This window comes from Ambystoma mexicanum, chromosome 1p (genome assembly GCF_040938575.1).
Source record: "Ambystoma mexicanum isolate Mex_15411 chromosome 1p, UKY_AmexF1_1, whole genome shotgun sequence".
Taxonomy (NCBI): domain Eukaryota; kingdom Metazoa; phylum Chordata; class Amphibia; order Caudata; family Ambystomatidae; genus Ambystoma; species Ambystoma mexicanum.
The window spans coordinates 1,142,734,400-1,142,878,578 of record NC_090921.1 but is presented as its reverse complement, the minus strand read 5'-3'; positions in this window follow the sequence as shown (position 1 = coordinate 1,142,878,578).

Genomic DNA, 144,179 nt, shown 5'->3' with positions numbered 1-144,179 from the left:
TTGGTGGGTGTGTGCCTGTGTAGAGAATGCAATGAGTGGATGTAAGAGATGGTGTGAGTGATTGGTGGATGAATGAGAAGTGATGTGATGTCATGCGTGTTTTTGAATGTTCTGTCTGTGTGTGTGTGCGTGTGTGTGTGTAGAGAGAGAGAGATAATGCAATGAGTGGATGTAAGAGAAGGTGCCAATGACTGGTGGGTGAATGACAAGTGACATGTGTTTTTGAATGTTTTGGGTGTGTGTGTGCCTGTGTAGAGAATGCAATGAGTGGATGGGTGTGTTCCTATGTACTGAATGGAATGAGTGGATGTAAGAGAAGGTGTGAGTGACTGGTGGGTGAATCAGTATGAATTTGATGGTGTGTTTTTGAATCTTCTGGGAAGGTGGGTGTGTGCCTTTGTAGAGAATGCAATGAGTGGATGTAAGAAAAGGTGTGAGTGAGTGACTGGTGGGTGAATGAGTATGAATGTGGCACTGTGTGTTTGAATGTTCTGCGTGGGGTTACGTTGTCAGCCTGTACGGTGAATCCAGTGTGAGTGAATGTGAGAGGGATGTATGGGTGAGTGACCGGTGGGTGAAAGGGGATGCATGTGTGTGTAGGGCATTGGGAGATTGGGGATCACTGGAGCATTTTTGCCACATCCTTTATTGGACTTTGCATGTTTTACTGGTATTTTCGGGCAGAACCAAGTTCATGTCGGTCATTACCTGGCTAGACTGGCCTTTTAGGGCAGTCAGTGTAGCCATTGCTTACTGTGTCATGGCATTTATTACCCAGCATCTTTAAAAAAGCAAGCATGAGAAGTAGTGTTACCTCGCTAGACTGATGTTTTGGTGTAGCGGCAAGCATATTTTTTTTTACTGTAGCATGACCATTTATTAACTGAGCATCTATGATGAATCAAGCATGATAAGTGCTATTATAGGTATTCATTGGCTTACATTGGAACCAGTTTGGACAGGTTTTCTTATTGTGACATGTCACTTTAAATGGCCAAACCAACAGGAGTATGTTCTTACATAGGAGTACTGGCAGATATTGTGCAGAGCCAGTTTTGTGCCCAGTGCCAATAATGATACTATAAAAAAAAATCTTAAAGCAAACATGACTATGGTTTTATGTGACAATACTAGCATATCATAGTGGAGTCACATGGAAATATATGGGCACAGCCAGCATGAAAATGTTTTTATACTGGCATATATTGTAGGAACCAGCATGATAATACATTGGGAAATGCCCTGTGCACTTTTGGTAACTTGCATCTATTGTTCTTTTTTTCATTATCTACCCTACACCCAACAAAACCGATTGTTGGCCTTTTACACAAATTGTAGGCTGTTCTACACACATTTTCACAGAAGGTGTGCTGTGCAATGCAGCATTATTCAAAACATGTTCTCGCGGGAGGGACAAGAATCCCTCCTGACCCCCCTAACCCCAAAACCATTTTCGTTAGTTTGGTTTCCTTCGATACGTTTGGTCACAATCACATACTTGTGGCAAATATTTACACCCTTCGAAAAAACATCTCACAAACTGTCACTGTTGGCTGGTATATTTGCGGACCAGGCACTGCCCCTTTCTTTCTATGTTATGTAAAATATTTAAGCTTCAATTGAAAACATATTTACTGCAGCGGCATAATCATCATGGACATTACGCACAAGTGGGTGTCCGGACCGGCCCGGGGTGTGGCGTGCCCTGTGCTTTGTTAAGGAGCTTGGAGGAGGGGGCCACAGTGTTGTCTCGCAGGGGAGCCGCCAAATTGTGTGCTATGCCATTGGGCACCACTGGGTCTGAGAAAGGGGTAGTGAGCAATGCGCACCCTGAAGTCTGCCAATTAGTCCCTGGGTGAGAAGCAACTTGTGGGTGTTTTCAATTTAAAATAACTGTTGTGAGAAACCTGAGGGTATTCGCTCAAGTAAGCCTTGCAAATCCCTTATTCAGGTGGCCAGAGGAGAGCTGGTGCTCTCAGATCCCAATACTGGGGGTGTATGAGCGAGGGAGGATAACCTGGCTAGGAGAGCCCGGGGTTATGCTCGGGAAGTGCCCCAGGTTAGACGCAGTTCTATACAGCGGAAGAAGGAGAGGCGGACGAAGACCCAGAGATTTTCTTCGGTTATTACACATCTACCTCTTTCCACACAAAGAAGCTCCCTTAATAAAATCCTACCACCCCTACAACTCTGATAAACCAACTAGGAACCCAAACCCTGTTACCCTCAAAAATCGCAACTCCCAGAATCCTTGTTTTCCTGTTTTCCACCAAAATACTCCCCATTCATTGTCTCCACGTCCCTCTGGTTATTCCTTGCTGAGCACCCAGTCTACTCAGACAATACACTACCATTCCCACAATCCCCCTTGTTTATTTCACGATAGTAATCCCAATCATTCCCGTTTACTTCACAAAAATACCAATCACGCCCTTCTGAATTTACCACCACCCCCAGGACGAAGAATATAATTCCTCATGACAAACCACCCACTTTTGACACAAACACTTTCTTACCCCATGGAAGACAACAGACTAACTCTAGAGCTGTTTGCTTGACATGTCCCAACACCAGGGTCAGGCAGAGTCAGGCAATTGACCCGAATCACACATACCTGAAGACCCTTTCCTTTCCCCACAGGGATAAAAGGTGGAGCACAAGAGCACAGTACAAGCAAGGCAGACTGCACGATGAGGACGAGAGAGCTATCCAAGCACGGCAGTTCAAGAGGAGGAGAAAGGCGCCGAGTATCAAAGGGACGACAAGGAAAGAAACAACCTTGCCCTTTCCGACCCAGACCAGCGTAGCTTCCGCAGATGGAAAGATAAGATTGCGAACAATAGCCTAAGTGTGTTGCAGCAAATGTCAATGGTACACAGAGCATGCCTACGCTGATAAGCAGGACAGAGGGCAATGCCTGATACCGTGGTACCGGCCTTGAGTACAGATGGAGTGAAAAGCCAAGTGGTTCATCATAGCCGGTGAGTCGAAGGGGAACTGATAAAGAAACCAAACTGTGTTGAATGAACATCTCAAAGTGGTACATTGAGTAAAGTTCAAAGAACTGTAAATTGTTTAGGAAAGACCAGCTGCAGAGGAGTCCAGCACCACGTGGGTGCTGACGCGAGAGAGTCTGATTGATCCTGTGTTGGAAGGCAACTACCGATACCAGGAGGACTAGAAGAGCTGCAAAATTAGGTCAAAGTGGTCATACAGGGGTCATGCAAAATCCCCATACAGTCGAAAGTCTTTGACCGACAATTGAGAATGCAGGGGAAGTGAATCGTGCATCAGAAGAAAGTAAAGGGAATTGTGAAATGGCAAGAGGGGCGAAGTCTAAAGTCCCAAGAAAAAGTGTGTTGACAAAAGTGAACCCGGCAGAGGGATGTCCACGGAGATCTGTTTAAAAAGACATTAAGACTTATTAACGCCAAGGAATAAATATCTTTACAAAAGGCAGAGTGAACACGACAGAGTGAAGCAAATGTTTGAAAAGGGGCTGAGTCCAGAAGAGGGTGATCCAAGGGTGAAAAGTCACCCAAAGAACAGTGAAAGCAAAAGAAGAAAGCCTGCAAATGAGAGCCAGAGTGAACCATATGGAGGGAGGCCAATATTCAAGAAGGGTCTGAGCCTGGCAGAGGGGGATCCAGGGAGTGGAAAACCATCACCCCATCACATCAAAGAGTCTGAGCCCGGCAGAGGGGGATCTAAGGGGTAGAAAACCATTATCCCATCGACGCATGAAAACAAAAATTAGAAATATTTAGAAATAAGCGAGAGTGAACCCGACAGAAGGGAGGCTGACATTCGAGAGGGGTCTGCCCTCGCAAGAGGAGGACTTAGGGGTGAAGAATCATCACCTCATGCGCAATTCAAAAGAACGTTTTGTTTGTTATTTGAACCTATCAGATCCTCTGAAGCAGGAGAGAAAACCTCAGAAGATCTTGATATTGATAAGGACTGTTTGAGGGGTTTGCACCCAGAAGAGGGGGACCCAGGGGTGAAACCTTCACCCAGCGTGATGGTTTCACCCAACGTCCTGGTCTTCTGATCCTACACTGCACTATTGTATCACTATGTAAATATTATCCGATCTTTTATGTATTACTCATTTGTAATCATTGTAACTTGTTCAACTGTTGTATTGCCTGTAACCTAAGCTTAATGTGTACTTTTAACCCTGTGCGATTGCGCCCTGATACCTTTGTGTTTCACGTGCAATATAAATTAATAAACAAACAAACAAACAAACAAACAAACAAATTTACAGTTGGAACAGAACTTAATTTGTTTATTTTTGGGAGGCATCAGGTCCTTGGTGGAAAGAGACTTTTTGTAGAAAAGAAACTTAACCACGAAGGTCCTGATACTTGAAGTGGTGCTGCTGTCTCGTGCTGGGAAAGCTTGAGAGCGCGCTGTGCTCAGGAGTCCCCCCTTGTCCCGTGCTCAGAACGTGGGGAAGGGAGACCCCTGGCTAACACATCCTGCCTTATCATTTATGAACACTTCTTTCTTTCTTGTGAACCCTTTCCCACACTCTTTTGTATTTTAGAGTAATGGTTGGCAATAGGTTTTTCTTAGTATAGGCCTTTTTATTTGCCACAACGCCACTAGGACTGCCTTCTTATTATTTGATGGTCGTAGCTTGTTCCCATCTTAGATTTAGGTTTAGAGTAGGCGTTTTTCCAACCTACCTATGCAGTTATAAAAACACCCTTGAACTATGATCACTTGTGTCTGTCTATTCTTGATACCATGTCATCCTTACACTGTGTGGTGCCATGGATTTATGTTTGCAACAATTATATTACATTAAATGGTGTTTTTTTAAAGTCCGCCTGCAGCCGGTTTTACGCTTAGATAATAAAAAACTGTAGGGGGACTTGGGTATATTGAAAGAACCTTTCCCATTTATTATACTCCAGCAAAGATAACATTATCAGGCACACTCCCCTGTGTGCATGCAGACCAGTCTAATAGGTTTCTTCCATCGTAGTGGTAGCTGTCTCATAGATACGGTTATAACCAGGGAATTTTGTTGATACTAAATCCTGGTCAATGATTTAATTTTCAGGCCTTGCTCGTGCAGCCTATTTCCCCTGGGTAAACAACAGTGCATGCCTCCCTAGGTCAGTCTTTTTTGGCTTCTTTAACATGCCACAGATAATGCATACTTCTGTGCCTACTGATCTATCAATGTTTCATACACTAGCTTTAGCCTGCGTTAGAGAGTTAGGTTACCCTGTTACAAATACTGAATTATGTATGTTTTACATATAGACCCCACGTCGAACCTGTAAAATGACATTCCCCCAATGTGTGATAATGGACAAGTCATGCCTCCCTCTGTGTCTCGATTATTATATCTGGTAGAAATTAGAGTGCCTAGAAAGACAGGTGCTAGACGTATCTGAACAATCTGAAAGTCATTTGCCATCACTTCCTGTGATGTCACTTGTGGCAGGGTCAAATGACATCACTTCATGTGATGTCATCAGAAGGTCAAGGGTCATATGATATAATTTCTGCTACCCCTTGCAATTTGGTGAAATGACATCCTTTGCCTGTCGCCAAATTGGCTGTGTATATATGAAAAAAAGAGCTAAGTTTAAACTTCTTCTCATCTTCAAAAGTATCCACGGACTTACACCACCTTACCTACCTGATCATCTCACTTCCTACTTCCCCCTTTCATGTTACGATCATCCTTGGCTCACCTCAGTGCCACTACTCAAACCCCCTGTGCTCCCTTTAGTTTCTCTTCTCATATCTGAAGAACCTGTTTCCTACCACACTATGTTAATTCATCACACTGCTTTCCTCTCTCTCTACCCCCATGGACAACCCTACAGTACTTTGCCGTCACTCCAAGATACTTAATTTAGCACTTCCTCCACTATACCATTCCTCTGTTATTTTGTCCTGTCCTCATTCCTGGTTTATGTTTCCACCATCCCCTGCCACATCTTGTCTTCAAGACATATTCTCTTACCCCATTGTAAAGGAGCCATATCTTTCGCTACCATTATCAATGTTATATTTTGTAATTGTTTTTGTGCCAAAAATGCATTACATTCCTGTGATTTATATCAATGAATAAATACAAATACGTGCATCGTTACCAGGTACTCACAAAATGTGCTGTTTGTTTCAGTATGTTAGTCTTATACCTGCATCATGTAATAATAATTAGCAGATGTTTACAGGCTTTCATTTAGGTGGATCTCTGCTAAGCTTGGTAATAATCAGTGTAATTACCCACAGATGGTACCTGATTCGTCCCCCACAGAAGGATGAAAGGCCTAGTCTGCCCATCCAGGGATTCAAACTTGTCGCATCGCATCATCCCATTCCTGAAATGAGCCTGTTGCACATAAGATGTCCATCTGGTGCAACTATTTGTCAGAAGTTATTACTATAAGTGCAAATACTCACACAATTGGCAGATATTCCCATCACATGCCTGCATAATCATACCATTTTCTATATATTGCCATCCTCTACTCAGTCAGATTTAATTTACTTATTTATTGTGAACTGGTTTTAGAAAAGGAAACCATAAACAATTATCTTGTATACATGGCAGATGTTGCCATTAAATACCCATGCACTCAAACTAGTTGGTTGTTACTGTATCATTTGGATCTATGTGCTCACATCATATGGCAACATGACTGGTTCACCTCATAGCATACCGACTTTGTGTGAAAAACCAGAGGGTGTATCACTGCTTAAGCCCCGGGATCCCTTACTGAGGTGGCCAGGGCACGGCCATCGCCTTTGGATCCAGACTCTTGGGGTGGACGGGTGTGGGAGGATTACCTGGGTGAGGGGTCCTCGGGGAGTGCAGGAGGAACGTCCAGTGGCAAGACATGGTATCCCCCATTTCCAAATATGCCTGTCCCATCCTATTTTTAGGATTGTATAGGAGGAACCAAGTACCCCATCAAAAGCTCTGCCCCCATGTTGCCTATATGTAGGGAACCAGAAATGGCTAAACAATCAATACTAATGAGGATTCCTGTACAACAAAGAATCTTCGAGACAAACCCTACATACATGCATGAAGAAATAGTGCTTTTCTGGCTGGGGTGTCAGAAGAAGTGTGCATTTGAACAAGAAAGGCGACTGGTGACGTTATGCGAAGAAAGAACTGACGCACCTTGAATAGACACGCAAGATGAGGAGACATAGATACTCTATAGAAGATGAAGATGAAGTATCGAAGTTAAGCAACATTTCGGGATCGAAATTAAGATGCTCTTGCACAGAAGCACTGAAGAAAATGCAAAGTCATTTTACACCTGTACAGATGCAGAAACGCAAGTAGAGCAAAGTAATTATAAAGGCTGGTTACGTAGTGAATTATATTGCGGTGACACGCCAATGTATACATATTGGAATGTACAGAACCTGGATATTCCACGATGCACTTTAGCAAGGCTTGAAAACCTATGATTGGAAAAGATTTTAGTGTGGCGCAGTTGGAAATAACTGATGCAGAAGGATAATTTCGAGAAAGGCTTGGCTGGCCCAGCACCAAGAAGTCGAGGCCACACTAAGTTGGGCACCTGTCAAAAAGGCTTCAACGAATGTGAGAAAAGAACAAACTTCTGTTTGAAGCAGAACGAAAAAACACTGAAGGCGTCAAGAGTTCATCATTTAATAGTATTAAATGCAGCAAAAGGCTCAAAAGAATGGTCTCCAGTCACATGATCAAGATCAAAAATAGCCTGGGTCAAGCTACACCGAAACCAGAAGACAGAACGATGCCACACTCCCTTTATTTCTCAGGCACAGACAGCTTTTGCAAAGCCAAGTTGAAAGCCTTAATTGACTGGCAGACTGTAGGAGTGATGATAGATGTTGGGCTAATTGGTGGGGAGGCAAGACCACGCCAACCCACCATTCACCTGGGATGGTAGCCTGCAGCTGCTAGCATGTGGAGTATTCCAGAAGGGTACAAACGTGCCAATCAATTGTAGAGGTATACGTATCAAAGAACCCTATATTTGGTGTAACCAATTAATTGTCGTGTATTTAGTGACAATGAAAATGACTGTTTACTTGGGATTTGCTTAGTTGCCCACTGGACTTTAGATACCCAATCATAACTCCCGACTATATAGAATGTATACTTAGATGTTCACTGAGAGCCAATCACTTTCACAGATACGTTTTCTTAGTTTGCCACATAGTATGACTTCAGTGATGACGAATCTTGACTATAAAAAGTTATGTTTTTTATAATATGTGTTGAGATTGTGCTGTGCAACGTCAGATGATGCATGTGTACTCTGTTTCAGACAATTGATATTAAAACAGAACCAAGAATTTGCCAACTTCCTGAGTCGTTTTGATTATTGATGTTTGAGTAACTTCTGCATCTCCATCCACCTCTAGGTATTGCTGCCTCATCTTCAAGGACTCTAGGTCAATGGGTTCAAGTGGTAGCAGAGATGATGGTTAAAGTCCCCGTCGGCCCAGTAAGCTTTTAAGGGTCTCAGACTATAGGGCGTTCTCTGCCCTCTTGCTGGAGGACCGTGATTCTCCCTGTGGATAGCGTCAGTAGTAAAAAACTTGCATGTCACTAAAAATAGGTGGGCGGCCCCTCATTCACGGAATCCCCTCCCAGTTTCTACAGGCAGCTGAGCGTACCAAAGGCTACAGTGGACGGTTAAAGAGGAGACAATCCCAAGGGTAAGGAACTGAAAATGAATGGTGAGTAGATTGAGAAATGTAGCAAAGGTACATTGCATGGGGAGAGTGATAATGGGGAGAAGTAAGGGATGGTTGGTTGGGTATTAGGTTGATGATAAGGAGTGTCGAGTAAGAGAATATGGACGAGGAGTGATCCATAAAATACGCCCAGAGTCCTGCTTTCAACAATCTAAACTCCCTGTCAGGAGTCACTTTAGGGCCAAAAGTGTGGCAATGAGGAGGGTGGCAGAAATATATGTGGGCCAGCCACTTGGTCTGTGTGTATTGTATGTTATTTATTTTATGAGTAAAGGAAAAAGTTAAATGTCAAAGAGCGACAAGTAGCAGATAGTGTTTAAAGAGATGAGAGTAAACAATGATTTATTTATTTAGTCATTGAGAGTATTGATTGAGTAGGTAGATTGAAGTAAAGTGAAATATAGCAGTTTGGAATGGAGATGATTGGTGCTCGCTCATATTGTATTGTTTTTCTGAAAAGCATTTTTCTGTGAAAAGACCGGTAAGTATTGACAGTTGATTAAGATTTGCCAAGATTGAGGATGTTACTTCACTCATACACTTGTGAAAAGAGTTGCCAACGCACTAAGCTTAAGCAGTACAGTGCAGAATGGGTTAAGGGCACAGCAGATAAAATGTTCATGCCATGGCCACAAGGGGATCACTGTCAAAGGCAGTTTTGCAACACATGACGACATATTTGCACGCTGCATACACAGGAAAAAAATTGTAAAAAAGTTTAGCTATCTTAGAGCTTTGGAAGATGTATCAAGAGGAAAGGGAAGATGCACCTCCTGAAGACTGGATGCTTAACCAGTGTAAAGAGGATGGTGTTGAGCCTTCTGCTCCTCCCACCGTGCCTGAAGTAAATGGCGATAGTATAAAAGATGAAGGAGTATATCCATTAAAAGAGGTTTAAGCAGCGGCAGGATATAGCAACCCAACATATGAACTGCCTGCTTATAGCAGTGACGAGAGTCCAGAGAAAGCTCTGGAAAAAGATGTGATCTCTAAAGTCCCACGGGACTATGAGAAAAGTGAGCAACCAAGTGTGACTATGGATATAGAAAGAGAAATTAAGAGATGGAAATGAGAGAAAGATAAAACTGATGAGATGGCGCTCATACAGAACAAGTGGATGGGTGGTCAGACATTGCTCAAACTTGATGGAAAGATAATAGAGGAAGTGTGTCCTTTACTCTGTGTGCTCAATGAAGTCTTTCAGTCGAATACAATACTAACTGAAAGGCAGTCCAGTCCCTAAGATGAGAGGAGCCTATTGCTCAAATGTACTAGCAATGCTAGCGCATGCAGTAGTGCAGATGGGTGAAAACGGGGTCTCTTCGGGGGCTGTAGCAGAATAAGAATAAGTTCCCACTATTCGGGGAGGGTCTCCCCAACAGGGCAGAGCAGATTCCAAGACTTGCGAATAGTTTGCTAGTTCGCAATAGCAGGGTAAAGCAGAGGGACCCTCAGGGACCACTCATGTGTAAAAAGGGTTGGATGCGCTAGGTGCCACTGGTAAGGGCTGTTGTTACTTACTACCCCTATGCGCACTCCGGACCAAACTTCGGCAGTTGAGTCCACTTCAGTCGCAGTTTCAAATGTGACCATTTCTGCGGCTCTGCGGCTTTCAACAGCAAAGATACAGTGGTGATTCCCAAACAGGACAGTGGCGATTTCTCTGCTTTTGGTGGATGGATCAGGCCAGTTTCACTGCAGCAGGCTTCAGGGCCAAGAGGGGCACAAATGCAGCACACCTGCAAAGTTTGTCACCACGGCTGGGCGACACGGTAACCGCGTTCACTCCGGTTCAGGCTCTTGCTCTTTACTCCAGACCTGGGAATGCCAAGTGTACAACATTCGGTGTGAGAGTGCCGCAAATACTACTAGCAACGTTTCAAGTTTCAAGGGTTTCCTTGAAACAGCGGCAGATTCAGGGCAAAAGTCCTGCACAAGCTGGTCAGCCCACTGGTTGGCCCAGGGACACTTCTGAGAAGGCTTACTTGCGGGGTTTGTTGAAGGTGCCAAGAATAGTCAGTCCCACTATTCCAATGGGTCGAAGCGACTTCACAGACCTTCTAGTTTCATCAAATGCAAAGCAGGACGACAGCAGGCTCAGGGTGTTAAGCCTTCCAGCGGGTCACCAGCGGGTCACCAGCGGTTCCTCGACTCGGCTTCTTGGTTTCAGGTACTTGGATCCTATCCTTCATTCAGTGAGAACTCCAGAGATCGACAGGGTATCGCTGTTTGGGTGCCTCTCTTATCCAAAGTCCCCTTCCTGCCAAAATGAAGGTGACCCTATGGGAGATCTGCTCACACACAGGCATACCATACGTGGACCAATCATGGACCACAGTGGTCCCAGGCATTCACCACACTCTAGAGCTCTGGCACCCAGGATGTGCATTGGACTCAGACAGTCCAGCCCACATCCTGGAAGCACACACACAAGGCATGCAGAAGCCCATGAAAGCTTGGCGTTTCGTGGGAGAATGCATGCCCAAATAAGGACTGACCTGGGTCAACTCGACCTGGGGAAAGTGAAGGGGCAAGATGGCCAAAGGACAGGACAAAGAACCTTGTGGCATGGCCATTTTGGAGCCAGGCCACCCTTCTGTGCCAAACGCAGTTAACGCAGTTTGCAGGGCAAGAAAGAGTTAAAAATACATGAAAAGATAAGCTGCTCCCAGCCCTGTCCACTCATATCTGCACATCTCCTAAACAATCCTTCAAGAGTATCTAGGGCCTTTGGAAATGACTAGGGACCCCAAGTGCACTGTACTGTACGGTGCTTGGTACACTTGTAACATGTTGCTAAAAAGTTGCAACATTGACAAGGACTAAGGGAAACAAAGTCTCCCAGTACTGACTGTCTTTAAGGGCATGTCAGTTTCCCCATAACAAAGTGAGCAAAAAGCCTAGGGGAGTGCAGCATAAGGCTGGACTCCTCTGGCAAAGTCATACTATGGTGTTCAAATCAAAGCAAAAAGTTTGGGGGTTCACAATTGGAGGGAAAAATTACACATGAGATGTAAATCTTTCCTAACAGCGATTCCTCGCCTCTCCTGAGAACTAGTCTTGACCGTCGCCAATGTTACCTTGATTGGTCTGGCTTGTTCAGAAGATTACCCTGTTCCAAGAAACTAGCCTGGCCTTCTGAACCTCTGCCCACCAGGTCAGAGTTCAGAAATTCATCTTAACAAATTGGTGCACAGCGGTGTGATAGGACTGAAGGTATCCAGTGTTGCACACTAGTGAAGGCATTTCAGATTACTCCTACCCAGGACACATAGTGACTTGATAAGTGATAATGTAAAGGCCATAGACCTATCTAATATAATGGAAACAAGTACCTTTATTACCTTAAATGGTTCTAGGCCAGACACATTGAGAAAGATGTGTGCTGAGAGAAGTTTACTTACTCAAGGCACAACAGTGGAAATGATTCAGAGAATCATGGAATGGCAAGTCTTGCAAATCAGTGTCATAGCTTCTGATGTAGGTGCAGAAGGAGTTGGAGCTGATTCCACTGGCAGAACTGACAATTCTCTCACTACCCTCATCAATAGTGCCCATGAGGATAGGGAGGATGCTATGTTTAATGTTTCCTCTGCCAGCTCTGATGCTGAGGCCATGTTGGAATTTGAGAAGCAAGAGCTGCTGTTTAAGCAGAAGGAGCTTGTGTTTCACATGGCTAAACTGAAGATAGAGCAGGCAGAAAAACAGAAAGACGGGGATCACCAGTTGGAACTGGCCAAGCTTCAGGTTTCAAATGGATCCAAGGGATCTGGGCATGGGTCTGGATCCTCCTCTCATCCAAGGTTTCCTAAAGATCTGCTCAATGTGTATGATGAGGAAAATGACATTATGGACTGGTTGAATGCATTTGAGTATGCATGTGAAGTTCAACAGTTGTGAATGCTGATAAGATTGCCTGGTTACTCAGCATACTACCCCATTCTGACTGCAGTGCCATTATGTAAATGTCAAAAGCTGAAAGAGTTGATTTTGCAATGTTGAAGCAAACTCTCATTTTGAAATTTGGGAAGACTCCTGCCCAATACCTTAAAAGGTTCAGAGAGTATAAAAAGCAAGAAGGAAGTACTTGGGTGTCATATGTGACTGATTCATCAAAGAACTTGACTGGCTGGGTTGAAGGCTATAAGGTCTCCACCTTTGAGGGTATGATATGTTTTTCATGCTTGAACATATGTTTGCATCTTGTTCCCCTGAGCCTAAGCAGCATTTGGCAGATTCAAAGGAATTAGATCCTAAGAAACTGGCCATAGCAGCAGGTATGTGGGTTTCACATAGAGTGTCCCATAAGGACAAGACTCATCCTGGTAAGCAGGAGGAGGGGAAAAAGTCAAAAGATAAGGAGGGTGGTGGGTCTGATAAATCTTCCTCCAAAAGAGCCACAAAAAGAAAAGTAAGGGTAAGTATAAAGAGAACACACAGGGTAGTGGAGGTTATCATTCAAAACAGAGCTCTGGTTACAGTAAGCCTCCCTATGTCCCAATACCCAGTGGATCCTGTGTGGCTTGTGGAACAAGTGATCATATGAAGGGGGCCCAGATGTAAGTTCAAAACCTTGGGAGTCCACTCTGCTAATCTGGCCTTCTCCTCCTATGAGGAAGAAGAGATTACAGGGGCGTCCATCTCCTCAGACTCCTTCCCCAGTGGGATAGATTCTGAGGTAGTTGAGTTTCCCTGGGTTCCTGGGAGCCTAAAGTCTCAGAGGCTTATGCTAGGATTCCTGATAATACCAAGCACTACTTTGAGGACAGTGCGCTGCTCAATGGAGTCAATACTCCAGCTCTTAGCGATAGTGGATGCAGCGAACTGTGGCGGATTCTACCTTGGTAGACCAAGAGGAAGCTTGCAGAGCTCCTCTGTCCACCTCTAAATTAGCTGATGGCCCACCTCTCAAGTTCCCAGTTATGCCTGTAAATCTTATTCTACATGGTACAGTGGTCAGGTTCCAGTGAGCATTCAGAGAGGAGAGGTCTTGCTTGGGAATGATCTCAGAGCTTTAGGGCTTGTGGGAGACACAGCAGAGAGAGCCTGCACAAGGTCACAAACAAGGGCTGCACTGGCCATGTCCAATGCCCAGCCCCAGCCAAAGGGGAAACCCAAGGCGAAAGGAGTCAAGAAAAACAAAGAGGGAAAGTAAATATTCCCCCTAACTCGCCTACCACTGAGGTGGAGGTAGTTGGTCAAACCACTGCACCTGATGAGGAAGAGGGGTTACCTGAAATCTTTGATCCTAATGACCATCCTGAACTACAAAGTTTTCTAGTGGAAGGTGGTCCTGACAGGATGGAGTTCAGCATGGGCCAACGTGAGTGCCCAAAGCTGAAGGCCTAAGGAGACAGGCCTGCTCCCAGCTTGAGGGTGAAGCTCCAGGGAAGCACAGGATTTATTGGGAAGGTGGGCTCCTCTACAGTGAGCCCATAGAGTCTACAGAAGGAGACCATAGGAGGTTGGTGGTTCCCCTTGCTATAAGACCTTTCCTCTTGCAGCTGGCACATGAAGTGCCCCTTGCTGGTCACCTTGGTATCAAGAGAACCAAGCAAAGGTTATCCATGCACTTCTACTGGCCCAAGATGGTGGTGCAAGTAGAAAGTCACTGCAGGAGTTGTGCCACCTGCCAGTTATCTGGGAAAAGTGGCACAACAATCCAAGCTCCACTGGTACCACTCCCAGTTGTTGGGGTACCATTTGAGAGGGTAGGGATTGACATTGTTGGTTCCCTTGACCCCCAACCATCCTCAGGCAATAGGTTTATCCTGCCTCTGGTCAACCATGCTACCAGTTATCCTGAGGCCATCCCATTGAAGACTGTGACTGCCAAATCAGTTGCAAAAGCTTTACTTGGCATCTTTACTAGGGTTGGCTTCCCTAAAAAAGATGTGTCTGGCAGAAGCAGCAACTTTATGTCCAAGTATATGCAGGCCATGTGGAAGGAATGTGGTGTCGCTTACAAGTTTCAACCATATGACACCCACAAACCAAAGGTCTAGTAGAGAGGTTTAACGGAACCTTAAAAGGCATGATTGGGGCTCTGGAAGAACCCCAAAGAAGAAAATGGGATCTTCTGTTGTCATGCTTACTGTTTGCCTACAGAGAAGTTCCTCAGGAGGGTGTTGGCTTCAGCCCCTTCAAGCTTCTGTTTAGTCACCCTGTAAGGGGACCCTTAGCCATAGTCAAGGAAGGATGGGAGATGCCCTCTCCTCCTATAACTACGGTGCTAGGACTCAGAAAAAGTATGGTACTCCTGATGGGTCTGGCTAGTGAGAAATTGAAGGCAGGACAAGCCCTGGTGAAACACTAGTATGACCAGAAGGCTGCCCTCATCAATTTCACACCAGGTCAGCAAATCCTGATCATGAATCCTATAAGGCCTAGAGCCTTACAGGATAATGGTCAGGCCCTTACTCAGTGGTGGAGTCACTGGATGAGGTCATCTATTTGGTGTATCTTGGAAGGGCTGGTCAGGCTCCAAAAGTGTTCCATGTAAATAGGCTGAAGGCTTTCATCGCAAGAGTTGAAATAGATGCACTGCTGCTGCCTTCAGATGTTGAGGAAGAGGAGTCAGAACCTTTCACTGACCTGTTCCAGGGCAGTCCTTCAGATAGCTCCATTGAGGGTCTCAAAGTGGCACCTCACCTGGCTTCTGATCAACAAGCTGAGGTAAAAAGTTTGCTGAGGCAATTATTCCCCTTGTTCTCGCAATCCCTGGTTTGACACCTTGGTGCAAACATGATACTAACACAGGAGATAGTGTACCTACCAAAAGTATGGGATACAGAATGTCAGACAAAGTAAGGTCTTACATTAAGACAGAGGTCAACAAAATGTTGGATCTTAGGGTGATTGAACCCTCTGGTAGTTCTTGGTCTAGCCCTGTGGTTTTAGTACCAAAGGCATGTCCCTCTGAGTTGAGGTTCTGTGTGGATTACAGGGCTCTGAATGCTGTCACCAAGACAGATGCACACTCCTTGCCTAGAACCGATGAGCTGGTGGATACTTTGGGTGCTTCCAAATATTTCAGCACATTTGACCTCACTGCAGGTTATTGACAAATAGCCCTTGCAGAACATGCCAAGGAAAATACAGCTTTCTCAGCACCAGAGGGTCTTTACCAGTTCGGGGTAATGCCTTTGGGTTGAAGTATGCACGTGCTACTTTCCAGAGGCTTGTGAATCATATCCTTAATGGGTTGGATGAATTCTGTCTTGCGTATCTGGATGATAGAGCAATTTTCAGTGCTACCTGGGAGGATCATGTGAAACACCTTAGGATTGTGTTGCAGACTCCTCACAAGGCCCACTTGACCATAAAGGCCAGTAAGTGCCAGATTGGACAAGGATCTGCGGTCCACCTTGGACATGAAGTAGGTGGAGGGAGGATACATCCTCTACCCTGTAAAGTACAAGCAGTACAAGACTGGCCTACCCCACTACTCAAAACCCAAGTGAGAGCCTTTTAGGACTCACTTGGTACTACAGGAATTTCATGGCAGAATATGGCACCATTCCTGTCCGTCTGACTGCTTTCACAACTCCTAAGAAACCCAAGAAAGTAACTTGGTCTGAGGAGTGTGGGAAGGCCTTCAATGGCTTATGGCTTAAAATACTCCTTTTTCCAGGTCCCTGTCCTCAGGGCCCCTGATTATCGAAGACATTTTATTGTACTCTGACACTGGGATAGGAGCTGTACTATCACAAGTAGATGAGAAGGGTAAGGAACACCCTATTGGCTTCATTAGTCGCCAGCTTAAGAACAGAGAGCTCAGATAGTCCACAGTAGAGAAGGAATGTTTCTCTGTGGTGTGGGCCCTAAGGAAGCTGAGGCCCTACCTATACGGACCCACTTCACTGTGCAAACTGACCATTATCCCTTAAAGTGGCTAATGAACATGAAGGGAGAGAATCCAAAGTTGCTCAGGTGGTCCATAAATATGCAAGGTTTTGACATTACTATTGAGCATAGAGCTGGTGTCCAATATCGCAATGCTGATGGGTTGTCCAGAATTTTAACCGACCTGAACATGAGACTCAGCCAGGGGTGGATTAATTTTCCCTGTCCTTAGTCTGGGAGGGGCGAGTGTTAGGAAAGATTTCCATTTCATGTGTAATTTTCCCTCCAGTTGTGAACCTCCCAACTTTTCGATTTGATTTGAACACCATAGTCTGAATTTGACAGAGGAGTCCAGCCTTATCCTGACTCACCTGGGCTTTTTGCTCACTTTGTTATGGGGAAACCGACATGCCCTTAAAGACAGTCAGTACTGGGAGACTTTGTTCCCTTAGTCCTTGTCAATGTTGTAACTTTTTAGCAACATGTTACAAGTGCACCAAGTACCTTACAGTACAGTGCACTTGGGGTCCCTAGTCATTTCCAAAGGCCCTAGATACTCTCGAAGGACTTTTTAGGAGAAGTTCAGATGTGCTATGGACAGGGCTGGTGGCAACTTATCTTTTCATGTATTTGTAACCCCTTCTTGCTATGCAAACCATGTTAACTGCATTTGGCACAGGAGGGTGGCCTGGCTCCAAAATGGCCATGTCACAAGGTTCTTTGTCTTGCCCTTCAGCCATCTTGCCCCTTCACCTTTCCCAGGTCGAGTCGACCCTGGTCAGTCCTTATTTGGGCATGCATTCTCCCATGAAACGCCAAGCTTTCGTGGGCTTCTGCATGCCTTGTGTGTGTGCTTCCAGGAGGTGGGCTGGACTGTCTGAGTCCAATACACATCCTGGGTGCCAGAGAGTCTAGAGTGTGGTGAAGGCCTGGGGCCACTGTGGTCCGTGATTGGTCCACGTATGGTATGCCTGTGTGTGAGCAGATCTCCCATAGGGTCACCTTCATTTTGGCATGAAAGGGACTTTGGAGAAGAGAGGCCCCCAAACAGCCATACCATGACGATTTCTGGAGTTCTCACTGAATGAAGCCGAGTTGAAGAACCGCTAGTGACCCGCTGAAAGGTTTGACACCCTGAGCCTGCTGTTGTCCTGCTGGACCCCGTTGCATCTGATCGAACTAGAAGGTCTGCGAAGACGCTTCGACCCATTGGAATACTGGGACTAACTATTCTTGGCACCTTCATCAAACCCTGCAAGTAAGCCTTCTCGGAAAGTGTCCCTGAGCCAACCAGTGGGCTGACCATCTTACACAGGACTTTTGCCCTGATACCGCCGCCGCTTCAAGAAGACCCTTGAAACTTGGTTCGTTGCTAGCTCTGTATTCATGGCACTCTCACACTCATACACTTGGCATTCCTAGGTCTGGAGTAAAGAGCGAGAGCCTGAACCGGAGTGAATGCAGTTACTGTGTCGCCCAGCCGTGGTGACGAACTTTGCAGGTGTGCTGCATTTGTGCCCTTCTTAGCCTTGAAGCCTGCTGCAGTGAAACTGGTCTGATCCATCCACCAGGAGCGGATAAATCGCCACTGTCCAATTTGGAAATCATCACTGTATCTTCACCGCAGAAAGCCACAGAGCCACAGAAATTGTTGCATTTGAACCTGCAACTGAAGTGGACTCGACTGCCGAAGTTTGGTCCGGAGTGCTCCTAGGGGTGGTAAGTAACAACAGCCCTTACTGGTGGCCCCTACGGCATCCAACCCTTTTTACACATGAGTGGCCCCTGAGGGTCCCTCTCCTTTCCTCTGATAGTGCGAACTAGCAAACTATTCCCAAGTCAAGGAACCTGCTCTGCCCTGTTGGGGAGACCCTCCGCGAATAGTGGGAACTTATTCTTCGTCACCTCACCTGCCTTCCTGAGCTGCTATAGCCCCCTGAAGAGACCCCATTTTCACCCCATCTGCAGTACCGCATGCACCAGCATTGGAAGCACATTTGAGCAATAGGCTCCCCCTCATTTTAGGAACTGGACTGCCTTTCAGTTAGGATTGTATTTGATGTAGAATTGCCTAAAGACTCTTTGAACTACCTTCTTCCTACCCCTTTTAGGTTGTGAAACCATTCAGTGCTTTAACCCTTTAGGCCACTTGGTCTTGTATATATGTATTTAGATAGGATTGTATTGATCTAAAAGTATTACTGTGATTATTATTGTGTGGTTAACTTTCAAAGGCCTTGAAATAAATGTACATATACATTTTGTATATACACCTGACAGGGAGTGATTTGTAATTGTCCTTTACTCTGTGTGCTCATTGAGGTCTTTCAGTCACCCTCACCCCTCCTGAGACCTAGTCTAGACCACCCCATGACCCCATGAACACCTTGATGGTTCTGGCTTGTCAGAAGGTTACCCTGTTCCAAGAAACTAGGCTGGCCTTCTTAACCTCTGTCCAACAGGTCAGAGTTCAGAAATCCGTCTTAACAATCGGCACCATACGTGAGCAGATCAAGGTAATTTCCTGGTAGAAAGTGATCAGGAACCATTGTCTCTACTATGGATAGGCAGACAATGGGAGCCGATTGCGATTTTGGGATTTCACAATTCCCTTTGTTAGAGAAAGAGGGAGCCAGACCGCAGTATATACTGTGGCCCCAAATAGATAAAGACAATCTGAGGTGCAAGTTGCCCAGTCTAACATCGGGTGTGGGAAAATTGATATATTAATTAGAAAAGATGACCACAGGGAATAATCTGGCCACAGGGGACATTAAGGGACTCCTAGCAGCTATCCTTGGGGAAAGGGCTGATGACATTTGGATGAGAGCAGGATACTCAGGTGTCACTGCACAGAACACAGCACACGACAGTGCACCATTTAATAATTGCAGAGTGGGTGTCTGGAAAACGCTTAGAGTACAGTATCCTGATACGTCAGATATGGGAGCAATTATGGCATGTAAAACGCAGGATGGTGAAGATTTGCTTGCTTACATTCAGAATTTTCAAGAGCAGTGGTCCCTGAAACCCGAGAACCATGGGGAAAATCGATACCAGTATTTTATCATATTCTATGGCAGGGATTGCCAGAACAAGTACAGAGACAGTTTAAGAAGCTGGTGGGTATGGAAGCGAAGCCATGGCCAGAAATACAGCTGACCATTGTGCACCATTGCTGATTGTTGCAAGAGAAAAATCGGAAGAAAGAGGACACTACGAAGATTGAGGACGCTAAATTAGTAAAGAAGAAACTGTCCAAATATGCTCTAAAAGGGGCAATGTTGACTAGTTGAGAAGGGTCAGGATCACAATAGACAGCAGGTATGCCACAGGTGAATAACCAACGGTAGTCAGATCAAGGAGGAAATGTGTTCATGCCGAGAGGCAGAGGAACAGGTTTCAGGGGAAGGGGAGGCTTCCAGTATAATCAGGGAGGCTTTCAGAATAACCAAGGTGGTTTTCAAAATGTACAAAATGATAACCAAGGCATGCATGGAGGACAGGTTAGGAGATTCCCTCCTGTATGTTGGACATGTGGAAAGACAGGACATATAGCGCGAACATGTGGGAGCCAAGGGTATGTGCAAAATGGACAATTCTCAAGACGGGGGCAGCTTATCCTTCAGCATATAGTCCACAAAGCAGGGATGGGTTCGCCCAAGATCAGACAGTTTATCAGATGCAAACACTGTGAACATAACAGGCTTTGCAATCACAGAAAGCACCATTGAATCTGCAGCAAGGGCAGTCACAGCATGCACCTATGCAGATACAGCAGAGTGCAAACAGAGGGCAGTTATTGACCCCTAGAATAGGAGGTGTCACCGTTGAGGATGGGAATCCTTTCACAGGTATGAGAATAAGTATGTACCCACAATAGGACAGCTCCCAGGGTGACTTGATGTGTTCAGTACTGTCTGTAATGCCAAATCCTCACGAGGAACCAAGGGTTGATGTTACGATAGGAGGCAAATCCTTTTGTTTTTTAGTAGACACTGGAGCAACTCGCTCATGTATACGAGAGGGAAAATGTTCATTGGCGGGAAATGCCATGAATGCTCAAGGGTTCTCTGGAGCTACAAGTTGAGTTCCTTTTACTGAGAAATTGACAGTCTCTATAGGAGAAGTATTGTATTCGAGACAGACTCCAGTTAATATACCAGGTCGAGATTTAATGACGAAGTTAAACATGACAACCTCTTTCACTGATGAAGGCATAGTGTGTTTTGCACCGGGAATACATTATTTAAATGTAAGTGAATTCATCATGGCATTCAGAGGGCAAATAGCTTTGCGAGGGAAGCCACTAGAGCCTGAGGTTTTTTATTATGGGGTATGCATTTTGTTAACATGGTTATCTGGTTTAGTGGGTAAGGTTATGAGAATACCTGATGAATTTTTGTTCAGGCCACAGATACCTATGGATGAAGAGGGGGGCACATGTTTTTCCCTTGGAATTACAAGCAGCCACAATGCGAGGGGAATTGGCCATGCTCGAAGGATGGGATAAGGGCAGGCCATGGAGAACAGTGATCGCCATTGCAGAGGGATAGAGATTGACTGATCTCACTGACGAGGATATGTTTAGAGACTACCTGTCAGATGATGAAGTGGTGTTTGAGATGAGCATCACTTATTGGATGAGGACAGAAAAATTAAAAATCCCACAGAGAATGGTGTTAGTGCGGCAGCCTCCCACATTTTTTGATGAGGACATGGAGAAGGTACCGATCTCATTATGGACTATGGGCCCCTATGACATAGTCCTGTTGAAGGGGGTGGGAGAAGTCAAGATTAAGCTGAAGCCAGAAGCAATTTTACCACGAGCAAGACATTATCTTATACCTCAAGAGGAAGTCAAGGGTTTTTTAAGACTGTATCGGCTATGACGGATCATGATGGATCAAGGCATCTTAGTGACATCAGAGTCGCCATGCAATACCGCTGTGTATCCGATCAAAAAATCAAAGGGCAGAAGCATGAAGTTTCACAGTGATTGACTTGAAAAATGCATTTTTCTTGATCTTGTTGCAGAAATACTCCCAAGATCTTAAATCATTTACGCCATTTACCTTTCGTTAGATGAAGCTGAAAAGCACACCTTTACCTCAGGGGTATTGTGAGTCACAATCGATTTTCAATAGGGTCATGCAGATGGACCTGAGCAATAATGATTTTCCAAGTGTTGTGTTGCAATACGGAGATGACATTTTAGTTTGCAGCACGACAGAGAAAGAGTGTAGATGAGACTTGATCCGTTAATGATTATCCTAGCAGACAAAGGATATAAAGTGGACAAAGAGAAATTGCAGCATTGCTAGAAAGATGTGTTGTATATAGGACAGTTAATCTCGCATGAAGGGAAGGAGGTTACACCTGAAAGTGCTGAGGCGATTATGAAAATGTCAAAACCACACACGATTAAGCAAATGCAACAGTTTCTGCGATTGTGTGATTATGTGAGAGCATGGGTATTTGATTATAGTTCATACACAAGACCCTTGTTGCAAGCCCTAAATAAGGCACAGGGGAATAAGGAAAAGATTGAATGGACTGAAGAGATGGAGGAGGGGTTTGATGAGTTGAAAAAAGCAATTTGCACAGCTCGAGTTTTAGGAATTCCCAATTATTCTGAGGAGTCCTTTCTGTTTTCGAACAAAAATGTAACAGTCATGACAGCAGTACTCACACAGAGAACTACACTGAGGTACAAGCCCTTAGCATATTATTAGACCCAGTAATGAGGGTTCACTTCCCTTGTGAACAATCGCTGGCAACAGCCACGTTCGCCATTGAGAAATCTACAAGCATAGTAATGGGATGCTCCATGGGATTGTTTGCTGAGCATGCATTGTTTGCTGTTTTGATGAAACCTAAGGGTACACTGACATTCCAAATTGTGGCTGTAGTAATGAAAGAAGGTGCTAACCATTTGCCAAAGACTCATTTGATGGAAATTCAAGGTGGAGCCCCACGGGAAGAGAAAGACTTATGGACATGGAGGGTGTGTTCTTTATCCTGCCACCAAAGCACTTGGGCGACAAGACAGCACTGGTAAACAATTGATGCCTGTACCCTTATTAAGAGTAGCGTTAGAACAGCTACACTACCCTGTGCATGTCACTAGGGAAAGCCTTGCACCAATTAGACAGTGTGGCCAAACAACATTGAACATCCTCCAAAGCTTCAATCTGTTCCATTCGGCATCTAGATATTGTGTCCAAACAACATTGAACATAATCCAAAGTTTCACTGTGCTGAATCCTGCATCCAGATATTATGGTCAAGCGCTATTGAGTGTGCCCTAAAGCTTCACTGTGTTGCATTCTGCATCTTAAAACTGTATCACCTCTAGATAGTATGGCAAAGCGACTATGAATTTGCACTAGAAGTCTGTATCTCTCTGCACCTGTTCCCCGTGTTGTTGCCATATATCTGGATCCCCCTTTATGTTCTATATATCTGTATATCTGTATCCCTATTTATACCTGTACTGACCCCTGTCGCTATTTATTCCTATGTCGCTATGTACGTCCCCACCATCCTGTTCACGTACCTGTTCTCAGGTGCTTTACAGATAACCACCTTATCAAACCACTACGCATACTCTCTACTAAACATCATCATTGAACTAGAACACAGCTATACCCCTGATAACTCGGCCTAGCTGTTCACATACGAATACGACCCCATGAACACCTCATCACCATAATAAAACGCAGCTAGCCGAGCACATTCTGGCCTAGCTGCTCACATAGATGTTCCTAAGGCATAACGCAGCCAGAACCCAGTCTGGGTGTCCACCCACCAGACTGCACACATCCAACTGATATCCTCAGCACCACACCTATTGCTAGGAAGCAGCTATCATCCGACAACCAAACCAGCTGCACACATATCCGGTGCACCCACGCACCATACGACACTATGGGCCTCATTACACTGTAGGCGGTAAGGGATTACCGGCAGTGGTAAGGGCACCGGTGCCGGTAATCCCTTACCGCCCTACTACGAGGTCCCTTAGCGGGTCCCTCCATAATGGCTGGTTTTACGCAAATTGCGGTACCGTTATTAGCTCATTCCCCATTCCCATTGAGCCCTATGGGGGCTCAATGGGAATGGGGAATGGTTCCCGGAATGGGGACTTACCGGGTCCTCCAGGGTCGGAATGACCCGGTAATTCCCTATTCCGGGAACACGGACCCGGAATGCGGTAAGGTGGTAGCTATGGCGCTAAAATCGCCATGGCTACCGCCTATCGTGTAATGAGGCCCTATCTCTGTCTTCTGACCTGAACTATGGTTCCCCAGGGCGTTCAACCTACCAGCGCTTTGAGGTCATACCAATGATATATAAGGCACTATATAAATGCCAAGTAACATAACATAACCATTGCAGAAGATTGGTTCATACCGAACCTTTTAGAACACGTTGCTTTTTATGTAGCAAACTGCATCGTATGTCAAATGTTTACTGCTGGGCACACGCTGTCAACAGTTAGAGGAGTTATTCCTCGACCAAATGGTCCATTTCAGCATTTACATATTGACTATGTTGATATGCTGCAGGGCTGTAATGATTATAGGTATATGATAGTGGTAGTGTGCCCCTTCTCAAGGTGGATCGAGGCTGGTCCATGCACACACCCAGATGCCACTTGTGCTGCAAAGTTGTTGGTACGAGAAGTATTTCCTAGATGGGGAGAATGTGAGGTGCTGAGATCGGATAATGGCCCCCATTTTGTGAACAAGGTATTTGAGCAAATTAGTCTATTGTTTTGTATAAAACACAATTTTCTTCTGCTTATAACCTGCAAGTGAATTGGATATGTGAGAGACTCAACGGTCTCCTCAAAGAGAGAATAGGTAAATTGAAATTAACCCTGAAGAAGGGGTATCTGCATTGCCTGCCCCTTGCAGTATATGCATTAAGAAATCAGCCTGGCTCAGATCACCACCTCACACCCCACAAACTAGTCACAGGGAGGCGAATGAGAATGCCTCTAACTCCTCCATCGAGGACTAGGAGTGATGACCAGACAACTGCAGAATTGTTAGGAACTGAGCTACGTGTCTACTGTCATGCCTGCGCCATGGGCACATCCATTTATGCTCCATTTGGACTTTGCTGCTTAATGATTATTGTCAACTAACTACGCATACCATAATGCACCTGGCCGCAAGCATTGTTTCCTGGCCGTTCCTATTGGTTTCCTATGGAACTACACCCCCCAGAAGCCTTAGAGTCTGGTCCTGCTTCCACCAGCCCAGGAACAGAAAGGGAGGTGACCGATTGCCTGCAGGTGTGATTCGCCAGGTGAAACCAATTAGCCTGCCTCTGTGCTGGGCTAGGCAGTATAAAGGCTGCTGCCTGCAGTGGCTCAGCCTCTTGCATCTAAGAGTCCTTCCTCCACCTTTTGCGTCTGTCTTCGGATCCTTGTATGCTGTTTACCATCACTCCTGCTTGGACCCTGCCTTGCAGCTTGCTACACCCTGCTGCCTACAGCCCTAGCCTTTTGGGCTCCTGCTACAGTCCAGCTCCTCTGGGCTCCCTGCCTTGTTGCTTGCTCCACCCTGCTGCCTCCAGCCTTAGCATTCCAGGCTCCCTTCCTCACCGCCCTTGCCCTGCCGGGCTCTCCACCTTGCAGCGGATCACGCTCTGCTGTCTTCCAGTCTCCGCCCTTGCCCTGCCGGGCTCTCCACATTGCAGCGGATCACGCTCTGCTGCCTTCCAGTCTCCGCCCTTGCCCTGCCGGGCTCTCCACATTGCAGCGGATCTCGCTCTGCTGCCTTCCAGCCTCCGCCCTTGCCCTGCGGGCTCTCCACATTGCAGCTGATCTCGCTCTGCTGCTTTCCAGCCTCAGCCCTTGTCCTCTGGACTTCCTGCTCGGCAGCCTGCCTCACTCCGGCTGCCTTAGCCCTTGTCCTCTGGGCTCCCTGCTCTACAGCCTACCTCTCTCCGGCTGTCTTAGCCCTTGTCCTCTGGGCTCCCTGCTCTACAGCCTGCCTCACTCCGGCTGCCTTAGCCCTTGTCCTCTGGGCTTCCTGCTCTACAGCCTACCTCTCTCCGGCTGTCTTAGCCCTTGTCCTCTGGGCTCCCTGCTCTACAGCCTGCCTCACTACGGCTGCCTTAGCCCTTGTCCTCTGGGCTCCCTGCTCTACAGCCTGCCTCATTCCGGCTGCCTTAGCCCTTGTCCTCTGGGCTCCCTGCTCTACAGCCTACCTCTCTCCGGCTGCCCTAAACCCTTTTCCTCTGGCTTTCTACCTTACCGTCCTACTCCTGTGGACTTACTCACTACTTCCCTGCTCCTCGGAGCTCTCTACCTTGTACCTTACTGTCCTCTGCTATCCTTTCCTGTTACTCGACTTTCCCTTCTATACCTTCTGCTAGTTTGCTATCTCCTCCTTTCCTAGATTTGTCTGTAGTAACATCTCTTGTACTGTTTGTTGACCCTTTTGTTCAGAGCTTGTCTGTTGGTTCCCATCAGTCAACCTCTGCCCCTTCCTTTGTCTTGTTTCTACATTACAGACACCCATAGCTGCTGTTCCAAGTCATGAGCAAACAGCGTGGGACTCTGTTATAGCAAACTGTGCAGAAGGCTAGAGTATTTCCAAGGTTCGTGGAATACTCTTTTCCTATTCTGCATACACCCCAAGAGGGTATTCACTCTGTACCTTTTCCCTTGCTACTCTTCCCTATTCTTCGTTCTCTTTCCGTTCTGCAGTGTGTGTACTTGTCTGTCCACTTTATTTCAGCACCCAAACTCTTGTGGGTGTCTTGTGCCACTCTTATTAGAGTGCCATCCTTGACATCTACTTAACATGTATGACGGCTAGTATCTCTGTCATTTCAGATCAAATCAAGTGGATGGGGTGTCAGTCTCAGAACACAGACCACACAGCAACCAGAGGACACGAATTTCCTATACCTAGACTCTTTCCAGGAGATTTAATATTAATTAGAAACTTCACCAGGAAGTGGCACGAGCCTAGATTTGGCAGCCCTTTCATTGTAGAGGACGTCACTCCATCAGCAGTCAAATTCCAAGGAAGACTAGCTTGGATTTACCAAGGTGATGTGAAAGTCTATGCTGGAGTGACCAACAAACCCCCAACCCATTCGGAAGCAAGTCAAGGAGATGAAGTTCAGCACATGCAGACATGGGTGTAATTTTAGGGGGGACGGGGGTGTTTATCCCCCCACCTTTCATGGCACACCATTTTGTCACCATTCATTTGGCTGGGGCACCTTGTCTTCAGATGACATGTCCCCCCCCCAACATTTTCAGCAAAGTTACTCCACTGTGTGCAGACTAGATCGATGACAAGGATAAAGGACACAGAGGCTATCCAATAGATAGACAAAGAGTACTTTGGACTGTGGCTCCTTCATGGGCACTGTTATAGCTACTTAGTAGGAGTGCAAACCAGCAATTGTTCTTGAGCCACAGAAATTCCGTGACATTGGACTGTGGCTTCCCTGAAAACACTCTTTTTAACTGCTACAGAAAGGAGTGAAAAAAGTTACTGTTCTTAAGCCACAGAAGTGTGTTCACATTAGACTTTGGAGTGTGAAAGTAAAGCTAAGGATGCCAGATTTAGACTTCCTGTTCAATGACTGGAAGAGGGAGCAGTTTCCAGACTCATTTCAAACTGAGTTTCTTTTTGGTGGGCTAATGGTGCTCACTGATGGCGACATACACAGACTACTTCTAGCTGTCTTCATTTTTATACTCGGAGCTTACCCTGCTCTTGTTGGGTGTCACGTTGATGTGCGCACTTTCGCCCAAGATCCCAAGGATGGCCCAGCGATAAAACATCTTCTGGCAGCAATTCTAGACCAGATTAGACAATTACCTGAACATTATTTTGAGCAAACAAATGGTTCTTTTTATCGACGATGTTCACAATGTACTTGCCATAATATTTTATTATTTGGTTAAAGTTCATCCTAATCTTGTTTGGTGCGAAAATAATACCTATGTGTTCACACAAAGTCCTATCAAATGTTCTGCAATGAGTCAGCTACTTGTGGAGATTGTGGAACAATTTCAACGGCTACCTCAGTATATCCTGAGATTGCCTGAATAAAAAGAGTTTTTCTTTCCTTAAAAATAATCACAGGCAATTAAGTGGTCCATAAACCACCTAGCTATTCCAACCAGTGAGCAAAGACAATGTGAAATGGAGACGCCGCCATAAGATATGATATGATATGATATGATATGACAAAGCATTTATAACGCGCATGTACCCAAGTGTTACTAGGTGTGACAAGACAAGGAGGGGGAATAAGGGAAGGCAAAATAACGATCTTACTAGGCCTTGTGTCATTTAGATTGCGCAAGTGCGGGGAAGAGGGAAGGGGAGAAGTGCCATGGAGTAGGGGAAGGGGGAAGTGCAGTTAACTCACAAGAGCAGCCAGCGGGCGGCTAATAAGTGCAGAGAGAAGGGACTCTAGGGTTTCAGATACAGACCCTTAAGTGCTGAGAAGCCCGGAGGCTGTGCAAGGGCAACTTGACATGCAGGATCCTGGGCCTGAGTTCAGAGGGTAGCCAGGTGACCAGTGCGCAGAGCAATCAGGTGCATCAGCAGGGGAGAGAAGGAGAAAAAGCGGAAGCGAGAAGGAAGTTCTTGAGTTGCTTCTGGAACCGGAGGTGGTTCTGCTCAAGTTTGGAGAGGCAGGCAGGCTGTTTCAGAGGAAGGCCCTGTAAAGGACCGTAGGGGGGGGTCTGTAATTGCGCTCTCTATATGGTAGAGGAGAGGCACAGAGGACCCCAGCCAAGATTCTCTATTGTGGTAGCAATGGACGAGCAATCAAGGCCTAGCTTCTCAGGAGGTGATGCAGGCTGGTTCTTAGGTACAGTGTAGTCCCCAAGCCCCCACAAAGCAATGTCCACACACTGTATTAGTTAAAACACAGTCTTTATATAATTAATATTCAAGGTTATGTACACTATCACAATAACTCACTTTGTGCTCAGAAAATCAACAAAGGTAAATATATACAGTTCTAAAGTGGTACCACAAATATTATCAGATCTCATTAAAGTGCATCAACTATACTGTCAAAATGCCACACAGATCAATAAAGAGGAAACCAGCAGTAGAGAGGGGAAGGAAAGCAATATGGTTGAACAGTTGGCAGAATACTGGCCTTTACCAACTAGGCACAATTCTGTGTGGAGATCCCCCGACCTGGGCAACCTGTAAAGCAACGATGTATCACAAGCCCAGTCCATATATTGTTCTACGAGTCTTATTTCCCTCTACAATAGTTCTGCAGCCCCAATGTACCTGGAATTGTAGCGTTCGCCGATGGGAAATCAATGGTCCTTCTTGAGTGCCCTCCCTTTAAGGCAGGAGTCACGGGTCGTCGAACATCCAACAGAGAACAGGGTGAACTATGGCGGTGAAGTGGCAGCTTCGTTCGTAGCATTGCTCGTCGACGACGGAGCGTTGGCGTCCTGCAAGGAAGAGGCTTGCGGGGCATCTCGGGGACAGTAGTTCTGGACTGCAAAGAGATGTTGAAGAACTGTAGCCCAGCAAGGGCGTTGAGTCGTCCGCGTCTCTGTGGTCTTTAGGTGGCGGGAAACCCACCGTCGGATGGTCCTTGGTGCGTCGACGGTCAGGCCTTCTCCAGCAGGATAAAGCAGGCAGCGATGCAGACGAGAGCGTCCTTGGCTCAAATTAAGTTCTTAGGCAAACGGGAGCATGGCGACTCCAGTCGACGACGGCGGTTGTTGACAGTGGCGGACAACAGTCCGGGCGCCTCTCTTTGGGATTCCACAGCAGTCCCTGTCTCTGGTCGGCAGCCTGTAGTATGTCTGTCTACCAAGGAGCTTTGGCAAAGATCAGCTAGTGCACGATGGTGCCTCGTAGCGCGGGAAGAGGGCGCCTTACCAGGTCCTCTCTGGGTCAGTTCTTGGAGACACAGCTGCTTTCAGATTGTGAAGGAGGGCAACAGCAATTCTTCTCTTCCAGCAGGGCTTCAAGGTTAAGCTTCACTTTCACTCATTACACTTCAGATTCTGAACACAAATTCTAGCAGTGAGTGGCCCCCAGATATACTAGTTGATTTCCCATTCATTCTGCTGGGTCACACTCAGGCAACCAATCGGTCAAAAGGGCATTCATGCAGGCAGGCAGCCAATCAGGTGCATAGTGCATTCAGGCCATTCAGTTCTCTCCAGACACTCACAACAAGTTATGTGTATTGGTACAAGTACCCAGCCATTCAACACTCCACATTGCATTCATACCAGTTTCGGGCAGGGCTGTCTCCGTCATTGTGTGAAACACCAGATACTAGACACCCACAACACAGAATGCATATTCGTCACGCACTCCATTCACCCAGGTCCCACCCACAGGCGTACCCACAACATATAGTCATTGGGAAGGCTCCAGCCAGTCTGGTCAGCACTTCACAACAACACCATATATGGAACTTCCACCAAACAGCCGGTCAGGGGGAAGGGACAGAGTCAGGGCTTCCCAGGACTTTGGGAAAACAAGGTAACAGGCAATAGAAAGCAAGAGGCCACAGGGGCCATCTTGTTTCCTATCAGGAATCAACTGATTCCAATGGCAGGGCCTGGGTATCCCAAAATGGAGTATACTCAGAGCACCTGTCAAATTCAGCATGGAGCTGCCACCAGCCCATACCCTGCTCCGTGGGCCACACACAGGTGCCCAAAAACATATACTAGGGGCACAGGGTTGTACCCCCACCCATGGGTACCATAAGGGTCCATGGGTGCCATGGGTCTCTTCACCAAAACCAAAAGAGAGAGCTGCACCGCCAGGAGTCCCACATGAACTCCTGCATGGAAAACACAACAGAACACACGATGAAAGGCAGTAAAGGACAAGGATACGGAGGCCCTGTCCATCCGATGCATTTCCAGCATCACAGGCCCCAGTCAAGGAGATAGATCTGCCCCCAACTCTCGGCTTGACGAAGTGTCTGCCCCTCAGAGAGTTGGAGGTGGATGAGCAGAGAGCTTGAGAAGTAAGATGTTTCGGAAGAGAATGTAGGAGGTTGAACAGCTCAGGCCCCAGACAGCCTTGTGGACAATGCAAAGGGTCTTGAAGTTGATTATGGCAGCCGCAGCCACAGGAAGCTAGTGAAGAGATTTCGGAGCCAGAGAGATACAATCTCTGTGCTTGAGGCCCAGGACAAGTCTCGCAGTCCTGTTCTGGATAAGTTATAAAGGTTGAAAATTAGAGGCAGGAAGATTTAGCAAGAGGCTATTGTAATAGTCCAGCCTAGAGAGGACCAGACCACTAGAGACAGTGAGCTTCTGGGGGAAAGTGACAAAACAATGAATACCTCTGAGGAGGTGCAGCTGATAGTTTGCTCATAGCCTTCTTTGCTCTTTTCCTCACTGTTTGTGGCTCTGTAGCTGGTTATAGTCTGAACCACGATTCCCAATTCTGCCTAGTGTCATTTGATGTTGTCAGCACTTCTGCTCTGAACTTCTGGAATAAAAGAGGTACACCTCCCTGTATGCAACTCTTCTCTAGTTCACTTAGTGTTGTCAGCACCCCTGCACTTGGGCTGGGGAGGGTTATAATCAGAACTACCTACAGGCAATTCGACTCTGGCTCCTTGGGCTTTGTCAGCACCACTGCACCAGGTTTTTGGAGTAGGAGAATCACAACTCCCAACATGTAATTTTTCTCCTCTTCCCTTGACTTTGTTAGAGCCTCTGCACCCGGCCTTCCGACTCTTGGAACCATAACTTTCAAAACGCAATTCCTCTCTGGTTCCCTTAATTTTTATCAGCATCAGTGTGGTAGGCTTTAGGAGTGATGGAATCACAACTCCCAAAATCCAATTCTTCAGTAGTTGATTTGGTTTTGTCAACACAACTGCAGTAGGCATTTAGAGTTATGGACCCACAACTTCCAAAATGCAATTCTTTTAGGTTTCCCCCTTATGGTCCCTCTACTGTTGGTTGATGGTGGAGCATAATGTATTTGTGCATAATATATGCTTGCTCGATGTTTACTGTTGTTTTCCTGATTTTGCTAATTCATGCTTTGTATGTTGTTGGCCCAAAGATGGGAAGAGTTCCTTCGATTCTTCCCACTCCAGTAACCAATGCAGAGCTAGATATTGTAAGACAGCCTAGGCCCTATGTGATTGTCCCTACATCAGGGGTGCATGAGAAAGCACCTAGTTCGGTGACAAATGAGTCTGAGCTTTCCTTTGGAGGGAGATCCACTTTGGACATTTTTCATGATCTTTGGTTACCCACTGATTGTATAAGAAAGAGACCAAAGAAAAGTGCAAGGGAGGACGATTAGGAATTTACTAATTATCTAGACAGTACAGCACATTTGGGGAATAACATGTGGTATCAACATATGTAAGAGGTGGTAAAATGAACTTCTGAAGAGGAATGCTATGTCTGTGCACTTCTGTCTTATGCTATGGGATAATCTAAGGCATTCATAGCTATTGAAATAGATGTCCAAACAGCTCATTGCCTACCTCACGTAGCACTCTGCCTGGCAAGATGTCAGTTTATGGGTCGAACAGCATCATTGTTATGGGCCACAGACTGGTCAAGCTCAGATGAAGATGATTATGTTCAAGACTTAAAGACAAGAGCAAGGGCATTTACCAGGAATCATGTGATAAAATATGACCAGCCTGGAGTGAAAGGAGCTGGAATCAGATGTTAAGCAAATAGAAGATTTGACAGCTCAGGAAAAAATGCAGAAGAAATTTGAAGATGGAAGGAAAGAGGACAGATGCAGATCTGGGGAGCAGTGCTTTCTCCGGATGGCTGGCAGAAATGTTTGGTTATATACAGAGCCTGGGTAGTAATTGGTTACCGCGAGCCAAGTATCGACATAGTAGAAAATGAATGCAGACCTTTATGGCGAAACTTGCAAAACTACTGACATGGGTCGAAGACAAAGGAGGTCCTTCACAGATAGTGCTCCTGGACAGTGCAAAGCTGTGCTTCAGAAACAATGGCACAAGAAATTTTGGAGACAATCATAATTGTGGTTGTATCTTTGATGAGCCAGGAATGGAGGTTGGGATAGCAGTGATAATGGATTACTACTGTACCTGTGGACCCAGAGCTTATATGAAGCTGCCCAAAGATTGGGGAGGACTAAGTTCTTTAGTAATTGTCCATGTTCCAGCATTGGTGATTCCAATGAGTGACCTGAACATTGGTGGGTTCCCAAAAGCAGATGCTCACCAGAGGAAGAAAAGATCTACTGAACTTTTGAATCGAATGAAGAGAGAAATTATTTCTCAGCCAAATCAATAGAAGCTTTCAATGAAATTCGATATGAACACAGACTGTTCAGCCAGATGTCAGCAGTTTTTTCTGTTATCTTCATGGCTGGAGTGCAGACAATGGCAAATACCAAATGGTTACAAATAACCAGATAGGAGCTCCTGTAGACGATGAACACTACCATAAAGTGATTTAATGCTATCAAAGAAGAGCTGAGAGCCATACAACTAATGACACTCCAGAACAGATATGTCCTTGACATGATCACCACTATGGATGGAGGTGTTTGTGCCAAAATCGGGGAATCATGTTGCACATTCATATCTTCTCAAGACGCCGAGAATGGCACCTTGAAAGAGGCCATAACGATGCTGACAAACCTGCACGTCAACATGGTAGATGAAGTAGAAGTTGTTGCTGATGACAGTTGGCTTGGATCAATTTTCCCATGTGTTCCGCAATGGATGAAGACCATTTTCAAGTTCCTTGGAGCCCTGTTTGTGATGATCATGCTTGGATTCTGTGTGATCAGGATAATAATTGCACAATGCAAGAAAACTGCAAAGAAAGCAGTAGGAATGAAGGTTGTGATTGATGTTGAATTAGGAGTTGAGCCCAAAGAACAAACTGATGAAGAAATCAGAGACTATGTGAAGGCCTTTATTCACGCACCTGAGGGAACAAAGTACCTGTGCACAAGACACCAAAATAAGTATGTGGGAAGGTAGATCTACTGCAGTCCTTGTGGACAATGCAGTCTTATGACTTGTAGTGTTGATGAACATGTGAAATCAGCTGGATGCCTGAAAGGAGTCGTGAAGATCTGGGTCCTAAAGAAGCATTTCTTCAGACAAGTATGTGAAGAAGGATGACAGAGTGGTCGATGAATCGCCCGGATGGGGGAGTGTAGAGGAGGATGCAAATACCCACATCAAAAGCTCTGCCCCCATGTTGCTTATATGCTGGGAACCGGAAATGGCTACACAAGCAATACCAGTGAGGATGCCTGTACCAAAAATAATCTTCGAGACAAGGTATCCATTGAGAAAAACCCTACATACATGCACGAAGAAATAGTGGTTTTCTGGCTGAGGTGCTGGAGGAAGTGTGCATTTGAGCAAGAAAGGAGACTGGTGATGTCATGCAAAGTAAGAACTGACACACCTAGAAAAGACACGCAAGATGAGGAGATATAGATACTCTATAGAAGAGGAAGATGAAGTATTGAAGTTAAACAACATTTCGGGATTGAAATGAACATGCTTATGCACAGAAGAACTGAAGAAAATGCAAAGTAATTTTACACCTGTACAGATGCAGAAACGCAAGTAGGGCAAAGTAATCATAAATGCTGGCTATGTAGTGAATTAGAATGCAGTAACATGCCAATGTTTACATATAGGAATGGACAGAACCTGTATATTCCACGATGCACTTTAGCAAGGTTTGAAAACCTATGATTGGAAAAGATTTTAGTGTGGCGCAGTTGGAAATAACTGATGGAGAAGAAGAATTTTGAGAAAGACTTGGCTTGCCAGGCACTAAGAAGTCGAGGCCACAGTGGGTTGGGCGCCTGTCAAAAAGGCTACAATGAACATGAGAAAAGAACAAGCTTCTGTTTGAAGCAGAATGAAAAAACACTGAAGGCGTCAAGAGTCCATCATTTAATAGAATTAAATGCAGCAAAAGGCTCAAAAGAATGGTCTCCAGTCACATGATCAAGATCAAAAATAGCTTGGGTCAAGCTACACCGAAATCAGTAGACAGAACAATGCCACACTCACTTTATTTCTCAGGCACAGACAGCTTCTGCAAGGCAAAGTTCAAAGCCGTAATTGACTGGCAGACTGTAGGAGTGATGATCGATGTTGGGTTAATTGGTGGGAAGACAAGACCATGCCAACCCTCCAGACACCTGGTTTGGTAGCCTGCATGCTGCTAGCGTGTGGAATATTCCAGAAGGGTACAAGCGTGCCAACCAATTGTAGAGGGCTACGTATCAAAGAACTCTATAATTAATCGTTGTGTATTTAGTGACGATGAAGATGACTGTTAACTTGGGATGGGCTTAGTTGCCCACCTGACTTTAGATATCCAATCATAACTCCCGGCTATATAGAATGTATACCTAGATGTTCACTGAGCGCCAATCACTTTCCCAGATAGGTGTTTTTAGTTTGCCACGTAGTATGATGTCAGTGATGACGAATTTTGCCTATAAAAGTAATGTTTTTTATAATATGTGTTGAGATCAAGTAAGCTTGTGGTGGGGTACCTGGTGAGAAGTGTGCTAGTTAAAACTCATTAAGTAGATGTGATAAGTAGATTTGGAAGATTCCTGTTGAGCTGCAATGGAGGTAGAATGGTGGTTAACCCCTACCCACCCTTAAGAAATGGAAGATACTGATTTTCCTCCTCTGTCGCACTCAAACACTTTGCAAATTAAATGGATTCAATAATACATCTCTACACTTCAAATAACATGTGATCAGTGCTCAATTTAATGAACATTTTTTGATCAAAGGTCATAGTAACACTGTCTAAAAGCATATGTGAATCACAAAAGCATTATATCACTGTCTCAAAACAGATACAGAAAGTGGTTCAAAAAGGCAACCTGTTATGGTCATGTGTCAATCACAACTAACATCAGATTATAAGGTAAGGTGAGTGCAAACTGCAAATATAGAGCCTGTCATGGATGCCTAAAGCCGACACGTGTTTCGACCCATAGGGGTCATCAACAGGGCTGTTTGGTCACACTTGTACTCAATACAGTTCTATATAAGAAACAGACAACTTTGAGAAGCTTTCTTTGTGTATTGTGGTATTGAAATATGCCTGTAGGGAGAGAGGAAGAGTGAAAATGGAGTTGTTTAGAGTATTGTATTAACTCCAATTATGTTAATTAAATATAGTACATCTATCACACAGTGGTTTTGTTACATTGGGCTGACTAGTATACCCTCTCTTTTGTGATGCCATAGTTATGATTTATATGTTTTGAACCAATGTAATGTAAATACCTTGTGGGACCTGCCCTTGCAATACTTTTAAATGTATTTCTATGTACTGTTGTAAGCATACAGCCATGCCCAAGAAGATCATACTCCAAAAAGTCACTGAATCATGCTGAAAGCCATAAACCACATATTCCAAAATTACCTCTAGACTAGTTATCCATGGCCGTCATAAAAGTACTTGGCTGTTTTCATTCTGGGACATCCAAACGGAAAAGCTGAAATAGTGGATCAAAGTTGAAGCAGAATGCTAATTATGTACCCTGTTGAGCAGAAAAGTGCCTGTTTAGGTCTTTGCTATATATAGCTGGGTTTTCTTTAACTTAGTATGGCAGAACAAATAGCCCCACACCAAAATCACTTTATAAAGCAATAGTCAAGAGAATTGTCAGCCATTATTGCAAAATTACCTCTAGACTAATTTTCCATGGCCGACAATTCTCTTGTCTATTGCCTTATAAAGTAATTTTGGGGTGGTACTATGTGACAAGTCCAATGTTGTGTGTTTTTAATATGTTTTTTACTGCGATGTCCACAGACACCGGCCGCTGTCTGGAAATCCACCATGGCAGATGTTTCCAAAATTCTGACGCACCTCATGTTTTTTATTGACCAATCAATGGGCATGCCCGATGTCCGCGGACCTCATGCCAGCCTCTGGACCAATCGGATGACCGTATGCGGACCGAATAGGGAAGTGAGTATGCAGACCAAACCCAGATATCACTCGTTTTTTGTACCTAATTGTTTGGTCGTTTAAAAAAAAAAACTACTGGACGGATTCACACCAAATTTACAAAGCACGCTTTCGGGACCAAGCCGCTACTCTTGCCCCAAATTTGGTGAAAATCCGTCCAGCGGTTTGGGCTGTAGACATGAGCACATTTTGTTTTCCCTTTGCGTCTATGGGTAAAAACACATTTTGGGCCCCACTATAACTTTGTCCCCCCCTGACGGAACCTCACCAAATTTTGCAGGGTCAATCTGATGGGGCCGTATACTTTTCCTGCGTGAGGATTCGTTCAGTAGGGCAAAGGTATAAGCCACCCAAAAAGTGCTCTTCCTACGAGTTGAGCAACTTAACCATAACTACAGGGACGCTACCGCAAGCCCTGTAATATACAACGGGGAAAGACAGTGCACGACACACTGCATTTGGGAAACAGAAAGGAAGGAAAATGAAACTGAACAGAAGCTGCAGCGTGATACAACACGAGAACTTGGTCTTAAGTGATTACAGTAGTATGAAAGAAGAGAACAATAAATATATGCTATCTGAAAGTGTTACACGCAAGCCGACTGTATCGTTTTAAAGCAAGAATGAAATATAGAGGCACTAAACTTGAGGTTGCAGCAGCAAAGCAGAGGACCGGTGGTGGCAGCACAAACTATACTTTGCTAATTATGATATGATACACCAGAGACCACATTGGTCACACTCGGGGGGGGGGGTCATTACGAGTTGGACGGTAAAGTTTAACGGTCACCAGTAATGATGCCGGTGCCGGTAAACCGTTACCGCCCTATTCCGAGGTCCCTATGAGGGTCCCAGCAGGAACGGCTGGTCTGACAGCCGTTCTCTGCGGGTCCCGTTAAGGGACCTTGGAGCTAATAACGGGCCCGCAATTTGTGGGCCGTTATTAGCGCCTTCCCCATTCCCATTGAGCCCTATGGGGGCTCAAATGGGAATGGGGAATGGTCAACTGAATGGGCATTTACCGGGTCCACATAGGTCGGAATGTCCCGGTAAGTCCCCATTCAGCCAGACCGCACCAGACCCGGGTTTGGAGGCAGCCATGGTGCTAATAGCGCCATGGCTACCTCCAAACTTGTAATGACCTCCAGAGTGCTTTACAATGGTTTTTCCTTTCAAAGTTAACCTGTTAATTCTTTGCTGCTGGCAGTCCAGTAAAGGAGCTTATTGCAAAATTGCAGCATCAATGTCTTGACCTAAAATTGGGATTGGAGTGGACGCATTCTTGCTGACATGCTTCAAAGGTAATTTGCATCTGCTTGAGATTGATGGGGTAATTCATAGAATTCGGTGCACAAGTGGCGCACGCAGCTGGTGCACAGTGTACGCGTGCGGCAGTCTGCGCCAGCAGTGTGTGCCAAAACCCATTTCAGCACACATGGTATTCATGGATTTTAACATCCATAACCAGCCGTGGCGCAGAGTGGTGCAGCGACCCTGCAGCAGCGCCGGTTACGCCCCCAACCCCGCCCCGTGTGCCATGAACAGCACATAAATCCAGTACATGGCGCAAAGGCAAGTGGACCAGCATACAGCCCCCCAACCACAAAAACGTGTTTAAAACTCCCCGCCCACCCCTCAGAATACACATACCCCTCTCGTGCTAGTGAAATCGGGTGTAAAACTCCCTGTGCACCCCTCTGAATACACGTACCCCTCTAAGCTAGCAAAATCATGTGTAAAACTCCCCACGCACCCCTCAGAATACACGCATGCAGCCCATCAACCCTCTCCATCCCCACAGGCAGCACATCCCCCCAGTGCATGCCCCACAGGCAACCCATCACCCCAGAACATGCCCCACAGGCAGCCCACACCACAGGGGTGACTATTCCCATGCGATTTCAGTAGCGCGAGAGGGGTACGTGTATTCTGAGGGGTGTGTGGGGAGTTTTACACGCAACAGGCCCTGTGCGAGCGGGGTACGTGTATTTGTGGGGTACGCAGTGAGTTTCTCACGCGATAGGCCCCTGCGAGCGGGGTACATGTATTTGTGGGGTACACAGGGAGTTTCACACGTGATTTCGGTAGTGCGAGAGGGGTACGTGTATTTTGAGAGGTGCGCGGGGAGTTTAACACGTGATTTCGCTAGCGTGAGAGGGGTACGTGTATTCTGAAGGGTGCATGGGAAGATTTACGTGCGATAGGCCCTGAGCGAGTGGGGTACCTGTATTTGTGGTGTACACGGGGAGTTTCACACGCGATAGGCCCTGTGCGAGCGGGGTACGTGCATTTGTGGTATACGTGGGGAGTTTCACACGCGATAGGCCCCGTGCGAGCGGGGTATGTGTATTTTAGGGGTACGTGGGGAGTTTCACACGCGATTTCGCTAGTGCGGGAGGAGTACGTGTAATCTCAGGGGTGCGCGAGGAGTTTTACACGTGATAGGCCCTGTGCGAGCGGGGTAAGTGTATTTGTGGGGTACGCCAGGAGTTTCACACGCGATAGGCCCCGTGCGAGTGGGGTATGTGTATTTGTGGGATAAGTGGGGAGTTTCACATGCGATTTCGCTAGTGCGAGTGGGGTACGTATATTCTGAGGGGTGCGCAGGGAGTTTTACACGCGATAGGCCCTGTGCGAGCGGGGTACGTGTATTCCGAGGGGTGTGCAGGGAGTCCTACATGCGATTTTCGCTAGCGCGAGAGGGGTACGTGTATTCTGATGGGTGCGCAGGGAGTTTTACATGCGATTTGGCATTGTGTGCCCTCCCGGGTGTGTGGTTTACCCCCTCCCCATGCCCTGCAGGCAGCACACACCACAGGGTACTACCCTACAACCCTCACCATGCCCTGCAGTCAGCCCACATGGCACCATGCATTTGTGAGCACACTTGTGAGCCCCGACTCATTTCCCCCACCCATCCACCCACCCCCAGTGACGGGCACCTGGCAGCAGGCCCCGACTCATGTCCCCCTGCACCCCCACCCACCCAGCATTGACAGGCAGCTGTCAGCAGGCCCCGACTCATGTCCCAAAGCACCCCACCCACCCAGCATTGACGGGCACCTGCCAGCAGGCCCTGACTCATGTCCCCCTGCACCCCCACCCACCCAGCATTGACGGGCACCTGGCAGCAGGCCCCGACTCATGTCCCCCTGCACACCCACCCACCCACCCAGCATTGACGGGCACGTGCCAGCAGGCGCTGACCCATGTCCACCTGCACCCGCACCCACCCAGCATTGACGGGCACCTGCCAGCAGGCCCCGACTCATGTCCCCCTGCTCACCCATCCACCCAGCATTGACGGGCACCTGCCAGCAGGCCCCGACTCATGTGCCCCCCATCACATCATCACGATCCACACACATGGCCCTTATGGCCACCCAAATCCCACCCCACGCCACCCCAATCCAAACACCCAACCAAGTATTCCATCCACCCCACATTGAAATCCCCATTACATGATACATCCCAAATGGCAAGTATGCACATCAATACATGTCCGTCACACACACCCAATGGGTGCAAGTGAATGAGAAACCCACATCGTGACATGCATGAAACCAATGAAAGAATACCACAAAAATGAAGTATGAAACCAAAATGTATTGAAAATAAAACCAAGGTAATGAAAGAAAATCACTCAATAATAGAAATAATAAACAAAAGGCTGCATGTCCAAAATAAATTAAATAAAATATATGAATGCTGCATCAAAATAAATCCAAATGAAAATGTCTCCAAAGGGTTTGTCCATCAAACAAAACCAAATGAAAAAATAATCCATTGCTCCATGGTAAAAAATGAAAAAAATGAAGTCCAATCCAGTCTTCAACTATATACAATTTCCATGGTCCAAGAGCCCCACAATCCAAATGAAACCTACAAAAAACCCTACCTAATAAACAACTATATACAAAAAGGTGGGGCATAGTCCATGCACCCCAAATGAAATGAAACTATAAATGAAACCTAACACTAATTAACTATATACAATGGCGGCGGGCAAGTCCTATGACTCACTTGTTGATTTCCCGGGCCAGGGCATCATCGAACTCCTGTTCAACGTCCTGGAGGCGGGCCTGTTCCCTGGCCCCGAGGTCTCACAGGGATAACTCCATGTCCACCTCCAACTCCCTGCGAATTTCCTCAAGGGACTCAACCCGCCTCAGCGCCCTGTGCATGGAGTTCTCTGCCCTGACCATAGTAAGCCGTGCCTCTTCCGCCCGCCGCCGCTCCGCATCTATTTGCTGGCCCAACCGCTGCCACACGGAAGACACTCCCAATCCAAGGTCCTCCTGCCCTCCGGCTGATGCCTGCCCCTCTGATGTTGATGGCCCCGAGCCATCATTGCTCCCACCTTGAGCCTGCTGCTGCTGTGCATGTGCCCTGCCTGTTGATGCCTGCACGTCCTCCTCGTGCTGGGGTGCAGTTGTTGGGGTGGCCACCCCTGATGGACCTCCGACTCCCGACTGTGGCAGGGATGTGTCCTCCACCAGCCTGGCCACTGGGTCAGAGGCAGCTCCACAGGGTACCCAGGTGATACTTGGGCCAGAAGATGGCACGGAGGACAACTGGCACATAGGGGGTTCAGTTAAGGAGGGGGTGGTACAAGGTCCAGCAGACGGAGGAACCCAGCACTGGTGACCCGTCCTAGTAGGTCGACGTGGTCAATGAGGCATCCCAAATAACGTACAGAGTCCTCACGAAAACCCTGCACGTCATCCCGGATGCCCCGTTGACGCAACACCACCCCAGCCAGGACAGGCTTAACACGGTCCTGGATTGCCACGTCCGCAGGGAGAGGAAGGCCAGTTGTGGTTCGCGCATCCCCTCCCTGCAAATGGGTCTGGACGAAGGCATCCCTACTGGTGCGGGATCATGCAGTCACAGGATCAGGGACAGGATTACACACAGGCACCTCTGCGGCAGACTGTGCTGCCTCCTGTCCCTGCCCTTGGACTGCACCACTAGCACCAGTGGAATCCCCCTCCTCCAGACCCGTTTGTGTCCCTTCCACGGCCTCCTCCTCAACCAAAGCCACCACCAACCTGGATGACTCTGTGCCATCTTCCTCCATCGGACCATGTGGGGTCTCAGCTGCCCCTTCTGCTGCCGAGGAGTCCACATCCGACCTCCGCCTTTTGGACCGACCCTCAGCAGCTGCGACCACGGACGCGGCACCAGACTCCTCACTCCCCGACGAGATGACAACATGAGAGGGGAGCTAGGCCTTGCGTCTTCGGCTGGCGGCGGGATCCCTGCCGCTGTGCTCCACAGCACCGTCTCCACCCTCTTCATCAGTTGACGCTAGAGACAGGGAGAGACAGAACACAGCCATCAGGGCACTGTACAATGGTCTGATACACAAATGACAGTTGTAGATGAGTGAAAGTCTCAAACTTCACACATGGCATCACACTCCCCAACACACATATCATTTCAACCCACACACATGTGCAAATGAACAGGAATGTTGCAACAGGCAGCACCATCCATACACATACAACAGCATGAGCATCCGAAGGTTAGCCTGACATCACATGCAACATGGGGAGTGCCAAACAAATGCACACACGCCACCAGACATACATGCATCTGCACATCTCCACCACCTGTCACAGTTAAATCATCGGCATCCATGTCACATCGGCCAATCAGCCTCCTACATGTCGGTGTCACATGCATCCATGGTGTATCACAGTGGCACACATGTCAAATACACACACATGTACATTGTGCACATACATGAAGGTGGAACCAGCATCCATGTGTCATACCACAACTGTCAGTCTAGAAAAATGGATACCTCTCATGGTTGACGGCAAACGTATTTTTGTGGCCGTGGGCCAACCGTCTCATGCATGATATGATAGACATATAGGTTTCCGAGTTTACCAATGAACAACCATTTTGATGTAACAAGGATCGCCATTTTGTTTTCTTACAATTGCTCATTGCTTTCTGTTCTTATTGCTTCGCAGCGCATTTTCTGCTTACACTGCTCGACTGTTAAACATTGTTGACTGAACGTGAAAGGACAAGGCCGCAGGGCCGCGAGGCTAACAAGAGTTTGTTGAAACACAACGTAGGCAGCGCCAGGAAGGAATGCCCGGCTCCCTCCCGAATGTAGCCTTGAAGCAGAGCTGCAGGGCATTTAATCATTTCACAGCTGCCAACCAGTCTCGTTATATGGTAGAATATGTTAGAATAAAGCAGCTAAAAGCTTGGATTATGCTCTTCTTACGGCCCCCCTTTTCTGAGCCCTGTAGAGTGTGTTGGCTCCCAGGACACGAATAGCACCTCATAGAGAGCAAGGTCTGGAATGTGACTCTTCCCCCGTTTGTAGCTCGCTTCCAAGAACAGAAGCACTGTGTTCTGTTCAACAACTAAAAGATGCCTCCGCACTTGCAAATTGCATATTGTTACTAGAATAGATATTTGAAGGTGTCATAATTGTCGGAAGTGTCCATCATCACACCGAGTTCAAAGAAACCCAATAAAGGGGGGTGTTAAACATGTCATAGCTGTTTGTATGATATGCATTTTGTATATATGTATCTGATGTACGTAATTCACTCTCTTGCGTCCCTCGAGGTATAGAGATACACGTTGCGGGGCGTGAGACCGAATTGGCCAACTGAGACTATTTGCTTTGCAATAAACCCTAGCTTTGGGAATACAACCTTGTGTCTGGCGTATCTATCGTGTATGGTGACTTGCCTTGTTTCCATAGACGTAAGGGACCCCTAGGGGCCCCTTTCAAGATGGCGCCCGAATAGGGACCCTCCCCCACTTGTTCCATTGCATACGTTGTAATTGAGTCAAGGCAGAGAACGGCGAGGACGGGACGATCCAGCCGGGATCAAGAGATGTTCGGGGCGCCCTGTAGAAGTGATGAGAGATTCCTTTGCAGATCTGCACACATCTGATCCCTGATCGACGTACTCGGCTAGAGAACAAGGAGGCGAGGGTCCCGAAACGAGGCGGTATACAAACAACTTGTGTCCGGAAGGACAATTTGATTTATCAGGTGAGTCATTCCCCCATTCATAGTAATCCTGATATTGGTTGAGAGTTGACTTTGCAAAATCAAACGCCCTAGGTAAGGTTGATTAACCAGGGGGAAGGTTGAAACATGCCTGGGGTATTGTCCACCGTAGCGGGGTTTTTCCGCTGTGGTAGACAATCTTTGGAAGATGGCCAAATTGCACCACCTGGGGGAACGCCGGCATATGAGATGTATGTGAGGTATGGAGTGGGTGCAATAATATTCTGTGAGACTTGGCAAAGGCAAACCAGAAAGCAACAAGATCATCAGTGGCCGATTAATGGTAGTTTTGAGATAGCGAGAATAGATAACTTGGAAAGGTTGTTGATATGAAAGAAAGCGCGTCCTGCAGCATTTGATATCGTTAAGGACTGGAGAAGGGAAGCAATGCTCCGATTTAGAAGTAGAGCGAAGCAAGCGCGCAGGCATAAATCGAAAGGTGAAGTAGCGGAAGAAAAGGAAGAGGAGGAGTGGACTGAGAGTCTAAGGAGGGCAGGTAGACGTGACCAGTTGAATATAGAAAAAATATACCCACAACGAGAATTACACATAGCAGATGAATTGATAGAAAACATATTGATCCATACAAAACAAGGCCCAAGATCAGAAGCGAGGCCAAACATGTCAGTAACTATTGCCCAAACCCTGCCCGGAGCTCAAACACTCCCTCCTGTAGCTCAAGCCCTCCCACAGCCACAGACCACGCACGTAACACTTCCTATTAGCCAACCAGGCCCACAGCAGACACTCCCCGCTTCTGTTGTCCCATCCGCACCTCCCGCCTTAGATACAGACTCGGTACCGTCCGTCCCTCCCGGGGGTGAAATTGAAACCACGGGGGTGAGAGGCGGGACAGAACAAAGTAGATGCACGAGGATAACTCGCAGTGCGATCAGCAAAGAAAAGAAGGTGGAATTACAGCAACAGGCAGAAATGTATATAGACGGGAATGATGAGATGACAACATTGGCTTCGATATATGATTTCCGAAGAAGCAACGAAAGACAGGTAGTGTTGGAATGCATGGGTGAATATTTGGTGGAGAGATGGAAACAGTTAATTGGGAAATTACCACTGCAGCGATTGTTGGATTTGAATGCATTAGCATGCTGTAGAGAGAGGGATGAAGAAGTAAGAGAACATTTATATGGACTTTTTGAACTTAAAAATGAATTAGATAATGATTATGCCGAAATGTTTACTGCACCTGGGTACAGGGGTAAGGATATCGGGAGACATAGGAAGGGAATGCAAGGGTCACATAATGAACGGCAGCAGCTACCATCGCCGGGGCAGAAGGCGATGGTGGACGGATTATCGTTGTTAAAACAGGTGGGGGAAGACTTGAAGGAATGCCTACTGAAAACACAGGTGCTACTGCAGCAAGTAGCAGGACATAATAGAGGGAGAGGGAATGCACAAGGAAGGAGTAATTTGAATATGCATGGGGGGGCCAGTGGGACCAAATCAGTGTGCGTATTGTAAGGAGGAAGGACACTGGCGAGCGCAATGTCCACATCTGCAGAATAGAAATGGGTCTGGTCAGAGGAGACAGCACCGAGGGCACCAAGGAGCGAATGGACAAATAGGAATAGTATGCAGCAGCACCACAATAATGGAGGTAATCAAAACCAAGGCCAAAACCAAAGTGCCCCTAACCAGAGTCAGGGACAGCAAAACCAACAGTATGGAAACCAGAGTGGGGGAAATAGAGGGAAGAGTGGGAACATTTTTGATACACAGCCAAACACGTATTACAGTAATAGCAATGATTACACATCGGACGATGTGTTATTTCCCCAATAGGACAGCCCAGGACAGGGGTCGGAACCAGTGTCTATTCCCGTGAATCAGAGAGGACCCTACGTAGAAATGAGAGTCGGGAATGAGGAGCACTGCTTCCTTGTAGATACAGGAGCGCAAAAGTGTTCAATAGACCATCACTTGGTTCCGAATATACCACTGTCAGGGCAAAATAATGTTTCCGTAGTGTTCGCAGGTACACCAGTCATAAACCCAGAGTCCCAACCAGTCCCAGTTACTATAGGACCATTGACTGAACATTGTCCTTTCCTTTTAACAGAAAATTGTGGGGAGAACCTGTTGGGATTAAATTTGTTGAAAAAAATAGGTGCCATTATACATTGCACAGCAGAAGAGGTGTTCCTAATGATTTGGCCACAAGATGCCCCTGTCTCAGAATTCATGTCTGAAACTTTACCAGGAGAACTAAGTAAAGTGCCAACCTGTATATGGGCAATGCATGATAATGATGTAGGATGCTTGAAAATAGAGCCAGTAAAGATCATTTTGAAAGAGGGTGTTACACTACCGCGAATTCCCCAATACAGAATTTCAGCTGAAGATGAAAAAGGATTGAAGAGTATTGTTACAGATTTGGTGAAATTAGGGGTGTTTGAAGAAATTACAGGCAGTACATGCAACAGCCCGATTCTTCCAGTTTATAAAAAGGGAGGCAATGAAGTACCATACCTTTTCATAATTGATTTGTGCGCGCTAAACAAAGTAGTAGATCCACAATTTCCTTTAGTGCCAGATGTCACTACAATATTGACAATGATACCTGTCTCAGCAGAATACTTTAGTGTAGTTGATCTAAAAAATGTGTTCTTTAGCATTCCGGTGGACAAGGACAGCAGATATTTGTTCACGTTCACATTAAGAGGACGATCATTTACATTCACACGGATTCCTCAAGGTTACACGGAAAGTCTGAGTATTTACAGTAGAGAATTGAAAGAGCAGCTAGACATGCTAGAATTACCAGTGGGTTGCGTACTCTTGCAATACATAGACTATCTATTGTTAGCTGCTGACACAGAGGAGATTTGTAAAGAAAGCACTGTATTACTACTTTCACACCTAGCGGCACATGGCCATAAAGCTAGTTTGAAGTAGTTTCAATATAATCGAAAGGAGGTAGCTTATTTGGGCTACCTACTTTCGAAAGAGGGGAGAAGGCTAATGCCAGAACGAATAGAAAGTATTTCTTGTATGCCTATTCCAAAGACACAGAAAGGAGTCAGAGACATAATAGGCATGGCTTCATATTGCCAACAATGGATCAGTAATTTTGCGTTAAATTTTGAAACCTATGGTGAATTTGACTAAGAAGGATGCGGTTATGCCTTTACAGTGGGATGAAGAATGTCAGAGAGCGTTTGATTAATTTATGAAAAGGTTTTTAGACTGTTTGTGTGTGAAAGTGAAGGATGTGCATTGGCGGTTTTGACACAGGAACAAGGTGGAAGAAATAGGACGTGCGGTTATTTTTCTTCTGCGCTGGACCCTGTAGCGTGCACACTACCACAATGTTTGCGATCTGTCGCGGAGGCTGCTGCGTCGGTGAAACAAACGGAAGGGATGGTATTGGGGCATACTTTAATTCTGATGGTGCCACATGCCATAGACGTTCTATTAAATAGGACACAGACGCAACAACTCACCTCTGCTAGATTGATAAGATATGAGATTATCTTGTTCGCGCCCCATGTCCAAATTATGAAGTGTAGCGCTTTGAATCCTGCAGAATTAATGCCACTGCCCATAAAAGAAATTGGTGACAATGAATCACCCCCCCCATGATTGCTTAATGGTCACTGAGCAAGAAACAAAGGGGAGAACTGATTTAAGTGATACCCCACAGAAAGAGCCAGATGGAGAGTTATTTTGTGACGGCTCTTGTTTTAAATTACCTGATGGCACGATAACTGCCGCCTACGCTATCACTACCCTAGAGAGCATTGTAGAAAGCAAAAGAATCCCCTACAACTCGGCACAAGCCGCAGAGATAATAGCATTGACCAGAGCCTGCGAGATTTCTGAAAATTTGAATGTGAATATATATACTGATAGTCAGTATGCTTCAGGGTGGTTCATAACTTTGGTCGACTCTGGGCTGAGAGAGGTTTTTTGACATCACATGGTGCCAGAATTCAACATGGCCCTTTGATTGTATGATTGCTGTCTGCACTCACGTTTCCAAAATGCCTAGCAATAGTGAAATGCGAGGCACACAAGAAGGTGACATGCAAAGTAGGAGAGGGGAACGCGTTTGCAGACAGAATTGCAAAACAAACTGCCACTGATTTAAATACTAAAATGATGACAGTTCAGACTGAGGAAGTAACCTTTATGATAGAAAATGGAATTGCCACTGTCAAAGAAATGCAGGCCGAAGCCAGGCCAATGAAATACAAGGGTGGTCAGAGGGCTCTGCTGAGTTAGATCTGGAGGGTTGTTGGGTGGACAAGGGAACTAGAAACTGGATGTTGCCAAATTCTTATGTGACTGCAATGGTCACAATGGCCCACAGCCCTACTCACATCTGTGTGAAAAAGATAATACAGCACCTATCCACAGTGTGGCAGAATGTAAACATGAAGAATGCAGAGAGGTTGGTGCAGAACTGTATCACGTGTTTACAACACAATGTAGGAAAGGGAACAGTGACTCCGGTAGGCAGTTTTGGCCAGCCCTCTATGCCTTTTGAGGTAATCCATTTTGATTTTATAGAGATGGAGAGATGCCAAAACTTGAAATATGTCTTAGTGGTGATTTGTGCATTCAGCAAGTGGGTGGAGGCATATCCCTGAAAAGACTGCACAGCAATGAGCACGGCAAAAGTAATGCTTAAAGAATACTTTTCCGTTTTGGCCTGCCCCGTGTCCTATGGTCAGATAATGGTCCACATTTTGTGGGCGCATTGGTGTTACAGATATGTGCGGGTCTTCAGATTGATAAGAGATTTCATAGTTCAAGGCATCCGAGTTCGGCCGGTCTTGTGGAGAGGCACAACGGGATCCTCAAGTCAAAAATAAGCAAGATATGTGCAGGAAGCAAGTTGAGTTGGGTGGATGCATTACCAATAACGTTATTATGCATGCGTACGTCTGTACAGGCTAGAACTGGGCTCTCCCCGTACAAAATCGTAATGGGGAGGCCGGCAAATGTTTGGTGCGCACCTCAGCCAAAACGTCTTAGGGAGGTAGAACATCCCGTGCTTAGTACTCATTGTGGCCTTTTAATGCAGAAATTGTGTTTGATTCATCAGCAGGTGCAGGAGGCTTTACCAGTGAGATATACCGGTCCGGGGCACGCGCTGGAGCCAGGGGACTGGGTGCTGCTAAACATTTTTGAAAGAAAGTCATCGTTAGCACCCAGGTGGCACGGCCCCTATCAAGTACCCTTGGCAACGCAGACGGCGATACGGGTGGATGGGCGGAAGTTGTGGATCCATGCCACCCATGCCAAAAAGATTCCAACTTCACTGAAAGACTTGCCTGACCCAGACGACTGGAAAGAGACAGAGGTACCAGAAACGAAAGAAACTGTTGCCAGTAAGCCGCCACCAAATCTGCCCGAGCGAGAAGTGAAACTCAAAACAAAGCCTGAGACGATTGCCAAAAAGGGGCAAGGGCAAAGAGTGCCCCACCGTGGCCCAGCAGAATCTACATCACTGTTGGCTGACACAAAATCTTCGTTGCAAATACCGGCAGACACTAAACGTATACCCCTTTGGCGCCCACCAGCACTTGCCAGCACGCCAAAGACTGAATCTGCATCACTGGCGCGGTGCACACCAGCACCTGCAGTAGCGCCACAGGCTGACTTTGAGCCTGGATCTGGAAGTGCACCAGCACTGTTCACGGATCACACAATACCAGGAGTGAGGCGATATGATTTGCGGCCTCGAAAGACAAAGTGATCCACAGTTCTTTGGTGTTTATGTCAACCTCTGGTTCTGCTCATGGACGGAGAAGGAACTAGAGGTGTAGAGGAGAGAAGCATGAGAATTGTGCAGGTCGGACAATTCAAGACTCGCAGCTCCTCTGTGCGATCATAAAAAGTACATGTGTCTGGAACCAGAGCGGACAAGCTGGGCGCACATGCTACTAAGGCAATAGATAACTGATCAAAAGTCCTCTCAGCAGTATGAGAAAGGACAAGTGATCTTGCCAAAAAAACAAGTAAGCAAATCCAGGCTATAAAGGACTGGCAGAACTGAACTGTGACAATTCCGTTGAACTTATTGACATCAGAGCAAGTGCAACGAAGAGAGATATCCACGACGAACTCTAATAAGGAAGAAGAAGGACGATGTGAAACATATCGGGACCGGTTTCAACCTCCTCCTGCACCCCTGCTGAGAATGAGTTAATTGTAAAGACTGTAAGCTTAAGAAAAACGCATGGTAAAAAGAGTTGTATGTTGGCACTGACAATAATTATGTGCTTTATGAGTGTGGTAGCACCAATAACAACAGCCCTAGTATTATGGTATGTGGAATCGATACACCCATTAGGAATGTTTTTACCAATAGTTAATATATCCACTACTGAAAGCCCGGTTCAGGTGATTACTTATACCTTGTCCCCAAAGGAAGAAAGACACAGGGAAGGGTGTGGAAACAATACGTTGTTATTGATCATGAATATGACACATGCAATTCTAAAGAAAACAAATTGCTTGGTATGTGCCCATTTACTGCAGCATGCTTGGAAAGGAATAGGTTGGTATGTACAGCCATTACCATTAAGTTCTGCATGTAGTGCATCTTTAAGTGCAATGTTTTATGGGAAATGGAATAAGAGTGGTACGGGTCAATTAGACAGATCAAACATGAATGAGTTTGAGGAAATAAGCACAAGTGATGACCCCAGAGCCTACGAAGTAAAGTACGTGAATAATAACACGACAAAATAGACAAGATAGATTGTCCCCACCAGTTAAAACATCTGTGATGACGTTTCGTGTAAGAACAGACGGGAACAAAGATGAATTACACAGTGAATTATAACCCAAGAACTGTCCCTTTTTGTCTAAAAAAGAAAGGCTCCTATTCAGTCGGAACATTCATTGGATGCATGAATACAGTGGCATTAAAATGGTAAATAGAACCAGTATATGTGGGAGATCCAGTTTATTTTATATGTGGAGAGAAAGCATATCCTTGGTTGCCCAGAAACTGGGGAGGTACATGTTACCTAGGTCTACTGTTCCCAGGAGTATTCCTCTGAGAAACAGCAGACATGGCCAGACTATCCAGATCTAGAGCCAAAAGGAGTAGCAAAGGTGTTTTGATAGCGACTGACGTAGCAAAAACATTAATTCCATTTTTGTCCCAAATAGTGAACTCCTACAACATAAGGCAGCTGTCCAGAATACTAAAAAATACCATAAACACGACAGATATACTATTTAACATGACGTTGGAAGAAAAAGGAATCAAGTTAATGACGCTGCAAAATAGAATGGCTCTCGATGTGATCCTGGTTGATCGTGGGGGAATTTGCAAGATTGTGGGATCAGCGTGTTGTGTATTTGTAGATGACTATTCCCCTACGATTTTTGAAGCGATAAAGAAAATGCATGTCCTAAGCTCCGAACTCCCTACTGGAGAAGGAGGCTGGGGAATAGAGTCCTGGTTTTGGGGAATATTGCATTCTTGGGGATGGAAGTTGATCTCGATATTAGTAATGGTGTTTGGAATATTCATAACGTGCTGTTGTTGCATACACTGCCTACTGTTAGTTTGCACTGAGGTAACTGAGGGATGTATGCATATGATGACAAGAAGAAAACAAACTTATGGTCGGGCTAACCAAGACACACATGAGATGCAAACAGTGAAAGAATTAATGGCTATAGATATTAATGAAGATGATGACGCTTACGATAGCATGAAAAATTCAGACATAAGTACTTCAGACTTATCGTCATCAGAGGAGGATACAATGAATGAATGAGACGTTTGGCATACGGCCAAAGGAGGGTTTGTCAGTCTAGAAAAATTGATACCTCTCATGATTGACGGTTGGCCGTGGGCCAACCGTCTCATGCACGATATGATAGAAAATAGGTTTCAGAGTTTACCAATGAACGACCATTTTGATGTAACAAGGATCGCCATTTTGTTTTCTAACAATTGCTCATTGCTTTCTTTTCTTATTGCTTCGTAGCACATTTTCTGCTTACACTGCTCGACTGTTAAACATTGTTGACTGAACGTGAAAGGACAAGGCCGCAGGGCCGCGAGGCTAACAAGAGTTCGTTGAAAAACAACGCAGGCAGCGCAAGGAAGGAATGCCCGGCTCCCTCCCGAATATAGCCTTGAAGCGGAGCTGCAGGGCATTTAATCATTTCACAGCTGCCAGCCAGTCTCGTTATATGGTAGAATATTAGAATAAAGCAGCTAAAAGCTTGTATTATGCTCTTCTTACGGCCCCCTTTTCTGAGCCCTGTAGAACGTGTCAGCTCCCAGGACACGAATAGCACCTCAAAGATATCAAGGTCTGGAATGTGACTCTTCCCCTGTATGTAGCTCACTTCCAAGAACAGAAGCACTGTGTTCTGTTCAACAACTAAAAGATGCCTCCGCACTTGCAAATTGCATATTGTTACTAGAATAGATATTTGAAGGTGTCATAATTGTCGGAAGTGTCCATCATCACACCGAGTTCAAAGAAACCCAATAAAGGGGAGTGTTAAACATGTCATAGCTGATTGTATGATATGCATTTTGTATACATGTAACTGATGTACGTAATTCACTCTCTTGCGTCCCTCGAGGTATAGAGATACACGTCGCAGGGCGTGACTGAGACTATTTGCTTTGCAATAAACACTAGCTTTGGGAATACAACCTCGTGTGTGGCGTATCTATCGTGTATGGTGACTTGCCTTGTTTCCATAGACGTAAGGGACCCCTAGGGGCCCCTTTCACAACCATGCCACAGTACATCCACATGATTCAAAACATGTGTGTACCGACACATGCATTTGGGCACCATGCATTTGAACACACACCATTGATGTGCCTCACACATGACTGGACTCACATGCCGCAGGCTCATGTCCCTGTACATACACATCCATACATGGGCCTTCCAAGACATATGTCCAACCTGCACACTCATGCCACACCTCGACATGCACAGCGTCCAATCAGTAGGCATGGTCACTTACCGCTCGACTCCAGACGGGCCTGCCTCTGAAGGATCTGGTGGTGGAGCGCTGGGTTTATGCATTCCAGGACCCTCATCTGGATGTTGCTAAGGTGGGCCCAGCACCCCTCTGCATGCTTTCCCTTCAAGAGGCGCTGGGCCTTGCTGAGCGTCCTGGACCTGAAGTCCTCCCAGCGGTTCCGGACGTGTTGCAAGTCGCGGGCTGCAACCCCCTCCTCGTTGATGGCAGCCACGATGTCCATCCAGATCCTTTTCCGTCCTTCATTGTTGGCGCATGAACTTCCAAAGAGGGCATCGTAATGCCCCAGGACTTGCTCCACCAGGATACCAACTTCTGTGGCACTGAAGCTGGTAGCCCTCTGCCTCTCTGGCAGGGGGTTGCCAGTGGTCTCCGATGGTGATTCCCCCGTCATGGCAACCCCCGAGGCAGGTGTGGGTGGGCAACTGGGTCCTGGGGCTGGGCTGTGGAGGATGGAATACCAGTCGGGAGTCTTCTGTTCCAGCAGGGGTGGTCACAGCAACTGGACCCCTGCAGAGGGCTGACGTGCAGGCACCAAATACCAGGCACGTGGCCAGCAGGCAGGCAGGCAGCAGCAGATGGCAGGTGGGAGCGTGCTCGGGGCTCTAGGGGGGAGGAAAATGGCCTTCAGGGCAGGAGCGTGGTCTTCCGTGTGTTGTTGTGTGGCAAGCTTGATACGGAGTGATTTGGCATGTGAAAAAACTGCACGTCAGCGTGTAATTCGAGGAAAGGCTCTTAGCGCGTAAGCGCGTCTGTGACGTTATGCGTGCGGGTGTTTCCCTCCTGACGGGTCCATAGTGATTCAGCACGTGAAAAAACAGCACGTCCGCGTGTTAATGCATGTAATCCGAGGAAAGGGCCTAAGCGCGTAAGTGACGTGACACGCACGGGTGTTTCCCTCAGCACGGGTTAAAGGTGAGCGGGGCCAGCAGTTCGCTGTACGTGCCTTTCGTGGAGACCGATGTGTGTGTTGCTACTTCGTGTTGTTTTGCGCGCCATCACAACTTCACAGTGGATCAAGGACGTATCTCTTCTTTTGGCAGGGGTATTGGCTACGCGTGTTTTTCATTATCACGCTAGTTGAGTTGCGCACACTATTTTTCCCACTGCGGGTGCCCCTGTGTATCGCGTACCTGTTTTCGAGGTCATAGTAGCCTGCGTGTCCCATGCGTATGTGTTTTTTGTGTCCCTGGGTGCCACCGCATACTGCGGGAGGTTAATTCCACACATGTGGGTTACCGGGGGTTGCATGCACGGTTTACTGCAGTTTTGGGGTGCTTGAGCGTTGCGTGACCTGTCACTTTATCACCGGGGTCACATACAGTCTTGCAGTTGCAGGGGTGCTGTTAACATGTTGTATCCCACCCCCTTCACCTCAATTCCCCAGGACAATTCTCATTTACACCTCCCATTGGAACTACCACATCTGTGCCGGCACTACTCCATCTGTGCCATGGCTGGGAGGCCACGAAAGGTGAGGGGTGCCTCAGCTGGGCATACTCCATGTGGCAGGCGTGGTCAGGAACGTGGCCGGGGTGACCAGGGAGTAGGGGGACTCCAGGGTGTCCAGGGTGGCTGCAGAGGGGGAAGAGGCAGGGGTGCGCCAGCTCGGCACAATGTTGTGCCATGTGTTGGTGCAGCCATGCCTCCACCCCCTGCGGCTCCAGGAGATGCAGTTCTTGCATCTGGCACTGGCACCCATGTGACCCGGCAGTCCGTTTCATCGACTGCCACGGGCCCAAGGGTAGTGGTAGCTGCAGGTGCAGCTGTGGACACCACCACCCAGGCTCAGGGTCTGCCAGCGCAGGCTGCGTTGGCACTTGAAGAGTCCATGGAAGATTTCCAGGAAGTCAGGAGGCACACCGTAGGTGCACGCAGGGCTGCCCTGACCGAGGCACATGTCCCTGGGGGAGTAATGTAATCTGCTGCCCCGACCAGCCGGGTGTTGGCAAGTGCATGGGCAGATGCAGCCGACACCACCCCGGTTGTGAGTCTACCAACCAGGACAGTCCCGGTCAATGACCCTGGCACAGCGGATGATGCTGTGCAGGGTCCATTCCAGGGCACCCAGTAGCCACTGACGCAAGTCAGGGCTTCCACCCATGTTCCACCTGCCACCCCCTCGGCTCATTCCACCAGCGCCACTGTCCATACTGATCAGGGCGGCATTTGCCAGCCAGGATCCGGACCAGCATCCAAGAGGAGGAAGGTTGCAACTGCAGTAGAGGCTGGGACCCCAGACACAGCTACGGCCTCCGGCACGTCGAGGAAGAAGCCTTTCTGCGTGTAGGAACTGGACTTCCTTGTGAACTATGTGTGGGAACACAACCATGACATGCTAGTGGGGCAGAATTGTCAAACTACGGCTGCCCATCGTATGTCCCACTGGAAGCAAGTTACGGATCGTGTGAGTGCATTCGGCCATGAGGTGCGCCCAGCTCAAGAGTGCAAAAAGCGTTGGGATGACCTCAAACGCAGCACTAAGGCGAAGCGTGCCTCTAATTACAACATGACTCTGGTGACTGGCAGTGGGCCACCACCTGAGGAGGAAGACCTCACTCCGCACGAGTCAGTCGTTGCAGAGTTCATACCGACAGGAGTGGGAGAGATGCTGGACTTTGATGCCCCGTCCAGTGAGTGTTGTTGCATGTTTGTCAAGGCCATGTGTGTTTTGCTTGTGTGATGTGTTGTGCTTGACTGCGACTACATGTCATGTGTACATGGTTCTCATGTGCAAGTCATGAAATGCTTCACTGATGCATGCCTGCTGTGCAGGATAGTGGACATGCAGAGCAGACCGGGACTGTCCTCATCACCACACTTGCACCCTACTCACATGCTAGTCACCCGGCTGCCCCTCTGGTCCATGTTCCAGCTCACTGGCCCTTCTGCATGTAGCCTGGGACTATGTCATTGCATCACTGACGTGCATGTGTCCTCTGCCTGCATGACTCTGTTCAACTGGTGTAGTGGCTTCTGCACACATGGGTGTACTACTGAGGGTTCAACATGTGTCCTGCTTACTGTCACATCATCATCTGCTGTGTTGTCAGTTGACTCAGATGATGCAATTGATGGTAGTCAACACTGTCTGGCAATACACAGGTCTCAGGTCACCCTTTCGCTGCCATGCAATGCCTCCCAGCATTTTCACTTAGGTGGGTGGGGGGTTTGCCTGTAGCCATGCAACCAATTGCATGCACATTGCACGTGATGCCTGAACTTGCCCTTGCACTGCCTACACGTGTATTGGTAGACTTCATAATGTACTTGTTCATGTAGATAGTGGGTCACGTACACATGTTCTGCACTGCATCAACCCACTTCTGACCCGGGTTACACCCTTCTACATGACTACTCACTGATGCTATGTCAAAGTCACCTGGCATGTATGGACTGTTTTTCATCCCTTCTCTGTCATTTATCTGACGGGCACAGGTGCATCCTGTGACACGTGTACTCAGTGTTAAGACTACCTAGTGGTTGTTTAGATGAGTTTATTGGTGAATGTGTGGCCTATTCAAACTGGCATAGGGCACTGATTGGATGTAGCCTGCCAATTGGGTTGTGATGACTGTGGTGCATCCTCCACGTGTGTATGTGTGCACATACATCAAAACAAGCAGCGTTATAGCTGCTTGCTTTGGTGTATTGGATGCTGGTCATGTTCACAATACAGGTGTATGGGGGAATGGGTGTTTTTGAATGCTTTCACATGCACATATGCAAGCAGTTTCAACGTTGTGTGGTGCAACATTGCGAGTACTCACTCATGTGTTTGTGAAAGTGTCCTTTTACACATGTGTCTTCCACAGCTTTATTGTTGACAGAGTAATATGTGGTTGATAGATGTTTCTGCTGGTGAGATTTCTGCTTTGCGCACGTTATGTGGAACTGGCATGATCCCAAAGGTTCACTGGTGTGCAGTATGTGTATGCCCAGGCCCACCTAGCTACTATGGTGGTTCCTGGGCGTGTAGATTTCCACAGGGAATGATGTAAGAAGGCACATTCATAGCCCAATGTGGACAATCAGGACCTGAGGGGTGTTGTGGAGGCCTCATGTCTTGCAGCTCGGACAGTACAAGGCGTTATGGTCCCTCATGCCTGGTTGCAGGCCCTTGCTTTGCTTGTGACATTCACTATTTCTACATAGCCCATGCCACCCGGTACAGTGCGAGCTGCAGATGGATGTAGCTATATTGATGATGATGCTTCAGTGATGCATGGTTACATGCATGTTACCTTTGTCATTGTGTGTTTGGATTCACTTGCAGCAGTGGTCAATTTGCAGTTAAGGCATGCTTATGGTGTGTTGCATCTCTTAGTTGCATCTGTCTTTTCTGCCTGTGACATGTGCCGGACAGAGGTGGTGTCTGATGGAGTTCATATACTACATTGTGTAATAGTGTAGGCTTTGCTATTTACACACATCCATTTCTGCTTTTGGGATGTGTTTGCATATCAAGGCCACTGGATGCATGCCAGGTTCTCATTTGTGTGTGACATGTCTGCTTCATGTGTTGGCTGTGTATGTGATGTCTATGTGTGTGTGTTTCATGTGCTTCTGACATGTGTACTAATGTTAATCTTTTCTCCCCTTTCCAGATGATGATGCAATGGAGCCAGAGGATGGTGTTGTCATGCCAGACACAGGGTTGCTATCACACCAGCAATCCGGCACAAGTGGGGGTCGTGGGGTGGTAGGCCACAAGAACCCCCTTGTGTTGCAGACCATCTTGTCTAGGGCTGGCAATGAGTCTAGCTCGGATGATCACTCTGACGACAATGTCGAGTTGGATGTGCATCGGGTCCATTCGTCAGGGGTGAGTGATTCTGATGTGGACGCTCATCCGTCCGCAACACCAGTGGTGGGAACTCCGCCTGTGGTGGATCGGGATGCAGGGTCACCCTCCACTCAAGTTGCTGATGTGCCTGGGGCATCAGGTCGATGCAGGAATGTAGTCCTGCATGTCATGATGCCTACCCCCGGGGACCCAGACCAAGTCCAGCAACCCCGGAAGCAGGCATAAAGTTATCCGAAGCAAGCCCAACAACCCCTGCTAGGGGCTATTTGGGTCCAGTCCTGGTGCCTATGGCGCCAAGCTCATATGGAGAGTCAGTCCCAGTTCCATAGGTGCCAGGCTCATAGATTAAAACCTACCTGATGTAGACCATGCTGCAAACTTACCTGATGCAGACCATGCTGCAAGAGCTCCAAGCCAAAAGAGGCTTGGAAGGGACTACTTTACTTAGGGACTATTTTTTACTCAGGCGGGGCTGGGGAGGAATACTTACCTGGGACTACTTTGGGGGCTATTTAAACCACGCCCGAAGAGCAGCACATGCTTCGCGTTATTCTGCATCCAGCAGCGTAACGCTCACTGTGCCTGCAAGTCTGCATCCAGCCTTCTGCCACGCCCGCCTCGAGTTTGGCGCTCCTAGAAAAAGGGAGAAAGAAGGAGAAAAGGTTAGAACAAGAGCAATACCTTTGATCCTTACCTGAATTCCCGATCCATCGTGCCTTTGAGCTGGAAGAAAGAATCTATTTATGCACGTCGCCTCGCCTGCTGCAGCACCGCGCTGAACTCCCCGGCCTTCGCAGCATCTTCACATTCCACCGCATCCTCCTGCATGTTCCCGCCGCACTCCGGCACCTAAGGAGAAGACAAGAACAGCAAGGTGAGCCAAGGGAATACACAGAGGAATATTAGTTACCCTCCCATAGACTTACCTGATTTTACCACTGGGGGTACTATTCCTATTCACGGGTCGGCGCAGCTTCCACTGCATCCTCGCCGAACCCCGGCCCCTAAGGGGAAACAAAAGGACAGCAAGGTGAATTAAAGGGACTAACAAGGGGAACCCTCCTCACCACAATAAACTTACCTGATTTTACCGCCGGAGGTATTATTCCCCGAGACTTCATACTTTCTCTCAGCGCCTTAATAAGGGAGAAAGGAACAGGTATTGGAAAATACAAATCCTTACCAGAATACTACCGGTTGCCACGAGGAACTCTTCATTAGGGTCAAGCTGCAACCTGCAAGGAATCGGACAAAAGTGAAAGTCAGGCATTTGAACTCTTACGAACTTTATACTTAAGGCGTCTTGCCGGGAATCTCGGAGTCAATATTGTTCTGGAACTCACCAATTCCTTCAAGCCAGTGAAGCAACTGGTTATCAACGCTCCCCTAACCTCAATGCAGGATGGACAGCTCATCTTTTCAAACCATCAGCTGAGACTATAAGAGGGGACATCAAAGGTGATCTGTGAGGAGAACAGCGGGGGTGGGGGGATTTACACTCAACTCCACGGGTGGTTAATTCTACGCGTCACATTGGTGGAGACCGCAGCTGTCCAGTTCCGATCGACGCCTCTCTGGGTGAGCGTAACACTGCAGACGCGGGTGGTGCAAACCCAACAAGGACGTCGGCTCCTTGGGCCCCGCAGGTGTCAAGCCCAGCAACGCGGTTGATGCATGCCACTGGGGTATACTGAGTGGGAGCAAGCCATGGTTGCCAATTCAGAACACCAGGGGGCAGCAATTGATAACATCGCTGAGAGCATGGCGCATGTGGCCCAATCCGTGCTACCCCCTGCTAGGCAGGTGGAACTCCAGCAGCGGGTGGCACAGTCCACAGCCTGCTCACTCAGGCTGGGCATGGCAGCCTCAGACAGGGCACGCCGGGCTGAAATGGTGTCTTTGCATCAAGCAATTGCTGCTCACGCACAGGCACACATGGATGCCATGAGGGTTGAGTATGATTCCCTCAGATCTACTCTGGGTGTGCTCTTGATGTCCCAGAGGAAGCGGTCAAAGTAGAGGTTGGAGCAGCTAGAGACTACCATCTCGGCTGAGCTACATGCTTGCCGGGAGGTATATCAGGTGTCCAGCCAGGCCATGCAGGAAGAACTCTGTGTTACACGTGCTAACTTGCAAGAGAAAGCATGCGTATCACACGAGGTTCAACATGCTGACCTACGTGTCATCGCCGCACAGAACCAGGCTCACCCATCCTGCAGACTTGCTGCCGACGAGGGGCAAGCTGCGCCTAGGCATGGTCAGGGTACTGTGCCACATCAACCTTTTCAGCCAGAGGGTGATTCGGACAACGAGATATCTCCCACACAGGTCGAGCTGTGCAGGCGTTGAACCCATGGAGGATTTTTTTTTTGTCTCAACATCATTGCATGTGGTTGTTGAGGTGCACCCTGTACCTCCCCCCTCCTGGGTGCCTTCCCCCCGGGTCGTATGTGGCCATTTTTGATTTTTCCTCTTAGTTTAGTTAGTCAATATGGTTTTTGATAGTTAGTTTAATTAGGTAATTTAGGTTTTTTTATAGTTAGTTTAATTAGTTAATATAGTTTAAAATTGCTTGTCTATTGTGCATTCATGTGACGGTGTGGTGCTTTATGGTTTTTGAAAGCATCCACTGTCTGTTCCAGCTGGGCCCTTCAAGCTTGACTCGTGTATGTGTTTGCAGCTTGGGGTCCTGACTCACATAGGCCACTCCAGCTTCCCTTACCCATGGGCTCGCAAGGATGGTTCGGTGTAACAAACATTTACACAAGGGCTTTGGACTGTCATATGTGTGGCCTGTCTGCTGCTGTACTACTTGTGTTAACACCCCTAGTGGGGATTGTGGGGGTTTTATCCACGGCATGTCTGTGATCAATTTGCATGGGTTCATGATTGATGTGTCCATTAATTGATCTAGATTGTGATGTATGTTATTTTCTTTCCTGTATATGTGCTTGATGCACTTCATGCTGTAGACAGTAGCCTGCACCCTTTGCCTGTCAAAGTCAAACTGATGGTGGGAGGAGTTCTGATGTAGGTCTCTAACATGGCCCAGTGACAACCAGCATAAAGACACACACACAGGGAACTTTCAAGCGTTATTTATATGTTTTATGCCCTTTCTGCAGGACAATGAGCCTCCATACCACCTTTGCCAGCAGACACAGGGCGAAGCACTACAGAAACCTGGCTACGTTTGGTGGTGCAGACATGCGAATGTGTGCGCAAGCAGTACCACAAGGCTTGTGCTCAGACGTCCATCAGAAGCAGACGTGTTTCCAGGAGCTCCAAGCAAGGAGAGCAGCACAAGGGGGCCACACCGCAGCCAACCTTCCACCAGGCCACATGCATGCTAAGTAGCGCCACTGATGAGGAGCTTGGCCAGATATTGTTGTAGAAGCACACAGTACAGCTAAGATGCGTTGAGGGACAAATGCCAAGTAGCTTTACAAGTTGTCTGGGGCACACACAGGGGCCATCACACATATCCTCCAGTCCCCACTAATCCATAGAAGCTGAGTTATTAGCGCAGTAGCGTTCCGAGCCAGAAACATATACAGCGCACAGGGACACCCAGCGAGGCACAGACTTGTGTGCAGTGCATATCATTTGCATGTGCAAATTGCCACTTGCACTACCTATTGTAATCCACGGCTGCCAGAACACGACTTGTACTGAAGTCGCATCTCGCTATACATGTCTAGCAGGTCACCCAGGGACCATTCTATCATGTGTGATTCTTGACGCATTGGTCTTCCATTTACTGTGCGCCCACATGCACCTGCCTTACTGCATTGACAGTGTATGAACCATCACAGGGGCAAGCTACCATATACATACATAGCAGCAGACAAGGGTGTTTGTTTGTGGAGAAGTCACTTACTTTGGGACAGGAATGTTGTTGTGTGTGTGTTGTAAACACACACAGATTAGTAACTCACACTCTCTTTGCAGCATTGAACTGTTCCTGTTACCAGACCTGAGAGTGCGCAGGCAGGAGGCCAGCACTCACCCCAGAGATAAGTGTCTCTTTGTCTTGCATTTCACTCATTTTGTACTATGTGCATGTAGAACATGGTTTCTCTGATTGAGTATGTGTTATTGTCAATCGTTGTATTTTGTAGTTTGCCTACTTTCCCTTGAAAATCCAACTCCCCTCTCCTGCCCGTCTTTCCGGTTATCCTGAATAGCAATGCCTTGTCCAACCAACAGATCCCTGACCTTCTTTTCCCGCCGCGGTCTCGGAGGCCTGTGTAATTTTTACCTTTCAGGCGCCCAGAACATGGAGGGGGTGGTTGGTATGTGCCACTCCTGCACCTGGAGACCGGAGCTGTGACACTACCCATCAGTTGTTGCATCCTCATTGTATGTTGTTTCCGTAAAAAGGTACCCTTCCTGTTGAACCATAGTTGTACTGTGCTACCTTGGTAGTTCAATCATTCTGCTTGTACATGTGCCAGGACTTTTGTTTTGCACTTCGAGTAATCTACTGGAGACTCTTCCAGGGTTTTTTTGTGCCAAGAGGCTTTTTCCCTGGTTTGGGGGTTTGGCTCCTTGGAGTTCTCTGTGATTTGGTATTTTTACCAGTCAAGGCGGCCTCTGAGGGGGCTGGACCTTATTTACACGCAAGGTGGAACATGAAGACCAAGGGGTAGGGGGATCCTGTAGCCAGGTAGACTAAAAGGGAGAAGGCTACATACCCCAGACACAGTTTTTCAGAAGGTCATGGTGATGTGTAAATGAGGGAGGGCCTTTTGTTGTTGGACAGTAAGCCTGGGCTACAGTGTTTGGGCACTCTCTGACAATGTTATTGCGGGGTACTATGTACTTGATGTGTTCTGCTGGTCAATGGCTGTTCCTGTGTTGTATTTACTTTTCAGGTGTCAGGGGATTTTTGTGGGTTGACATGCTGGGGTGTACACATGGCTATGTTCGCATGCAATGTGTATAGGACACTGAGGGTCACTTGATTTGACATGCATATGTTGAGTGCATGACCCTACTGATACACACAGTTGCACAATGCTCCACCACACGTACAACCACCCTTCCATGCCCACAGGTGCACACATATTACTTTCTCGGGCACGCTGTGTCCCTGCAGCGCATGATCAATTACCATTTGGGGATCCTGGACATGTGTCAATGGGAACATTTGTTATTTTGTCCTTTTGATGTGATACTCAAGGTGTATCCCCAACACAATGGCTGTTCACTGTGCTCTGTGCTGAGCAGTGTGTAGCAGGAGACACACACAGCACACGGGTTTGGGAGTGGCGATTTTGACTTGCCCAATGTGCATGTGAACAGGCATTCAGTGCTGTGTTGAAGCTACCACTGGTGTACAGCATTTGTGTATTACTTGGTATCTGTGGGAGGTTGTTGTCAGTCATTTCATCTGATTCCATGTCAGGCATCATTGTCTCTGGCCACTTTCCATTCATCACATGTCACTTCGTATGTTATTGGTCATGAGTTGGCCTTTTGCTGTTGCATGCCATGTCATGCGTGGAAGACAAGGGTGATGTGGTTTGGGAGGGTTTGGGTGACATACCAGGGATTGTCATGGCCTTTTTTGTGGGGGGTGTGATACACACCTTGCATGTGTTCCTTTTGGTCACACAGGATTGGTTATGTTTAAGTAGCTAGGTATGCACACAATGTAGCACTCCCATGGCAAAATCCTCAGGGTGGTAAGGTTGTGACAGTTGACTGTCTCTTTGTCATCATCGATTGTCACCTGTTATGTGCCAGGCCTGTGTGCACTCCGCAAATGTGTTGGGAGTTTAGGTGAAAAATGTGGCCACAAGCTGGGTCCGGGCTGCCTCGCCACTTGCCCTTTCCCCTCCCATGGGCAGCGCCTGTGCCTGTGGTAGAGGATGTGCGGGCACCACCATGTCCACCGGTACGCCCTGCCGTGTTGCAACATTGTGCAGGACACATGCTGCCACAATGATCCTGCACACTACTGGGGGTACATATAGTATCTGGCCGCCAGAGCGGTCAAGCGTGACTTGAGCACTCTGAATGTGTGCTCCACTATGCCCCTGGTTGCAATATGGACAGCGTTGTATCTTACCTGGGGTGGTGTGGTGGGGTTCCGGATTGGCGTCATCATATGGTTGCTCAGACGGTAGGCACTGTCCCCTGGGGAGGTCGTAATGGTTGTGATTAGTTGGGCTTGTGTATTTGTCTGTGTGTGACATGCATGCACGTGCACAGGCATTTGTGCTCACCTAGGAGCCATGTGTCACCATGCTTCCCAGCTTCCAGGGCCCGGCTCAGGGCGGACATTCTGTATATGAAACTGTCATGAGTTGATCCAGGCTAGTTTGCATAGACAGAGGTGATGATTCCCTTTGCATTGCATACAACCTGCACGTTGATGGAATGCCATTGCTTGCGGTTTCGATAGATGTGCTCAGTGGCCCTAGGTGGACGTAGTGCTACATGGGTGCAATCTATGGCACCAAGCACTTTGGGGAAGTGTGCCGCCCTGTAGAAGTCCTGGATCACGGCCTGCCTTTCTGCTTGTTTTGTGGGCATGTATATGTCCCTGCAGACTGGGGGGCGCGCAGTCACGATTGCCAACACCTGGTGTAGGCAGTGTGACTGCGTTGCCTGTGAGACCCCCCCACTATGGCAGTTGTCCGCTGAAATGACCCAGTGGTCAAAAAATGCAGGACATTGAGTACCTTCTCCAAGGGGCTCAATGCTTGGGAGCACAGGGTGGGGGATGTAATTTCATCTTCCCACTCCCTGACCAGGTTTAGGATGATATGAGGTGGAAACTTATACCTGCCATAGACCTGGTTGACAGGCATCCCAAAAAGGCTGGTCCGGGGGCATCCCAAAAAGGCTGGTCCGGGACAGAGAAATTTTGGGCCTGGCTAGTCTCCTCCTCCTGCGGTGTCCCACGATCAGTGCTGCGCCAAATGGGGCATTCATCATAGCTGTATATACGTGTTGGTTGTTGCGTGCACTTTTGTACTGTGCGCGGGGACGCTTCTGCCTGCCTTCGTGTGGTGGACGTGTTGACGCCTGTGTGCATCTTTTCGCGTGCGCGGGTTTCCCATATTCGATTCCATGAATGCATGTTGTTCGCGTGCGTGTGGGCGTTCCGTGTATTTCCCTGCAGTACTTCCCCAGTTATGCCTTCTTTTTCACACGTTGTTCCCCATTCTGCATGTTACGCCCCGTGTCCCGCCCCCTTTTTGGTGTGTGCACCGACGTTGTGCGCTATCGCTGTGCCTGTCGCGCACAGCGTTCGGGATGTTGGAATGACGTGTGCGCCCGTGTGTGCCACGCAAGGATTTGGCACACATCCCGCAGTAAACACACGCAGGCACTTCCATGAATCGCACGTGTGCACATGTGCTTGCTTTTTTACGCTTGCGCCAGCGTGCGCCAAGATTTTCAGCACACATTTGTTGCATGAATCGGCCCCTGAAAGTAGTATTTCATTATGGGATAGGATTCCACTAAAATAAGGAGTACTTTTGAAAATGAATTCAAGCAACACCAAACAAGATGCCGGCATGTAAAGAGCCTGCCCGTAGGGAGCAAGCTCTGACATTATTTAATGAGCAGCAAAAGGCCGGAATCAAAACAACAAAATCGGAGCCAAAGAAGGATATTGCAGAAAACATATAAAGCCAGCTTCTAAAAGAAATTGAAAAACACCAGAGGAGAGAGAGAAAAGATAAAGATGGGAAGTTCACTCTTGACCTAGATGTGGGAAGGATTCCTCGAGGACTGTGGATATTAACCATCCATTAGTTCCAGGAACAGGATCCCAATGTTACAAGCGTGAGGACAAACCACAAATGAATGTTCAGCAAAAGTTTTCACCCTTTTAGTCAAATATGCCTGAATTGAAAGAACCAAATCATTGGGTTTATCGAAGAGATGTAAACTAAATTTTAAAACATACCCCAAACTGAGGAAGTGAAGCAGCTTTGCAAGAACATTTAAACTAATTTCGTATCTTTTGAAGAACCTATCAAATTGGAACCAACAGAAGTTTCTATGAGATAAAAATTACTGTGAAACTGGGAGAATTTACACTTTTACACCGAGATTTGACAATTTATGCAAAGGATTCAGAAAACGAGAGGAGGAAGCAAAGTGTCATAGCATCCACCTCGGAATCCTATTTCTAATACAGTGAATGAAATCCACAGAGAGGATGCATTTTTTACAGGAAATTAGGCTACTTGCCAAGATGGCAAAGCAAGCAAATAAGGAAAAGGTGGAAGAGGCAGAGGACAGGGCAGGCTAGAAAGAGAAAAATAAGGGGGGAGGGGGCAAATGAACAGTCAACATCAGAGATCAAGGCGTTATAGAACCCGGACAGTGACCAAGCAATAAAAATGAATTCTGTGTAAGTGATTAATTTATTGATCATGTTTTCACTGAACATTAGATGAGGATATTACAACTTAGAATTAACTTTTGTACTACACAACATTTTGAATATGTCCAGACACTCATTGATTTTGACAAGTTCATGTGTAAAATCAAATTTAAGAAATGTTTTGCTGTCAATCCCATGAAACTCTCTAAACTAGTGATGCACAACATGAGGCCTGTCGGCCAAATGTGGCCGTTTAGGAAATTGTCGCTGGCCCTCCAAGTCAGTCAGTCACTAAGTCAGTCATATCAGGTGTGTCAAGCCTCTGTGATACCGTTTTTGTCTTTGCATCACGATATGTGCAGTTTGAAAAAGGCTAGGCATAACGCCTCACAGTACAAAAGTAATAAATAAGAATTACACCTTTAAGAACATGTTTTTAACTCAAGTTTGTGAACCAATGCCCTTACCACCGGCACATTCACTTTGATAGTTGGGCCCACTGTGTGGTGCTTATGTGGTACATTCGAACTAAACAAGTTGTGCAGCCATGCTCTAAACCTCTGATGAGAGAAGGCAGGACAAACTTAAGCACCAATGATCGACCAGCGTGCGCTAATTCGATCATCTTGATCAGTGATTAGGTAATGAGAGTATCTTGGAAAATGTAGATCTGGTTGACTTTAACATTGACACTGCAGGGCTTTTTAAGATCTGGTGATCTGAAGATCATAAGGCACTGCTCCAACAAGAATTCTGAAAATGTTTCAAGACTTGATCATAAAAGTTTGCAGGACATACAAAGAATACCATACATAATCACAAGACCATCAGACACGGGCTCGAAAATTGTCGTTATGAACTTACCAGGCTATGCCCAAGAAGCACTAAGACAATTAAAGGACCCCAAATGTTATTGTAAATTACCAGGGAATCCATCAGAATGCATGAAAGTTCAACCACATGCATTCCTGAATAAGTGATCTTCTGTGGGTCCCCTTGATGAAGAGGAAGTGAAATTGTTGGCACCGGAACACCCTCTTATGCTCGCTATTGTCAGAAGTAAAGCGGGCACTGACCTGTAACAGTGGTAGTGTGAGCCCTGGCCATAGTTGACAGTCTCTGGTGGCAGATGTGAGTGGAAGTTTCCCTAAGAGAATCCAACCCCTGAATTGGAACGGGAGGTTGTGTAAACTCAGGGGAAAAAAACACGAGGGGAAAAAACTTTGTAGGCTGCAGGTGACAGTGGTGGCCTGGCTGGATGCAGAACACAGAATTTGAGAGTGGGAAGAGAGGGTCCTATCCGTATCAGCGATGAGCCAAAGAATTGAGCCGGATAACTTTCAAAGGAATGGCAGTGCTTTAAAGGAAGCAAAGGACAAAGCAGTTGGAGACGGCGAGAGACTGGGAGGCAAGGAGCGATAACGAAGCATGTATAAGAAGCAAAGGATCACAGGAAAAGGGGAAAAAACAGGAGCATCAGGATCAAGAGAGAAGCGATGCAAGATGCTTACCACCCTGGCTGCTTAAGTGCGCCATTCACAGCCACACGTCCCCCATTGGTCGCTCTCGGACCATCAAGCACCATGCTGGGAATCACCACAGCGCGGCAATAAAAACGAGTTTGGAGTGCCTCTGTGGTGCCATCTTGGGAAGGGCTTTACCTGCCGTATTCCCGTCTGTTTCTACCTATGCCAGACGGACCAGGTAGTTTTTTTTTTGCTGACAGCTATATGCTTCAATAAAAGCCTACACAGGTCCCCAGGTCGACCTATTGTGACCCTTGTGGGATCGTTATTGGAAAACATGTCCAATTATGTGGATGAAGTGCTCTTGCCATTTGTAGCAGCTTTGCCCTCCTATACACATGACATGAAGGATTTCCTTCGGAGGATTAATACCATTCCATGGTAAGAAGGCTACTTGTTGCCCATTTTGGACGTTGTTTCATTATATACGTCCATTGATTACCATATTTGTCTTGAGCCACGTAAACATTTCCTTTCTACTCGATCTTTGAATTTCCTTAAACACACAGAAATGGTGATTGAAAAGATACACATTTGTATCACCAACAACATTTTTCATTTTGATGAGGTTTAATACAGGCAACTCCAAGGCACTACCATGGGCACAGTGTTGATCCGGCTTATGCTAACTTGACCATGGGCTGATGGGAGGAAGTGTATCTATACTCTCATGCGAATACCCACTATATTGAAAAAGCAGTCATTTGGTTAAGCTACATAGATGATTTGTTCATTATTTGAAATGGCAGTGAGAAAGATCAGCTTGAATTTGTCAAGTACCTTGAACCTATCAGTGACAGAATCCCACAGTAGGGTACTATTGCATTTTTAGATGTCACAGTAAAACATGAAAGAGGAGAGCTTCATTCAGAACTATGTAGGAAACCTACTAGTTCTAACTCCATATTATATGCCAGAGGTAGTCATACCTATTAAACAGAAGTGGAGCATCCCTTTATGACAAGTTTATCAGGGTCCATAGGAAGTGTTCGGATCCTGGAGCTTTCCACCACGAGAGTAAAACCACAGCTAAGAACTTTAGCGACCGAGGATACCTAAAAAGGGTGATTCAACGTGCATGCTCTTTTAATAGAGATCAGTTCCTCAATATCACAACCTACTAACATTTCAATACTCAGGGCAACATGTGGACACCAGGCTCATTCTAACATTCAATGCCAAATCTAAAGAAATCAGTTGGATTTTTCAAAAACATTGGCAAATTCTGAAGGCTGACAAAAATCTAACATCTTTTCTAAGTAATTGTCCTAGCATTACATATTGTAAGTCTATTCCCATTAAAGACACAGTGGTCTCAAGATGCTTTCAGAAAGAGAAACTGGGAGCTTCCTCTGATACTGGGCCTCATTATGAGGTCAGCGGTAACCCACTGGTGCTACTGGTGGGTTGCTGCCGACCTTGTAACACTGTTTCCACCACCTGATATCCCGGTGCCACTGGGATATTCCAGGTGGCGATGTGCCGGGATGTAAGGCGGCGGAAACTGTTAGTCCCCATTGCCGGTGGCACAGTAGCACTGCGTTAAGTATTTCAATCAGGAGATACACCCTGGTCTCAGCCTAGTATGCAGCACACAGCTGAAATGCTTATTTTATTTTATATATATATATATATAAATATATAGAGGTTCAATATTTTGAGTGATATACCACTCATATCACACCCCTTATTCAAATACCCCGGGTCACAATGGACCAGGAATCAGGCTGGTTGGTAAAGGTAATATTTATTTATTTATTTAAAATTCAAATCAAACATATAGTTTGAATAGGAAGCAGCAATCACCAATGTGGTGACAATAACAGATAGGAAGGTATGTAATGCACTTAAATTCACCCTTGAGCAACACAAAATATAAAACTCCAGAGAAAAGAACACTTTTGGCTTGTTTGGAAAGATAGCCCTTAAATTGGGATTTCCCCCTGCAATATTTCTCAACCCACAAATAAACAATTCTAAATAGATATAAGGAAGCAGCAGTAAATCAGGAATAAGGAATAGAAAACAGAATTCGAATCCAACCTTCCCTCCCCCAAACAAGAGAGAAAAACAGATTTGAAATCTTACACTGTTTAAAATGACATTTGGAAATGGCTGAGTAAAACAATTAATGTGTGCAAATATCCCTAAATCAGTACAAATTTCTATGGGAGCATGTTAAGTAGTCAGCTGGATACAAACAAGGTTTTCTTTCACAGTGGTTTATTGCACAACAAATACTGGTCACAGATCAATAAATTCAGCCAACTGATGACGGTTCTTTTCTCCTCATAGGCACAGGCGTTCTGCCTTACTTTACTTGCAAGAGCCGCTGCTGGCCTTAATTAGTTCCAAGATAACAGCCAGGCGATTACAGGCTTTTCACCCTTCAACCTGTCCGCCGGCCATGAAAACGAAATTAACAAAATGTCAATAGTACACACTTCCCCACTCCGAATCCTTCTTCTTAGGCGGCCGTTTCTCTCCACTGGAAGGTCTTGAGCCTTGGACCGGGTACGGTGTCAATCTGTGAACTTTCCGCTTACTACTAGTAAGCCCACTCGTATTCTTGGCTGGTCTCACTCCACTCGGGTGCGGCGTCTCTCGCCACACGCTGCTCCTGAAAAATAAGACGCCTCCTGAGTCTCTTGGAGTTGCATTTAACCCTTGTCCGGCCCCTCCACCATAATCAGCCCCATGTGTTCTCAGCAACGGTTTTAACACACCTGATTCAGATTCCCCCCCTCCTCCCTGCTCTGTCCACTGTGGGCTAACCCTGTACTTTGTTTGTGTTCGGGCGGTTTTAACATAAGGAAACCCGGTTCTCCCTTTCCTTTTTTTCCTTTCTTTACCCATCGGTGTGCCTCCCCCCTGATGCAGTATTTCGTAGGGCATTTTGGGATCTGTAGTTTGTCTCTTTTCATTGATGGCCAGCACTTGATGGGACTCTTCCTCAACCCCCTCCTTTCTCCCAGTATCCAGGGCGGCTGCCACTGCTTCCACCTCGCATACTCCCCCCAAGGACCTATGCCGTTCGGGCAGGTCCATGGCACGTGACAAGTAATCAGCCACCATCTGATATTTTTCTGGTTTATGTACAGTCACGAACTGGTAAGGCTGTAGCATCAAAAACCATCTCAGAACCCTATGGTTGAGTCTTTTTGTGTAGCCAACCATTTTAGTGGTGCATGATCGGTAAAAATGGTAAACTGTCTACCCAGTAGGTAATATCGAAGAGACTCAACAGCCCATTTTATGGCCAGGCATTCTTTCTCCAGCGTTGAGTACGGAATCTCGTGTGGAAGCAACTTCCTACTGATGAAGGCTATTGAGCAAAGGTTTTGCTCAGTCCCCTGGGACAGCACTGCTCCTAAACCACATCCCGAGGCATCCGCCTGCAAATAGAATTCTTTTCAAAAGTCAGGACAATGGAGAACAGGTTTTGTGGAAATCATCTGGATCAGCTTCTGGAATGCTTGCACTGCCTCCGGGGTGATCTGTAGGGGACGGTTGGTTTTCAGCGCATCTGTAAGCGGTGCAGCTATGGTAGAGAAGTGTGGCAAGAATCTCCTATAGTACCCCACAAACCCCAAGAAGGCTCGAATTTCTTTCCTAGTTTCGGGAGGCCTGAGCTTATGGAAGCATTGAATCTTGTCCAAAAGGGGGGTTATCACCCCTCCCCCCACTGCATACCCCAAGTATTTGGTTGTGTGTGCTGCCAGTTTAGTCTTTTTTGGGTTAATGTGCAGACCAGCCTCTTTTAATGATTGTATTACTTGGGTCAAATGTGCCAGGTGTTCATTCCACGTATGGCTGAAGATCACTATGTCATCCAAGTAAACCGCAGCATATTCTTCGTGTGGTCTCAAGATTTTATCCATTAATGCCTGGAATGTGGCCGGTGCCCCATGCAAACCAAAGGGTAGGACAGTGAACTGAAATAAGCCTTGAGGTGTCGAAAAGGCGGCTTTCTCCTGATCTGATTGGTTGAGGGGTATCTGCCAATACCCTTTGGTTAAATCCAGGGTGCTCAGGAATGAGGCTCAACCCAGTTTTCCTATCAGTTCATCAATTCTGGGCATCAGGTAGGCTTCATAGTGGGATATTGCATTCAACTGCCGAAAGTCCATACAAAACCTAGTAGTACCATCAGGTTTGGGTACTAGGACCACTGGTGAGCACCATGCGCTTTTAGATGGCACAATGGTCCCCAATTCGAGCATGTTATCTATTTCCTTGGCCATTTCCCCACGTTTTGACACCGGAATTCGATAAGGCCTGAGCCTTACAATTTTTCCTTCTTCCATGGGTATAGAGTGGGTAGCCATATGTGTTCTTCCTGGTATTCCTGAAAAAATCCCAGCCACCTGTTTCAAGGTATCCAATAATTCGTTCTTTTGGGATTCACTCAACTGTTCCCCCATTTCCACATCTTGAAGACTACTATGGCTATTAGGGACCATTTGCTCTGAGACTGACATGTCTGAGAGGGTTGAACATAATATGTCCGTTGTTCCTTCTTTCCATAGCTTGAGCAAGTTAATGTGATAATTCTGAAATTTATTTTTCCGTTCAGGTTGTTCCACCTCATAGTTTACAGGTCCCAATATTTTTGTTATCTGATACGGGCCCTTCCACTGAGCCAACATTTTGTTAGTGTGGCTAGGCAGCAAAACCAATACCTTATCTCCTACCTTCAAAGTTCGAGGTCGGCTCCCTTGATCATAATACTTCTCTTGTCTGTCTTGGGCCCTCCCCAGGTTTTCTTGAGCAAAGTCGCTCAGTTTACCTAGATGTTCTTTTAGGTCATTAACATATTCGGTGAGTGAGGTTTCCCCCTGTTGTTCCCAGGTGTCTTTTAGTAAGCCCAGTATGGACTTGGGCTGTCTTCCGAATAACAATTCAAAAGGGGAGTATCCGGTTGAGGATTGCGGGGTATCCCTTAGTACCATCAACACCCAAGGTAGAACCCGATCCCATCCCAACCCTGTGGGGCTGGTGGCTCTTCTTATCATCTGTTTAATAGTTTTGATATATCGTTCCACCAACCCATCCGTTTGGGGATGGTACACTGAGGTTTTCAAGTGTTGAATTCCTAAGGTCTTACACACCTCCTTCATAACCACTGACATGAAGTTACTCCCCTGGTCTGTCACTATCTCCAGGGGAATTCCCACTCGAGCAAAGAACGGCATAAGCACATTGCATACCTGTCTTGCTGAGATTCCCCTTAAAGGGAAAGCTTCGGGATAGCGAGTGGCATAGTCCACAATCACTAAGAGAAACCGGAACCCTCTACTGGTGGGCTCCAATGGCCCTACAATGTCCATCCCTATTCTCTGGAAGGGTTCCCTAATCAGGGGCATTCTTTGTAGAGGTGCTCTAGCCGGTATATGATGACTAGTTTTTTGACATATGGCACACTCTTGACAATATCTGGCTATTTCCGCATATACTCCAGGCCAGTAGAAATTCTGCAACACCCTTTTCACTGTCATGTTTTCCACTAAGTGCCCCCCTGTTGTGTGGTCATGGGCCAGTTGGATCAGAGTTTTCCGGTATGACTGGGGAACCAGCAATTGCTCCCTCTCCTGATTATCGGAACCTCTGGTCACCCTATATAATAGCCCTTGGTTTTCCTTGAAGTATGGAGTAGTAACTGGGGTCCCTCTCATTGCTTGTGCTTGTTCCCTGGCCCTTTTTAGGGTTTCATCCAGTCCGGCTTCAGTCCGGAACGAGGGAAGATGTTCTCCCAATCGCCAGTCTATGAGGGCAATTTCCATTCCTTGTCCCCTGTTCTCTTCCATATTTTTTCTCTGGCTTTTTGTGAGTTTCCCCCTTCTTATTGGTACCCCGATCTCTGCTTTGGCAAATGGAGCTTCCTTTAACCATTTATCGAATTCTGGAATATCTGTCCTTATTAGTACCGGGGCTGATATGGCCGGAATAATGGCTACTTTAACTGGTATCTCTTGTCCCTGTAGCCCCAACACAACGTCTTTCGTAGGATACCTTTTTACGTCCCCATGCACACATTTAATGTCGATGGTTCTCACCTTTCCTGGATCTTGCTCACTCACATGCGGTTGTATGGCCGTATTTCTGCTACCGCTGTCCATCATGGCTTGTTGGGGACGTCCATCCACCGTTACCTCTATCACATAGGGCAGTTTCTTCCAATATCCTGGAGCTTGTAGTGTTCCAATGTCCATTGGTTCTGCCTTGGTTTTTCTGGCACAGAACCCGGCTATATGGCCCCATTCCCCACATTCGAAGAATTGGGGTGCCTGTCCCTTTAGGACACTGGTTCCGTTGTTGGGTTTAGGGTCTGGCCTATTCCTGGGTTCTTGGATTGCTCCCCTGTAATTGCTGCGCATAATAGGAGTTTCGTTGGGGGTCCTCGCTGGTAGTGTTGTGAATGTGCGTGGTGTTCCGGCTTTTTGATAGGCAGTGGCCACATCTATGGCTTCCGACAGAGTAAGGTGGTGATGTTGCCTTACCCACCTTTGTATGGGACTAGGCAGGGCGTCAATGAATTGTTCCAACATTACCTTTTCCTTAATCTGTCCAATCATGGCTGTGTTGGGTTGTAGCCATTTTTCCGCTAAATCCAGTACGCGGTAGAACAGTTGCCTGTGGCTCCCTCCGGGTTTCAGTTTGGTTTCACGAAACTGGAGCCTATAGGACTCCTCATCCATCCCTAGCCTTTCCAACACTGATTTCTTGATGTCCACATATGGGGTGTCCCCTGTGGGATTGGCAGCCTGATAGACTCCCTGCATTACTCCAGTAAGCAGGGGCGCCAAAAAGAAAGCCCATCTGGCCTGTGGCCATTGTGCTGCTCTGGCTATTCTTTCAAAGTTTACAAAGAAATAACTAGGGTCATCCCCTGCCCGGTATTTTTGAAGTACGGTAGGGGGAATAGCTGGATGTGCCCGTTGGTTAGCCATTGATTCACCCAGAATCCTCAATGCTTCTCTTCCCTGTTCTTGAGCTGCTGTTTGCACTTGTAGAGCCTGTTGTGGGGCCTGCCGGTCCGCCTGGGCTTGATGTCCTTGTACTTGCACCAACTGCTGTAGTTGCTGTTGGCCTTCAGCCAATGCTTTTAACACGGCTTCCATGCTGCTGGTGATTTTGCGTTCCTCTGCAATCCCACCTCTGCCACCACTGTTAAGTAGTCTGCTGGATACAAACGAGGTTTTCTTTCACAGTGGTTTATTGCACAACAAAAACTGGTCACAGATCAATAAATTCAGCCAACTGATGACGGTTCTTTTCACCTCATAGGCACAGGCGTTCTGCCTTACTTTACTTGCAACTGCCGCTGCTGGCCTTAATTAGTTCCAAGATAACAGCCAGGCGATTACAGGCTTTTCACCCTTCAACCTGTCCGCCAGCCATGAAAACGAAATTAACAAAATGTCAATAGTACACACTTCACCACTCCGAATCCTTCTTCTTAGGCGGCCGTTTCTCTCCACTGGAAGGTCTTGAGCCTTGGACTGGGTACGGTGTCAATCTGTTAACTTTCCGCTTACTACTAGTAAGCCCACTCGTATTCTTGGCTGGTCTCACTCCACTCGGTACGGCGTCTCTCGCCACGCGCTGCTCCTGAAAAATAAGACGCCTCCTGAGTCTCTTGGAGTTGCATTTAACCCTTGTCCGGCGCCTCCCCCGTAATCAGCCCCATGTGTTCTCAGCAACGGTTTTAACACACCTGATTCAGATTCCCCACCTCCTCCCTGCTCCGTCCACTGTGGGCTAACCCTGTACTTTGTTTGTGTTCGGGCGGTTTTAACATAAGGAAACCCGGTTCTCCCTTTCCTTTTTTTCCTTTCTTTACCCATCGGTGTGCCTCCCCCCTGATGCAGTATTTCGTGGGGCATTTTGGGATCTGTAGTTTGTCTCTTTTCATTGATGGCCAGCACTTGACGCGACCCTTCCTCAACCCCCTCCTTTCTCCCAGTATCCAGGGCGGCTGCCACTGCTTCCACCTCACAGAGCAACATTGGAAAGATACTAACAATCCTGAGCTATAGTTTGAGCAAAAGTAAACACTTTGAATCTGTTGGAAGATTGAAAATAATTTAGAATAAAAATCACACATGTAAAACTTTGAAAATGTTGATTCCTGCCTAAAATTAACCAACCGTGTTTTTAAGAAAAAACGGGTGAAATTCTGGGTGATTTTGAGTGTGGGTTGGGATATAGCTATAGGTCTTAGGTATAATCCAGAGTTGAAATGAAGTCTCTAGCTATTAAACTGAGGGAGATATGCAATGTTGAATACGAGTCGTATTTAGAAAAATCGGGTGGTGAAAACAGAAAAGAAACTCAGTTTGGACAATAAAATATGTACTATAATTTTACTCTATGCTAGAGCATTCCAGCCAGAATACCAAGAAGGGATACCGTAAACTCTAGAGTTGATTCATGACTTCAACACCAGATCCCCAGCGCCCGACATGGCGGAACCACTCAGATCACTCGAAGTAGGATTGATAGTTTAAGATTTACACAAGATAAAAATGACTAAAGAAATGGTGCTTAGCAAGATAAATCAAATACAGGATTGCAATAAGGATTCTGACAATGTTACAAGTTGTTAAGGTAAGGATAGGATGGTTTAGAGATTGGGATGAGACAAGGCAAGGCAAGGTATGCTATGGTTTTCTATGATTCCTACTAATACTTACAGTCCATTTTAATTTAGGATTTTGGACCATCAAGGGTTCTGGTCATCACACGGATCGGGTCTAACCAAGGACAGCTGGGCAAATCTAGTGGGACAGGATCATCTAGGCCGTTCTGGTCACCAAAGTGCACTGGACTGGTCCTTCTGGTTGCTGGAGACTGGAGATCAGTGTGATGGTGAGTCTGCAGGCATGCATCTAGTAGTAGCAAGCCAGACTGGATCTGGATGCTTCCCTTGGGTTTTAGGGATTTTTTTAATTTGAGGCCTAGCTGAAAAGGGTTCAGCAATGCAAAGACCTTGGCTTTGCAATGAAATCTGGAATCAGGATCAAGCAGGATGAAGAAATCAGGACCAGGACGCCACGCAGGAAATCATGAAGAATGTCAGGAATCAGTTTGTGTCTGCTGCCAGGTTCCCTTATTTATCATGTCAAATGACATCACTATAGTATATGGCAGGGGAAGGCTTACTACCTACACCCATTATGCGAGGATTAGGCAAGAGCATAGTTTCTGCCTTGCTCTTCACTGATTGGATCACAGAAAAGGATGTCATGTTTATGGGATGATTTTTACAATGACTAGAAACCTCCCCTAGCTACTGGAACCAAAATCTAATTTTACCACAAATACTTATTTATACAGTTATAACCTCTGAGAAAATCAGATACACAGGTTACATTTTTTGTGGGTCATATTTCAATCCAAACCCCAAGTCTGTGGGACCTGGTTTTGCCTTTCTGCTACATTTTGGCAATTTTAACCATGAAAGATTTGGCCTAAAATTTCCCAACTTTGTACGCAGATGCGCATTTACCCCTGGGATGTGTGTACAAAATGTTGTGTTCGTAATATCAATACTTTCCCCACAATCTGTTATTCTTTACATCTTCTGTTCCTTATGCAGTAATGAGTTCTACCAAGTTTTCAAAAAAAGAGCATAAAATTAGATTTAAAACTACAAACTTTTCATATTTTTCCTCATTCTTGCTGCAAAGTTAAATGTCTTGAAGTTCAGTTCAGTTACAAAATAGGCTTTTTAAAACCAAAAGAAAGTGTATTGTTACTTAATAATTTTCTTTGCTTTTCTCCAACTGCAAGCAAATGTCAATTCCTTTGAAGCAGGATAAGGGGCCTCTGTCTTGATTGAAGTTTACTGCCCCTCACACTTGACAGGTGAGAGTCTCAGCCTGCTATTGTCCCAGCCTGGAGCAAAGATGAATGTCTGATGAGACTTGTGAAGTCCCTTTGTCCTGGTGTATTCAAAGCCTCCAAGCTAGCAATCAGAGCTTCCCTGTGCCAGAAGTGTATGAGGTGTCACAATTTCTTAGGGCTAGCAACTGGCATAGCAAGTTTTTTTATATATATAGTTTGCCAACTCAGCCTGGGTTTTAGCTTTTATTTGCTCCTTTTAAATCTTGACTTTAAACCTATGCAATTAAAACAGTTTATAGGTGTATGCTTACCAGCAACAAATCCTTTTACATTTCAAAGTAAGCAGGCCTTTACACAACAATGTACTTTTAAATAGGCGATCGTCCCCCTTCAGTCATGAAACTGCACATTTTACTATTTCTTTAAATTCGGTTTTCATCTCCAGCAAATATACATTTTCTGCAGCTATAGTTCTTTTCTTGAGTGCTGGAGTTGTTTTGCAGCATGGATACAGTTACAGGCATCTATTTAGAGTCTTTCTCTGGACAGCTGATCCCTGATATTTTTGTAAAGAAATAGACGTGTTTCCTGTGTAAAATGAAAACAAAGCCCCTAGTTGATTCTTCATAGATACATTTGACGGGAGCTGTCATTCAAATGAGGCCTGGTTCCTCTGAGACACAGTGAATGATCCTGGGCATTGCAGGGCCGTTTTAATCACAGTGGTTCATCATGAGAAATTGATGAATTTAGCGCCAAGCAGCACTTTTAAGGTTGAGAAAGTGTCATTTTAAAGAGGCATTTTGCGTTTTCAACAAAATAATGCTGCCTCTTTCACTTCACTTCATGTTAAATGTTGCAGAGCACACTGGCACATTCCTGCAGTGAGTACTCTGTTCCACCCCACCTGAAATGTGTGTGGCAGGGTAGTGCAGCCATTTTCTGGTTGTTACAAAACGCAGTTTAGAGATCTTGGTGCGCACAGGAGTCAGCGCGGCCATGTTGCTGTTTCTTTACCAATGCAGCAAAGTGATGTAGTTTGGCACATCTGAGTGGGTCAAAATATCCCTCAACCGGCACTGTTGTTAACAGTGCTGATGCTTCTGTGAGAACCATGCCTGCAGGGGCCGGTGCTCCCAACAGGTCGGACCTGCCAGGAGATCAGGCCCATGCAGGAATTCTCATAGCCTGGTGGTCTAGAAATGGTGCTGGTACGTTGCTACTGGCACCCTTATTTCCGGACTGCCAGACTTGAAATGAGGCCAACAGAGTATGCCAGGCTAAGACATTCTACGAATGGCTTTCATAAATCCACCTAGTGTAACATTTTGTCAATATGGCTCATCTGGTACATCACACATCCTATTTTAGGGACAGAAATACCTATAAAACTGAAAATATCATGCAACACAGACCATGTGGAATATATATTGACCTGCATTTGCAATACATGGTTTGTGGGGAGTGCAGTGTGGAGGCTCAAAAGGTACATTCTGCAACATGTAAAAGCTATAAAAATGCATATTTCCCATATCCCATAAGTGAGGCAAGCATGGTATCAAGAGAGACACAGGCTCAAAAGTAACAGTTTGAAAGCCTTTATTATAAAACTGTTTAGGGTTGGTGTAATGCCTAACTGGCCCTAGCTCTAATGAAATTGTTCCCTCAACTGATGCTTCTAAGGGCCGCCGATGTCCATAAGTCCAAAACCTGTGTGTCACAACCTATGCATGCCCTCACTCTTAAAACAAATGTGATGTTAGGTCTTCTTAAAGTAAAATGGTGGTTCAAAAGAACCAAAGCTGGTTTCAGGTAGAAACAGGGATGCCCATGGGACATTCCAGGTAGGGCTCTTGCAGCAGGACAACACAGTTTACAATGTCTCTGGTGCTCTTCTTCTGATGCTTAAGTGCGAAGCCACTGCGAAGAAATATATAGAAACTGAATTTTACATCATTACCATACGGCAAAAGGCCAATTGATATACCCCGGAACAGAAGAGCACTTAAGCCTCAGAAAAAGAGCAGTGGCTCGAAACACGTGTTAGCCTGATCATTATTGGACTAAATTACATGCAACCACGCATGGAATACATGGACAATGTGCGCAGAGTGATTGTATCTGTCTTTAAGTGCATCTTATCCTTTGTGGAGTATTAGGCAATATACCCACGCCATGCACTCACCTGATGCCATCCTACTGTTATAAACTTGTGTGCAAGCGCTTGGGTTTCTCAGTCTTTTATGCCAGAATCGTTTTCTTATATTATATGTAATGAACATTACATATTGAGTGGGATTTGATGAATCAGTTGTTGTATTACATATTTTTTTATATTAGTTGTTCCGCTGTGACTTGTTTTTTTCATTTGTTTCTTGAGGGAGTTTTTTGTTATGTGAGGTAGTTCAGTCGACTCTACTGTGATAATGTATTACATTTTTTTAATTGGGCATGTCAGCAAACCCAGGTACAGGTCTTTGCCGTGATTACACGCGTAAGCATTTTCCACTGACAAGGTTGTTGAAGTGACCATGTGTTGCATTTCAACAGTTCTGTGCTCTCTTATTGACATCTCCAATAGCAATACGTGATAAAGCATGTGTATGATTTCAATTGGCTTTGACTGCACTTTGAAAGCACTTTTTTAAAATTGCATTGCCTTTTAGGACTGATTTTAATCATGATATATATTGTGCTTAGATCTCAGAGCTGATGTTATCATCAATCCCCATGTCATCTGATTGGTAATAGCATTTCCGAATGCACTGTTCTAACTAGCACTATATGCAGTTTTGTATGATGATGGCAACCGTACACTGGGGCAAATCGACACTACTGCTACACAAGCACTTTAAAATAACGTGTAATTATGTTGCAACATGTTTTTTGGATGATGTCACTTTTACGTCCTGATGAGCCTGAACAATGCAAATAAGCACAAAAACGTAACTACATTTGTTGTATTTGTTATATGTATGTTTCATTTTCCCAGTTTGGGTTTTAAAAAGTAGAGTCCAAATACAATGATTATTATATTGACAAAGAAAGAATCAAATGACCCCTAGATGTGCCTATCCTGATTCAACTTGTAATACTCCTTTTGTGGGCCAGTAACAGAAATGACAACATGGCGGCCACACAAGACACAATTAGCCCTGACTTGCTTCCTGAATAGTAACAAAGAAAGAAGGACTCCTATTTTGTCACGTGGGGTGGCATGTTTTTAAGGTGCTCTCTGCATTGATGTACTTTCAGTGTGATCAAGCACTGTGTTTGGTGCGAAACATGTCATCGCGTGTGCCTCTTTTTATGCCTTGATTAAATAAAGTATGTATTTTGTAACTCCAACCATCTGCCTCACTGGGAGTTTTCTTGGAATCTGTGGTGCTATCCTGGGCATGTTCGTGCCTTCATTTGTTTGAAATATATGATACATTTACCTCTGGCTTTACAAACCTCACTCCTAACTAACCCTGCCTCTCTAGCTACCCAAATACAGTGTGTTTGGCTGACTGTCGCAGATTCTTGATGCCCTGACAGGAGAGTAGAGTTCCACATGCAAAGGTATTTTTTAAAATACTTGCTAGTTTTGAATGTCACACATTGGGTGTGCGTGGGAAAGAGAGAGGGTCCGCATGTGTGAGTGAGTGAATCTGTGTGCCTGCGTGTACGAGTGTTAGTGTGACTGACTGCATAAGTGAGTGTGTGTGCACATGCGCATGTGTTTGATGAATGGAAGGCCAGGGCGCCACCCTGCCACCAGCGCCATCAGTGTGATAATAGTTGCATGGCAAGCATGTGTTGCATGCAAAAACATATATGTGATTTAAAATGGAATGCTGGCTTATTTTGTGGGCGCAACATCATGAAAATGATGCATAATGCGAATGCTATCATATGTGGCGTAGAATCATGAAAGTTGTTTAGTGTACTGTCAAGGGGGCATTCATTGTGGGAATGAGGTTGGGGCAGTGGAGGGGGAGATGTAGGCTTGAGTGGAAAGACTAGCAATTGACGAGTTGTTCTTTGAAGAATCGTGTCTCCAGGTGCTTTTTGAAGTATGGGCGAGATACCTAGTCTTACCTTTGATGGTAAGTAGTTCCTGGGACAGGGTGCTTAGCGGTATCATTTAATTGTGTTATGCAGCAACAAAAGAATCTGCTAAAAGCAAACAGCTGCAAGTGGCAGAAGAGTACAAATTTGGGTCTTTTTAAGTTGTTAAGGATTTTAATCAGGCACACACCCAGGTCTTGCCTAGCATGTAGTGCGCAATGAAATACTTATTTGTGTCTATAGGTTCAATATTCTGAATGATATACCACTCATATCACACCCATCTAAAAAAAAACAAGTCACACTGGACCAGAAATCAGGCTAGTTTGTAAAGATAAATATGTATTTATTCATTTAATATTCAAATCACACATAAGTTTCTATATATATATATATATATATATATATGGGGCAGCAATCACCAATTGATGACAATACAATTCAAAAATAAGCAAAGCAATTGAATTCACTTATAGTAATGCAGAATAGAAAACACAGGAAAAAGAACAGTTTTGGTTTGTGAACAGATAGTGTTTAAGTTAATATTTCCCCCAGCAAAGTTCTTAAGGTACAAATGGGCAATCCTACACAAATGTAAGTAATCAGCAGTTATTCAGGAATGAAAGACAATGGGGGTCATTACGAGATGGGCGGTAGTACCAAGGCTGCCTCCCATACCGTGACCGAGTCCGGTGTTGTTCAATGGGGACATACCGGTGTAGTCCGACCCGGGCGGGACCGGTAAGTCCCCATTGCACAAACCACTCCCCATTTGAGCCCCCATAGGGCTCAATGGAAATGGGGAGGGTGCTAATAACGGGCTCGCAACTTGCAAGCCCGTTATTAGCGCCCTGGTCCCTTAGTGGGACCCGGAATGGAAGTGTGGTCAGACCACACGTTCCTTACGGTCCCCGCCAAGAGACCTTGGAATAGGGCAGTAAGGGATTACCGGCACCGCCCCCTTGTAATCACCCCCAATGTCTAGAGTTTGAAGGCAATCTTCCCTCCCCAAACAAGAGAGAAAACCGTTTTTGGAAATTGACACTTTTAAAATGACAGGTAAAAATGGCTTTGTGACACAATGCAAAAGGGTGCAAAAATGCTTAAATTGATAATAAAAATTCTCTGGAAAGCAACACTAAACAGGTCCTAACACACATGAGCTACAAGATAAACAACAGTACACACTTTAGATCAGAATGGGAGAGAAGAAACACTTTGGATGGGAAAAAGACACGTGTAAAACTTTGATGAAATGTAAATTTGCGGTAAAATTTCACTATGCAATTTTTGATAGAAACAGGTCAAGAACACTGTTCTGTGATATCTTACTGCCTCGGATGTAGCTAAGGCTCTTAGGTATCAGTGAGAGTTGAAATTTCATTTCTATCTAGAAAAATGAAGAAGTTATGGAGGTTTTAGTGAGAGGTGTTTTTGAAAAATAGGCGCGAAAATGAAAACAGAAATATGCCTTTAAAAATGACAGATTGGTTTTATTACACTATATTAATGACTAGAAAAAAGAGAATGCTACCCATGAATCTCCACAATTACTCAAGGCCGCTCGTAACTCTTCACATGTGATACTCTAGTTTCCGTTTTGTATGGGAATTACTTTAATTAATCCAAATCACTAATCACTAATGGGTTATGGTTTAATAACACAGACAAGAGAAAAATCAGCGCAAGAATGGTTCTGACAATATTACGGTTCTGAAGTTAATTATGGGATGGGTTGAGATTGGGATAGGACAATGCAAATATACTATAGGTCACTGTTATTCCTGTTGATACTTACAGTCCCTTGTAATTAAAATTGGACCGTCAGAGTTCTGGTCATTGGATCGGGTCAGGTCTACGGGCAGGAGGGCACTCCTGGAGGGATCAGTCAGCTGGGTGGTACCTCTACTGGATTTGGAATGGATTGGACCTTTTGGTCACTGGACACGGCAGATTAGCAGGATGCGAGTTTCAGCAGTCAAGCCTTAATGGTAGCCATCAGGACTGAATCAGAATTACATTCTCTTGAATTTGGGATGGTTGAATTTGGGCCTAGCTAACAAGAGTTCAGCAAATTCTAAGGCCTGGATTCTGCAAAGAAGTCTGGAATCAGCTACAAGTTGAAGAGTTCTGGAGCAAAGCGCTGCACGGAAATCTGGATATGTTCAGGAAGCAGTCTGTCTATGTGTGGTGAAGCTCCTATATTTATCCTACCAAGTGACATCACACAGTTTATGGTGTGGGCAGAATTTCAAAACACACCCCCACGGCTGTGAGTGGCCAAAGACACTTGCCTTGTTCTGGTTGGCAGTCAGAACAGAGCTGCCATCTTTATGATGGGATTTAGGAACTTCCACATTGATTTAGACCAAAATGTAACTTTTGCACAAATCTGTATTTCTAAAATTATGTCCCCTACTAAAATCGGACACAAACATTGCATATTTGATGGGTTATTTTCACATTCAACCCTCATCTCTGTGAGAGCTGACTTTGTCATTCTATAGAATTTTATCAAATTTAATCGTAACAGTTTAGACTAATAATTTCAAATTCAGTACATATCTGGGTGATTATCACTGGAGCATGAATATACAATCTTAGACTTGCAGCATTAATAGTTTTGCTACAATTTAGGTTTTCCTCTAACTTTGGTTCCTCAGGTGGTGCAGGGTTCATTAATGTCAAAGCAAGAGCCTAAAATTAGGTTAACATCTACCAAGTTTTAGATCTATCCTCCTTCAGGTTGCACTGTTAAAGAGTTTCAAACTTAATCACAAATAAGAATGTAAACATCAAAAGGTTCCAGCAGTTTTTTTTCTCTCTTTGTAACTTCCTTTTTAACAGGCAACAGCTGTCACATTCCTTTTGATCAGGGAGGTGTGTCCTCCTCCTTGAGAGGGAAGCTTCACTGTAGAGATCAGTAGGCAGCTTGCCATTGTTCTTGGCTCAGCCAAAGGCAAATGTCTAATGAGTTATCATTGTTGTCAATATGTGGGAACCATTAAGGCTTCCTGTAGCAAGGGAGTGTCAATTGAAGTGTCATCTTTCCCAGGCTGGCACTGTCAGGTCAGAATTAAGTATTTACTTAACTCCAATACTGGGTTGCTTTAATTCACTTTACAGTCTTTCATTTAACACATATAAAAATAAGGACAGTTTACAAGGGATTTGACCATTACAAAGAATTAAGCCCTTCACAAACATGCTTTAAATAGGTGTATTTTGCAATTCCTTCAGGTAAAAGAAACACGTTTAAAATGGTTTTTTTGCATCTTATTTTCTTATGCAGCACACACATTCACTCTGCATTATTCTGTCTTTTAGTGCTGGAAATTGTCTGCAATCTGGAAGTAAGTATTCAGCTCATGCTTGGAAGCCTTCTGCACAGCTGAAATTGATATGTTGCCACTTTTATCCGCATTTTTCCTGTGTGTTTTTGGAAACAAATTGTTGCTGGACTGGTGTGTCATAAAGACATTCTTAGCTGCTGTCAGTCAGTGAGGCCCAATTTTCTATGAGCCACCTGGAGAATCTGTGATTTCAGCACACTTTTCATTTCAATGATTCCCTTGGAAAATGACAGAATTTAGTGCCAAAACAGCACTTTGAAGGTTGCAATCGATTGGGAAAACTGCATTTTAAAGGCATTTTCAGATTTTGGCCCACTTCAGTGGCCTTGCTTCATGTGACAGGTAACAGCACCCACTGACATTCTCCTGCAGGGAGTTTTGTTTTGACATCAACTTTGACTGTGTGTGGCAGGGTGTGCAGCCTTTTGTGATTTATGAACCATGTGCCGTTTTGAAGATTTGGCACACACAGGCTTTAGCACATCAATTTTTGGCTGTTTCTTTCCCCCATTGGCAAAGCGGTGTAGTGGGGTGCATTGGCATGGGTAAAAATATCCCAGAAATCCCCCACCCCGGCTTCAGCATGACTTCCAGTCGTGGGGGAGTCGGGCACGTGGGATTTTTTTCTTTCTTTGGTCCATGTGAAGAAATCCGGTTGCTTCTCCCATCAGCGATGGATGTGACACGCTCTCCTCACTGGTTCTGGTTGGAAGTGTGGAGCGACACTCTTGGGTTTTTCCTCCCTGTCCCCGAGGAGGCCCTCCTTGGTGAATAGGTGGATTTAGTTCCAGTACTAGAAAACAGAACATAGCACGGATATGAAAATGTTCCCACTACTGTTCCCCGGGGGACTTCAGCAGTGGGACAGATGCATGCATTTAATAACAATTGACAATATTCCCAACATATCTTAAATGATAATTTACCAATTTCCTCGCATGTAATCAAGGAACATTTAATAATTTTTCAGACGTCCGGATTTCCCCCTCTGGGTTTCTGGTAGGCTCTTCTATTTGCTGCAAAGTATGCCTGGGATTGGAACTTTTTAGCTGGTTTATGTGGACCCTCTTGTCTTCCCCTTCTGTCAAATTTCCCTTGGGGATGCAGATTCAGTAGGCGACTGGGGAGATTATGTCCACAATTTCAAAAAGGACCCTGCCAACTTGGGAGAAATTTGCGAGCCTTGGCTTGGTTCCTTTGGAAATTGTACAAGTAGACCCTGTCTCCTACTTGATATTCCTTTTTGGTTGTCTTAAGGTCATAGTAGGTCTTCATACTGTCTGCAGATCTATCTAGATTCCACTGAGCATACGCAAAAGCATGTTGAAGGTGTTTTCTCGGATTCTTAACATACTCATGAGTTGTGGAGGCCTTTATCAAGGTCTGCTCTTGGGTTCTGTAGAGCAGATGGTGGGGTAGCACCATCCTTCGTCCAGTTATCAGCTCAAATGGAGACATTTTTGTTGCAGAAGAAGGGGTAGATCTGATGGCCATCAGGACAAGGGGTAATCGAATATCCCAACTTCGCCCAGAGTCAGTCGCAAACCTTTTTAATATGCTCACAATAGTTGTATTGTACCTCTCAACTCCACCACTAGAGGACTCCAGTATGCAATATGTAATTTCATTTGTACCCCAAGTATCTCCCACATCTTTGTCATCACTTCGCTGGTGAAGTGACTACCTCAGTCTGACTCAATTCTTTTGGGTAGTCCAAAACACGAGAAGATGTGGTTGATCATCAGGGCAGCTGCTGTTTCTGCCTTGCAATTTGGGGCCAGGAGACATTCCACCCAATTAGTAAACAAGCATGTTACGGTTAACATGTACTTGTTCCCCCTAGAGGAGCGAATCATGGGCCTGATGAAATCGACTAGCAAATCTGACCAAGGTAGGGTCATCCCCCTCTTTTGGAGGGGAGCACGATGTGTGAGTGAGATTGGCTGAAACTGTGCACACACAAGACACTCCTTCAAGTATTGGTCGAGGTCCTGCCCCATGTGTGGCCAGTATGCAACCTTTCCCAAGTTTTCTAATGTATGAAACCCTCAAATACCAGCTGTGGCCGCATCATGGGTGTGACTTAGCATCAGGCTCCAGAATGAGGTAGGGACCACCCACTGGTTACAGCCAGATATGGATTCCTCACCAACAAACATCTTGGCTTCTGAACATTTGTGGACATTTCCTTAGCACTCTGAGGTCCTCTTTGCCAATGCAATCGGCATCTGTCAGGGGAAAGTTCTCAGGGTCCTCAATGTGTTCATACAACTTACCAATTATTGGATCCCCTTTTCGAGCCTTGAGTAAATCAGCATCTGGGGTCTCCTTACTCCACTGGGCAGTTGAGAGTTCATTGTGAGCATTTGTCTGGGACCTAGTGATAGCAGTGACCTAGATTTCCCCAACAGGGACTCGATCTCAAGTAGATCCCCTTGGATGGCTCCGGTTTTGGCCAGCTGATCAGCTAAGTCATTTCCAGTTTTGTCTGGTCCCTCTACCTTAGAATGACCCTTGATCTTTTTCCAGTAGATGGTTATCCCACTCGAGGTTACTAGATCATCAATATTCTGTATTAGTTTACCATGTTTTAGTGGTTTATTGGTAGCACATAGCATGCTTCTGGTTTTCCAATTAACCAGGTGCTCCACAATCCCGTTCCAGACACAATCTGAATCAGTGATTATGACCAGTTCGTGGAGTTGGCGTTGGACAGCAGTGAGGATGGCTTGATGCACAGCCATCAGCTCTGCCACTTGACTACTACGGGGACTGATTTTGTACCCAGCGGAGGGTTCTGGGGCATCATTCACCCAGGCATTCCCCACGCCGGCCACTAGTTTCTTTTCCCCATTGTTGACAACATGGTAGGAACACCCATCCACATAGACAGTGGGCATTCCCTCACACGTGTCTTCTTCATAGACTTTGTGTGGGGAATTGAGGTACGCCTCCATGTTGTCCTTGATTTTTAGATTTTCGTCCTCAAGACAGTTTTCTCTGGCATAATCATGCAAATCAGCCAGACCTTGCGCGAGGGTACTCTTCTTATTTTGGCCATATCTGACCTCCACAGGAAAGCCTTGCATTGACAGAATCCAGGAAGTAATTCGGGGATTACTCACATTTCTGGCACAGATTCTGTCACTTTGAAGATATTGCAGAGGCTGGTGTGGAGTCTCCACTATGATGTGTTCCCCGTGGATGAACGGGCGGTAATTCTTCAATGTCCACACCGTTGCCAGGAGTGCAATCTCACAATCATTGAATTTTTCCTCCACAGAGTATAAAGTCTTACTCGCATAGGAGATGACTTTATTGACCTTGTCATGCTTTTGGTATAATACTGCTGTCAAGCATGTAGTTGAGAGCCCTGTCTCCAAGAAGAACTCCTTGTTTTTGACAGGGTAAGCTAGGCAAGTGTCATGCCTGTGCCATGGGCGCATCCATTTACGCTCAATTTGGACTATATGTTTATCATTTATTTACAACAGACTCTTGGATCCATCTATATTTACTTTGGGAACTTTATTTCCCATTTGCGAGACTTTGGTGCTTTATTATTATTTACAACAAACTACGCATACCATAATGCACCTGGCTACAAGCATCGATTCCTGGCTGTTCCTATTGGTTATCAAAGGAACTACACCCCCCAGAAGCCCTAGAGACTTGCCCTGCTTCCACCAGCCCAGGAACAGAAAGGGAGGTGGCCGATTGCCTGCAGGTGTGCTTAGCCAGGTGCAACCAATTAGCCTGCCTCTGTGCTGGGCTAGGCAGTATAAAGGCTGCTGCCTGCAGTGGCTCAGCCTCTTGCATCTGAGAGACCTTCCTCCACCTTTCGTGTCTTTCTACGGATCTTTGTATGCTGTTTACCATCACTCCTGCTTGGACCCTGCCTTGCAGCTTGCTACACCCTGCTGCCTACAGCCCTAGCCTTCTGGGCTCCCTGCCTCAGTCCAGCTCCTCTGGGCTTCCTGCCTTGCTGCCTGTTACTCTTCGCTGCCTACAGCCATAGCTTCCAGGCTCTCTTCCTCACAGCCCTGCTCCCACGGGCTCTCCACATTGCAGCCGATCATGCTCTGCTGCCTTCCAGCCTCCGCCCTTGCCCTACCGGGCTTTCTACATTGCAGCTGATCACGCTCTGCTGCCTTCCAGCCTCCGCCCTTGCCCTGCCGGGCTCTCCACATTGCAGCCGATCTCGCTCTGCTGCCTTCCAGCCTCCGCCCTTGCCCTGCTGGGCTCTCCACATTGCAGCCGATCACGCTCTGCTGCCTTCCAGCCTCCGCCCTTGCCCTGCGTACCCTCTACATTGCAGCTGATCACGCTCTGCTGCTTTCCTGCCTCAGCCCTTGTCCTCTGGGCTCTCTGCCCTGCAGCCTGCCTCACTCCGGCTGCCTTCAGCCCTTGTCCTCTGGGGCTCCCTGCTCTGCAGCCTACCTCTCTCTGGCAACCTACAGCCCTTGTCCTCTGGGCCTTCCTACTTGCAGCTTATCCCGCTTCGCTGCCTACTACCTACCTTTTCCGCTGGGTTCTCGGCCTAGCAGCTCTCTACAGTCCTCTGCTACCTTCTACGTTCATCGGCCCTGTCCCTCAGGGTTCACTCCTTACTGCCCGGCCCTTATGTGATCCTTGCCGTGCAGTCTGCTTTACTCTGCTGCCCTAAGCCCTTTTCCTCTGGGCGTTCTACCTTACAGTCCTACCCCTGTGGGCTTACTCATTGCTTTCCTGCTCCTCTGAGCTCTCAACCTTGTTCCTTACTGTCCTCTGCTATCCTATCCTGTTGCACGACTTTCCTTTCATTTCCTTCTGCTAGTTTGCTATCACCTCATTTACTGGATTTGTCTGTAGTATCTTCTCTTGTACTGTTTGTAGACCCTTTTGTACAGAGCTTGTCTGTTGGTTCCCATCAGTCAACCTCTGCCCCTTCCCTTGTCCTGTTTCTACATTACAGACACCCATAGCTGCTGTTCCAAGTCATGAGCAATCAGCGTGGGCCTCTGTTATAGCAAACTGTGCAGAAGGCTAGAGTATTTCCAAGGTTCGTGGAATACTCTTTTCCTATATCTGCATACACCCCAAGAGGGTATTCATTCTGTATCTTTTCCCTTGCTACTCTTGCTTACTCTTCGTTCTCTTTCCTTTCCGCTGTGTGTGTTCTTATCTGTCCACTTTATTTGGCACAACCACCCAAACCCTTTCTGGGTGTCCTGTGCCACTCTTAATAGAGTACCACTCCTGACAGAATGCAAGAGCCAAAAATGTCTTGTTCCATAGGCCGGAAAGGCACACACAGACCAAAGATGCTTTCCTTTCGGGTTAAGAAACCTTTGCATAAACCTATGGTTTCCCTAAAGACAGCAAACAAGAACCTTAGTCTAAAGGACAGTCTCGCCTTAGTAAACAAAGATTTACAAGCACGGTACTATACTCACTGGCTAGCTGACCCTTCTTCCATGTACAATTATTATGACATTTGCGACTATGACCCGCAGTCCTTATCTGTTGCAGAGCTACAGCAAGATAATGAATTCTTACAGATCTTGTTATACCAAACAGTGAAAAACACTCCTGCGTCTTCTGACAAGCCTTCTACCACCGCAACAGCCAATGATATAGCACTCATTGTGGGAGACTCTAAACCAGAATACGCTGTTGCCAGAGTGATATGCGCAAGATCAGCTTGGCAAGCTCCCCAGAATGCTGGAAACCCTTATTTGACAGGACAAGGCAGTCATTATCCTGAGGTTTGTGCATCTGGCCCTGGGTACAAAAGACCTATACTAACCATCGGTTGTCTTAATGCTTCCACGGTATCTACTAACCACAATAACCCTAAGGTCAGTCTTCCCATTGCTACAACCGAATTCTCTGCCACACCAGCTTCTGAAGCTTTAGATCAAACTAATGATACTTACCTGCTACACGAACAACTCCTACGCCTTAAAAGAAAGACCGAAGACCTCTATGATGACTTTGTTTATTTGTATTATAAGAATCTTATGAAGAGGCACAAGTCACCAGACCATCTGACACTATGTCCAACACCTGACATCTTATCTTTAGAGATCGACATGATAAGGCCTGGAATTTCCATACAGAAAAGTATACAGACTTATACCAAGCAGATGGAAGACCTAAATATAGCATATGTATCCCTTCTAAAGACTGACACAGCTCCTTCACCTTCCAGCCACAGAAACTCAGGTTGTTGTACTGACAGAAAAGAATTAACTCCTCCGGTGGGTCAAATCACGCACACACAGCCATTACACCACAAAACAAGGGTGGTCTTCTGATTGGAAATCCCTCTGAGTCAAAGGATGGTTCCGCCCTCACCCTTGCCTATTGTCCAGTACTCACACTTACAACCTCTTCTGAAATAACAATGGCAGCTGATTAGACTGGCGCAGTTCACACCGAGCATGCTGAAGTGGCAAGTGGGGCTTGCCAAAGTGTGGCTCTGCTATCAGACAACACTCTTGAGAAATCAACATCTTCAGTTTCTTCGATACCCTCTGAATCGCCAGTGGTTGTGGTACCCGATCTACCAGTAGTTGCAACACCTGGACTGTCTGTAGCTGCTACAGCACCCGAACTTCCAACTGCAATTCATGATCTTCCTGCTGCTGTGGTTCCTAAACTCCCTGCCACATTTGAGACTCCTCAAGTCTCTGCTGCAAATCTTGAGGTTGCTATAGCTACTGTGATTCCTGAAGCTACTGCTAATTCTGATGCTCCCGATGCCCAGATTTCTACTTCCTTCGCAGCTGTGCTCGCTGCAGCAGAATCCTCTGCTACACAACCTGATCCCTCAGCCCCTTCTCTTCCTGATCCTACATCCGCCATGCTAACTGTTGCAAAGTCAGCAAAGGGTTTTTCTGTTAAGACTACTGCTCCAGTTGTTCCTGCTGGTGTAGCTATAGCACTAAGACTGCCAGACTCTACTCTACCAGTCTCAGGTGCGTTCCAGCCCGCTGGCTCTCTCATGACACCCACACACCCAGTTGCTACAGCCTTGATACTCTCTACAGCCATTCAAGATCTCACTGCTGCTGTTACCTCTGAACTGTCTACTAATCATGGGAAAACCGCCGCTGTGACTCCTGAACTCCCTGCGGCTAACCCTAACGTTGTCATTGCTGCTCCGGATGTCTTGGAAAGCCTTCCTAAAGCTACCAACTCTGCTGTACCTATGGCTCCACTTTCCAGCACCATATTGTTGCCCATCAAAGCAAAATCTATCATGGATCCTGCAGCAGTTTTTCGCAGTTCCTCTCTTCATGCACACACAGTTGGGGTCTGTGTTCCAAAGACTTTGTCTATTCTGATTTCTACATCAAAAGTTCAGAACTTTGGTACTATCTCCGTCATTCAAGACTCTCACCTTGCAACCCGTTTCTGGTGCTTCATGATGTGCCTTTTTGGAGTAAGACTCTTGTACAGTGTGACAGACATTCTTCCTATAGGTCGGTCTTCAGGGAGCCTGGAGAGGGGCGGGGCCTGGAGAGGGGCATACTGTCATGCCTGCGCCATGGGCGCATCCATTTACGCTCAATTTGGACTATATGTTTATCATTTATTTACAACAGACTCTTGGATCCATCTATATTTACTTTGGGAACTTTATTTCCCATTTGCGAGACTTTGGTGCTTTATTATTATTTACAACAAACTACGCATACCATAATGCACCTGGCTACAAGCATCGATTCCTGGCTGTTCCTATTGGTTATCAAAGGAACTACACCCCCCAGAAGCCCTAGAGACTTGCCCTGCTTCCACCAGCCCAGGAACAGAAAGGGAGGTGGCCGATTGCCTGCAGGTGTGCTTAGCCAGGTGCAACCAATTAGCCTGCCTCTGTGCTGGGCTAGGCAGTATAAAGGCTGCTGCCTGCAGTGGCTCAGCCTCTTGCATCTGAGAGACCTTCCTCCACCTTTCGTGTCTTTCTACGGATCTTTGTATGCTGTTTACCATCACTCCTGCTTGGACCCTGCCTTGCAGCTTGCTACACCCTGCTGCCTACAGCCCTAGCCTTCTGGGCTCCCTGCCTCAGTCCAGCTCCTCTGGGCTTCCTGCCTTGCTGCTTGTTACTCTTCGCTGCCTGCAGCCATAGCCTTCCAGGCTCTCTTCCTCACAGCCCTGCTCACCCGGGCTCTCCACATTGCAGCCGATCACGCTCTGCTGCCTTCCAGCCTCCGCCCTTGCCCTACCGGGCTTTCTACATTGCAGCTGATCACGCTCTGCTGCCTTCCAGCCTCCGCCCTTGCCCTGCCGGGCTCTCCACATTGCAGCCGATCTCGCTCTGCTGCCTTCCAGCCTCCGCCCTTGCCCTGCTGGGCTCTCCACATTGCAGCCGATCACGCTCTGCTGCCTTCCAGCCTCCGCCCTTGCCCTGCGTACCCTCTACATTGCAGCTGATCACGCTCTGCTGCTTTCCTGCCTCAGCCCTTGTCCTCTGGGCTCTCTGCCCTGCAGCCTGGCTCACTCCGGCTGCCTTCAGCCCTTGTCCTCTGGGGCTCCCTGCTCTGCAGCCTACCTCTCTCTGGCAACCTACAGCCCTTGTCCTCTGGGCCTTCCTACTTGCAGCTTATCCCGCTTCGCTGCCTACTACCTACCTTTTCCGCTGGGTTCTCGGCCTAGCAGCTCTCTACAGTCCTCTGCTACCTTCTACGTTCATCGGCCCTGTCCCTCAGGGTTCACTCCTTACTGCCCGGCCCTTACGTGATCCTTGCCGTGCAGTCTGCTTTACTCTGCTGCCCTAAGCCCTTTTCCTCTGGGCGTTCTACCTTACAGTCCTACCCCTGTGGGCTTACTCATTGCTTTCCTGCTCCTCTGAGCTCTCAACCTTGTTCCTTACTGTCCTCTGCTATCCTATCCTGTTGCACGACTTTCCTTTCATTTCCTTCTGCTAGTTTGCTATCACCTCATTTACTGGATTTGTCTGTAGTATCTTCTCTTGTACTGTTTGTAGACCCTTTTGTACAGAGCTTGTCTGTTGGTTCCCATCAGTCAACCTCTGCCCCTTCCCTTGTCCTGTTTCTACATTACAGACACCCAGAGCTGCTGTTCCAAGTCATGAGCAATCAGCGTGGGCCTCTGTTATAGCAAACTGTGCAGAAGGCTAGAGTATTTCCAAGGTTCGTGGAATACTCTTTTCCTATATCTGCATACACCCCAAGAGGGTATTCATTCTGTATCTTTTCCCTTGCTACTCTTGCTTACTCTTCGTTCTCTTTCCTTTCCGCTGTGTGTGTTCTTATCTGTCCACTTTATTTGGCACAACCACCCAAACCCTTTCTGGGTGTCCTGTGCCACTCTTAATAGAGTACCACTCCTGACAGAATGCAAGAGCCAAAAATGTCTTGTTCCATAGGCCGGAAAGGCACACACAGACCAAAGATGCTTTCCTTTCGGGTTAAGAAACCTTTGCATAAACCTATGGTTTCCCTAAAGACAGCAAACAAGAACCTTAGTCTAAAGGACAGTCTCGCCTTAGTAAACAAAGATTTACAAGCACGGTACTATACTCACTGGCTAGCTGACCCTTCTTCCATGTACAATTATTATGACATTTGCGACTATGACCCGCAGTCCTTATCTGTTGCAGAGCTACAGCAAGATAATGAATTCTTACAGATCTTGTTATACCAAACAGTGAAAAACACTCCTGCGTCTTCTGACAAGCCTTCTACCACCGCAACAGCCAATGATATAGCACTCATTGTGGGAGACTCTAAACCAGAATACGCTGTTGCCAGAGTGATATGCGCAAGATCAGCTTGGCAAGCTCCCCAGAATGCTGGAAACCCTTATTTGACAGGACAAGGCAGTCATTATCCTGAGGTTTGTGCATCTGGCCCTGGGTACAAAAGACCTATACTAACCATCGGTTGTCTTAATGCTTCCACGGTATCTACTAACCACAATAACCCTAAGGTCAGTCTTCCCATTGCTACAACCGAATTCTCTGCCACACCAGCTTCTGAAGCTTTAGATCAAACTAATGATACTTACCTGCTACACGAACAACTCCTACGCCTTAAAAGAAAGACCGAAGACCTCTATGATGACTTTGTTTATTTGTATTATAAGAATCTTATGAAGAGGCACAAGTCACCAGACCATCTGACACTATGTCCAACACCTGACATCTTATCTTTAGAGATCGACATGATAAGGCCTGGAATTTCCATACAGAAAAGTATACAGACTTATACCAAGCAGATGGAAGACCTAAATATAGCATATGTATCCCTTCTAAAGACTGACACAGCTCCTTCACCTTCCAGCCACAGAAACTCAGGTTGTTGTACTGACAGAAAAGAATTAACTCCTCCGGTGGGTCAAATCACGCACACACAGCCATTACACCACAAAACAAGGGTGGTCTTCTGATTGGAAATCCCTCTGAGTCAAAGGATGGTTCCACCCTCACCCTTGCCTATTGTCCAGTACTCACACTTACAACCTCTTCTGAAATAACAATGGCAGCTGATTAGACTGGCGCAGTTCACACCGAGCATGCTGAAGTGGCAAGTGGGGCTTGCCAAAGTGTGGCTCTGCTATCAGACAACACTCTTGAGAAATCAACATCTTCAGTTTCTTCGATACCCTCTGAATCGCCAGTGGTTGTGGTACCCGATCTACCAGTAGTTGCAACACCTGGACTGTCTGTAGCTGCTACAGCACCCGAACTTCCAACTGCAATTCATGATCTTCCTGCTGCTGTGGTTCCTAAACTCCCTGCCACATTTGAGACTCCTCAAGTCTCTGCTGCAAATCTTGAGGTTGCTATAGCTACTGTGATTCCTGAAGCTACTGCTAATTCTGATGCTCCCGATGCCCAGATTTCTACTTCCTTCGCAGCTGTGCTCGCTGCAGCAGAATCCTCTGCTACACAACCTGATCCCTCAGCCCCTTCTCTTCCTGATCCTACATCCGCCATGCTAACTGTTGCAAAGTCAGCAAAGGGTTTTTCTGTTAAGACTACTGCTCCAGTTGTTCCTGCTGGTGTAGCTATAGCACTAAGACTGCCAGACTCTACTCTACCAGTCTCAGGTGCGTTCCAGCCCGCTGGCTCTCTCATGACACCCACACACCCAGTTGCTACAGCCTTGATACTCTCTACAGCCATTCAAGATCTCACTGCTGCTGTTACCTCTGAACTGTCTACTAATCATGGGAAAACCGCCGCTGTGACTCCTGAACTCCCTGCGGCTAACCCTAACGTTGTCATTGCTGCTCCGGATGTCTTGGAAAGCCTTCCTAAAGCTACCAACTCTGCTGTACCTATGGCTCCACTTTCCAGCACCATATTGTTGCCCATCAAAGCAAAATCTATCATGGATCCTGCAGCAGTTTTTCGCAGTTCCTCTCTTCATGCACACACAGTTGGGGTCTGTGTTCCAAAGACTTTGTCTATTCTGATTTCTACATCAAAAGTTCAGAACTTTGGTACTATCTCCGTCATTCAAGACTCTCACCTTGCAACCCGTTTCTGGTGCTTCATGATGTGCCTTTTTGGAGTAAGACTCTTGTACAGTGTGACAGACATTCTTCCTATAGGTCGGTCTTCAGGGAGCCTGGAGAGGGGCGGGGCCTGGAGAGGGGCATACTGTCATGCCTGCGCCATGGGCGCATCCATTTACGCTCAATTTGGACTATATGTTTATCATTTATTTACAACAGACTCTTGGATCCATCTATATTTACTTTGGGAACTTTATTTCCCATTTGCGAGACTTTGGTGCTTTATTATTATTTACAACAAACTACGCATACCATAATGCACCTGGCTACAAGCATCAATTCCTGGCTGTTCCTATTGGTTATCAAAGGAACTACACCCCCCAGAAGCCCTAGAGACTTGCCCTGCTTCCACCAGCCCAGGAACAGAAAGGGAGGTGGCCGATTGCCTGCAGGTGTGCTTAGCCAGGTGCAACCAATTAGCCTGCCTCTGTGCTGGGCTAGGCAGTATAAAGGCTGCTGCCTGCAGTGGCTCAGCCTCTTGCATCTGAGAGACCTTCCTCCACCTTTCGTGTCTTTCTACGGATCTTTGTATGCTGTTTACCATCACTCCTGCTTGGACCCTGCCTTGCAGCTTGCTACACCCTGCTGCCTACAGCCCTAGCCTTCTGGGCTCCCTGCCTCAGTCCAGCTCCTCTGGGCTTCCTGCCTTGCTGCTTGTTACTCTTCGCTGCCTGCAGCCATAGCCTTCCAGGCTCTCTTCCTCACAGCCCTGCTCCCCCGGGCTCTCCACATTGCAGCCGATCACGCTCTGCTGCCTTCCAGCCTCCGCCCTTGCCCTACCGGGCTTTCTACATTGCAGCTGATCACGCTCTGCTGCCTTCCAGCCTCCGCCCTTGCCCTGCTGGGCTCTCCACATTGCAGCCGATCACGCTCTGCTGCCTTCCAGCCTCCGCCCTTGCCCTGCGTACCCTCTACATTGCAGCTGATCACGCTCTGCTGCTTTCCTGCCTCAGCCCTTGTCCTCTGGGCTCCCTGCCCTGCAGCCTGCCTCACTCCGGCTGCCTTCAGCCCTTGTCCTCTGGGGCTCCCTGCTCTGCAGCCTACCTCTCTCTGGCAACCTACAGCCCTTGTCCTCTGGGCCTTCCTACTTGCAGCTTATCCCGCTTCGCTGCCTACTACCTACCTTTTCCGCTGGGTTCTCGGCCTAGCAGCTCTCTACAGTCCTCTGCTACCTTCTACGTTCATTGGCCCTGTCCCTCAGGGTTCACTCCTTACTGCCCGGCCCTTACGTGATCCTTGCCGTGCAGTCTGCTTTACTCTGCTGCCCTAAGCCCTTTTCCTCTGGGCGTTCTACCTTACAGTCCTACCCCTGTGGGCTTACTCATTGCTTTCCTGCTCCTCTGAGCTCTCAACCTTGTTCCTTACTGTCCTCTGCTATCCTATCCTGTTACACGACTTTCCTTTCATTTCCTTCTGCTAGTTTGCTATCACCTCATTTACTGGATTTGTCTGTAGTATCTTCTCTTGTACTGTTTGTAGACCCTTTTGTACAGAGCTTGTCTGTTGGTTCCCATCAGTCAACCTCTGCCCCTTCCCTTGTCCTGTTTCTACATTACAGACACCCAGAGCTGCTGTTCCAAGTCATGAGCAATCAGCGTGGGCCTCTGTTATAGCAAACTGTGCAGAAGGCTAGAGTATTTCCAAGGTTCGTGGAATACTCTTTTCCTATATCTGCATACACCCCAAGAGGGTATTCATTCTGTATCTTTTCCCTTGCTACTCTTGCTTACTCTTCGTTCTCTTTCCTTTCCGCTGTGTGTGTTCTTATCTGTCCACTTTATTTGGCACAACCACCCAAACCCTTTCTGGGTGTCCTGTGCCACTCTTAATAGAGTGCCACTCCTGACAGCAAGGCACTTGCGAGAGGCTTATTTTGAGTTGCCTTACTGTCTCGGCTTGTTCTGGACAACACTCCCACTTGACCTACCCTTTAACAGATGGATCAGGGGTTTTGTGATCTCTGCGTAATCCTCAATTAACTTTCTACTGTAATTAGTCAGTCCAATGAGGCTCCTTAGCTCACCCAGAGTTGTGGGGTCTTTTGTTTCAGGTGTGCTTCTACTTTCTTTTCCTGGGGACAGAGACCCTCGGGAGTTATCTCATGGCCCAAGAAATTGACACGGGTTCTACACCACTGTGCTTTTTGGAAAGATAGTTTTGCTCTGGCAGCCCTCAACTGTGTCAGAACATAACAGATCTCCGCTATGTGTTCCTCCACAGTTGAGCTTTTGATCAGAACATCATCTACATAGGCTAGGTTACCCCTTTCACCCAAGTCGGGCATGTCCTTATGCAAGAAGATATTAAATTAATTGCCGGAGTTGATGTATCCAAAGGGAGTCCGGGTCCAAGTGTACTGCTGCCCCTGAAGGTAAAGGCCAGCTTGTATTGGTCCTCCCTACTATTTCTCTGAAAGGTACAGGAAACCCCACTCTCTGGAAGAGGGTATTAATGATAAAGACTAGTCTCGGAAAAACACATCCAGAGAATATCATTTAAATTTCTCGTATTAAGGATTTAATTAAACCTAATACATTACTTGTTATGTGAATTTAATCACAAATTTATTTTGCACTCAAAAATTTTTATTTAATTAAACATGGTAGCAGAACACTTTTGTTTAAAAACTCATCATAATTTCATAAAATTCATACTCTAAACTCATTCACACATTTATTTTCAGCCATACACCATACAGTAACTCATTCATACACAACATCAATAAGTACAAGTAAAAACCACATGTAAAACATCAAAATTCATTCACAATCCGATTATTTATACAAAAAAATTATTATATGTTGTAAGAAACAACAACAAACAAAATAACCACAATAATTCTTGAGAGTGGTCAATGGTTCGGATAGGCAAAGAATAGAGGGTCTTCTCAAATAGCCTTATCCACACTTTCTCTACCGGTTTCGACGTGTTAACATTTTTTGTGTTACGTCTTCATCAGGAGATGTTGATATATTCTAAAAAATGAGAGTCATAATTAGTTTCCCTAAACAAATATATATACATAATAAGAAGGCGCTAATATGTGAATACACCGTGCTCCAGTAAAAAGAGGAGGAATCTGCTCCTGTCCTGCTAATAACCCTAAATGTGAGTATACATAAAGGGTAAACAGAAGGCGTCATGTAAGGAGTGCCACCAAACAGAATCAGTGTCCCCAGGCTCAGCAGGACTAGATCAGGACTCAAAACACACTAGATTTGATACATGAATTACGGCATGCAAAGGAGGGAGACGGCATTCAGAAAGACATGCAAAAAAGGCTTCCCATTTAAGAATGTTTAGGTATAAAGTAGCCCAACTACTAACCTTAAGACCATAATCCAGAGTAAATCTGTGATGTATTATCGCTGTAACTGGGATTTTTCAACCAACGGAGCGAGGATCCCGTTGATTTTGATAAAATGTACTTAGAACTTCCATCTAAGGGATTAGAATAGATTGAGAGAATCAGGCAAGCCCTCTAGTAAAAGGCGGAGGTACCTGGACCCAAACAGTGGTCAATATATTATTCTTACCCCAACGGGTCAGATCGCAGTAGACCTATTGGTGGTGCTAGTAGTGCCTCTAGCTAGATATTTATTCAAAAGGAACTGCTGCAGTTACCAGGAGATTGAAACCTAAAATATGATATATAAGCAGAAGGAAAGATGTTAATAATTATGTGATATCATAGTTACACTATCTACCTATTGTTTCAGCTGACAGACTCATAACATAATTTAGAGTCATCAATTTAGGTCACGTAATTATATCCTACTAATGTATGAGCAGCTTAAAGCTAGTAAATTTATAAAACCAACCATAAAGTATGCAGTTGGGTTGACTAATAAATGCTAGTTCGAACTAGGTAAACAAAATCCCGCATTAAAGCGGAAGTGTGGATCTAGTTTACCTGAAGCTGGCAGCCCACGTAATGCTGAACCTGTTCTCAATTCAGGTCTCGCACGCTCACTTTTCCCGACCTTCAATGCAGACCGTAGAATCGCATCTGGGAGGCGGCGCTCGTTGGGCGTTTAAATAGTTTTAACTCCTCACGTGATCGTATTATCCGTTGCGTGATTACGTGGTTACGTGCTTGCACGCAATGTACAGCGTGTCAAAAAGAACGGAAGAGACGACGGGAAAAAACGCTCTAAATGCAATCATTAGAGTATTTGAAAGAATTAGCAGTACACCTCAACCAACCCACAAAGTTAAGTAAATAACTATAACCACAAAGACTATTACCTAAAGATAAATGCTAGTTAGAACTAGGTAAACAAAATCCCGCATTAAAACGGAAGTGTGGATCTAGTTTACCTGAAGCTGGCAGCCCACGTAATGCTGAACCTATTCTCAGTTCAGGTCTCGCACGCTCACTTTCCCCGACTTTCAATGCAAACCGTAGAATCGCATCTGGGAGGCGGCGCTCGTTGGGCGTTTAAATAATCAGTTTGAACTCCTCACGTGATCGTATTATCCGTTACATGAATACGTGGTTACGTGCTTGCACGCAATGTACAGCGTGTCAAAAAGAACGGGAGAAACGGCGGGAAAACGCTCCAAATGTAATCATTAGAGTATTTGTAAGAATTAGCAGTACACCTCAACCAACCCACAGAGTTAAGTAAGTAACTATAAACACAAAGACCATTACCTAAAGTTCAGGAAGTTAATCTTGAATGCCGCGACATTCTTGTTTAACCTGAAGTATGCGAATATTAACTGTCTGAATGCCAGGGTTCTATAGTGTTTAGCCCCTCTGTCAGTGTTTTTAAATTGAAAATCCATAATTGTTCTTTATAAGTTAGATTTTTCGCAAGCTGTATCGAATTTTGACCAAATACCTTTTCTATACAGAACCATTCCATCTGGTCTGCTTTATGGCCCATTTCCACATAATGGATGACCATCGGGGCATTTAAGTTACGTGTTTTTATCTTGGAACGATGTTCATTGATGCGGGTACTCACTTCTCGAGCAGTTTTTCCTATGTACATTTTTTTACACGGACAAGTAATTGCATAAATTACGTTTTTACTTTTACATGTTGTGAAGGTACGAAGATCCCAATTTTTATTTTCCTTAAAAAAGTGAGTAGTCTTTTTTGAAAATTTGCATGCTATACAAGTGGTGCATGGAAAATGACCAATGACTGGATTTTGATTCAAATCGCGCACGTTTGATAGTTTCGCGTGATCTCTGCTGGCCCGGGTAATTTGCTGTTTAAGATTCTTACTCTTTTTGAATGCAAAAAGAGGTTTTTTCAGTGCAATACCCGATACATTTAAGATGCGCCAATTTTTTAGTATAATACCTTTAATGCTTTCACTGTGTTGACAAAAGGTTGATACACAAACTAGTTCCTCTTTTTTCTTTACTTGGGTTTTAGGTTGCAATAATGCCTCTCGGTTTGTGAAACGAGCTCTTTTTCTAGATTGCTTTATGAGCTTTCTTGGATATCCTCGTTCCAAAAGTCTTTTTTCTAAAATCAGAGCATGTTTGGTGTAGTTGTTAATATCAGTACAGTTACGACGAAGCCGCAAAAACATGCCGTACGGTAGGTTCCGCAGAAGACTAGCCGGATGTTGGCTCTCATATTTTAGAGTAGTGTTTCTTTCTGTTGCCTTTCTATGTAATTCCGTATGGAGAATCCCCTCTTCCACAAAAATGGACAAATCGAGAAAGGCTAATCTCGAGGTAGAGTATTCAAAAGTAAAGTGAATATCAACATCTACTTGATTTAGCCATTCTACAAAGGACAGCAGTGACTGCAATGATCCTTCCCAAATCATAAATATATCGTCGATATATCGCCGATATATCATGATTTTTTCTCTATATGGGTTGGTAACATGTAGAATTTTCTCTTCCTCGAGCAGTGCCATAAAAAGTATAGCCAAATTGGGGGCAAAAGTACAGCCCATAGCCGTTCCCTTGCTTTGTAGAAAGTAATCTTCCTTAAATTTAAAGAAGCTGTTATTAAGAACCAATTGAGCTGCTTTACATAAGAATTCTGTGGGAACAGAATGTGGAGGTGGTCGCTTATCCAAAAACGTCCTCAGACTTACAATGGCCCTGTCTTGTGGTATATTGGTATATAGAGCCTCTATATCCAGGGAAACCAATATTTGTGTGGATGGATTAAATGGTTTTAATTCAACAAGATTAATTACATCCCGTGAGTCCAATAGAAAAGTCGGGGTTGCCATGGCCAATGGTTTTATGAAAAAATCAATATATTTAGATATAGGCTCCAATAACGAACCACACCCAGAAACTATTGGTCGACCTGGTGGATTTTCCATATTTTTATGTATTTTTGGCATGATGTAAAAGAGGGGCATTCTTGCTTCTGAGAAGTTGATGTACTCAGTTTCCTTTTTTGAAAGGAACCCTGCATGATTGCCTTCTTCAGTAAGGGCCAAAATCTTAGCCTTCACTAGTTTAGATGGGTCGTTAGTGATTTTGGTATAGTGTCCTGGGATGGACAAAAGTCTAAGCACTTCTTGGTCATATTTAAAGGCATCCCAGACCACTATACCCCCTCCCTTGTCAGCAGCTTTTATCACTATCGAGCGATCCTCAACTAATGTCTGAATTGCCTGAAATTCCTGTAATTTCAGATTGGGACCAAATTGGGTCCTTGAGTGACGAATTACTTGTTCAATTTCTTTAAGAACCATTTTTTCAAAAATAATCACCTCTGGGGGAAGATCATTAGAATTAGGGGTGAAGGTAGAGGGTCTAGACAGACCAGAGATATTAGGTTCTCTAGGAATATCATTGTTCAAGAAATAGAAGCGCAGTCTCAGTTTTCTTAAGAAGCCTTTTATTTCATTAATTATAGACATAGCACTGGGGTTCTGAGTTGGAACAAAAGAAAGCCCACGTTCTAGGAGCGAGATCTCTGCTGGTGTTAAAACCCGCGAAGAGAGATTGAAAATGGGTAGAATATGACTAGCGATACTCTGTGGTTGATTTTGATTTACCACCTGTATGCACGGTTGCGAGTCTGGAAATCGCGGTGCATCATACCCTGTCCTGGGGTATTCTGCAGGGACATTTTGTGATTCATTCGGCCTCGGGGGGCATTTCTGCGGCCTCTTCGGCCGCCCCTTCCTCGAAAAGGGTTTTCACCCAGGGATTGGTTGTTGAAATCATCATTGCTTGAATTGCTCGAAGATGTATCTGAAAAAGTCACCCATCTTTTTTTATTATTATCATTCACATTTGGTCCTCCCCCATTCCAGTTGGCATTACTCTTCCATGCAGTTTGGGGATTAAAATCATCCACCAGGTATGGATAGACCTGTTCTTTCTTAAAGAGGGAGACATCTTTCTTTAATTTTGCAGTCTTTTTTTCAATGGTTAAAGTTCTAAACTCTTGGAAGGATTTTTCTATCTGTTCCAATTTTTGTTTAGCCTCAGTAATTAAACTGTTTGTCAGAAAGATTTTTTCTTTTTCAGATAATGTTTCCAAAATCATAGAGCTGACTCTTTGGGCAGTTGTGATAGTTAGAACTAGTAGATCGCGGCTACACTTTGTGGCCACTTGACTAAATGCTATTTTATAGTCTTTATCGTCTAAAAAGAGGCAGGGAATAATTTTCACTTGCAATCCCTGAGGGATGATGTTAGATCTTAAATATTCTTTTAGTATATGCCCATGCATTTCAGTGCGGAACTGTTTCTTTTTTAACCTTAAAAGTGCTTCACCTGTAGCTTCTTGACTCTGTATGGGAAGTTGTAGATTTTCAAAAAAGGAAGGTCCTTCTATGAGTTCTGAGATTTGAGCTTCCGTAAAGGAAATAGTATCTATTTCTGCCATGATCTAGAACCACCAGCCTAAGATACACCAAGAGACACCCAAAGTGCAATAAATGGAAAAGAAAAGGAATATAAATTACAAGTAGTAATAACAATACCCTGAATCGGGTATAAGCATAGTCATAATGTATAACCTGCACAGCCAAGGGCTGAATTAATATTTCTCTGAAAGGTACAGGAAACCCCACTCTCTGGAAGAGGGTATTAATGATAAAGACTAGTCTCGGAAAAACACATCCAGAGAATATCATTTAAATTTCTCGTATTAAGGATTTAATTAAACCTAATACATTACTTGTTATGTGAATTTAATCACAAATTTATTTTGCACTCAAAAATTTTTATTTAATTAAACATGGTAGCAGAACACTTTTGTTTAAAAACTCATCATAATTTCATAAAATTCATACTCTAAACTCATTCACACATTTATTTTCAGCCATACACCATACAGTAACTCATTCATACACAACATCAATAAGTACAAGTAAAAACCACATGTAAAACATCAAAATTCATTCACAATCCGATTATTTATACAAAAAAATTATTATATGTTGTAAGAAACAACAACAAACAAAATAACCACAATAATTCTTGAGAGTGGTCAATGGTTCGGATAGGCAAAGAATAGAGGGTCTTCTCAAATAGCCTTATCCACACTTTCTCTACCGGTTTCGACGTGTTAACATTTTTTGTGTTACGTCTTCATCAGGAGATGTTGATATATTCTAAAAAATGAGAGTCATAATTAGTTTCCCTAAACAAATATATATACATAATAAGAAGGCGCTAATATGTGAATACACCGTGCTCCAGTAAAAAGAGGAGGAATCTGCTCCTGTCCTGCTAATAACCCTAAATGTGAGTATACATAAAGGGTAAACAGAAGGCGTCATGTAAGGAGTGCCACCAAACAGAATCAGTGTCCCCAGGCTCAGCAGGACTAGATCAGGACTCAAAACACACTAGATTTGATACATGAATTACGGCATGCAAAGGAGGGAGACGGCATTCAGAAAGACATGCAAAAAAGGCTTCCCATTTAAGAATGTTTAGGTATAAAGTAGCCCAACTACTAACCTTAAGACCATAATCCAGAGTAAATCTGTGATGTATTATCGCTGTAACTGGGATTTTTCAACCAACGGAGCGAGGATCCCGTTGATTTTGATAAAATGTACTTAGAACTTCCATCTAAGGGATTAGAATAGATTGAGAGAATCAGGCAAGCCCTCTAGTAAAAGGCGGAGGTACCTGGACCCAAACAGTGGTCAATATATTATTCTTACCCCAACGGGTCAGATCGCAGTAGACCTATTGGTGGTGCTAGTAGTGCCTCTAGCTAGATATTTATTCAAAAGGAACTGCTGCAGTTACCAGGAGATTGAAACCTAAAATATGATATATAAGCAGAAGGAAAGATGTTAATAATTATGTGATATCATAGTTACACTATCTACCTATTGTTTCAGCTGACAGACTCATAACATAATTTAGAGTCATCAATTTAGGTCACGTAATTATATCCTACTAATGTATGAGCAGCTTAAAGCTAGTAAATTTATAAAACCAACCATAAAGTATGCAGTTGGGTTGACTAATAAATGCTAGTTCGAACTAGGTAAACAAAATCCCGCATTAAAGCGGAAGTGTGGATCTAGTTTACCTGAAGCTGGCAGCCCACGTAATGCTGAACCTGTTCTCAATTCAGGTCTCGCACGCTCACTTTTCCCGACCTTCAATGCAGACCTCCCTACTGACAGGTACGGTCCAGTACCCATTGGCCAGGTCAATAGCAGTGTATACCTTTAACCCCTGGATCTGGGCCAGCCCTTGTTCAATGTAGGGAAGAGGCCATCGTGAAGTGTGGACCAGTTTGTTTAGCTCCCTCAGGTCAGCACAGAGTCTCCACTGGCTGCTTGGTTTCAAAATCCCCAGTACCGGATTATTGAAGGTGCTGTGGACTGGACAAATTATCCCACGGGACTCAAGGTTTCTAATTATTTCTACGAGAGACTCGATGGATGCGAGAGGAAAGCGGTATTGCTTCACAAACACTGGAGTCATATCAGGGTCTGCGGGAATTGTTGTTGTATGGATTTTGGTGCGGCCACAGTCATATGAGTACACCACAAAGAGATCCTGAAAATCTAAGAAAACTTGTTTCAATTTTTGCTTTTGCTCCACAGTCTCACAGGCATCAGCTAGGTTGACTCTCCCTTCAACCATTTGCTTGAAGCCCGGAAAGACTTCTGGTTTCGCTATCTCAGCGGCCTCCTCCATTTGGGTGGAGAAGTCCCTAGTTACAGTGCTGACTTGGACTGATGGCTTCATGTGGGGAAGGCAGTCCTGGTGGACTTGAAAAATCACCTCATCCCTCCTGAAATCACAGGTCACCTCTTCCTTACCATAAGGGCAGGAAGAGTACACCAGGAAATTCCCCCCATGCCGGGTGAAGATCCTTCTGGTGTTGTGTCATTGTCGCTATCACTGTCAAAACAGTCATTGGGTATTGGTCCTATCAGTTCATTACCTAAATCTATGGAAAAATGTCGGTCATCAACAACCATTCCAATAATGGTGCATGTGCCCAGAGTGATACTTCTAAGTTTGCTGTTATCCACCACTATGTATATCAATATGTATTGACTAGTGGTGTTGGGTTTAACCCCAACCCTTGCTGTTGGAGATGAGCATTGAGGTGAACATATGCGCCAGGATTTTGCAGTTTCTGTCCTCTTTCAATTTTTACTTCAAGTGGGAATAGTCGGGTCTGTTCTGGGATGGTGACTTCCTCTCCAATTTGAACTTCAACTGCATATGGCAGCAGTAGAACTGACCGAAATGCTTTCTCTGGATCATCAAGTCCATGGGATACCCGCTAATCGGGACCAGGCTTTGAAGTTTATTAGGTCCAAACTAATGGCAAAGCAATTGAGAATGTCACTTCCTAAATGAAATGCGGCAGGGACATCTCGCACGACCCAACAATTATGGACTATGCTAGGCAGGAGATGTTTGGAATTGGGAGTTTCCAGGTCCATTTCCCATTTATCTATCAATTTAAAGGAGGGAATGGCTGGATCATTTGGGAGTTTTTGGAACATGGCTTCGCTGATGAAGCTCTTACCGCTGTTCACGCACACTCGGGCGATAACAGAGTCCTTCCCCTCATTTAACTGAATAGGGATGAACAACTGTTCTCCAATTTTCTGAATGTCAGCCAGACTTTGAGCTGGTTTCTCATCATTTTGGACTATGGAAGTAGGACTTTCTGATAGTAAATTGGTATAGAACTTCAGAGTATTTCCTTCCAGTGTGGAATGCCACTTGAGACTCAAAGGAAGGTTGATTTTCAGAAATAGACAGGATTTCCCATCACCAGTTTGTTGTCCTACAGCAATTACTGTCACGTCAGGGATTTTGTTGTTTTGAAAGTGGAATTCAATTTGGGCAGGTTTTTGTTCAACCATGTGGCATGTGCCATTCAAACTAACATGGATGACACTATGTTTTAATTTTATTGGTCGGTTAGTCTGAGTTCAGAGGACCTTATTTTCACAATCTGTTAGGGGAGACAATCTACGCAGGATGTCATTCCCCAGTAAACAGGGTGTGCCCTCTGGAGTCACAACTATGACCAGGTGTTTCACCTAGTGTCAACCAATTTTAATCTCCAAATCCGCAGTCCCCTCGACAGGAATTTCATTCCCATCGAAGTTCTGAAGTTGTCCAGGAAGAAGGGTGAGAGGGATCTGGTATCTCTCCCCCCTTCCTGAATTCAGCTGATCAAAGGTCCTTTTTGACAGAAGGGTGGCTTGGTATCCAGTGTCCACCAGTGCCAAAAATTGACATTGCCCTTGTATCTGGACTGGGGCATACAATCTTCCCTCCTTCTCCTCAAGGGGGCAAAGATAATGTGCATTTTGGGCCAATTGATGGGTTAATTTCTTTATTCTTGATTCTGACACAGGGGTATTTTGGGCAGGATTCTGTGTGAGCGCTTGGGGATCTGTAAGAAAAATATGGCAGTTGGATATTGGGAGAGTTTTGGGCTACCCTGGTTCTGATTCTGGGCCACCACACCCTTTTTGGTGGCAGTCACCAGAATATTTTTGGGCAAGTAATTTTCTGGCTAATCATTCTGGGGTGCAATGTTGGGCGGTTCAAACTCAGTCCCCACATTTACCCAGTCTCTATTAGGATCTCTCGGAACCCATTTTTCTTTGGGAGGAGTTCCCCCATCCCCGAAGGAGAAGATCCTTTTCCCAGAGTCCTCTGAGGACCCCTCTCCTTCAAATTGGAAGACAGTAACCTCCTCCACGAAATGGGTTTTTAGGTCCTTTATTTCTCCTACCCGCCCTCTGTTCCTTGGGTTGCAGACTTTCGAGGGCAGGAGATTTTGGTTCTGGTTCCTGGGTTTCCAGGGGATTTTCACAAGTGGGGAAGGAAGCTTCCTCTAAGGCTTTACACCCCCCTTCCACCCGTGCCTCCTCCTTTGGAACCAGTGAGTTGTCAGGGTTCTTTCCCCGTCATTGCTCTAGAATACCAGATCCTTGGTTTGTGGAGTTCTGGGCCGCCATGTTCATCTGAGGGTTCTGCTGATCCCTCAACATGCGACCCAGATCCTGTGAAAAGTTCTGGACCTGGCGCTCCACTTGGGACACCCGCTCTGGCTTGTACGGGGGTCTCTGGTCCATCCTAGGTGGACCACGGGAAGGGTACCTGTCCCTTCTCCCATAATACCATTGGTTGAGATAGTTCTGGTAAACCTCCACTCTTGGCCTCCCCTCTCCTGGATTGGGCTGTCTGGGCTCAGGAAAATGGGAAAAGAAAGGAGGGTTGTTTTGCAGGTTGATGTTTTGCGGGTACTGGAGAAAGAAGCTTAACCCGGCATTTGGGGGATTACTACCCTCCCGGGGAAAGTTAGGAGGGATGTTTCCTGGGTTGGTAGCTACCTGGTTGGATCCCCCCCTTGGGCTGGGGGAATCCACACATACCCCAGGATGGGTTTGTTGCCCTTGTAACAGGGACTGATATAATCAGGGGAGTTAGGGGTCCCATTTGTAGGATTAACTCCCTGACTACCTGTTTAGGATTGGCCCGAGGGCCTTCTGGTTCTTTGGTTAGAAGATGGATTCTGTACAGGAATATTTCCAGATCTAAAATGGGGGCAACCTTCACCTCTGCCACCTTAGCAGCAGCAGGGGTGTTGGCTGGTTTGGAGTTTTTATTTGTATTTTTATTCTCTACCGGTTTCTGCACTTCAGAAATACGGGTCGCCTGTTCAATGACCCAGTCTAGTGATCTCTTCTCGTGAAAGTCCCTCACCAGCTGGGTCATGATGTATTTAGGGAGTGCATGAAAGAAAGTATTAATGAACTCCCTACTGTCTGTGCACACCCTCCTGGTGGTCTGCGCAAAGGCACGTTTTAGTTCTTGTGGGGCCTGATCTTCCGCACACTGCAGATTGTAGGCCGCCTTGCAGGCCTCTTGAGGGTTCCTATGTACAGAAAAATGTTTTAGGATATCTGCCCTGTAGGTGAACCTTCTTGAATGGTTCTGATCCTCCAGCCCTGTTAAGAAGCTGGAGTACTCGGGGGAAAATGTCCATTTGACATATTGGATGCAACTCTGGCTATCTTTCAGATGGAAAGTATCCATCATCTGCTCGTATAACTCAAGGTGCTCCCAGACTGAACACTTGGCATTTTTGTGATAGGGCGTTATGACACTCCTAATGGCCTTGATCTGTTTCAGGGGATCTTTTAGTAGAGCCCCCTTAATTTTGTTGGCCTTTTTGGTCTTAGTCACCTGGGTCCACTCATCCTCTGAGTCAGATGCACTGCTACAGGAGGTGGCTATCTGATCCTCTAGGCTCTCCCTGATTCTGTGAGCTTGAGAGTGGCTTCCAGAATGTGGGGGCCTAGTTTCCTGGTGCCTGTGGCACTCAGAAGAGTCTTCTGACTCTCATTTGCTCCCAGGATTGGCTGAGTCCCCCCGCCCCTCCACTGCCCTAGCTGGGAAGAGGTCTTTAGGATACTCTTAGTGGGCCTGCTTTCCTGGAGTTCCCCACCAAATTTTGGTCCTTTGGTAGGCGGTATTTTTGAGGATCCAATTCCCTGATTCTCCCCTCACAGGAGTCTTCCTGATCAGAGAGGCTAGCCCTAACATTTGGGAATCTGTACAGAGACGCCCATCCATCCATTTCTGGGAGGCTCTGATCTGTCAGTCCCATGTTGCCAATTCTGCTGAAGTCTACCATCCCCATGGCCCCTGGTTCTTATGAGCCAGTGGACATGAAGGCAGCAGAGTCCATGGTACTGAAGGGGTTAGAGTCCCTGATTACAGGGTTCCTGATGTTATGCTCAGGGGTTTCTCTGTCCCTTCCTACCTCTTCCCTTTCAGCCCCTATTCCCTGGTGACATGCCAAAATCTGACTCTTTTGCTCCTCTATTAAGGCCTTACTGGTCTCAATGATTTGCTCTTGCATGGCTATCTGTTTGTGGAGCCTATCATTCTTTTCACAGAGAGCATCATTGTCTCTCTGTGCTTCCTGCCTGGATTGTAAATATTGGGCCAATTTCTGCTGCAGGAGGCTCACATCCTGAGTTTTATCATTATTTATATGAGTGTTCTTTTCCAGAGCATCCTCCACTCTCCTGGTGTGCTCTAGTAGCTCTCGTATTCGGTTTTAACTTCACTAAGCTCCTGGAGGGTCAACTTTCTTTCCTCTAACTTAGTTTTTAATTGGCTGACTTCCTGGCCTAAGCCTCTCCTGACTTAGAGTGCCCCTCTGTTCAGCCAAGTCGTCCCGTTGTTTTTTAAATGCACTAGATTTCTGGTGCTCCTCATCAAATTCCTCTTGTGAGTGGATGACTTTAATAATTAATTTATTGTTTTTTTCTTTTAATTGGTCTATCTGGTCTTGTAGGATGACCATCTGTTCTGCGCAGAAAGTTAATTGTTGTGCCAGCTTTTGTTGACTCTGTTGTAAAGAGTTGTAAAGAGTCAACCCTTTCCTGACACTCCTTTCGCAGTGTCTGTAATTGGGCATCTTGCTCTGCCTTCTCTTGCTGTAAGAGGGCCAGATCTTCTTTTAATTGGGTAATATATTGCCTAGCTTCTGTCTCTAATTCTTGGCTCTTCTGTAGCCTTTTCTCTGAAGAGTCCAGATTATTTTGGATTTTCTCTAGAGTTTCCACTTGCTCCTTTCACAATTACGGAAAGAAGCAGAAAAACGCTGAACTCTGGACCAGAGTATTATTATAAATCGCAAATCTGAAAAAATTGTCCAGAGGGTGAATTGTTAATTACCACAAAGGTTTATCAAATTTTATTAGACATGATACAAAAAATTCAAAATAGTCAATTAATGACATATTATTATACAATTCATTATTATATCACATAACAGAACAGCAAGGGTATACATAAAAATTGGCTAAAACTAGTCCACCACAATGAACATTCATAGTGCAGCATTCAAACCACACACAACAATCAGTGACATTCAAACATACAACAATTACTAAAAAACAAGGCAAAATTGATTGACAGTAGGAGGTCGGGTGTACAAACTTTCCCCACATCCAGTATAATTATATTTCTTTTTTAGATGTTTTCAAACTAGCAATAAAGGTGAGTAAAACAAGCAATCACAAGGGCGGATCTAAAGAGAGGAAATATATGTAGATCACATCCCTAAAGAATTAGCTCAACCGGTTTCGACGTAGAATGTGCTTTGCACAACGTCTTCATCAGGAGAAGGATAACATAAAGCTGCAAGGCAAGAGCAAAACTGCATGAGTGTGCGACAGTGCCCTGCCCCAGACTTAACTATAGCAATAATGTGTACACCACGTGCCACCTATCCAGTGACTACAAATTGTTAAAATGTTTTACATTTTAAATTTAAAATAGGGAATCTAAGAAAACCAATCAAAGACAACCCTAGTCCATAGGGTTTTAGAAGCAGAGCAAGAAGCACCGTGATTGTGGTGACAGGTGAATACCACCATAAATGACCTACGTGGCAAAGGAAGTTGATTTTAAAAGATTAGAAGCCCCACACCAAAGGTGACTGCCGAAAGTAAAACGACACAACTCTGCAACCGAACTGACCCCGTGTGTGTAAGCCTACACAACCAGATTAGAAGTAGGATGGAGTAACTGCTGCCTGGCCCCAATTGGTCCGCTAGAATCTTGAGTGGGGAAACATACGAAGGAAAAAGGGGGAGGGGGGAAAGAACAAGTAGGCATAAAAATAGCCACATGATGCAGCCCAGGACCAGAATTTTGGGTGTCATGTATTACAAAAATACTCACCCGAACCCTGGGCCCGCTGCTCTGGGTGATGCCCTCCAATTGTGGGTGTCCGACACTGTCCACTTAATAAGTTGTATAGCACAGCTTGCCAGCATAATATAAACTGGTATACTGCAAGACAAAATTAATCAATTACCCATACCATATATAAGCAAGAGAGTTAATGCTAGTCAGCTGACGTCCACTAGTACCTCAAAACCCTGCTCAAATATAGGGTTGCTGCCCCGTTGGCTGGTTAGGTACCGAATGGACCACTGCACATATCAAATGCTATGCCAAATAGATCCCAAATGTCCTAGGCTGGTCGGCATCAAGCCCATCAGATGGTAAAGGGTGATAAAGTACACAGACCAGAGGAGCTAAATATTGGGTCATTTTAATCCTGGGCTTCTTTGCCAGAACTATGTTTTCTGCATGCTTTTCCTGTATTATTCCTATGTGGAGGTACAGGTAGGCCGCTATTTTGACAATTTTACATTGCTCCTCTTTTATTTTTGGGGCCATGTACAGTTCACTAAGCGCTTGGTGTAATGGGCTCTTGTCCTGCCATGTATCTAGGTCTATGGCAGTGACCTGTTCTTTGATTTCCTGCAGCCATACCTGTCCATTCTGTTCGGGCCACACACCCCTGACAAACAGTTTGTGCAGGAGGTGTTCCCTAGCCATATTAATCTCTACTGGGATCGCCATTTTGGAAATATCAATTTCCTTATGAATTATTTCAGGGTTATTTTACTTTTACAAATAGGCCTGATTTTTGGAGTATTTATTTTGAGAGGTGCTTGTACAGTGTAGCACAGTACACCAACCCAGAAAGGTGTCTCTACCCTGCAGGCTAGTATGCTGTGTTAGACTGTATCGGGTGGTATCTCGAACTCAGAATCACGGCATGAGCCCCCAAAATCTGTTAAGGATTTCAATCAGGCACACACCCAGGTCTCGCCGAGCATGTTATGTGCAATGAAATACTTATTTATTTGTGTCTATAAGTTCAATATTCTGAATGATATACCACTCATATCACACCCATCTCAAAATCCCCGCCAGGTTACATTGGACCAGAAATCAGGCTAGTTTGTAAAGGTAAATATGTATTTATTTATTTAATATTCAAATCACACATAAGTTTTAATATATATATATATATATATATATATATATATATATATATATATATATATATATATATATATATATATATATTGCATGGCCACGGTAGTGGCCATGTAGTTATGGTTCAGTTGCTGTTTCCATAGGAAGAGCACTTTTTGGGCGGCTTATAACTTCGCTCTCCCTGGACGGATCCTCACCAACTTTGCAAAAAAAAGTATTTGGGTCACTCTGAATTTTTTTGCAAAGTTTGGTGAGGATTCGTCCAGGGGTGGCAAAGTTATAGGGGGGGTCCCAAAACTTTTTTTTTCCCATAGACTGAATGGGAAACATTTTTTGCTCGCGTCTACAGCCCAAACTACTGGCGGATTTTCACCAAATTTGGACCAGGAGCAGCGGCTTGGTCCCAAAAGCATGCTTTTGCAAATTTGGTGAAAATCCGTCCAGTAGTTTTTTTTAAAATGACCAAAAAGTAGGTAAAAAAAAATTAGTGACATCTGTGTTCGGTCCGCGGACAGACTTCCCTGTTCGCTCCGTGGACAGTGTCCTGATTGGCCAATCGGCTTGTGTGATGTTCGCGGACATGCAACGTGTTCGCTGATTGGACGGCGTGGAGCGTGAAGTGCGTCAGATTTTCGGTAGCGCCCGCCATCTTGGATTCGCAGTCGTCCGCGGACAGCGCGGTGAAACTTTGTTCAAAATTTGTATTTAGTAGAGTGTGTTGGTGTATAGGAGTGTTTGGGGAGGGTGGGAGTGTATGAGATAGGATGAAAGTTGTGTTTTTTATGTGTTAGATGTTCTTTTTGTGTTCGATTTGTCTGCGGACATCATGGGTGTTCTGAAATGTTCTAAATAAACTGAATGGGAGGTGTTCTGAGGACTCAATATGTGTCCGTTTTGTTCGCAAGCAAACTGAAACTGTTCTAGGAACACTCGCAGTGTCCTGAAATGTTCACAAATAAACAAAATGGGGGTGTCCTGAGGACGCTGTCCGTATTGTTCGTTGTCAAGTTGAATATGTTCTAAGAACACTCGCAATGTCCTGAATTGTTCACAAATACACAAAATGGGGGTGTTCTGAAGACGTTGTCGAACACTCGCTGTGTCCTGAAATGTTCGCAAATATGAATGGGGGTTGTGGCTGACAAGTTGAATGTGTTCTAAGAACACTCGCGGTGTCCTGAAATGTTTGCAAATAAACAAAATGGGGGTGTCCTGAGGACGCTGTCCGTATTGTTCATTGTCAAGTTGAATGTGTTCTAAGAACACTCGCGGTGTCCTGAAATGTTCACAAATAAACAAGATCGTGGTGTTCTGAAGACGTTTCTAAGAACACTCCCGGTGTCCTGGAATGTTCATAGGGGGTGTCCTGAAGGCGTAGTCCGTATTGTTCGCTGGCAAGTTGAATGTGTTCTAAGAACACTCGCAGTGTCCTGAAATGTTTGCAAATAAACAAAATGGGGGTGTCCTGAGGACGCTGTCCGTATTGTTCTCTGTCAAGTTGAATGTGTTCTTAGAACACTCACGGTGTCCTGAAATGTTCGCAAATAAACGAAATGGGGGTGTTCTGAGGACACTGTCCGTATTGTTCGTTGTCAAGTTGAATGTGTTCTAAACACACTCGCGGTGTCCTGAAATGTTCGCAAATAAACAAGATGGTGGTGTTCTGAAGACGCTTCTAAGAACACTCGCGGTGTCCGGGGAATGTTCGTAGGGGGTATCCTGAGGACGCTGTCCGTATTGTTCTCTGTCAAGTTAAATGTGTTCTAAGAACACTTGCGGTGTCCTGAAATGATCGCAAATAAACAAAATGGGGGTGTTCTGAAGACGTTTCTAAGAACACTCCCGGTGTCCTGGAATGTTCATAGGGGGTGTCCTGAAGGCGTAGTCCGTATTGTTCGCTGGCAAGTTGAATGTGTTCTAAGAACACTCGCAGTGTTCTGAAATGTTCGCAAATAACCAAAATGGGGGTGTCCTGAGGACGCTGGCAATATTGTTCTCTGTCAAGTTGAATGTGTTCTTAGAACACTCATGGTGTCCTGAAATGTTCGCAAATAAACGAAATGGGGGTGTTCTGAGGACACTGTCCGTATTGTTCGTTGTCAAGTTGAATGTGTTCTAAGAACACTCGCGGTGTCCTGAAATGTTCGCAAATAAACAACATGGGGGTGTTCTGAAGACGTTTCTAAGAACACTTGGGGTGTCCTGGAATGTTCGTAGGGGGTGTCCTGAAGGCGTGGTCCGTGTTGTTCACTGGCAAGTTGAATGTGTTCTAAGAACACTTGCAGTGTCCTGAAATGTTCGCAAATAAACAAAATGGGGGTGTCCTGAGGACACTGTCCGTATTGTTCGCTGTCAAGTTGAAAGTGTTCTAAGAACTATTGCGTTGTTCTGAAATGTTCGATAGGGGTGTCCTGAAAACGCTGTCCGTATTGTTCGCTGGCAAGTTGAAAGTGTTCTAAGAACACTCATAATGTCCGCGGACATTAAAAGATTCCATAGACCATAGTTGAAATGTTTGACTCTATGGTTGTGATATGCTGCGGTGGTTGTTGCCAGGGCATAGAGTCTTGGGTGCATGGCCATTTGGCCATGCACCCAAGACTCTATGCCCTGGCAACAACCACCGCAGCATATCACATTCATATTTGCTTATAACTTTGGGTGAAAAACAAATGTATAAGGAACAAAGGTATTAGATACTATGGATGTGATATGCTGCTATGGTTCTCCTTATTATTGTATACTTACGGTTTGGTCTAGTAATGGGAGTCCATGTTTTTCTTGTTCATTTCTGTGATAAAAGAAAATAGCATGTTAGTATTAGTATTTTGTAATGACTTATTACATTGTATAATCAATATACTTTTTTTTTTTGGACCCTCATATTTAGTAGATTACAAATCAGAGTACTGTGCAATTTGCTCAGTTTCTGTATTTGTTGCTAAAATCATTGGGTCTGTGGGAGAAATAAAAATCCATGTTGGATTAAAAAAACCCTTTTTCTGTTATGCTACAGTTTATTTGTTTGTTTGTTTTCAGTGTTCACTTGTTGTTTCTGGCTAATGCTTTATACTTTGGCTTGTTGTATTTTTTTGGAGCAGTAACATATTACTTATTTGTTTTGATATTATAACATTTTGGAGCAGTTAGATACCAATTGGCATATTCTAACTGTCTATTTTTTTGATAAATTTTAGTGGTATTGATTTATCTATTTGGATATTGTTAAATTTTGGGACAGTTAGATACCAATTGGCGTATTCTAACTGTGTATTTTTTGGTCTAATTTAGTGGTATTCATTTATCTGATTAGTTGTTGTAGAATCCTTGAGCAGTTAGATAGCTTTTGGAGTATTTTAACAGTTTATATTTTTTTAACACAAGTTTACTTAGGGTTTAAATACAGTTTAGTTATCAAATTTTGGTTTTAAGAACATCAAATAAGCGTTTGTAAGATTTCCTGGTAATCTCTGCTTTAGAGTAATGGTACTATCATTACATTCAAACCATCCACATTTCTTTTTTATATATGCAGTGTAGTGCCCTGAATTGGTTGTGGCTCCTGCGTGGTAGATTATACCTATTGTTGTGAAGGTTTTCTTACCAAGTGATATTTGACCATGTGTGAATCCAGTCAGCTTGCAGTTGTTTTTGGTACCATCTGCATTGTAACGTAGAAGCATTAGTATTATGTATTTACTGTGTGTTTGTATTACTAACGTGGAGCGATTATCTGATTTGCAGGTAGAGCATAATCTACCATGGTTTGCATTTTGTACAAGTCGCTGAAATGGAATGGATTCACAATTTGGTATTGATATATATATGAAACGTTCATTGGGGATTTCTTCTTGTGTCACATTGTTGCAGAGAGTGCATGTATGTTTCCACATGTATGAAATCTAAAAGATTTCATTTATAGGTATGTTTTTGTTTTCCATTACTTGTAGTAAGTACATTAGAAATTCTTGTGGATCTTCCTGTGAATTTATAGTGAATTTCACCATTCCAGCACAGTAGTCCAATTGTTGTCTTATTCCAAAAACACTATACGTGTTGTCAGGATTGTTTGATGCATTTCTGTGAAGTACTAACATTTGCAAACACAATGGGTCTGTACTGTGTAAGTAAATGTTGTCAACAATTGGTGGTAATTGAAATAGAATATTCATTGCTACATTTGCGTAGCAACTTACACCAACTATATTTGAGAATTTAAATGGTCCAGGTAGTTCTGTATCTAACTGCTTTTTTTGGAGTTTGTCTTCCTTCTTTAAATAAGTACTTGGTTTACTTTCCCTAATTGATTCTTTTTTGCTTGTGGTACTTGATGAAGTATTAGTTTCTTTTACTCTCTTTGAAGGATTTGCAGTGACATCCTGTTGCATTTCTGTTTGATTTATTTTTCTTTTATAACGTTTTACTTTTTGTGGAACAGAATATGTGTTTAGGTGGGGGGTGTATAGTGAGCGAAGTCTCTTGTATTCTAAAATGCAAGGAATATCAGTGTTTATTTTACTTGCATCAAAGTTGATTAGAAATAGACCGTCAAGTGTACGTAAGCGTGATAGTGCTACAGAGCTCATGCCTTCTTTAAAGACTGTGTTACCAATATCATTGCTTTGTCTAGGGTAAGACCTTGTGATTTATGAATCGTGACTGAAAATTGTTCTCTGCGTACATACATATCTTTGAAGAGAAGGAATCTAGCTGTTGAGCGTCCTATCCTTTTTACTTCTGAAAGTTTGTCAAAGAGTATATTGACAAACTGAATTTTGTTGTCGCGTGGGTATGTTTGAAAGCCAACAACTGTACCCAGTGCTCCATTAACTAGTCCTTGGTCCACGTCAAGGTTACGTTTAAGCATTACTCTGCAATTTAAGGATAATTTTAATATCTTTTCTAAGCCTGCTGTGTTTGAGATTGATTTTTTTTCTAAACTATTTAGTCTTGTTGTGGCTTGGTCACACATGGGTAGTGTCATACCATGTACATCTAGTTTGTCTGTGGCGCTAATTTCCATGATTGGTTGCATTTCTTTACTTAGCATGATTTCATTGAATTTGAAACAGCTTGCAAGAGTTGGCATTAAAGCCATACAATTGACATTTTTGTGGGCTAATTGTTCCATAACATCTGTAGCACATGCATTATCGCCATAAAGTGCATTAATGTGCCGGGTTTTCAATATTGCTTCCGCTTCTTTAAAAAGTATACCAACTCTGATACTTTTTAAAATGTTGGCATAAGTGAGATCTGCAGATTGCCGCATGTTTTCTGTTAATTCTCTATACTGGAAATGTTGCCAAAGGTTGACATTTCCAATGCTGCCAACAGTTTTACGGCAGAGTTTGTGTCCTAATGTTTTAAAAATAGGCTCACCTTTTACTGGTGTTAATTGAAGCAGATCTCCAAAAACAATAATGTGTTTTCCTGCAAAGAGCTCTTCATAGTCTGTTTTGAGTACTTCTTGTAATCTGAGGTGAATCAAAGCTAACATCAGGTTGGAGACCATGCTCACTTCATCTATTAGTACCATTTTCATTTGTTTCAATACTCTGCGTAATTCCATTGCAGCTTCTGCAGAAAGTTTGTAATAGTCTAATTTGTTCTGGTGTTCTACTGGTAATAGTAGTAATCGGTGTAATGTAACACCACCTATGTTGTAGGCAGCTAAACCTGTGGGGGCAGTGACAACAGCTGACAGTTTGTTGTTTGTCAACTGTTGAAGGAACTTACTAATGATTTTGATTAGGAATGTTTTGCCAGAACCAGCTTCACCACTGACGTACAGTAGTATAGGTTTATAATTATGGCAGGAACATTCTTTATTTTCATGGTTTATACCATGTGCAATTTGTTTTGTTACATCTTGAAAAATGCTACTTTGCTCATTGTTTAGTTTTGATTGTAGTATAATTAAGTCTTCCTTATCTTCATAATGACACATGGTGTTTTCTACTTCTATCATAGCTAATTCTGCCTCATTTATTATTAGTGGTTCTCCCAGTGCTTCTTGGCTTCCTGTTACAGAAGGTTGACTACTGTCAGGAGTGTCCTTATCTAGTTGAGCTTGGAGTTCTTCTTCGTGTTGCTGTTCATTGTGCAACATTGTTTTGTACTGTGTAAAGTTTACATCAGTTATAGTGCTTTCATTTGCTTTGAAAGCATCCTCATATGAGTCATAGTTATCTAGTAATTGTTCTTCTTTTCTCCATGGTTTGAAGAGTTGTAGCAGGGACATGTAATATACTTCTTTATGTTGAGGAGTCTTTAATGACAATTTGATATGATTAATTAAATTTGGTTTAGTGAGTTTAACTAAGCTGCCTTCACAGTTTGTCACTCTATATTTACCTTTTTTTTCATCAGGTTTCATATTATTTTTGTATGTGTAGTTTTGGGCTATGTGGTATAGATACATGTTTTCCAACGTATTACTTCTGTTTGGGTAGTATGTGTCCAATAAATTGTTTTTTAAAATGTCTTGGCTGTTGGGATCATGTTTGGCTATTGTTTCTATATCTTCATATGATTTTAGAACTCTTTTTCTAGATTTAGCTGGACCAAGATTAGCCATACTATATTTTCAGATTTACCATACAATGCAGTACCAGTTAAACGATCAGCTGCTTCATATGATCCGCATTCTCTATGGGTGAGCATTTTTATGCCCAAGCTGTATAATTTCTGAGATACTGTTTTATCTGATGACAGTTCATTCCAGAGGTCTTGGAGCTCTGTCTTTTCTGCTTTAGTTAAGTATGCTGTGACATATCGTGCAACTGCAGTAGAATTGTCTGCAATGTACTGCACATCTATGTTTGCATTCCATAAGTGGGCAATGATTGCATTATTATCATTGATATATTTTTCTTCTTCTTTTCTTTTTATGTAATATGTATTTTTAGGTGACTTACCTTTAACACTATGTCTAACTGAAGACATGAGGTTGTTCACTTGACCTTTATTTGTAACTGGTCTAGGGAATCCAAATCAGCATTTGGTGTAGTATTTCCCTTTGTTTTTGTATTTGCGACGACAATATTTTCCACATTTGTGTCTTTCAAATTGTAAAATTTGTGCATGAAGATCACTATTTGTGGCTTCTGATGGAATTTCACAAGTGACATATTTTTCAATAAACTGTAAAACAGTAGTATCACTGTCTTGACCAAATTTAGGAGCATCTTTAATCCATAAAAGCATGTGGATATGTGGTGCTCCTCTGGCTTGGTATTCTTTTGTCCAAAAGAAGTGTTGCACTTCTCCAAGGGGAGGAACAGTTTAATTACAAATAAAATGTAGCATAGCAATGAAGCGATGGTGAAAATATCTTGAAACATTAACAGGATCCAAAGAACAAAGTTCTCCAGGTGTTAGTATATCTATGTTTGTTTTGTTTTTATTTGATATGCGTAGGAAATCATGTAAATCTTCCCATGCATATTCTGCACAACTTAATGTAACAAACCAAGTGGGTGGGCCAAGGTTTCTGATGATACAACGTACATCTCCATGACATCGAAACCAGTACTCTTTAGTACCACACATATTTGCTAATAGATTTGTAATAATTGATTGTAAAACCTCATCCTTTTGTTGCACTTTTTCTAATAATTGTGTAGCTGTCATATTTTGAAAGTGTGATCCTGATTTTAATATGTGTGCAACTCCGTAACATAAAGTTGCTAGTTCATTTTCAAAGAGTAGGTGGAATATGTATTCCAGATTTTGTCTAAATCTGGGATCTTCAGAATACATCCGTAATGAGCGGTATTCTGAAGCTGATATTTGAATAGGTCTATCATCATACCTTCCTCCTTTGCCAGTAGGAAAGAGTAGAGGAAAAGCACGTGCTTCTATACTTTTTTCCCATATGCTGATTGGCGATCCTTTTGTTTGACGCATTTGGTAAGTTTCCAGTACATCTTCTACGGTGTCATTACAGTGCAAAGGGTGAATTGTATAATGGTCTAAAGTATTTGATATTGTAGCAGGATCTAGTAGCTCAAATTGACCAGCTTCTTGTGTTTCTTGAATTATTTCAGTTGTATCTTTCAAGTTTTCTTCACTATTAATTTCTTTGTAATATTCATTATTCTCTTTAAGATATTGGAAGGCTTGTCTAACTTTCAATAAATCTACCAGCTGTTGCCATATTATTTTGTCTTTTGTAGGTACTCCATTTACTAAGATAATTAAAGATTGCTGCATTGGACGTTGCACTCCTATAGTATGCACATTTTCTTTTAGATCTAATGGTAAATAAACTACATTTCCACGAATGCCTTTTACCAATTCAGAGGGAGGTAATTTTGCTGTTTTTGATTAAAGGCGTATTATTGCTTGAAATGGGTGTACTGTTTGAATTATGATGCTCTCATATAAATTAAGTTGTTGTAGGGGTTTGGTACTGGGTATAATTCCAAATTATTTGTGATAGCACGTGAAGGAGTTTGGTTGTTGTCAAGTTTTGTAGTGCAGTAACTGCAAAGTATTAAGGGCTCAGTTATTTCGTATTTGTTTTCTGCTGCAAGGTAGAGAGCTAATTCAAACCATTTAGAATCTTCATTGTCTTCTATTTTGTATGATAGGGCTACAGTTTTTGTGTTACTTTTATAAAATGTTCTACGGCAAAATACACATACATGGTTTGGTACTTCAGCTGATGTACTTTTAAATTTTAGTATTTCTTTTTTGTATGTGTTTAACAAAAGGTTGCCATGTGTAGAATTGTTGCTTAATTGGTTTAAAGCTATTTCATTCTGTAAATGGCTTTCACTTCCAAAATATTTTTTCTGGATATAGTGAATTTCTTCAAGTAGGTCTTTTGCTGTACCATGTAGAAGGATGTTATTTAACTTTGCTAGTGCTAAAGCACGACTTTTAGCATAGTACAGTTTATAGACTAGATTTCTTATAGTTGAATGATGTGTTGATATCCTTTTGATATCATGGAAAGTGGTTTTACAAGAGGGTCCTGTAATGCAGGCCAATGAATGTCCTTGTAGTCCTGTGTACTTGCGCACTGGACAGGTATCCATATTTTGCAGTAATTTAATTTTGATTTTGTCTTTGCTTTTTACATATTTATTGAGGAATTGACGTAAAGATTTGAAACATTGTTTGGGAATGTTACACATTGACGTGCATGGCCATTTGTACACTAGACGTTCTGATTCAGTTGAATGGAGGGGTAATTCTAAGTTTTCAGGGCATATTTTTGTAAGGAGTACTTCTTGTTCCATTATGGTATTATTCACTTTTTCATAACCTCGACCACTGCTATGTATGGCAATTGTATTTTTTTGCTTTTGTTTGTACGCTTCTTCATTAAAATATGGTTCTGTGCTAGTAGTATGATTCCATTCACCTCCGCAGATACTTAAGAAGTTCTTTCTGTTGACATTTCGCTTATTGAGAAGTCTTTTTTGTAATTTAGTTATTAGTTTTGTTAGTGGTTTCATTTTGTTTAACAGTAAAATAAATAACTTTCTTTTCAGAAGAATTGCACTGTCCATCAACGCTTCTAAGATTAATTTCCTATGATAGGTTTTAAGCATTGAACCTGATTTCTCTCCTGTTTTTATAAGATTTTGAAGGACTTTGTGACGGTACATTTTGGCTAAAATACTTTTCTTGGTATGCTTACTTTGCACTATATTAAAATTTGAAGAAGTAGTTTTATCTGTAGTGATAGCTGATTTTCTGTTAATTGTTTTTTGGTTTGTTTTACATTTTGATAGAGGAGGCAAAGTTTTTGTACTTGAAACTTCTTGTGTTTCACTAAATGACTATTAGCTGTTTTGTTTCAACTTTTTTTACAAATTCTGCTAGAGATGGATGCTTATGTTGGACACTTTTATTTTCATTTGCTCTACTTTTGGGTTGCTTTCTACGGACTTGACTTTTCGTAGGCATTCTTTAGGGTCTGTTGAAAAAATAAAGAAGATATGGGTTGGGGTGTTCTGGAATGTATGTGTGCTGTGTGCATGAGTGTTTGAGTAAGATGACAAAGATGTATGTAATGGTGTGTGATTGTGCATTGGGAACTACAACTAGTAGGGATAGGTATTCTTGAATGTATGTGTTACTAAACTGGGGTTCAGATGACAAAAAAAAAGTAAGCTAGTGGTGTGGAAAAGTACAAATAGTAAATCTAATGTATACAATTAAAACAGTTGTTTGTTCTATAATATGAAAATTGTAGCGGTTTAGTTGGGTAATTTGTGTGTCCAAAAATAGGAATTTGTGGGCCATTGTGGCTGTAAATCGCTGTTTAAGACATGGAGATTTTTGGACAAAATGGTACACAATCTCTATTTTTAGGCACCAAAATAGCTTGTATTAACGTTGTAGTATGTTTGATTAATAATACAAATATTATGGTGATATTCTATTTACTTTTTTTCTTAAATTAACAGGTAACTTCTTAGTTCTTCTTTGTTCTTTGAATTCGGCTGCTTCTTTTCAGGAGACTGGTCTTCACTGCAATTGTAAAAGCTTTAAATTAGTAACTTTGTTTGTATATAGCGCTGTTTTTAATTTAGATATTGATTTTTTTAATTGAAATCCTCAGTGCCTTCTTTAAAACCATTAAACTAATTTATTTACATAAGATACATTGCATCAGTTCAGTACATATGATATGTTCTTAATGAACAAATTGTATTGAATGACTAACTGTAGCAAAAAAAAAATATCTTTACTATGTCTTGTGAAATTTATAATATACCAGTGAATACCACTATTTCTGTAAGTAAGCTGTTCTAGGTAATAGCGCCTCAATGTCATGTCTAAATTAAAGTAATTAAGTAAATAAATAAATATAAACAAAAAATATGAAATTTTATAAGTATTTTTTTAAAGATTTAAACATAGATTGTGCTTGCATGCAATTTTGTTTGAATATATGTAGTCTATATATTTCATTTAAAATGTTTTAGTTTAACATGATTTGAGTGTGTGTGTATAAAGAAAGTAACTAGTATAAAGGTTTATAAGTGATAGTTGATTTTAGGAAATTGAAAAAAATACAGTAAATTCATTTTACAGATTACACAAGCTAAAAGTCTGTTTGAAAATGTGTTCATCTACTGTACAGAAATATGCATACCTGAAGTTTGTGTTCATGCATATGGATATGCATGGAGCTGCAAGTAGAAATCTTGGAGACCTGTACAGAATTTCTGGTAGATGGTGCTTGCCAATGATATGACACTTGTACTCAGAGAGATTCACAGTATATTTGCAGTGCTGATCTATGATGATGCAGTTAGATCTAGGGGTATTGAATGTGATTGGTGCATGGTCATGTGATTTTTTAGCTACATCCAATGAGGGAATGGCAGAGAGAGTGAAGTGGAAATGGTAGAAGGGCTGTTCATGTTACGATATGTCCGCGGACATGGCGGTAGTTCGCGGACATCGGGAGTTACATCCAGGGATTTTTGGGTTCAGAAGTCATGCAAATGAGAATAAGCACTGAAAGGGATTGGTCAGGAAAGTTTAGTGGGCGTGTTGTGCCAAGAGAGAGTTTCTCAGATACTCTTTTTGCTGAGAAAACAAAAGATAGCTATGGCTGTGTATTTCAGAAAACAGATTGTGTGGATTTTGGGAGATTCGTGGATACATTGGTTGAAGATGCATGCAGAAAGCTGTGGAGTAGCTGTAGATCTTGGATTCCCACATGTGGAAGTACACTGGCATGGAGTACGCGGAATGAAGTGGTTGGACTTGCTACCTCTCTGTGCTACTTTGGAGACAGAGCAACATCCAGACATAATTGTAATTCATTGTGGAGGGAACAGTTTAGGACATGTGACTGGAATTTTTTTGCAATTTGCTATGAAAGAAGGACTTGGGAAGGTTATGGAAATGTTTCCTAATTCTCAAGTGATATTTTCACGGATTGCGCAGAGACAAATGTGGCTTTGTTCGTCTTCATTTGGTCCACAAATGGAAAAAGCAAGGCGCAATGTTAATAAGGCTGTTTGTGCCTTCCTAAGAGATTTTGGCATGTCCTCTTTTCACAATGAAAATATTATGTTTCGTAGTACATACATTTTTGCAGAGATGGAGTCCATCTTACTTATGCTGGCAATCAGATTTTTCTGAGAAATGTACAAAATGCATTGCGAACTTTTTTGGAATTACAACAACCATTTTGAAGTAGGTGTTAAGCATTTATAATTTTTGACTTACAAACACCACCAAAAGGCTCTTTTCAGAGCCATCACTTCTTCCCAGAGAAAATTGCAATGTTTGTGATGGGGTAGCAACCCAAATTTTTAAATGTTTGCGAACTGTCCGCGGACTTCTAAAAAATACAAAGGGCCCTGTTTCATTTATTTTCACTTCTATTTTTTAACTGTGAAAGGCGGCTCTGAAAAGAGCCTTATTTTTTTTTTTATTTTTGATATTTTGTATTTTTTTTGGTTTTTTATACACGACACACTAGGAGAGGAGGGGAAAGGAAGGTAAAGGGGGGGACACCAACCACAGGGATAAGAAAGGGCAAGCTGAGAGAGGAAGATGTAGAGTGGGTTTTAATTGGGTAGTGAGCATATCTTCTCGTGCTCTGAGACGATAGTCTCAAAAGCACTACAAAGTCGCTCCCCCCTGCAGAGTACTGTGTCACAGTACATACATACAACTGTGACCCTCGAAAGGTAAGGGTCATCAGCATTCTGTATGGCCTGTGAGGCAGCTTGAGGAAGATGCTGTCCCACAGAGGTGGTCCTTGTGGTGACAGGATCAGAAACAGAGGATGAAGTAGAGGAAATCAACCTGCTACGTTCTTCGCAAGGTACAACCCTGCGAATAGCCCCAGAGTGAAATGACCTCAGGTGTCGCTTCATAGTAGTGGTCCCAAAGCTGTACTTACCGGGCTTCCCACGACTGAGTATCATTTTGCACTCATTGCAGGTAACACGGTTCGCAAGAGCCTTAGGAACATTACCATGAATGGTAAATAACCGCCACACCCAAGACTCACGCCTAGTGCGGGTAGTAGGGTTTTCCTCTACCTCATTCTCATCATCCTCTTCTTCCTCCTCCGCATCCTCACTCCTGTTCCCCTCTTCAGGCCCTTGGGGAGGTGGTGGTGGTGGAGGGGGTGGTGCTGAAGCAGGTGCAGCACCAGGTGGCAGTTCTGCAGCCAGGGATGCCATCTCGATGGTGTAATCAGCAAGTTGCAGGAGAAATAGCTGTGCTCTGAAGAATAGCCAGAAACACAATGAAAATAAGCTCTAGGGCGTGGTGTTTTATAGGGGTGCTTGTGCGCAGTTCGCGGACATGCGCACTGTCCGCGGACAGATCGAACACAAAAAAAAGTTTGAAAAGTTTCAAAAGGTATGTAGAAACTCAGGATTACTATGTGGGACTTGTGCCATGGTGAGATTGTATTGAAAAATATTATGGATTAATTGAAAATGTACTTTTAATTTGTTCGGGGACCCGAACAGTGTCCGTATTGAGAACACGCGATCAGCGTGGGTGCGGTCATATGATCCGTTCGCGAACAAGTCCGCGAAGGAAGCGCATGTCCGCAGGACACCAAATGCACGGAGATTGGCTAGCGCATGCGCGTTGATGTTCTACGGACACTGTTTGGGTCCTGAACTAATTAAAATTGCGTCACACGTGAAACAAACATTTCAAGACACTGCGTGTGTTCTTAGAACAGTTTAAATTTGCTAGCGAACAGTAAGGACAGATATGGAGTTCTTCAGGACACGTTCAATTTCGTTTATGTACGAACATTTCAGGACACCAATTGTGTTCTTAGAACATTTTCAACTTGCTAGCGAACAGTACGGACAGGTATAGTGTTCTTTAAGACACCTCCATTTTCGTTTAATTACGAACAATTCAGGACACTGCGTGTGTTCTTAGAACAGTTTGAACTTGCTAGCGAACACTACGGACAGATATAGTGTTCTTTAGGACACTTTAATTTTTTTTTTTTACGAACATTTCAGGACACCGCGTGTGTTCTTAGAATAGTTTCATCTTGCTAGCGAACAGTACGAACAGGTATAGTGTTCTTCAGGACACCTCCATTTTCGTTTATTTACGAACATTTCAGAACACCTGCACTGTCCGCGGACACCTACATTGTTTTTTTTAAAAAAAACGAAACTATTTATAACACAATATAAAAATTAAACTTTATTTAACATATATTAATAATTTATGACAGAGAAGGTGAGGCAGAAACAGAAACAAAAACAGGAGAATTAGGGGTTTCATCATGATTGTTATTAGGTGAAGAAGGAATGGAAGTCTCATCAAAACGTTTTGGGTTATGGAGAGGGTTTGGGGATAATTGACTGCGATATGGTGAGGAGGGACAAGTACATGTGGGGCAATGGTATGAGGTTTTTGGTTTAAAATGATCTTCCACAAAAGTTTTCAAATTATTAAAATTAGTCAACAATAAATCAATTTTTTCTTCTATACTGTGAAAAGTGTTATCCATAACAGGTTTATCTGAAGTATTTTCTATTTTGGTATGCTCTGTACAAAAAAAAAATATATATATGTTAAATGTATACAAAATAATAATAATTAAATGGTTTATATTATAAAGTGTTTACCATTAGTTTCACTATCTTGTGACATTTCTTCATGTGGGAAATGTTCCTCTAGCCATTCCAGAGTACTAGACATTTCTGTGAGAGAAAAAAAAAAAGATAATACATCTTTTTATCTAATACAGAAAGTTTATAAATATATGAATAAAATGAAGTACACTTACTATTTCAGGTAAGATATGTCCTATGTACTCAGTGGGTCTGTTCTTGTTCTCAGTTCTGTTGTGTTTGTGAGGTAATTATGTTGGAAGCCAATTTATTTTCTTGTGGTATATTCAATTTTAGAACATAGTGCATTTAAATGAATGGTTAGTGTGTTGTATATATGGGTTACATTTCTTATGTATTAGTACATATAATGTGTTTGTGTGCTTTTTTAAAATGTGTTAAATGTTCCTATGTTATGATATAACAATCAAACATACCCCCCAAGAGTTTTTTAGGTAGTGGTATTGTTCTTCGAACATGTCCGTGAACATTAAATGAGTTCGCGAACATCAAGTTTAGTAGAAGAGATTCAGTCAGTTCCATATGATATGTATATAAAGGGAAAATCATTATTGTTAAGTTGCGCTACTAAAAACCTACGAAATTCAGTAAAAAAACTTTGTTAAAGGGACGTTATGGTTAAGTTGTGCTACTAAAAACCTATGAAATTCAGTGAAAAAACTTTGTTAAAGGGACGTTATGGTTAAGTTACGCTACTAAAAACCTATGAAATTCAGTGAAAAAACTTTGTTAAAGGGACATTATGGTCCAAGTAAAACCGAAAAACCCTTGAAATTCGCCAGTTATGGTAAGCTAAGCAACCATAACTCGCGCCACCACCGTGCACTGCTAAGACTAACACCCAGGACATCAAAGATGACATCACAAATGTCATTGATGACATCACTGATGACATCACATGTCTGGCTCACTCTTTTTTCTTTTGCTGACATATCTAGGCCGCATGGTTTTCTTCAGTAACAGTCAGAAACTAAAAATTTTATTTTATTTGTAGATTCTTACAGTAATTCCCTTAGAGTCCAGTCACATCATATGAAACATATACATACGGGAAGACACAAGCTTGAAAGACAGCTATCCTTTTTGTGCATAAATATAATCAAAAGACTTCTATTTTTTTTTATGGCTGTACTTCCCCTGTATATGGTCATATTTGTATACATTGTACTCACACTACTTTCCTTAGGGTCCAATTACATCAAGTGATACATATACATAGGGTAAATAGCAGCTTTGAAACAGAGCAATCATTTATTTGCATGAAAATAATCAGTTAAGTTATGAATTGTTTCTGCTACTACTTGTGCTTTTTTGCTAACTTCACTTTCCCTGTATATACCCATATTGGTATGTGTTCTTGTGTCTTTGTGTTTTGTCTATAGTAATGCAATTATGTAATACATGTGTTTTATTAGCTACTTATTACATATTTCACAGTACACAAAAATCTATTAAGAAAACAATTATCATTTCATTATTCAACATATTAACATTACGAATATTATACCTTCATCCTGTACGCTGCACACAATGTTATGTTTCTGTATGAGTAGCTTAGTATACTAGGTAGAACCCCATAATAGAATGCTATTTATATCAATGCATCGTTCAATGCACTAATTAGGGTATGATATTTATTGCAATGATCCTTGACACATTTTTTTGCAACATTATAATAAGAATCCCTTGTACACATATTTCATGAAAACTACATACAATTGTGATGTCATCAGTGATGTCATCAATGACATTTGCGATGTCATCTTTGATGTCCTGGGTGTTAGTCTTAGCAGTGCACGGTGGTGGCGCGAGTTATGGTTGCTTAGCTTACCATAACTGGCGAATTTCAAGGGTTTTTCGGTTTTACTTGGAACCATAATGTCCCTTTAACAAAGTTTTTTCACTGTTTTTCATAGGTTTTTAGTAGCGTAACTTAACCATAACGTCCCTTTAACAAAGTCTTTTCACTGAATATATAATACATTCAAAAATAAATAAATTGAATTCACTTATAGTAATGCAGAATAGAAAACACAGGAAAAAGAACAATTTTGGTTTGTGAACAGATAGCGTTTAGGTTACTATTTCTCCCTGCAAAGTTCTTAAGGTACAAATGGGCAATCCTACACAAATGTAAGTAATCAGCAGGTATTCAGGAATGAAAGACAATGGGCCTCATCACGAGTTTGGCGGTAACCCTTAAATCCGGCGGTTGCGCTATTACTGCCAGATTTAAGGGTCCGCCAAATCAGGGCTTCGGCGGATTTCTCCCCAGCTCTGAGCTGGGGGGAAATCCGCTGAAAATTCATGCTATTACCGACGGCGGTAAATCCGCCGGCGGTAGGAGCATGAAAATTCCCCATTGAGGCCAATGAGGAATGGGGCATTCCCAAATGGGCTCAGTGGGGAATAGGGAATTCCATTACTGCCAAACCCGTGATCCAGTGCTAGGGTTTGGCGGTAGGGCTAATACCGCCGGCGGTATTACCGCCCAACTCGTGATGATGCCCTATGTCTAGAGTTTGAAGGCAATCTTCCCTCCCCAAACAAGAGAGAAAACGGTTTTTCAAAATTGACACTTTTAAAATAACAGGTGAAAATGGCTTTGTGACACAATGCAAAAGGGTGTAAAAATGCTTAAATTGATAAAAATTCTTAGGAAAGCAACACTAAACAGGTCCTAACACACATGAGCTACAAGATAAACAACAGTACACACTTTAGATCAGAATGGGAGAGAAGAAACACTTTGGATGGGAAAAAGACACGTGTAAACCTTTGGTGAAATGTAAAATTTCACTATGCAGTTTTGATAAAAACGGGTCAAATACACTGTTCCGCCGTTTTTTAATTGTGGGTGTAGCTAAGGGTCATAGGTATCAGTGAGAGTTGAGATTTCGTTTCTATCTATAAAATTGAAGAAGTTATGGAGGTTTTAGTTAGAGGCGTTTTTGAAAAATAGGCGCGAAAATGAAAACAGAAATTCGGTTTTAAAAATGACAGATTGGTTTTATTACAGTATATTAATGACTATGAGAAAGAGAATGCCACCCATGAATCTCTACAGTTACTCACGGCCACTCGTAACCCTTCACGTGTGATACTCTAGTTTCCGTTTTTTAATGGGAATTACTTTACTTAAACCAAATCACTAATGGGTTATGGTTTAATAACATAGATAAGAGAAAAATCAGTGCAAGAATGGTTCTGACAATATTAGGGTTCTGATGTTAAAGATGGGATGGGTTGCGATTGGGATAGGACAATGCAAATATACTATGGGTCACTGTTATTCCTGTTGATGCTTACAGTCCCTTGTAATTAAAATTCGACCATCAGAGTTCTTGTCATTAGACTGGGTCAGGTCTACGGACAGGAGGGCACTTCTGGAGTGATCAGTCAGCTGGGTGGTTCTGGTAAATTTGGATGGCACCTCAACTGGATTTGGAATGGATTGGCCCTTCTGGTCACTGGACATGGCAGATTAGCAGGATGCAAGTTTCAGCAGGCAAGCCTTAATAGTAGCAAGCCACACTGGATCCGAATTAAATTCTCTTGAGTTTGGGATGGTTGAATTTGGGCCTAGCTAACATGAGTTATGCAAATGCTAAGGCCTCGATTATGCAAAGAAGTCTGGAATCAGCTGCAAAGTGTAGAGTTCTGTTGCAAAGCGCTGCGTGGAAATCTGGATGTGTTCAGGAAGCAGTCTGTCTATGTGTGGTGAAATTCCTTTATTTATCCTACCAAGTGACATCACAAAGTTTATGGTGTAGGCAAAATTTCAAAACACACCCCCACGGCTGTGAGTGGCCAAAGACACTTGCCTTGTTCTGGTTGCCAGTCAGAACAGAGCTGTCATCTTTATGATGGGATTTAGGAACTCCCACATTGATTTAGACCAAAACGTAACTTTTGCACAAATGTACATTTCTACAATGATGTCCCCTTATAAAATCGGACACATACATTGCATATTTGATGGGTTATTTTCACATTCAATAATCATCTCTGTGAGAGCTGTCTTTGTGATTCTATAGAATTTTATCAAATTTAATCATACCAGTTTAGACTAATAATTTCTAATTCAGTACATATCTGGGTGATTATCACTGGAGCATGAATATACAATCCTAGACTTGCAGCAGTAATAGTTTTGCTACAATTTGGGTTTTCCTGTAACTTTGGTTCCTCAGGTGGTACAGGGTTCATTAATGTCTTCGAAGCAAGTGCCTAAAATTAAGTTAACATCTACCAATTTTTAGATTTATCCTCCTTCAGGTTGCACAGTTAAAGAGTTTCAAACTTAATCTTTGTAACTTCCTTTCAACAGGGAAAAGCTGTCACATTCCCTTTGATCAGATAGGTGTGTCCTCCTCCTTAAGAAGGAAGCTCCCCTGTAGAGATCAGTAGGCAGCTTGCCATTGTTATTGGCTCAGCCAGAGACGAATGTCTAATGAGGTCTCATTGTTGTCAATATGTGGGAACCATTAAGGCTTCCTGTAGCAAGGGAGTGTCAATTGAAGTTTCATCGTTCCCAGGCTGGCACTGTCAGGTCAGAATGAGGTATTTACTTAACTCCAATACTGGGTTGCTTTAATTCACTTTACAGTCTTTCATTTAACACATATAAAAATAAGCACAGTTTATAAGGGATTTGACCATTAAAAAGAATTAAGCTCTTCACAAACATGCTTTAAATAGGTAATTTTGCAATTCCTTCAGGAAAAAGAAACACATTTAAAATGGGTTTTTTGCATCTTATTTTCTTATGCAGCACACACATTCACTCAGCATTATTCTGTCTTTGAGGGCTGGAAATTGTCTGCAATCTGGAAGTAAGTATTCAGCTTATGCTTCTAGCCTTCTGCACAGCTGAAATTGATATGTTGCCACTTTTATCTGCATTTTTCCTGTGTGTTTTTGGAAACAAATTGTTGCTGGACTGGTGTTTCATAAAGACATTTCTTAGCTGCTGTCAGTCAGTGAGGCCCGGTTTTCTATGAGCCACCTGGAGAATCTGTGATTTCAGCACACTTTTCATTTCAATGGTTCCCTTAGAAAATGACTGAATTTAGCACCAAAACAGAACTTTGAAGGTTGCAATTGATTGTGAAAACTGCATTTTAAAGACATTTTCGTATTTTAGCCCACTTCAGTGGCCTTGCTTCATGTGATAGGTAAGAGCACCCACTGACATTCTCCTGCAGGGAGTTTTGGTTTTACATCAACTTTGACTGTGTGTGGCAGGGTGTGCAGCCTTTTGTGATTTATGTGCCATGCGCAGTTTTGCAGATTTGGCGTGCACAGGGTTTAGCACATCCATTTTTGGCTGTTTCTTTCCCCAATTGGCAAAGGGGTGTAGTGGGGCGCATTGGCGTGGGTAAAAATATCCCACAAAGTTAACCTTGGGGCTATTTGGGTCCAAATGTTCTATATGCTTCTCCTTAGGCAGGCCTTAGAAGGTGAAGATGCTAATTGAAATGCACAAAGGGGAGGAGGATGCCTTGGAAATGGCCGCTTATGTGGCAAAGGAAGCTTTTTTCTTCTCAGGCCGAATCATGGTATTAATGAGCGCTGAAATTTTCAGCGAAAGCGTGCGAATCACAGTGCCAGTGCGAAAATCGCAGCGAAACCCGCGCACAGCGATTCATGGAAGTCCGTGCACGTGGAAATCCATGGATGTGCGCTGAAATCCTGTTCGACGCACGCTGGTGCACACGCCTTCAAACAGCGTGCGCTAAGCGCACAGCGAAAGCGCACATAGCACGGTGCACACAACAAAAGTAGGCGTAACACGGGGTGTGACACGCGGAATAGGGAACAATGCGTGAAAATGTGGGCGTCACGGGGGAAGTACAGGAGGCAAGTGCGCGGAACGCCCACACGCTCGCCTACAACACGTATTCATGGAATCGAATTGGGCAAACCATCGCACGGGCAAAGACACGCACAGGCCTAAACACGTCCGCCACACAAAGGCAGGCGGTAGCGTCCCTGCGCATGAAAAAAATGTACGCTAACAAAAAGCACATACATACAGCTATGATGAATGTCCCATACTGTGTCCCTCTAGGACAAATGACGTGCAAAGGGGTACGCAACAAACACGGACACCCGCTGTGTGAAAAATAGCGTGTGCGTGTATTTCGGGGGTGCGTGGGAAGTTTCACACGCGATAGGCCTTGGGCGAGCGGGGTACTTGTATAAAAGGGGTTTGCGTGAAGTCTCACACGCGATTAGATCCGGGTACGTGTATTTCTGGGGTTCGCGTGAAGTTTCACACGCGATTGGCCCTGTGCAAGTGGGGAACTTGTATTTCTGGGGTGCGCGGGATGTTTTACACGCGAAAGGGCCTGTGCGAGTGGAGTACGTGTATTTCTGAGGTGCGCGTGGAGTTTCATACGCGATTGGCCTTGGGCGAGTGGGGTACATGTATAACTGGGGTTCGCGTGGAGTTTCATACGCGATTGGATCCGGGTACGTGTATTTCTGGGGTGCGCGGGATGTTACACACGCGATAGGCCCTGTGAGAGTGGGGTACGTGTAAAACTGGGGTTCGCGTGGAGTTTCATACGCGATTGGCCCTGTGCGAGTGGGGTACTTGTATTCCTGGGGTTCGCAGGAAGTCTCACACGCGATTTCAGCAGGGTACGTGTATTTCGGGGGTGCCGGGGAGTCCTACATGTGAATTGGCAGTGTGGGTCCTCCCAGGTGTTCCCTCTATACCCTCCATGGCCCCTGCAGGCAGCCCACACCACAGGGGACTACCCTGCACCCCTGGTCATGTCCCGCAGGCAGCCCATCCACCATGGGCAGGCCCCCCAGCCAAGTAACATTTCACCTTGCACTACTGATCACCAACGCATGACTCCCTGCACCCCCACCCCCCAGCAGTCAGGGGCACCTGCCATCAGGCCCCCACTCATGTCCCCCAGCACCCCCACCCCCCAGCAGTCAGGGGCACCTGCCAGCAGGCCCCACTTATGTCCCACTCATGTCCCCCAGCATCCCCACCCCGCAGCAGTCAAGGGCACCTGCCAGCAGGCCCCACACATGTCCCCCAGCACCCCCACCCCCCAGCAGTGCAGGGCACCTGCCAGCAGGCCCCCACACATGTCCCCCAGCACCCCCACCCCCCCAGCAGTGCAGGGCACCTGCCAGCAGGCCCCCACACATGTCCCCCAGCACCCCCACCCCCACCCCCAGCAGTGCAGGGCACCTGCCAGCAGGCCCCCACTCATGACCCACTCATGTCCCCCAGCACCCCTACCCCCCAGCAGTGCAGGGCACCTGCCAGCAGGCCCCCACTCATGTCCTCCAGCACCCCCACCCCCCAGCAGTCAGGGGCACCTGCCAGCAGGCCCCCACCCATGTCCCACACATGTCCCCCAGCACCCCCACCCCCCAGCAGTCAAGGGCACTTGCCAGCAGGCCCCCCACACATGTCCCCCAGCACCCCCACCCCCCAGCAGTGCAGGGCACCTGCCAGCAGGCCCCCATACATGTCCCCCAGCACCCCCACCCCTCAGCAGTGCAGGGCACCTGCCAGCAGGCCCCCACACATGTCCCCCAGCACCCCCACCCCCCAGCAGTGCAGGGCACCTGCCAGCAGGCCCCCACTCATGTCCCACTCATGTCCCCCAGCACCCCCACCCCCCAGCAGAACAGGGCACCTGCCAGCAGGCCCCCACACATGTGACCCAGCACCCCCACCCCCCAGCAGAGCAGGGCACCTGCCAGCAGGCCCCCACACATGTCCCCCAGCACCCCACCCCCCAGCAGTGCAGGGCACCTGCCAGCAGGCCCCCACTCATGTCCCACTCATGTCCCCCAGCACCCCCACCCGCCAGCAGTCAGGGGCACCTGCCAGCAGGCCCCCACTCATGTCCCACTCATGTCCCCAGCACCCCCACCCCCCAGCAGTCAAGGGCACCTGCCAGCAGGCCCCCCACACATGTCCCCCAGCACCCCCACCCCCCAGCAGTGCAGGGCACCTGCCAGCAGGCCCCCACACATGTCTCCCAGCACCCCCACACCCCAGCAGTGCAGGGCACCTGCCAGCAGGCCCCCACTCATGTCCCATTCATGTCCCCCAGCACCCCCACCCCCCAGCAGTCAGGGGCACCTGCCAGCAGGCCTCCCACACATGTCCCCCTGCACCCCCACCCCCCAGCAGTGCAGGGCACCTGCCAGCAGGCCCCCACACATGTCCCCCAGCACCCCCCAGCAGTGCAGGGCACCTGCCAGCAGGCCCCCACTCATGTCCCACTCATGTCCCCCAGCACCCCCCAGCAGTGCAGGGCACCTGCCAGCAGGCCCCCACACATGTCCCCCAGCACCCCTACCCCCCCAGCAGTGCAGGGCACTTGCCAGCAGACCCCCACACATGTCCCCCAGCACCCCTACCCCCCAGCAGTGCAGGGCACCTGCCAGCAGGCCCCCACACATGTAACCCATCACCCCCAACCCCCAGCAGTGCAGGGCACCTGTCAGCAGGCCCCCACACATGTCCCCCAGCACCCCCACCCCCCAGCAGTGCAGGACACCTGCCAGCAGGCCTCCACACATGTCCCCCAGCACCCCCACCCCCAGCAGTGCAGGGCACCTGCCAGCAGGCCCCCACTCATGTCCCACTCATGTCCTCCTGCACCCCCACCCCCCAGCAGTGCAGGGCACCTGCCAGCAGGCCCCCACACATGCCCCCCAGCACCCCACCCCCCAGCAGTGCAGGGCACCTGCCAGCAGGCCCCCACTCATGTCCCACTCATGTCCCCCAGCACCCCCACTCCCCAGCAGTCAGGGGCACCTTCCAGCAGGCCCCCACTCATGTCCCACTCATGTCCCCCAGCACCCGCACCCCCCAGCAGTCAAGGGCACCTGCCAGCAGGCCCCCCATACATGTCCCCCAGCACCCCCACCCCCCAGCAGTGCAGGGCACCTGCCAGCAGGCCACCACACATGTCCCCCTGCACCCCCACTCCCCAGCAGTGCTAGGCACCTGCCAGCAGTCCCCCACTCATGTCCCACTCATGTCCCCCAGCACCCCCACCCCCCAGCTGTGCAGGGCACCTGCCAGCAGGCCCCCACACATGTCCCCCAGCACCCCCACCCCCCAGCAGTGCAGGGCACCTGCCAGCAGGCCCCCACACATGTTCCACTCATGTCCTCCAACACCCCCACCCCCAGCAGTGCAGGGCACCTGCCAGCAGGCCCCCACACATGTCCCCCAGCACCCCTACCCCCCAGCAGTGCAGGACACCTGCCAGGAGGCCCCCACTCATGTCCCACTCATGTCCCCCAGCACCCCCACCCCTCAGCAGTGCAGGGCACCTGCCAGCAGGCCCCCACACATGTCCCCCTGCACTCCCACCCCACAGCAGTCAGGGGTACCTGCCAGCAGGCCCCCACACATGCCCCCCCAACAGGTCTTCACACTCCAGACCCATGCCCCTCATGGCCACCCAAATCCCAACCCAGTCCAAACACCCCACATTGAATTCCCAAAGTCATGATAGAAAATACATAACCAGCATGGCCATGAATCAATGTCCCACAGACCCACGCAATGGTGACACATGACTGTGAAAAGATCAACCTTGTGAGATGCACAAAACAAATGATATAAGACCACATCAGTAAAGTATATAATAAATGTGTATTCAATAATTAACCAAATGAATAAAACAAAATCACACAATAATGGAAATTATGAAGAAAAATCTGCATGTCCGAAATATTCCAAAAAAATGTGTGAAAGCAGAATCCAAATCAATCCAAAAGCAAATGGGTCCAAAGAGTCTCTCCGTCCAACCAAATCCAAAGTGTAAAAATAAGACACATCCATTGATCCAAGGTAAAAAAGAAACTTAAATGAAGTGAAATCCAGTGTTGAACTATATACAAAGTCCAAATCCAGGGTCCATGAGCCCAACCATTGAAAGGAAACCTACAAAAACCCTACCTAATGAACAACTATATACAAAAAGGTGGGGCATTGTCCAAGCGCCCCAAATGAAATGAAAACCAAAAGGAAACCTAACACTAATTAACTATATACAATGGCAGCGGGCTAGTCCGACGGCTCACTTCATGATTTCCCGGGCCAGGGCATCATCGAACTCCTGCTCGATGTCCCGGAGGCGGTCCTCTTCCATGGTGCTGAGGGTTCGCAGGGACGATGACATCCGAACCTCCAGGTCCCTGCGAATTGCCTCGAGGCACTCGGCCCACCTCAGAGCCCTTTGCATGGAGTTCTCCGTCCTGACCATCGTGAGCCGTGCCTCTTCCGCCCGCTGCTGCTCCGCATCTATAGCATGGCCTAACCGCTGCCACACGGAAGACACTTCCCGTCCTGGGTCCTCCTGCCCTCCGGCCGATGCCTGCCCCTCCGATGTCGAAGGCCCCGAGCCATCATGGCTCCCACCTTGTTGCTGCTGCTGCTGTGCCTGTGCCCGTGCCCTGGCTCCCGCTGCCTGCACATCCTCCTCCGGCTGGGGTGCAGTTGTTGAGGTGGCCACCCCTGCTGGACGTCCGACTCCCGACTCTAGCAGGGATGGGTCCTCCACCAGCCTGGCCGCACGGTCAGAGGCAGCTCCACAGGGTACCCAGGTGATACATGGGTGGGAAGATGGCACGGAGGACGACTGGCGCATAGGGGGTTCAGGTGTGGAGGGGATCTAAGCAACTTTCAGCAAACGGAGGAATTCGGCCTGGGTGACCTGTCTCAGTAGGCTGATGTGGTCAACGAGCCATTCGAGATGACGTGCAGTCTCCCCATGAAAAGACTGCAGGTCACCTTGCATGGCCCGTTGATGCAACGCCACCCCACCCAGGACAGGCTCAACCCGGTCCCAGATAGCCACGTCCGCAGGGAGAGGATCGCCAGTTGTAAGCGGATCCCCTCCCTGAAAACGGGTCTGGACGTAGGCATCTCTGCTGGTGCGGGATGATGCAGTCACAGGATCAGGGACAAGATTACACACAGGCACCTCCGCGGCGGCCTGTGCTGCCTCCTGTCCCTGCCCCTGCACTGCACCACTGGCACCAGTGGTACCACCCCCACCAGGCCCCATGTGCGGCTCAGTAGCAGCCTCCTCCTCCTCTGTGGAAACCACCAACCTGGATGGCTCCACACCATTTTCTGCCGTTGCAAGCCCCTGTGGGGTCTCACCCACCCCTTCCGCTGCAGCCTTAGTGGCAGATGCAGAACCAGTCCCCTCACTCCCGGACGATGGTAAATTCTGGGAGGGTGACTGGGCCTTGCGTCGCCGGCCGGTGGGGGCATCCCCGCCGCTTTGCTCCACAGCGCCGTCTCTGCCCTCTTCATCACTTGCCGCTGTGTAGAGGGAGACATAGAACACAAGCATCACAGTACTGTACAATGGTCCCCTAGACAGGAAGCAATAGCAGATGAGTGGCACTGTCAAACATCACTTCCATCATGTCCCTCCACAACACATGCCTTCCCTGACCCTGTGACTGCACCACCATGCACCAGCAGGGATGCCCCATCCCAGGCCCGTCGGCAGGTAGGGGGGATGTCCATGTCATCTGACACTCCTCTACCTGCGGACGAGGGGACCCCTGGCCGTATGGAGAAGGTCCTGATTGGTGTCGGGTTGCGCACGCGTGACATTCGTCATGATGTGCGTGCTTCCCGGGGGGAGCACGTACGTCATCACGAAGAGCAGCGTGCCAACGTGGCCCAGTTGGGAGTGTCCATGGTTGGGGGTTTTGTACATGTGTCGGCCACTCTGGCGGCCCTCTCCTCCTCTGTGGAGACTATGCGCCAGTCGTTCTCCATGCCGTCATCCGGCCCGATGCCACCAGGGCCCCCTGTGGACCTGCCCTGACCAACGCAGCCAGCTCGGTGGGGATCCCATCCCTGCCACAGTCGGGAGTCAGAGGTCCAGCAGGGGTGGACACCACAGCAACTGGACCCCAGCAGATGGAGGATGTGCCGACATCATCGAGCAGGGCACGTGCACAACGGCGTCGGTGGATTCCATCAGCCTGGATGCCGCCGTGCTGGCAGAGGCAGTTGCGTCAGAGGCAGCGGCAGGCTCAACGTGGGAGGCATCATGGCTCGAGGCCATCTACATCAGAGGGGCAGGCATCGGCCGGAGGGCAGGAGGACCATGGAATGGGAGTGTCTTAGGTGTGGCAGCAGTTGGGCCAGCAGATAGGTGCGGAGCGGCGGCGGGCGGAGGAGGCACGGCTCACAATGGTCAGGGCGGAGAACTCCATGCGCAGGGCACTGAGGCGGGCTGAGTGCCTCGAGGGAATTCGCAGGGAGTTGGAGGTGGACATGGCGTTATTCCTGCGAGACCTCGGGGCCAGAGAACAGGCCCGCCTCCAAGTCATTGAACATGAGTTTGATGATGCCCTGGCCCATGACATCAACAAGTGAGCCGTTGGACTTGCCCGCCGCCATTGTATATAGTTCATTGGTGTTAAGTTTCATTTCTTTTTTCTTTCATTTGGGGCGCATGGACTATGCCCCACATTTTTGTATATAGTTAGTAATTTGGTAGGTTTCATTGTAGGTTTCATTTATGTCGTTGGGCTCATGGACCCTGGATTTGCTATTTGTACATAGTTTTACAGTGGATTTTTCTCCTTCATCTTTATTTTTCTTCACCATGGAGCAATGGATATGACGCTTTTCTTTCCCTTTGGATTTGATTTGTTGGACAGTGACTTTGGACACATTTTCATTTGGATTAATTTGGATTCTCTTTTTTTTTATTTATCATGTTTTGGGACATGCTGCATTTTGATTATTATTGGCATTATTGTGTGTTTTTATTTCATTCCCTTCATTTTGACTTGAATACATTTTTGTTTCTTACTTCAATGTGTGGACTTCTCTCATTGGTTTCATGCCTGTCACAATGTGGGCTTTCACAGTCATGTGTTGCCATTGTGTGGGTCTGACAGACTTGTGCTCATGCGCATACTGCTTATTTGTGATCTATTATGTAATGGTGATTTCAATTTGGAGTGGATGTAAAGCTTGGTTGGGTGTTTGGACTGGGGTGCTGTGGGGTGGGATTTGTGTGGCCATAAGAGCCAGGGATCTGGATTGTGATGACGTGTTGGCTGGGGGACATGTGTCGGGGCCTGCTGGCAGGTGCCTGTCAATGATGGGGGGGTGGGGGTGCAGGGGGTCATGAGTGGGACATGAGTGGGGGCCTGCTGGCAGGTGCCCTGCACTGCTGGGGGGTGGTGGTGCAGGGGATCATGAGTGGGACATGAGTGGGGGCCTGCTGGCAGGTGCCCTACACTGCTGGGGAGTGGGGGTGCAGGGGGTCATGAGTGGGACATGAGTGGGGGCCTGCTGGCTGGTGCCCTGCACTGCTGGGGGGTGGGGGTGCAGGGGGTAATGAGTGGGACATGAGTGGGGGCCTGCTGGCAGGTGCCCCTGACTGCTGTGGGGTGGGGTGCAGGGGGACATGTGTGGGGGCCTGCTGGCAGGTGCCCCTGACTGCTGGGGGATGGGAGTGCACGGGGGACATGTGTGGGACATGAGTGGGGGCCTGCTGGCAGGTGCCCCTGACTGCTGGGGGTGGAGGTGCTGGGGGACATGTGTGGGGAGCTGCTGGCAGGTGCCCCTGACTGCTGGGGGGTGGGGGTGCAGGGGGACATGTGTGGGGGCCTGCTGGCAGGTGCCCCTGACTGCTGGGGGGTGGGGGTGCAGGGGGACATGTGTGGGACATGAGTGGGGGCCTGCTGGCAGGTGCCCCTGACTGCTGGGGGGTGGGGGTGCATGGTGGACATGTGTGGGGGCCTGCTGGCAGGTGCCCCTGACTGCTGGGGGGTGGGGGTGCAGGGGGACATGTGTGGGGGCCTGCTGGCAGGTGCCCCTGACTGCTGGAGGGTGGGGGTGCTGGGGGACATTCCCGTGCACCCCTGAAATACACGTACCCAGGCCAATCGCGTGTGAAACTTCCCGCGCACCCCTGAAATACACGTACCCAGCCCAATCGCGTGCAAAACTTCCAGCGCAACCCCGAAATACACGTACCCAGGCCAATCGCATGCAAAACTTCTCGCGCACCCTCGAAATACACGTACCCAGGCCAATCGCGTGTGAAACTTCCCGCGCACCCCCGAAACACATGTACCCATATCAATCGCGTGTGAATCTTCCCGCACACCCCCGAAATACACGTACCCAGGCCAATCGCGTGTGAAACTTCCCGCGCACCACCGAAATACACGTACCCAGGCCAATCGCGTGTGAAACTTCCCGTGCACCCCTGAAATACATGTACCCAGCCCAATTGCGTGTGAAACTTCCTGCGCACCCCTGAAATACACGTACCCAGGCCAATCGCGTGTAAAACTTCCCGCGCACCCCCGAAATACACGTACCCAGCCCAATCGGATGTGAAAGTTTCCACGCACCCCCGAAATACACGTACCCAGGCCAATCGCATGTGAAACTTCCCGCGCACCCCTGAAATACACATACCCAGCCCAATCGCGTGTGAAACTTCCCGCGCACCCGTGAAATATATGTACCCAGCCCAATCGTGTGTGAAACTTCCCGCGCATCCCTGAAATACATGTACCCAGGCCAATCATGTGTGAAACTTCCCGCGCACCCCCGTAATACACGTACCCCACTCGCACAGGCCCTTTCGCGTGTGAAAGTTCCTGCGAACCCCGTAATACACGTACCCTGCTGAAATCGCGTGTGAAACTTCCCGCGCACCCCTGAAATACACGTACCCAGCCCAATCGCGTGCGAAACTTCCAGCGCAACCCCGAAATACACGTACCCAGGCCAATCGCGTGCAAAACTTCTCGCGTACCCCCGAAATACACGTACCCAGGCCAATCGCGTGTGAAACTTCCCGCGCACCACCGAAATACACGTACCCAGGCCAATCGCGTGTGAAACTTCCCGCGCACCCCTGAAATACATGTACCCAGCCCAATTGCGTGTGAAACTTCCCGCGCACCCCTGAAATACACGTACCCAGGCCAATCGCGTGTGAAACTTCCCACGCACCCCCGAAATACACGTACCCAGCCCAATCGCATGTGAAAGTTTCCACGCACCCCCGAAATACACGTACCCAGGCCAATCGCATGTGAAACTTCCCGCGCACCCCTGAAATACACATACCCAGCCCAATCGCGTGTGAAACTTCCCGCGCACCCGTGAAATACATGTACCCAGCCCAATCGTGTGTGAAACTTCCCGCGCACCCCTGAAATACACATACCCAGGCCAATCGTGTGTGAAACTTCCCGCGCACCCCCGTAATACACGTACCCCACTCGCACAGGCCCTTTCGCGTGTGAAAGTTCCTGCGAACCCCGTAATACACGTACCCTGCTGAAATCGCATGTGAAACTTCCCGGGAACCCCAGTAATACACGTTCCCCGCTTGGCGTTTGCTATTTGGCAGCCTTGTAAACTGGTCCAGGGTTAGCGCAGCCCTTTGCGCTGAATTGGGAATTTTGATGGCTTTTCCTTGCGCGAGGGCGTTCTTGGGGGCGTAACTGACGCTGCTGCAGGGTCGCTGCGCCACTCTGCCCCACGGCTGGTTTTGGAGGCTAAAATCCATGAATACGCTGTGCAAGGAAATCGATTTTAGCGAAGCGGCTGGCGCAGACATTCGCACTCGCACACTGTGCGCCAACCGCGTGCGCCACTTTTGTGCGAAATTCTATGAATTACCCTGTAAAGCAGGAGGCTGTGTAGGCTTGGCAGTGGTTCTTGGTGATTCTTGCAGACAGTAAAATGCCTGACACCGGATCATGACGTCTTGTTGCTCTCATATCAACCTGTTTTGTGAATATTTTTCCTGGGTGGAATTTCCAGTCAACCAAGTGCAAATAGTTTTTACTCGATCCATTTCGTGGCATGTGGGTTTGTAATCACGTGCACTACCATAGAGAGACACAGGGCCTGATTCACGACGTGTTTTTCAGCCCATTGAAAAATGCTTTGTGAATCAGACCCAAAGAGGCGATTCCATTTCCACCTAGGAACTGGTAATTGGTGGCTTTTCTATGTATTTAGTAGCCCGTCCTCTGAAAATTGACTTAAACGTCCTAACAACAACCCCAATTCCAGTTCCTTCGTCCATAATCTCAAAGAAGAGTTGTTGTGTCTCCTGTTGGTTGTGCTGTGCTGGCCCAGTGCAAAAAAGGCGTAAAGAGGCATTAACACTTTTTT